We start from the raw sequence: 143731 nt of genomic DNA, 5'->3' as shown, positions 1-143731 counted from the left end.
ATATAAATAGATTCATCAATCTTTTTTTGAAAACTTGATAAGATAGGGATTGAAAAATTTTCAAGAAAAATGCTTTTCTCTTTTTTAGTTGTTTAGATTCATGTAATTGATTTCATATAAGCATGCCCAAGTCTTTTATCTCAAAACTATGTATCATGTTTTAAAAAAAAAAGATTCGGCATGACAATCACAAAAATCATCCAAATCAATAAAACATCACAATAAAACATGGTTTCATCACAAAAATCATCACAAATACAAGCATGCCCTTGTATAACACATTAAATTATAAAACATCTTCAATCAAAGGAGTTGTTACGAATAATTCTAATTCTAATGATCTTTCCTTTCGTTTGTATTGGATCTCCAATCATAAGCCTTGAGCATCCACTATAAAATATCATCTTTTGCTCCTAGTTTTTGATTTTAGAGAAATCTATAAGAATGGTGGGTTTATTCTAGGTACCCATTTAGCTTTGGGTCCCTCATGGTTGGATTTACCTATCTTAATTTTTAGCATTAAGTCATTCATGATTCGTTTAGGAACCCAAACTAATTTATGTAAGTCATATCTTTTAAATGAACATTTATATTCATAATGACTATGTTTACCATAAAAATTATATTTAACCTTAGGGGTAACATGCAATGTGGGTCATTTAACAAAAGTAGTTGGCCTTTGTTAAGTGTTATTACTCACAAAGCTATTCCTTCTTTTCTTTAAACATGACCTTTGTTAGCAGGATTATGTTTAAAGATTTGTTACTAATTTTAAAATTTTCTAATATTTATTATAGTAAAATATTTTCCTTCTTAAGTGAATTTAACTCTTCACACTTAGTGCAAGGAGTTATCATGCAATTATCATGCTTATGTTTTAATTTTTCAAATTCACTAGCAAGAGAAGCATGATTATTTTTTAACAATTTATATTTTTTTACTAACTAATTTAAATTCATCAAACAAATCATGGAAAACATCAAATAATTCATTATAAGGTAAAGGAGTTTCGGTTGAGTCATTTACCTCATCATCGAGAGCCAACAAAGCGTAGTTTGCCACCTTGCTTTTATTGGTTTGCTCTTTATTTTTCAATGTACTTAATTCGTCCCATGTCGCCTTGAATACTTTCTTTTTCTTTGGTAGCCTCTTCTTTTTAAGTTCATTTTATTCTTAGATTCTTGTTTTATAAATTTTTTAAATTTTCTTTTGAGGAATTCAAAGTCATTTTGTTTTAAGTATCAAATCATTCCTGTTCTTTGGAAGGTTATTCTCGTATTCATCATATACAATACAAATCATTTCATAGGTCATTAATGACCTAATAAGTTCTTCAAGCGAAAAATTGTTCAGGTCCTTTGTTTTTTGTATTGTCGTTACTTTTGGATCCCAACTCTTTGGAAGGAATCTTATAATCTTGTTTACAAGTTCAAGATTAGAAAAATATTTACTAAGTACTTTTAAATTATTGACGAGATCCGTAAAACGGGTATACATGTCTCCAATGGTTTCGCTTAACTTTATCTAAAATAATTTAAAACTATGCATTAAAAGATTAATTTTAGATTCTTTAACTTTATTTGTGCCTTCATGAGTTACTTCTAGTATGTGCCAAATCTTATGTATAGTTTCGCATAAAAAAATACGATTAAACTCATTTTTGTCTAAAGTGCAAAATAGAGCGTTCATAGCTCTAGCATTTAAAGAAAATATTTTTTTCTCTAGATCAATCCATTTGTCTATTAGTCTAAAGGGTTTTTTAAAGTTATTTTCAATAATATTTTATAAATTAAAATCCATAGAAAGCAAGAAAACTCTCATATATGTTTTCCAATACGTGTAGTTCATCCCCATTGAACATAGGAGGATGAGTGATAAAATATCCCTCTAGATTGCTGATAAAAACCATTTAAACTCTCTTGGGTGTTAAACCAACCGACAGGTGAGAAGGTTTTGTCATAGTCAACATCTTGCATTTGACAATACCCCTTAGCCACTAGCCTCGCTTTATAAGTCTCTACTTTTCCATCTACTCCGATCTTCTTTTTGAAGATCCATTTGCAACCAATGGGTATGATACCCTTGGATGCATCAACTAGGTTCTAAACCTTATTGGAGTACATAGAATCCATCTTAGAATTCATAGTTTTTTGCTACTTCTCGAAGTCTATACTCGTAATAGCCTTCTTGTAGGCCTAAGGATCAATATCCTCGATATCCTTTTATCTGATATATCCCACATATCTCTTAGGAGGATAGAATACTCTACCAAACTTTTGTAAAGTCAGAACTTGTGTGTTATGTACTTGAATAGACTTAGATTATGAAATGGTGCTTGAGCTAAGTTCTCTAACCTCACTTAACTCTATTATGCTCCCACTATCTCCACCAAGAATGTATTTCTTCCTAAGGAACACTGACCTCTTAGCTACAAAGACCTTTAGGTCTTTAGGGTGATAGAAATAATACCCACAAGTTTTCTTAGGGTATCCCATAAACTTGCACCACTCCGTCCTTGATTCCAACTTGTCGAGGTTGTATCTCTTAACGTGAGCAAGGTAGCCCCAAATCTTAACAACCCTAAGATCAGACTTTTTTTCTTTCTATATCTAACATAGTGTAGATACTACCAACTTAGTTGGAACTCTATTCAGAAGCTAAGCTATGGACTCCAAGGCGTATCCCCAAAATGAGATGAGTAGGTCGGTAAAATTCATTATGAATCGCACCATGTCTAACAACGTGCGATTCTTCCTTTCGGATACACCATTGAGTTGAGGTGTATAAGGTGTCCACTAGGATAGAATCTCATAATCCTTGAGGAACTGGGTGAACTCTATACTCAAGTACTCACCTCCTCAATTTGATCAAAGAGTTTTGATGCTCTTTCCAGTCTAGTTCTCTACTTTATTCTTATACTCTCTGAATTTCTCAAAGGCTTCGAACTTATACTTCATCAAGTACATATGTCAGTACTCGGAGAAATCGTTAGTAAAAGTAATGAAGTAGGCTTCAGTAACTTTTGAATCCTTCCCTCATGGGTATAACCTAGCTTACAATACTATAGGTATGTATTGTTCACCTCATCTTGATAATGCTAAGTTGGTAAATGGGAGAAATCGATTTCCAACATAGGTTGAGTTAGTTAAATCCCTCGAGGCTCACCTATATCGCGATTTGGTATCTTACCTATGACATAGAGATGCCACCGGTGACTTGAGGACATTGTATGTTTGGTTGAGTCCCTCAAGGGCATATCATCGAATCAAACTCATCTTGTAATGATGGTAATAACTTAACCGAACATCATGGTTGGTTGAGTCCCTCAAGGCCGTGATGATTCAGATGCCAAACAGGACAGGAATCATAAAGAGTTGTGATCGACAAGAGTTGCCTACCTTTTCGGGCTTAGCGTGATTGATCAAATTCCTCGATATTACATTGATTCTCGATGTTACATTAAGATGCTGATTGGATCCTGATCCCCACTAGAGATCCATTGGGGGTCTCTGATTCACATATCAGATGGAGTTGTATGATTCACGAGAAAATAGTAGGAGTAAGTTAAGATAAAAGTCCCTTGATTGTTTACTCTTTGCAAACTATACATGTTATTTCTTTCTACTACATATTTATTTTTAGAAAATACCATTTTTAAATTCCTTATAAGGCATACTTGATATCAACCATCTCATTGGCCTAAATTACATGGATTGGCTTCGCAACCTGAGAATAGTTCTCATGATAGAGAAAATTACATACGTCCTTGATACAATGATGCCTACGCCCGAGGAAGAGGTAAGCGTGGATGAAATCGCTCGTTACATGAAGTACATAGATGACTCCACTCTTACTCAGTGTTATATGTTGGGCTCCATGACTCTCGAGTTACAAAGATAGCATAAAAAGATGGATGTGAGATCCATTCTCCTACAGGTCCCTAAATTGTTTGAGGAATAAGGAATGACTCAATGATATGAGATATTCAAGAGTTTCTTCCATACTATGACGACTAAGGGGAGACTGGTTCGAAATCATTTCCTTAAGATAATTAAGTAGATAAAGAAACTTATAGATCTAGGAATAGTCCTAGAGGATAACTTGTATATGAATCTTGTACTTTAGTCCCTACCAGATTCCTTTTCTCAGTTCATCATAAATTTAAGGGCGATGGTGGTACTGTCCAGTGTCAGATTGGTAGGTGATAGTACTACCCAATGTAGATAGTGGTACCGCCCGTACCTAGAAGACCCAGAAATTTAAATTTTTGGCTTTATTTTTTAAACCATTTGGGACTTATAAATATCCCACTTGGGCAATAAGAAAGGAGTAAGAATTCTTAAGGAAAAAATTATGGAAACTTTGTCAAAACATTGAGTTCCCTCCTCTTTGAGATTAGAAGTTGATTTAAGAGAGGTGTGTAAGGGTTACCTTATAAAAATGGGATGTAAATGTTCTCTCCTAAGCCTATTAAAATGAGAAAAGAGTTGTGAGAAGATATTTGATCTTTGTCCATTAAAAGAACTCATATTATATGTTTCCCATGAAAATCGACTTTATTTGTTAAAGAACCCACATTATATGTTCTCTATTAAAATAAATATAATTTTTGTGGTAGATGTGGATATTTTGCTTATAAATATTCATTTAAAAAATATAGCTATACAAATTAGTTTGGGTTCGTAGAGGAACCATAAATAACTTATTATCATTAGTCAAAATAGATAGATCTTTTTATGAGGGGCCCAAAGTTAAATTGGTACCTAAAGGGAACCCCCATTTTTTGTAGATATGTCTACAATCAAAAGCTAGGGGCAAGAGATGGTACCTTGATAATGAATGCTCAAGGCATATGACTAGAGATCCAATACATTTCTTTAAGCTCACTAGTCAAGATGGAGGATTTGTCACCTTCGAAGATAACAATAAAGAAAAAATTATTAGCAAAGGAAATATAGGTAACAAATCAAACCTTTTGATTAAAAATGTTTCATTAGTAGATTGTTTAAAACATAACTTACTAAGCATTAGTCAATTGTGTGATAAAATTTATAACATCAAATTTGAATCTAATGCTTGCATTATAGAAATACCACACATAAATAGATCTTTGATTGCTTTAAGGACTAACAATGTCAATACTATTAATCTTAATGAGTTTTATGATGAAACTTGCTTTCGATTTTAAATGATGATGCATGGCTTTGGCATAGAAGATTAGGTCATGCAAGTATGAAACTAATTTCATAAATTATAACTAAAGAACTTATAAGATGTATGCCTAAAATTAAATTTGTCAAAGATAAAGTTTATAATGCATGCCGACTAGGTAAACAAATAAAAAGTAGCTTTAAATCTAAAAATCAAGTAAGTACCTCTAGACCACTACAATTAATCCATATGAATTTATTTAGACCAATTGATACAACAAGTCTAAGAGGTAGTAAATATGTCTTTGTAATTATTGATGATTATAGTAGATATACTTAAATATACTTTTTGGCACATAAAAATGATTACTTTAAATATTTTTTAAAATTTTATAAAATAGTTCAAAATGAAAAGAGTTTTATGATTGTCTCTATTCGAAGTGATCATGGTGGTGAAGTTCAAAACTATAATTTTTAAAAAAAATTATGATTTAAATGGGTATAACCATAACTTCTCTACTCTAAGAAACCCTCAACAAAATATAGTTGTTGAGAGAAAAAAAAAGAGTTTACAAGAAATGGCAAGAACCATATTTAATAAACATAGCTTACCTAATTATTTTTGGGTTGAAGCTGTTAACATGACATGCTATATCATGAATAGTATTCTAGTAAGATAAATACTTTCCAAAACTTATTATCAATTGTAGAACAACAAAAACACCCAACATTTTATATTTTAAAGTTTTTTATTATAAATGACTTATTTTAAATGAAAAAGATGCCTTAAAAAATTTTGATACAAAATCCAATGAAGGCATATTTCTTGGATATTCCTCTATTTCTGAAGTATATCATGTCTTTAATAAAAGACCTCTAGTTATTGAAGAATCTATTCTTGTTGTTTTTAATAAGATTTTTAGATTTAAAAAAAATGATATTAATGATGAATTTTGATTTTGATACTTTAAATTTGAATGAAAACTCTCCTCTTCCTAGTAACTTGGATGCATCTACTTTCAAAAAATTCTTACCCAAGGAATAAAAGTATATAGGTGCTTATCCTAAGAAGCTAATCATTGTAAATACATCAAAAAGTGTTCAAACTCATTCTTCTTTTAATTTTTTTTATGCGAATGCGACTTTTTTTATCTCAAATTGAACCAAAATGCATTGTCGATGCTCTATAAGATGAATCATGGGTTTTTGCAATGCATGAGAAGTTAAATCAATTTGAGAGAAATGAGGTGTGGAAGCTTGTTCATAGACCTAGTGACCATCTTATAATTGGCACTAAATGGGTCTTTAGAAACAAGCAAGATGAACTTGGTATCATGGTTTGAAACAAGGCTAGATTAGTGGCCAAAGGTTTTAACCAAGAAGAAGGTATCGATTATTAAGAAACCTTCACACTTATTGCAAGATTAGAATTCATAAGGATACTCCTTGCCTATGTTAGTTGTAATAATTTTAAATTATTTCAAATGGATGTTAAAAGTACTTTTTTTAGTGACTTTATTTCTGAAGAAGTTTATGCTGAACAACCACCCAAATTTGATAATACTATTTTTCTAAATCATATTTTTAAGTTATCTAAGGATCTTTATAGATTGAAACAAGCCCTAAGGGCTTGGTATGAGAGGCTTAGTTCTTTTCTAATTAAGAATATTTTCTTTAAAGGCAAGGTCGATACCATATTGTTTATTAAATATTTTAAAAATAATTTTTTTATTATTCAAATTTACGTTGGTGATATTATTTTTGGTTCTACAAGTGAGTTTTCATATGAATATTTTGCTAATAGTATGAGCCAAGAATTCGAAATGAGTTTAATAGAGGAATTAATCTTTTTTTTAGGTTTACAAATCAAACAACTTAATGATGATGCTTTTGTTAGTCAAACTAAGTATGCGTTAGATCTATTAAAATAATTTAATATGAATAGTGTTAAGGCTATTAATACACCAATAAGCACTTCTACAAAATTAAATATAGATATTGATAGATAATATTTTGATCAAAAGACTTATAAGGGTATGATAGGTAGTTTACTATACCTCACAGTAACTAGATCTAATATTATGTTTAGTATTAGACTATATGCTAGATTTCAATCTAATTCTAGGTAATCTCACCTAAAAGCTATTAAAAGGATTTTCAGATATTTAAAAGGAACTCCTAATTTAGGATTATGGTATCCAAAATTAAAAAAAATTAAATTAATTGCTTATGTCAATACTGATTTTGCTGGATATAGAATAGATAGAAAAAACACATCTGAAACATGTCAACTCTTAGATCATGCACTTGTTTCTTGGTCTTCCAAGAAATAAAATTACGTTGCATTATCTACAACTGAAGCTGAATATATAGTAGTAAGTGCTTATTGTGCACAAGTTATTTGGATGACAAATACTTTAGAATACTATAAAATTTATTTGAATAACATCCCTATAAAATGCGATAACACTAGTGAAATATATTTAACAAAAATCTCATTCAACACTCTAGAATTAAACATATTGACATTAAATATCATTTTATTAGAGATTATGTTAATAATCATGATATATCTTTAGAATTTATTGATACAAAGCATCAATTAGCCTATATTTTTATAAAACCATTGAATGAGGAATAATTTGATTTTATTAGAATAGAATTAGGTATGTTAAATCTTATATCTTTTTCGGATCATTATCTTGATTTCTTAGTTTTTATGACTTGAGTTTTATTTTTGAATAAAAAACATGACTCATGGATTTTCGGTATTCTTGATTTGAATCAAGATCATTTCTTATGATTCTATATTTACAAAAGAATACTTATCAAATTGATTCATGATCTTTCGGATTTATGACTTGATCTTCTATGTGTTCATGTGATGATTGAAATTTTTGCACCATTGAATTCTTCCCCTCTTCTTTTTTTTTTATATAATGACAAATGGGAGAAAGAGAAGTGCTATTTTGCATATCTCAAGAGAAGTAAAGTTTTAGCTTGCCCATCTCAAGAAGCAAAAGTTACAAACTTGCACAATCTCAAAAGAGAAGCAAGAATTACTAGCTTGCACATTTCAAGCAGAAGCAAATATTGCTTTCACATCTCTAATACTTGCTAGCTTGCATATTCTAAAGTGATATAAAAATTTCTAAATTGATATCTTACATGTTTTAAAAATTGTTAGTTGTATTTTTCTCCTTTTTGTTGATGACAAAGTGGGAGAAGTAAAAAACAACAATGAATGAGTTGAAAATAATGATGAAGAAATGATGAATGTTTTGAAAATGTAAATATTTTGAAATCATGCTTGATGACTTTTATTTTGAAATTATGCATGATGATGATTTGAAATCTTACGTTTTGGTATCATGCATGTTATGCCCAAAGTGATGATTTGAAATTATGCATGTAATGATGCATGTAAGTAATGATATTATTATGATGGATATAATGTATGCAATGTTATGCATATAAAGTGTGAAATGATGAACTTTGTAAAGAAAATTATTAAAATTATTTGGATTTGAATTATAAAGTTGTGATTTTCTGAATTCAAAGTTTCTTTCAATATGACATATAGATAGGAGAGTTTAATTTAAATTTCATCATCAATTGCTTGTCATTATCAAAAAGGAGAAAATTACTGAATCTCATTTTTTTATGATGAAATCAATTGATGAGTTTATGATCTAATATATTGTTTGAGAAAAATAATACAAGACTAACTTCAATCAGAAAAGGCAAAACAATTAAAGCAAGAAGAAACAAACATTGGGCCGGAGTCAGAAAATGGGTATCAAGCCAAAAGAATCAGATGTTGTGCTAAGATCAAAAGTTGTAAGAGTCAATTTGCCAATGGATCGGGTGATATACCGAAGGTTTGGGCGATACATTAGAAGTTCGCTGGAAGTTCGTCAGAAGTTCGTTGGGAGTTTGGATGAACAAATAATAAGCCGGACAACTTAGATTTATTGTTTTGTAATTGTTTATGTATTTATTGTCAAAGTTAGGCCTTAATATTAGTTCAGCTTAGGTGTAACCCTACTAACTCAATTAGGGGGCCAACTGGGCTTAAGTTAGGGTTGTTTTGGGTCAACTGGAAGGCTCATTCGGTGACCCTTAGCTAGCCTAAGTTGTGGCACCGCTTGAGGCTCAGCTCCCAAGCTATCTGGGCCATGGTACTACTAGAGCTTAGTCTCCGTGGCCCTATCAGGTGGTGGTACCACCTAGTATTAGACTGACAAGTGATGGTACCACCAGTTGTCAGTCTTACAAACGATGATACCGATAGTACCTTGGAAACATAGGATGAGACACTTTTTTGCTCCATTTTGAAGTCATTTGAGGTATATAAATACCCCAATCTTTCTTACTTATAAGGCACAAAATTGAGAACAAAATTCTTTAGATTCTAAGTTGTAAAAGTCTTGAAAAAAGTGCAAAGTGTCCTCCTCCTCTTCCTTAAGTTTTGTGAGACTTGTAAAGGTTATCTCCTAAACCTGTGAAAAGGAGAAAGAGTTGTAAGAGGATAGTTGGTTTCACCCATTGAATGGAGATGATTAGTAGATGTCAATGGCCTCGATGGAAGAGGAATCGGGAATGGACATGGGTCACGAAGACCGATCCACTATAAACTCGATTTGCATTTATATTCTGCTTTTCATTACTATTACTCTAAGTTAATTGCTTATTTCACTTACTCTAAGTCAAGTGCATTCCTGATACAAATTTTTTTATCGAACTAAAGTTTTTCAAAATTGATTATTTTATCGAAAGTACTAATTCACCCCCCTCTTAGTGCCAAAACGGTCCTAACACATTTGAGTGACGTGGGGCTAACTTCGAGCATTGAAAGAAAAATTGATTAAAGTAAGAAGAATCATATGTTGGGCCGGAGTGAATCATATTAGAAGATTGGATGTCAGGCCGAAGGATTGGTCGACATGCCGGAAGGACTTTGTGCCATGACTTCGAGCATCAGGCCGAAGAGTCAAACATTGTGCCAAGGAAATCGAATTTTGTGGGGGGTCAATATGTCAATTGGGCAATACGCCGAAGGAGAGGACGATGTATTGAAAGATCAGATAAAGTGTCTGATGAACCAATGACATACCGGACAACATAGTATTCTCACTTTGTAATCATTTGTCTAGATCAAAGTAATTTAGGAAACTAATTGAGTTAGTTTTTGGTGTAATCATGCTAACTTAATTAGAGGTCAATTGGGCCTAAATTTGAACTGATTTGGGCTCATTGGGAGGCCCATTTAATGACCCAAAAGTTGAGTCAAGCGGTGGCATCGTCAAATTGGCGATGGAACTTCCTATGAGCTGGAAAAGTCAAAAGCTCAGTCTCTAAAGCTGTCAGGCAATGGTATCCCCATACTAGGTGGTGGTACCACCTAATGTCAGACTAGCAAGCGATGGTATCGCCCGTAACCAAAAGACCCAAAATTTTAAATTTTTTGCTTCATTTATGAAACCATTTGGGCCTATAAATACCCCACTTGGGCAACAAGAATTCTTAAGGAAAAAACTGAGAAAACTCTGCCAAAACGTTGAGTTCCCTCCTCCTTGAGCGTAGAAGTTGATCTAAGGGAGGTGTGTGAGAGTTACCTTATAAAAAGGGGGTGTAAAGGTTCTCTCCTAAGCCTATTAAAAGGAGAAAAGAGTTGTAAGAGGGTAGTTGATCTTCGTCCATTGAAAGAATATCATTAATGAAAGTCGATGGCCTCGACGGAAGAGGAATCAAGAGTGGACGTAGGTCACAACGACCGAATCGCTATAAATTTGATGTGCTCTTTTCCTTACTATTTATTTTTGTTACTAATTGATTTAACTATCTATTGCTTTTGCTTACACTCTATATTTAAACATCTTTTTGATACGGGTTTTATCAAATAATTTTTTTTCAAATCGATGTTTTTACGAAAGCACTAATTCACACCCACCCACAATCCCCCTCCACCACACCTACCCACCCCCCCCCCCCCCCCCCTCCCGCCTCCTCTTAGTGCCGATTTCGATCCTAACAAAGTAAATATTACTAAGAATGACCCGACAAAGGACAAAGGCTAGTGCTTCTATTACGACAAAGATGAGAACTATAAAAAGTACCTTATAGAGAAGGTGAAATAGAAGCTTGGAGAAGCTTCAAGTACATTAATGATCAGTCACCATTTATCATATTCTTATAATAACATATAGGTATTGGACATCGATAGTACTTATCACATCTATAATTTGTTATAAATTCTAGCAAGACTTAGGAGATTGGCGAGAGGTGAGATGGACTTCAAAATGGGCAATAGAGCAAAAGTTACTATAGTGATTGTTGGCAAAGTCACCCTTCTAGGGAAATCTAGTGGTGACATCACATGCGCAGTGGAAGAACAAAAAAGAATCCTAGATTTTCACAAAAAGATTTCATCATCATGCGAAGATTGTTGAGCAAAAATTGTAAAATCAAAAACTGTGCATATATAAGAGATGTATTTTACCAATGGAGATCGTATATCCCTAAAAGCCTATAGATTTGTGGGAGAGGATGAAGGAGGTCAACTGTCCTCCTCTCTAGCAATGATCTACATAGTAGGGGCTACGAAGGCACTCCTCGATTTACTACTTAAATCTCCACACACCCCAAATAAGGGGTTGGTAGTTGAGGAGGAGAAATGGAGAGGAGAATAGGAGGTGACATCCAAAAAGGCCTAGCCTATGACCCTTTGGTTCCCTCATATTCGTAGAGGCCTCTATCAACTTAACCCTAATAGATCCTACCCTATTAGGTACTAGATCTTCATCCAACTACCCAAGCCTCTTATATTAGTAGATCTTTACCCAATAATCTTTTATTGGCTCTTATTAGATCTCATCCATAGGATCAAATAATTCAGGGGTTTATTCGATATTCAATAAGATATGGGCTCCAGCAGATATCTCATATATGAACCTATACTCGTCACAACACCTACCATATGTATGTGACCCTCTAGGCCCAATATTTAACTGACCATAAGTCATACTTATCAGAACTCCTTCTAGTTCAATGAATTATTATCTTCATAATAATTCACTCGACTCATCGACTACGGATATACTATGTCATTACGCCGTAATCCCTAGACGATACAAGGGAATCCAATCCTTTAGACATATATGTCCTTAGTTACCATATATCTATAGTCCTTCATCTATCTAATACCCTAGAGACCATATATCAAGCATGGTGTTGTTAGGCCCATATGGTTTCTACTCGAGTCTCACTCTAATCATATTCTCTTGGAGAACTCTTTCTCTCTCAATTAGAATGACCGTTTGTGCTAGATTTGGAACTCTTAAACCTATAAGTTTAGTTTTAAAGAGTGAATTACTCATACATGGCATCCTTAATATTTCAAATCTAAGGACCAAACACAGAACTGATACTATAGAATCGCTCTTTGACAATGAAGTATTATTTACCAACCAACATTTCGTAAGTGGATTATTCAGTGAACTCATTCTCTAATAAGAACATGCACTATATCCTTAGTATCCCCACATAAGTAACTATGAGACCAGCTGCCTCCATCATATGGAACGGTGTATAGCACACCGATTTATCCAATTATTTTAATGTCCCTCTCGAGTAACCTATGATCGGGAATATTTTGGATATATGCTTAAAGGTAACTTGGTCTCATTATTATTATCTCATCATTATCAAATTCTCATTGTATAGATCCAAAAACATTACAATATATATTTATTAAATAATATAAAGTAAAAAAATATCATCATATTAATAACAAAACAAATTATGTAATATGTCACATGTATCATCATTCACGTGATTGGTTTACAACACACATATAACTAGCATAAGTAAGAAAGTAACTCAAAGATTAAGAAGAAAATGCTTTGTTTATAATTTACCAAGGGTTTGATAATATAATGTTTGATATCATCGCTCTTGTAAATACTTCAAAAGAGGCTAAGGAAATGCTTCAAAAAGTATTCGATGGTATGGATAGGAAAAAAAAAACTTCATCTATAAGTTTTACAAGCTAAGTTTAAAAAATTACAATAAGACACTTTTAAATCTATTTCTAATTAATTCTTAAAAATTATTTCTATTATTCATTAAATGAGATGAAATGATGAATAAATATTTGATCAAAGAGTAATTAAAAAAAATACTAAGATCTCTAGATCCAATGTTTGATTTTATTGATGTAATGATTGAAGAGTCTAAAGATTAGGAACAAATGCCTTTTATAATAATTGATGGGTTATCTTTAAGTTGATGAACAAAAGCTTACAAAAAAAAAATGGAGAAGAAAATTTTATAAAACAAACACTATAAATCAAGTTTACTTTTAAAAATAAAAGTGAATCAAAATATCACAGAGGAAGAAGTTATAGATAAAGAGGAAGAGGTGGCAAAAATTAAACCAATAAAAAATCTTAAAATAATAAAGGTGATGGAGAAAATTTTAGGTGAAGACGTGGCCGAGGCTGTCAATATGCTACAAATTCTAAAATATATAAAATATAATGTTATGTTTGTAAAAAGTATGGACATTACTCCTTTGAATATTATTATAATCCTAACAATCAAATTGATAAGATAAATTTTGTTAAAAAGAAGAGAAGAATGAAAATCATATTGTGTTACCAACTTATGATAATTTTAAAAAATATCAGTTTATGACATAGTATCTAAATATAGGGGCTTCAAATCATATGTGTGACATCAAAGAACTATTTTTCGAAATAGAGATAAGTTATTCTAACAACATTATATTTGGTGATCTATCTCAAAGACCAGGAAGAGACAAAGATAAGAATAAAAAATAAAACTTAATAATAGTAAAGAATTATACATTTCAGTTATTTATGATGTTCTTAATATGAAAAATAATATTGTGAGCTTGAGACAATTACTTGAAAATGGTTATGATATTAAGATGAAAGATATGGCTCTCACAATTTATGACAAAAATAAAATATTAACCTCACATGAAACTAGCAAAGACTATAATGTTTCCTTTATATTTATGTAGTTTTGATTAGTCAAATTATTTTAAATCTAATATTGAAGATAATTCTATATTATGATATTTTTTATATGCTCACTTAAAATTTGAGGTCTTGAAACTTATAATATAATGATATGATTGCCAAGAATTGATCGTTCACTCTTTATGTGAAATACATGTCATGAGCAAGAAAGAAAGCCTTTCAAATTAAGAAAAATAAAAAGAGTATGTCATCAACTTGATCTAGTGCACTTAAATATTTATGACCTTATTAGTCCAGTATAACTCGAAGGAATTAGGTATTTTCTTACCTTCATTGATAATCATAATAGCAAAACTTAGATTTACATGTTAAAAAAAATTTAAGAATTTAATTGAAAGACAAATTAGTTGTAAGATTAAATGTTTAAGAATAAATATGAGTGATGAATACATATCAGATGAATTTAAAAGATTTTATAGAAATAATAAAATTTTACATCAATTCACCATGTCGTACATACCTCAACAAAATAGTATCTCAGAAAAAAAAAAAAAGAACTATATTTAATATAATTCAATGCATGTTAAAGGAAAGAAGAATTCCTAAGAAATTTTGGAGAGATGTTATTGCTTACGTAGTTTATTTGTCTAATAGGTTTCTAACAAAGTGAATCAGTAATGTTACACTATAATAAATTTGGAGCTTACAAAAACTAAAAGTCAATCATTTGAGAATTTTCAAAAGTGTTGTATTTTCTAAGATACTAGAAGAAAAGAGAATAAAATTTGAGGATAAAAGTTAGAAATATATTTTGTTATGTTATATTGAGAATTTTAGTAGTTATAAACTCTACGTATGATCTTATCACAAACAAAGTTATGATGTCAAGAGATATTGAGTTTGATAAACAATAGATTTGGAACCGAACAAATAATGAACAACATAGAAAGCTATAGCTTCAAAAGAGGATGATATAATACAAACAAGTATCGAAGAATCTTTATATCATCACATAGATCGACTTAGTCCATGATTTAAGAATTTCGATTGTAAAAAGGATAAGAACGATTTAAGAGCTATATGTTGTGACTTGAAGGATTGATACTAATAATGATGAGCTTTCTTTATTTTATTTTTTTTCAGAATATGATCCATTAACTTTTGAAGAAGCATGTTGAGAAGAAAAATTATAACAATCTATGAATGAGAAAATTCATGCTATTAATAAAAATAATATATACGAGCTTACTACACTTTCAAAAGACCACCAAGTAATCAATGTTAAGTAGATTTTAAAATAAAAAGAAATGAACAAGGGAAGATGAAAAAATACAAGGTCTAATTGGTTGCAAAGGGACACAAACAACAATATGGGATTGACTATAAAGAAGTATTCGCACTAGCTGCTCGATTGGAGATAGTAAGATTACTTATCTCCCTAGCAATTCAAATTGAATAAAAAATTTTACAAATGTATATCAAATCAGTATTTCTTAATGGATTTCTTGAAGAAGAGGCATATGTTCAATAACCCTTTGGTTTTATTATTCATGACCATGGATTTCTTGGATAAATAATTATTTTATTCAAAATAAATTTTCTAAATATCCACATGAATATGCTCTTTATATGCAGTTTAACTCTGATGGAGATATCCTATTTATATGTTTGTATGTAGATAATTTAATTTTTACATGTAATAATATCTCTATGACTAAATATTTTAAACACTCTATAAAGAAGGAGTTTCAAATGACCAACTTATGTCTAATGATTTATTTTCTCAGTATCAAAGTTATACAAGACAATGAAAAAATTTTCATTGAAGAATTATGCAAAGAAGATTCTAGAAAAAATTTTCATGAAAGATTGTCACCCAATTAATACACATACGGAATATGGCATCAAGTTAACTAAGGAAGATGAAGGTAAACTAATTAATCTAACTTATTATAAAAGTCTAGTTTGATATTTAACACTCGATATATTATTTGGAATTAGTTTAATAAGTAGGTATATGAAAACTCGACATCTCATTTAAAGGTTGCTAAAGGAATTTTATAATATATTAAAGGAATAATAAAGTATGAAATGTTATATTCATCATCTAGAAGATTGAAACTCATTGGATATAGTAATAGCGATTGAGTTAGAAGCTATGATGATCGAAAGAGTATAACCATATTTGTATTTTATTTTAATGAAGCTATATTAATATAGTTTTAAAAAAATATAACATATCATTACTCTATCAAATTGTGAAATAGAATATATAGCAATATTTTCTTTTATTTGTCATGTAATATGGCTAAGAAGAGTACTCTAAGAAATTCATATGTCATAGGAGAAGTCAACCAAGTGTTATATTGATAACAAATCATTTATTCCCTTAGTTAAGGATCTAGTCTATCACGAAAGATCGAAACATATTGACACATGATTTTATTTTATAAGAGATCATGTTAAAAATAAAAAAAGTGAACAAGTGGCCAATATACTTCAAAGATCTTTCAAATTTAAATTATTTTAATAACTTTGAAAGAAACTTAACGTGATGAAATAAGTTTAAAGAAAGAGAATGTTAGAATTAAATTTGTCAATATCTCGTAAAGATGTTTATTGTATCAAGGTCTATAGAAAGAGTTTCTCCTAACACAGAATATTTCATTTTGTCCTACTTGTTGTAGTTCAATAGAATTCACATCCATGTGGTCGTGACTTGTTTAGCTTGGATACCTTTGACGCCGATCACATGGATAAAGACGAGTAGATAGGCCTCTCTAAAATAAGCATCTACTTAATAGTGTTGTTGAATCAATGTCATTCCAAAAGATGATTAAGACAATCACAATTACTTCTTTTGTGTGGCTCATTATGGATTAGAAAAGAAACAGAAATGGTGGCATTAGAGACACTACTCATATAGATTCTTAATCTCTTCTCAGTCTTTGTATAAGGATTAATTTAGCTGCATGATTGATCTTGAATTTTCCTGATCATTCTTCTACCATCAACGAGAAATGCAACTGTTGGAAAGTGAAGTTGACAATGGTATGCAACTTAGAACAAAGCATATATACCTTGAAGATGACAAGAACTCTTCTTTCGAAGCAAATGACAAGCACATAAATTTCTTTTCTTTTATTTCTTTTTATGGAAAGAATCATTGTCTCATGCACTGAAAACTGGATCTTTGAGGTTGGATTCTTCTTTTTTTTTGTGTCTCAAGTGTCTGATTTCGAGTTTTCTCTTTTTTCTGGCATGATAAGGTTGAGATTTTTCTTGCAAGTGGATTCCTATTGTTCTGTTCTTTTCCTCTAACTTGCACGACCTGAACTTTATGAGGTCACAGTTGTAAATAAATTAATGCTTTTGGGTCTGAATTTTATCTTCCTTCTCTTTATCTATTTCTTATGAGATGGCAGCATTTTGAGGTACAGCACCAAAGCGAAAGATGAGAGGAGAGTTTCCCAATCTTTGCTCTCGTCAACAACATCACTAATGAATCTGATCTTAAGGTGCTAAGATAAATATTGAATATGATTTAGAATTGAAGTTTGAACAAAATATTGAGTTGTAAAGTATTGAAATATGTGTTAGAATAATATCAGCAGCAATAACTCATGTTCTTTAATCAATAGTTCTTTTACATTGTTGGCATCTGGTTTTCTTGAATTTTATTGGAGCTGCATCTTGTTGATCTGATGATCTTTCATAATACTCCTCACCCAGGACCCTGTGATCTTCTGATTTCTACAAAATACCATTGACTGTTAGCTATTATTGTTGATTGTGGAATTTAGTGATACACAAGATGCACAGATTGCTTCTCATCATGGTGTGCCTTTGTGCAGTTCTTACACCTTTGCTACCCCCAGAAGTTTGCGGAACATGTGGGAGATCCTGACACAAATCAGACTGATTTCACTCTACTGTTACTGCTTTCTGAAATCAGGCATTCTTCTTATTGTATTTTGAGTGGGTATCTCCATCTTTCTTGTTCATTTTCTCAAATCATTTTGCAGGTTTGGTTGATATGATGATACACACTGCTGTTCCCTTTGGCTTCAAGAATCTACAGACAAGATGGAATTGTCATAAGAGATTAACCTAAACGTGAGATCAAATTGTAAGTTGGCATCAGAACTTTTTGTTGTGTTGACATGAAATAGCAGATGGCAAGTGGTACAATGTCTTGTGCTTTGGGAATTTAAATACCATAATGGTTATCCTATTTTGATTGAAATGATTGTAAATTAAATGCTGCAATTTTCTGATGGCATGGATTTCCATTTCCAAGATCTGTAACTCCAGCCACTAAATGATTTATATACCCCACTGCAAGAACAAATTGGATGTCTCCACCTTAGTATCAAAGAAACAAGAGGTGAAGGTAGCTAGAATTAAAATGTTCAGCATCTGTTCCCCTGTGTAATTAGTATTATTATCATCAAAAATAAATATTACAGGAAAGAGCCAAAGTTATTTGGAATTTGTATCAATTTTTATGTGACTAGAAGAAAAGTTTTACAGCTGATAGGAAATATAAAGGAGGGTTAATTTTATTGCTTAAATGCATGAAACTATGAGTTGATAAGCATTAGTAACATTATCACGATCCAATCAGATCGATAATTGATCTATTATTTGAATGAGCCTCAGCCCATGATTCAACTCTTTAACACAATTCAATTATCTTCTCATATCCAATCTAAAGTATCTTAATCTTTTCTACTTAAATATATAATAAATTAAATAATAATAATAATAATAATAATAATAATAATTTTAATTATTTAGAGTTGATCATATGAATCTTTTATCATCATTCAAAAAATATATATTTAGTTAAGTTAAAAAAATTAAAATTAAAATTAAATAAAGCCTGATGAGTTAAAAAAAATAAAAACTAAATAAGTGATATATACATTAATTTTATTATATTTTGTAAGCATACGTGTGATATAAAATTATTTCATTTTAGGAATAAATATATTTGACAAAGATGATAAGGATAATCTGATACAAAAGATGCGACAGATTCAAATTGGAGGTGATGTATACATGTCATGCGAGAAAAAGCCATGGCATCAAATGATCGATGCTGACATGACCAAATCTTGCTTAATTCCTTGCTGACAGGACAGCATTATTCCGTGGACTCCACATTTGGAGCCTCCATAATTTACTGCGCCTGCAACGCTGCATCGATCACATCTCCTCCGCACATCCCCAATCATCCTACTCGATAGCTCCAGTTTTGTGCCAGTCTACGATGCCATGTCACAAGAAAGATCCGACGAATCTGGGTAAAATATGTGGCCAAATTTATCGTATCCTCCATTCTTCGTCTCTCGAATTCCTCGTGGGACCAATCAGTACAAGTACGTGGTGGGGGAGGCTATGATGCCATGTACGGTGATCACACATGTGCACGGATCTCGAAACTCCATCGAGGGTCTAACTCGATGGTCAACAATGATCGAGACGGCTCGAGACGGAGATGAGCACGAGGGGTCGCCGTCGTCGAACAGGCCCGGAATTGACCGGACGATGAATGATGGTGGTGGCTGCGGGTGTCCGAGGGAGCATGTGGGACCCGTCGGCCGGACGCCAACTCCGCCAACTCGCCTGTCACAGCTGCGTGTACACTTCGAGGGCATTAGATTCCCTTGGGATCCAATTGACTCGATCGTTTGGCCCAGTCCAGCTAATAACTTGAGCCTTTTGCACAAGCGATTTAGACAAAATAAAATTCACTCAATATCTGTGTCGACGCACCGAATTGAACTTCATTTTTTATCCCTCTTATGCATTTCATTTCGATGATGTTGATGACAGGTCTTGGAATCCAATTCACTAATTCGAGATGGCGAGGCCAATTTCGGAGCCGGCCGATCATCCTCCTCAAAACGCGTGTCCGAATGATGCAATGACACGTCAGCACGAGAAGATTTTTCGCACTGCAACTTGCTCCTCTTCTCCGTTTTTCTAGCTGCCGATTGCTAAATGGACCCACACGGTCTGGGGAATCGAAGGCATCCTTGAAGAGACTACTAACTAGACCTTTTAGCATCGGGTGTGAAACTTGAAAACTTTGCCGGCTTCGGTGAAGCCTCCGCTTGCTGTAGATGACATGAACCGCTTGATGAGATGTTTTAGCACTCATCATGGTTGGACTTCTTAACTTTGAAGCCTGAATTGAGTTCATCAAGTCAAACAGATGCAGTTGTGGAAAAGAGCGGCATTAATCTGTGTAGTTTTTATTGGTATCTGAACATTAGATTGGAGACACCAAAAAGTTGTACTACCAAAGATGAAGAAGGCCTCGGTAATCTTTGCTTTTATCTTCACCGAAGAAGGAAAGAAATGTTGCTGGATCCATTCAACCGCATGTGGCCATGAGTCTTTCTACCTTATCTTCTCCCTCTTTTAACTGGGAGTAATTCTGAATCAGTTGTTGACTCCACACAGCGTAGGAACAATCTTCCCAGAAGCAGTCTTGTCAACTAGTGCCAGATTCCTAGAAACTACACGGGAAGATAAAGGCGATGAAAAGATTGTGGGAATGGGAGGGAGGAAGAGAAGGACAAACTCACTGTATTGTTTATTTTGTGGAGAAGAATATTGTGGGCAATGAAACCAATCACAGCATCATTGAGGACATGGATGGACCCCCTCTCCTGAGGCTTCTCTTGGAAGCGCCTTCAACATTACGGATCTTAGGGCTTGTGCAATCCTTCTATTTAAGTCCTCCTCTCACCTCTACTCCCTTCTTTCTTAGATCCACCTCGAAATCATAGCAGCCTCGCTCTTCCACCTTCCAGTCCTTCCTGCCCTTTTGTTTGTTCTTGGGATCTGCGAGCCCTCGTCTTTGGAGGTGCAATCATGGGTGATGTTTCGGTGCTCAACAATGGAGAGGTCTGCATGGAGTTGCCCCCGGGCTTCAGGTTCCACCCCACAGATGAGGAGATCATAACTCATTACGTCACACCAAAGATCATCGACCATAGCTTCACTGCAAGAGCTATGGGGGAGGTCGACTTGAACAAGTGCGAGCCATGGGATCTTCCAAGTAAGCTTCTGTTCCCCAGCTTTGATCTTTGATGTGTGAATTCTGAGATCCATGGTCCTGTCGTGTTGATGTTGTGTTAGGCAAGGCAAAGATGGGAGGGAAGGAGCTGTACTTCTTCTGCCAGAGGGACAGGAAGTACCCAACCGGTTTGAGGACCAACAGGGCCACCGAAGCTGGATACTGGAAAGCCACAGGGAAAGATAAGGAGATCTACTGGGGAAAAGGAGTCCTCGTTGGCATGAAGAAGACTCTTGTCTTCTACAAAGGAAGAGCTCCCAGAGGAGAGAAGACTAATTGGGTGATGCATGAGTTCAGGCTTGAAGGCACTTACCCTCTCCCCAATCTCCCCAAGTCTGCTAAGGTACTTCTTACCATCCTCTCTCTCTCTCTCTCTCTCTCTCTCTCTCTCTTCTTTTCCCCTATTCCTTCTATTACTTGGGCTGCACTGAAGAATAATTCAGACTCTTATCATTACAGGATGAATGGGTTGTGTGTAGGGTCTTCCACAAGAATAATGCACTGAAGAGAAGCCCAATCAACTCCTTTGAAGATGATCCCTCCCCTCTTCCTCTAATGGATCCCCCTTACCCTCCGAGTACCAGCTTCATCAACCATGATCGCATCTTTGACCTCAAAGCTATCCCTCCTGGCTTCTCCGCCATGATGAACCACCAGCTGGGTTCGAACCCACCTCATGATTCAGTTCTGTACTACTCACAAGTCCCTCCACAGGCCTACTTGCACCACGTCGACGAAGCCATGCTGAGAGAGTTAGCCGCCACAAACGAAGGATCACCATCAGCCATGACCAAGCACTGCAAGGTGGAGCAGAACTCGAACCAGTCGATGGGCTGCCCATCGCAGGACACCGGGCTGAGCACCGACCACAACACCGCGATCTCATCGTTCGCGTCGAAGCACTGGGACCGCGACGGCTTCGACGACCCGTGGGCAAGCTACGGATTCTGATCAGGGATCATCTGAAAGGATCTGAGGGACCAATTTCTTCTCCGGAACGATTTTTAGGGTCTCGTTGATCTGCACGAGGTCGCTCATGTCCAAGGTATCAGAGAGAAGGCCTTGTGTTCGAATGATACTCTCAGTAGCGTGCAGAGTTCTATATACAGGTTAAACTCTTCTACAGAGGACAGAGATGAGAGTATTCTTTGGTTTCTCCAATCTGTATTCATTGTTATTATGATCACCTGTATCAAACATGAAGCTCCTGAGGACTTCCCTCACTGTGTCTGATCACAGAAACCCTATCAACTTGCCTTGTATTGATTGAAGTAGTTGGTGCAAGTGGAGGTGAATTCTAACAGCCTGCACTGCACTCCATTCGAAGCTAAGCTTTTCTGTTCATCCCCAAGACTTGGTGGGAGGGGAAGAACAACCATTTGATCTCCAATATCCCACCTTCCATGGATCAGAAAACGGAGAAGAGGCTCACACGCTACTGTCCACACTGCACGTGCTCTCTCATGACCTCAGGGAGGTGTTAGCTGTGTCTATCTGCACTCCTTTTCATCATGGGATAAGGATAAGGGACACCAACTTAAGACATAAGTATCACTCACAAACTGCTAATTGCAGATACTAGATTTAAAGGATAACACAAAGTAGAGTTTGCAATCATGAAATTTAGGAAGCTAATCAAAACTATGGAAGAGTTTGTAATTATGAAATAATTATGTTATGGATGATTACTTAGGACTCGGATATTATAAAGAGACCAAGGAAATAGTCTCACATACTGACTGCTATTTGCAAGCACTTGATTCCGAGGAAGCAAACCAATTTTTTTCTTGGAAAATGTTGCAGATATTGTAGTCATGAAATAGAGATCTTTGCCTTGATAATGATACCATGCATGCTTCCTTAGGACTTAAGTATCAGGAAGAATATCCAGCCACAAGTTTATAGAAACTATAGTGAAGTTTGTAATCATGATATAGATGTGTGTTTGTTTTTGTGATGATGCTTTGCTTATTTCCTTAAGACATGAGAATTAGGAAGAAGCTAATTACAAACTGGTCTCACAAACTACTACTTGTAGCCACTTGATTCCAAGGAGTCAGCCGACAAAAAAATTTCTAGAGAAACGAAGGCTTTGCCTTAATGATGATACTTTTGCATACTTCCTTTCACTTGAGAATTAGAAAGAAATCAGGAAAATAGCCTCACAGAATCTTATTTGCAGCCACCTGATTCCAAGGAACCCAAACCATGTCCTCTTAGAGAAGGTAGTAGAATTTGTAATCATGAAGCATGTCTTTCTTTGCTTTTGATGCCATGATAACCCTCGTTGTCATATAAAGCTTAATAATTGGACCTATTTCAGGGATAATTTTTCGCGTATGCTCGCACCCGACTAACAAATAGAGAGACTATTTCCGTAGAAGTGTCATAGCTCAATACTAGGCTTAAATATACACAATTAGTTATTAGTAACTATCATCTAAAATCTAAAGATAATAGCTAGTTTTTCTCATTTATTAGCTTATTCCCTTGTTCTCAAAGTTTTAACCTTATTCATCTCCCCGGTGGATATGATGCTTTCTGCATTCTTTCTCCTCTTGGCGATGAATTGATAGCACAGAACACAATTTTCTAGTTCATGCCATCTTTATTCGATTGTTATATCTGATAGGTAAGTAGTATCTCCACTAACCAATGTACTCTTTGTTTCTTTCTTTGAATTAGAAGTGATACAAATATTCTTCTAACCAAGCTTCTCATCATGGGTCCCACCTTTCCTTCCACCAATGGAAGGGATCAGATTCTCATGAGATGGATAACTCATATGTTAAATAATGCCTAATATACACCTGATGCAGGATTAATAAGATCAAAATGTTACATACACAAGGAAGAATTCAATAAAGAAAGACCACTAAATATGAGGTGCATTGAGTGACTTATATCATAAATAATAGTTCAAAATGGAATACTACTGAAAAGGGATCTAAATTGCAACTTATATGTTAGAATGTATAGAGAGGACATATTTAATGAAGAAAGACCATTAGATACGAGGAAGAGAGAAAGGTGGAAAGACTTTTCTCCATAGCAAAGGTGATGTTGTGATGATGTAGATTGAATGGGGCCAAAAGATAGATTCTATCTTTTTATATTAGATGAGGATAGACCCCATCATGAGACGCTTCACTGACAAGATATAATCATCTCCTCACTAATTTTTAACCTTTGATTATTTTAATCCAATGGCAAGCCTTGGATGATGTGTTATCACCTTGTCCTGATGCAGATGGACCCTCCACCTTCAGATTAAAGTAGCATTAATTGGGGTATATTGTTTCATTGACACATCACCATCACATGATATTATCACTCTCTTACCTCTCCGAGTTGGGAAGGTTTGGTGCTTGGAGGGTTTCATTCCAAACCTACCTATCCCCTCTCTCTCTCTCTCTCTCTCTCACACACACACACACACACTATTTTCAATGGATGTGTGTTATTGTGGATACTCTGGGAAAAGTTAGTGACCTGTTGATATTTTAATTTATTGTGCTTGAGTTGAACTAACAAAGGCCAAATATATGAGATTTGACATTGATGGAGGCCAAAATATATAAATTATTAACTTGTGGGTGGGTCAAGTTCAATGTAGATATCATCTGACTTATATTCTGATTTCTTTCTTAATCTTTATTTCACACATGAATGTTTTTCTAACATCACCTCTGGTTCATGGATGGGTTAGTTGTCTCTTTTATGTGTAAGAATAAGTCAAATTGCCTCATTAGCTATTAACTGTGGCCAAACTGAGTAAGTGAAGCTGCAATCTTACCTATTGTATGACTTAACTCGAGTCATATAGCTCAGATGGTTTAAGTTTGTTCATCAGATGGCTTCTATTTCTTTATCTTGTTGGATTGAAGATGAGGCTAAGCCTCAGATTCCCTCAAATCTGTACGACTTAAAGTTAATTGGCTTCTTCTGCATATTTAAATGATGCAGTTTTCGAAGTGGCGAGTAGAGAAGGAACTCAAAGTTCAGATGACTTCCTCCAAGAATTATTATGAAGACTCCATAAAGTATAATAACAATTCACACATGTATTCAATGATGTGTAGCAGCAGGATGGTGGTGCAATGGGAATCAAAGAATTGCCCTGTGTGGATGGATCACAATGAATGGACAAAATGAAGCCAAGTGAAGAATAATTTGGGTTTGATACTGAGCAAGAAGAACATGAACTGGCATCTTCTCTTCATTATTTTTGAGAAGAATTTACAGGCATCCAATACTCAATTGGAGATTCAAAAAAGACTTAATGAAAAAAGGAGTTTGAAAGCACACTTAGGTCATGATCAATATCATTACATCTAAAAGTTGAGCTGAAACTCGAATTGGTCAGGGCTGCCTTATTTATACTTTTATACCATCTTAAATTTTAATGAAGTCATTATATGAGACATGAACTATGATTTTATAATCTTTGCTTTTTCCATGCAACTGCATGGATAATACTTTTAGAGGTTCAAAGCAATTTCTTTCTTTTTTCTTGCAGTAAATTCTGGGGATGAATGAGATTATTAGACTTAATTGTGTAAATATTTCAAATTAGTGAATTAATGCAATAATTCATCCTAATGTTGGCTTAAGATTCTATCCATTTTTATTAAGCTTTTTTTTTTGTTTGCAACCCAAGTGACAAAGTTTCAAGTTCCGAAAATAATCTCACATTTCTTAATCAAAATGACCTCTTTTCTCCCATTAAAATATTATCATATGTGATCATGAAACAGTCTTAGCATGCTTCCTACTGATGCGTTGATGTGTACTAATAATAGGGTAGGGGACCAAGTAAAACTTAGGGTTCTTCCACATCTCCTAGCCTACTCCCATTAAAATGGCTGATGGAAGTAACTCTCCATCGTCCACATGATGGAGACTGATCACCTTAGAAAGTTGAAAGCGTCGTAGGCCTTTACTCTCCTCTTCCTTCTTCACCTTGATTTCATACAAGAAAGGAATGGGAGATGCCATGAAATTGCCTGCTTGAACCAAAGTCTTTTCATGATGGGCTTGTCACATTGGATTCTTGACAAGTTTCATTCTTTTCACACACCCATAACACTCCTTCCATAGGGTTTGAAAGGAAACAATTGATTGATTTGGAACCTTGAGAAGTTGACATCACATTTGGAGGTTATGTCTCCGAAAGACTCCAAAATAAATGTGTTAATGAGTCTAATCAGGTGGAGTCCAGAAGAGATAAAGTATAATTGATAGCTTTAGAGAGAGAGAGAGAGAGAGAGAGAGAGAGAGAGAGAGAGTATCATAGAGATTAGTTTAATAATTTTAATTATTCTTTGAAATAACAGTTCAAGAGCATGACGGATGCATTGTATTGATTGATATCACATAAAAGCCTATTATTGTTCATCATATGTTCTGCTATTGGTTGTTCATCAATATAAAAGATTCTGAATTTTGTATTATTGTAATAATTATTTGGGCTAATAATGAGTCATTGCCTCAGCATACTATTCTGTGTCTTTTACAATAGTCAAGTCTATCATATAACATAATTGACCAAGAATAACTCAATTATTCATGAATTTTATGATTTATTTTTTCAAATCATCTTGTATTATTTTGGATAATTATCAGAAAATTGAGCACGGTAAGGAACACTAAATCCATGAGATTGACGTCCATATCCCAGAGACAGTGACATATGGGTGTCAACTTGTTCTTTAGTACAATTGTATCTCAGGAATCTTGAAGTCAATTTGCATATGAATTGCTTCATATTGGGAATACTCGATTGTGATATCGAAAATAATATCACTTATTGTCAGAAGGAAATCAAGGATAAGGAAGGGTATGGTTGACATTCTTGTCATTGTTTGGTCCACAGAAAGCTACGATTCTCCTAATGAGGGAACAAATGCCATCACAATAATGTGATTGATGGAAGCTATTACGACCTCTCTCTCTCTCTCTCTCTCTCTCTCTCTCTCCAAGCTGTTGTCTGATGAGCTCAGTGAAGTCCCTGATAGGCTGTCCCCTTGGAGAGTGCAGCGAGCATGACAACGCATCAGTCTTGGGCATCCCAAGAGCATCCAAGGAAGCTTTCAGCCATGGAGTTTGGCTTCCCCAGATGCACGATTTGCTAAAGATGAATTGACTCAGGTAGTAGCCATTTGCAGATGAGACATATAACAATCGGTCCTTGATGTTATTGATGCTGATAATAGTGTTGAATTCTGCTAGGAAAACACTACTTTGACATCGTATGAAAATTTATCGAACAATACTTAAAATAATTGATGATTTATAAGTAGATCTGATACAATCAAACGATAAAAAACCTTTGTGTTGGTCTTTCTGCTCAGTCTCCGATGGTGTGGAAGCAAGCAAAAAATTGCTTTTCCCTGTGCTTGCATGTTTGCCCAACAACTCCATTCTATGGGAGAATGCATAGAACGGTGACAGAGTGGCTGTGAGAGGGACACCTTTGTGTTGGCCAACCATTCATTAGTTCTTGGTAAGGTGGGACTAGTTTTCAGCGGTGGACTATCATATCATGGTCATGTCAAGTGGAAGTTGATTTGTTCGGGGTAGCAATTTTGTAGGGTTGACATGGAGATGACTTGATGATTAGAAATTAAGTTAGGCATGCAGTTGTAGCCAATTAATGCACATCTACTTTGGATTTTGGTTAGATCGCAAGAACAGTATAAGAAAGAACAAAGATTTGAGCAGTATCTCACTCACCTATCGTTACTGGAAACAATGAAACAGTTAAAAAAGGTCGACTTGCATTGACTATGCTTGAAACATTAATTTTTTTTTGTTTAACTTGAAATATTATTTTATATAGCTTTATCCATATAATCGACTTCAAATAGTTGGTACATTATGATTTATCATTCAACAAATTAGGAAGAAAAACTCACCTAATTTGCCCCCATCCAATTCATTCTCATCCCACTGGATTATATACAAAATATCATTTATGTTGTCTGATGCGACCTGAATTAGTCATATAATTTTTCTAACTAGCATATATATATATATATATATATATATATATATATATATGTATATTTATTTATATGTGTGCTTGAGAATCATATTGATTATTTTCAGGATGTTAATGAATTATCTTAATCAGATCCCATGGATTCAACATCAAGTATCTTACAATGGTCAAACCAGATACAGGGCCGGTCAATGTGGGCCTTAGCGGACCGAGATGGAGCAATTTGGACTTCGGCCCATTAATTGATGGACATTGGCTGATTCTCTACTTTTACTACCCACGATAAATCACGTGCAATGCATCCCTCTCACCCGGAGTCCAGACACCGCCCTGTTGACTTCACCTCCGCCTCTCTTGTCCCGGCTGTGGTTGAAGTTGAAGCCCTAGAAGACGAAGAATTAGAAGCGGAGCCATTCGTCGGGCGAATGTCGAGAACCTTCCATCCTACCCCTCCGCCACCGCCGCCTCATGAACCACGGATGGCGCCGCCTCCGCCGCCGAACTCGGTGCCCGCAGCCGAGGGCTCCTCGGGTGGTGCTGGGGTCGCGGCGGCTGCGACCCTTCTGGTCCGGCATCTACCGGAAGCGATGCCTTATGACGTGCTTTCTCGCCTCTTTTCTCACTACGGCGCTTCCTCCGTCCGCCCTTGCGCTGGTGGGAGGTAATTTCTGCCCCGGTTCCCCTCGTTTCCTCCGTATCTTTGGTCCTTTACGTGTGATGTTGATCTGGGAAAATCCGAAGCTCATAATGTCTGATTTCTCGGCTGAGCTTGTCATTTTGAGGACTTTTGGGTTCGTTTGTTGTGTTCTTGATAATAGACATCTGTGGGCTGTTCTTGACGCTCGTCGATTTGGTCTTAGATGATCTGAAAGAGGAACTTCTCAAAAGAGAACGGAATTAGTTTATATCCCGCAGCCGAGGGCCACTGGGGTGGCGGCGGCGACCCTTCTGGTCCGGCATCTGCCGGACCAGATACCTCACGACGTGCTCTCTCCCCTCTTTTCTCACTACGGCGCTTCCTCCGTCGGCCCCATGCGCTTGTGGGAGGTCATATCTGCCGAGGTTCCCCTCGTTTACTCCGTGTCTTTGATCCCTTACGTGTGATGTTGATCTGGGAAAATCAAAAGCCCATAATGTCTGATTTCTCGTCTGAGATTATGACTTGATGGACTTTTGGGTTCGTATGTTGTGTTCTTGATAATAGACATCTGTGGGTTGTTCCTGACTCTTGTCTATTTGGTCGTTGATGATCTGAAATAGGAAACTCTCAAAAGATAACGGAATTAGTTTGTTTGTTTGCTTCTAGGAAGCAATAGGTTTGTGTTTCTATAAAGAAGCAGTATTTCTATATGTGGACTTCTGCTCATCTCCTGCCAGTTTCGTGGTAAATTTTCTTAATAAAATTAGTCAAAAATTTGTGTTTAGGTTTACTAGTCATTTCAAAGATATTAAGGATGACAGGTTGTGCACGGATCAAGGAGAGCAATAAGCTTATATGATTTCATATTGGGAATGGAATCAGTATTGTCTTCCAAAAAGGAATGATCCTTACACATTATTTTTCATTTAGAATCTGCATAAGAGAGCATATATTATGGAACTTAGTGTGCCGGGAGGTGAATGGTGGAACAATGAGGAACATAGTAATCACTTTTGAGAAGCTGGGATTCTAAACGGTAATAGGCTTATACAAGAGTATACTAGTTAATGCCTCTCTCTCTCTCTCTCTCTCTCTTCATCTAGTGATTGATGCACCAATTGCATCTATTTGTAATGGGCATTTTTAACTCAAGCTATTCGTAGGTAGGGAAGATAATTTCGACTTGTGTGAAGGGTGTTTATGAATTTAAATGTCAGGAAAATAATTAAATACAATTTTTGTTTAGCTACTTTTGCAGTAGACTGAGACCAACTTTAAATACCAAACTGTTGTGACCTATATAATAGTATTAATAAGAAAAAAATTAACTAATATTGCAATTTCTAAAGTTTGAAACCTTGAGTTCCAACCTGTCCTCGGACTCAGAATGTCTAGTTACATGTCTGTCCTGTTTGCATATTCTTTTGTTACTACTGATAGGGAATGATCATTCTCACCTGTGAATTTGTACAAGCCTGTGCCAGTAGAAGGACACAGGATAAGACCTATACATAGGAGATTCAGTGATTATCTATCCTACATGTTTGTTGGATAATATTTTGGTGACTTGAGAAGTGACAGGACAACAAACAGAAATACAGCTGGAGCAAGAATAGTATGACTTTGGTGCTGTTTGGAACATGAGAGAGGATTGCTAGTTTGGAATGATTTGGTGCTGGACTTGCATATGTCCATGACTGTGGTTGTTGAATTGCTAGTTTAGGAACGATTCAAATCATTTGATGCTGGATATGTCTATACCCGTGGTAATCAAATCTTCAATGATCAATGTTTTAAACTTAATGGTTATCAGTGCTACAGATAATGTAAGAATTTTAATGGTACATATGCGTGAAGCTACAATCCAGGTTATCAGTGCTACAGATAATGTAAGAATTTTAATGGTACATATGCGTGAAGTTACAATCCATAATTTGTTTTACATGAGAGGGGCACAATATTCTTACATGAGGCAACTGTTATGAACTGAGACATAATATGATTGCAATTATTTTGTTTTAGGGAGTTACCAAGTGAACCAGGTATTAGAAAATCGTCCATGGATTCCCCTTTTTCAGTCTCCTAATTAAACACAACTGGGTTCTGTTTCATTATTGTCTCCAAATTTTTTCGTCAAAGAGGTCATCTAATTCTTTTTTTCTTTTTGAATGTCATTTACTGTGTTTCTGCCACTCAGCAGCAGTATATTAGATTACCGGATAAGATCTTTAAAAATATTGTTCTTGTTTGTGATATTTAAAATTATCAAGTAAATTGTCGGCCTTCTACCAATTTATGTTCATGGAAGTGGCTGATGAAGACAGGTTGTCTTGAAAAACGTAGTTGGCTGCAGTTTTCTTGCAAGGTGATGTACCAACTTTAGAATATCTCTATCTGCTCAACCACTTGGTGGTGCTTCTAAAACATTATTTATCTTTATCTGATTTTACCAGAAAATATCTTGACTCCTATCTAATTAATATTTTCAAACAGTGATTGAAAGAGGCGCTCGGGCGAGGCGAGGCGAGGCCCGAGCGCCTCGCTAATGTCCCAGGCGGCGCGCTTCAAACAGGCGCCACCTGGGCGCTCGCCCGAGCCCAGGCGCTGGGCGCTTCGGGCGAGCGCCTGGGTAAACCAAGTGACCGAACCAGGATTTTAGGTCTGGTTCGGTCCTGGTTCGGTTGTTAGTTGGTTCAATCGAACCAACTAAACCGATATAACCCTTATCCAAGTACCCAACCCTAACCCGCTACCGCTGCCGCTCCCGATCTCGCTGCTCGTCGCTCCTGCTCCCGCAGCCGCTGCTCGTCGCTCCTGCTCCCGCAGCCGCTGCTCGTCGCTGTCGCTGTCGTTGCTTGCGCCTCCCGCGAGCCTTCCCGCTGCTCGCGACTCCCGCGAGCCCTCCCGCTGCTCGCGCCTCCCGCGAGCCCTCCCGCGTCCCGCGAGCCCTCCCGCGAGCCTTCTCACTGCTCGCGACTCCCGCGAGCCCTCTCGCTGCTCGCGCCTCCCGCGAGCCCTCCCGCGAGCCTTCCCGCTGCTCGCGACTCCCGCGAGCCTTCCCGCTGCTCACGCCTCCCACTCCCTTTCCCTTAGATTTTCTTAATTTAATAGCATATTTTTATTTAAAATTTTAAATAATTATATTTATTAATTATATTATATATTTTTATATTTTAGCGCCTCGTTTCGCTCGGGTGAGCGCCTAGCGCCTCGGGCGTTTTTGGACCTTGGTGCCTTTTGGCGCCTAGCGCTTTTTAAATCACTGTTTTCAAACAAATTGATGTTTCCAAATAATGGGAATCTGCTTCATAACTTTTTCTATAAGAAAGGGATATTGGATTTATATATTTCCAAAGTTTATGCTTGTATATTGTATATGGAACCAATGATAAAGCAAGAGACTGTTAATCAGAAAGGATACAAGAGGCTGGAATTAGAGGGATCTTTTCATTTATGATGGAAGTAAAACTGGTTGAGCACAATTACTTGCGGACTCCTGAGACAATGCAAGGACTTCTTGAATTGAGAGCTCTTTCATTCACCAAATGAGCCAACTTTTGTGGTCGACCAAAGAAAAAAAAATTTTGCTCCTTTGTCTCGTTAAAATAGTTGATAAATGATTCTTTATTATTTTTTCTCAAAAGCTGCAGACTATTTTGACTTGAATGCAGTTAATATGCCTTCTTACTGAAACTGACCTATTTTTATTCTTTACATTAGTTAGCATAACTGCTCATTCGAAAATATAAGTCCTATTAAGTGTATCCGCTTTACCACACGTTCCTTTTCCTTTGGTGAAGTTCCTTTTAAACTTTTTCTGTTTGTAGGCTAAGGAATTGCGCTTTTGTGGATTTCAAGGACGAAGCACTGGCTGCTCAAGCACAATCACAATTGAACAGGTAGATCCTCTTAACTAATTTGTTGTTGGTGATCCTTGTTAATCTTATTTCTTTTTGACATTTTGGGCCTTGAAGAAGTAGCGCTTCTGCTTTCTGCTTCATTTTTCTAAAATCAAACTCATGTTTTTCTTCTACCTATCTAACTTTTCCTTTTTGATTGCTCTGTCTCTCCTATTGTTGTTTGGTGGACTTTTTCAGGTTGAGATTCCTTGGAAAAGTCTTAACAGTCGAGAGAGCAGGCAGGGCTAATTTGAAGAATGCCGATCAACAAAATGAATGTCAGTCAGCAAAGGATTCAGCATCTACAAAAACATCCCATCTAAATGAATCTTTGGTAACACAAAAGAACTCATCTACTGGTGAACCGATTGCTCCTAGGCTGGGTGTGGATTATCCTTTTCCACCAAATCTCGAGTATGATGTTCACGATTAAAAGTCTGTTGTCCTATGCAACTCATTAGTTGCTTAATGTGTTTTTTTGTTTAATTTCATAATCTAAAAGTTAGTGTTGAATATCATTGAGTTTTAGATTGGGAGGGTTAAATTGAAAAGGTAAGAAAGTGGGAGGTAATGTGGAAGTAGGTTACCTAAGATAAATATCTTATGTTGAGATTGACATTTCCTTATCCATCCACGATTTGGCTCGCTGACATTGGTGGCCTCGCTTGAGTTTTCCTTGAATGCTCTTTTGTCCTGCACATGATTGCTCTTGCTAGATTTATATCTCAAGTTCCAGCCATTGCTTTGATCATGACTTTTCCTATATGATTCATGATTGAATGACATACTATGATGTCCCTTGCTGTGGTTGAGTTTTTGTTAGGGCATATTGTTTATGAAATATAATGACTTTCTCATGTTTCTTCCTGTATCATCATTTCTACAAGAATTTAAAACCATTAGGTCTTTTGTTGTATTCTTTTAGCAGTCATTACAAATGCAACTATGTATGTTAGATAGTAGCATCTAGCTCATCATATGGTTTAGTAATTTAAAATAAACCCACAATATTCTTGACACTGCAACAATATAAAATTTTCCAGTTTTCTCTGGATATAACATGTTTTCCTCTTTAAAACCTGTTTATCAATTGTGTGTCTGTTTTGTAGGTATGCATATCCACCACCTGACGGGAATATATTGACCAATATGGTCAACGCCCTTATTGCTGTTCCTCGTTTTTATATTCAGGTTGGAATGGTCTCTGACATTTTCAATTTTTCCACCACATATTGATTAGAATTTACAGAAATTGACAGATTTATCAAATTATAGATTCTATCACCATAATTCTTTTTCCAGGTTTTGCATTTGATGAACAAAATGAATATTCCAGCTCCATTTCGCATGGCATTGCCTACTCCACCCTTACCACCCCCAGTTCCTGCTGCTGCTCCTCCACCACCTCCACCGCCTCCTACTACAACATCGACAAAACCAAATCTGAATGATCTCTCCAGTGATGAGTCTGAGATGGAATCATCAGAAGTAGTCATTTACTTTTAGTTTCTTCTACCATAATGGTGCAAGAATTCTACTTAACCACTGGCTATCCTATTGTCATTATGTTTCCTTTTCCTAGGAAGATGCTGAGAGTGGTCGCAATCGAAAGCGTATGAGACGAGAAGTAATTGTCGGTCCTGCAGTTGATAAAGGTGTAGCACATGAAGACGTTGGATTAAAACCCGTTTCCTTGGTTCCAGTTATTAGAAAGAAAAATCCTGTTTTTCAGGTTCTTGTTCTTGTGACAATACATATGCTTCTCAATACTATACTTAGGTGGGCATGATGAAACATTAGACTGATTGCAGATTAAGGTTACCCCTAAGCCAACAACTAAGGAGACTACAGATTATAGTGGCAGCACAAAGGAACCAGACTCAGCTAATCAGGTTTTGGAGCAAAAAGTTTTTGCATTACCACAAGAGATAGAGAGTGGGAAATTGCCTCCAGAGGAGATATTATCTCTTCCCATGTTCAAGGTACCACAACCTTCTCTATTTTTGACACTCTTCTGCATGTAGGTATTTGAATTAACGACCCAGCCACTTGAAAAGGAAAATCTAAGCAAATTGAGTTCAGTGTGAGACAATCATCCCCACAATGTTGCTTCATCTACTCGTGTTTGGTCTATTGGATGTCCAAAATTATTGCATTTTGCGATTTTGGTATTGATTAAGAAACCAGCATATTAGTTCTGGTCTTCTGTTGAATTTTAAGACAGCTGTTCCGACTGGCCAGTTGCATGCTCATCCTATATATGGCATGAGTAGCACTTCTGATGATTACCCATTTACTCATCTGAGCATTATCCCTCTATGTTGTAAAACAAATCTACAATGATTAGCAAATTGTTATTATGTCAGAGAGGACAAAGAGGGTTTGCTTTGTTTTCATATGCAGTTAGGTTATTTTGTCTTTTCATCCCAATTAGGCTGTAAGATCTCTAAGTTGAATTTGGTAAAACCAGCTTTTGTTTCTAACCATATTACTATCCTGATAAATTATCCCTATTCTTTTAACAACCTGTGTTAGTGTAGTCCCTTTTTTCAATTCATTTTGGAACCATGCATGATGATCACATGCATCTTATTCTAATTTGTATTTTTGATCTTCAATAGTCCTTAATTTTCATTGTTTTGGTTAAATTCCTTGTTTCATAAGTGTTTATTGTTATTTTAAGTATTTTTTATAAGTGCTACTATCTATTGCAGATATGCTTTTTAATACTGTGTTTGGGTATTTGTATGAGTACTCCTATGGCATTCACAATGAAGCAGAGAAACATGTAGGCTATTGATTGTATTACTTTTGTCATTTCAACTAGAAGCATGCTATGGCCTGAAATAATTGACTGGATTTTAAGCACAAACTTAATAAAGATGTGAAGGCACTCTCACTTAATGAATCCTATTGTGCATTTGTGCTTAAAGGGGCCAATTCTTGCTTTTTCTTTTATTGGTTTAATGTCTTTGTAATGGATTCTTACATTGTTATTCCTTTGGATTCTCCACTTTTGTAAACTTGATGAAAATTCAATTTGTATTTGGTTGCTAGGATGAGTGTATCTTGAATGAATGAAGGCAGCATCCTATTTAGACCACAATTCTTTTGTATGTTTTGATTCATATAATAATTTGCTTCAATCACGCAGAACTATTCTCCTGGAAATCCTGCAAATGTCTTGTACATCAAAAACTTGTCAAAAGATGTGGTTGTTGATGACTTCTACTATATATTTGGTAAGCTGTCAGTAAAATTGAAGCAACTTGGATATTAAGGAGGATTCCTTACCATTTCCTTTTCCATTTCACATCAGAGAACCTTTTTAGGTATTTGTGAATCTAGCTTCATCATATTTCATAGTCACATGACTAATATGTATTTGTCACTTACCAAATCTTTGCAGGGTCACTTTTTGAAAGTATTGAAGCTGCTAGAGCTGGTCTCAATATTAAGTTAATGCAGGTCAGAGTCATATGTATATGTGCATATTTCTTTTGATAACGTGAACTTTTCAGTCTTTTGGTTCTATGGTTTCATCCCAAATATTTATCAAGATCAAGATCTGGACATTTATCTTCCTTCTTTTTCTTTATAGCCTTTTTGGTCAACCTTACTGAAATTTGGAAAGATGATGGTGCATTTGTGCTTTTGTTATTCTTTATGGGATAGGGACATGCTGGTCCTGTTTGCTATTGCAATTTGTTGTGTAACAACATCAGGAAACACAAAAATGGCATACTAGAAATGGAACTAAAACACAAACCCGAAGATTCAATTCTTATATTTTTGTTGTGGTTGGAACTTGAAATCAAGGATGATAATCAGGTTTTGATAGGTTCCTAAATCCTGAGTGTTTGATGAGTACACATGATGCTGAACTTCAAATGCTGTTCTGCATAAGTGCAGATTCTGATTCGTGATTGTAGAATGATTTTATAAATTAGCGAATTGGCAGTGGTAAGAGAAGTACTGGTTTGGAAATTATTATCCTAGTAACCTACTTGGTTTCCATACTGTAGAAATCAAGTGATGGAAAGTGTTGCACATTAAAATTCTAATATGATTGGAATAAATATGTTTAAAGACCAAAAGAAATAATTATGCCCTTGTACCAGACAGATTTGCATCTTGATTATTTTCTTGCAGTGAAAAGGCATGCGTTATAGTTTTTCTAAAGTGAGCATAGGGTTCTGATGAGGTTTTTGCATTATATTACATCAGCACTTCCCTAGTTACCATTATGGTTTGAACTTTGAAGTCTTCATACCACATAATAGGGTGGAATATGGTGATAACATAGATATCATGCATTTCTTAACGTAGGAGCATCATGAACTTCTTTGCGAACATTGGTCTGTTATACTTGTAGCTAGTCATATCAATTGTTACTATACTGCATCAAGCAGAATTTCTTTTATGTTCATTCATGTTGTTTGATTTATTGTTAACCATTAATGCTGAGATTCGAGTTTGACAATGTTGAGGTGTTATAAATTTAGGTTATTTGTTCCTTATGTTTAAAATGATGTTTGTATAACAGGAAGGGCGAATGAGGGGTCAAGCATTCGTGACATTTCCATCTGTAGATCTTGCTCAGAATGCATTGGTGCGTACCTATGACACTATATGTCCGTTCTGCAGCCAAATTAATTGTTATGTATTTGTTCTATTGGTCATCTATCTCATGTTGCCTCTTTTGTCAGTGTTACTCTTATGGTTACAAGTGTTGCTAGTAGTCTACTGATAGTTTCGATTTTTTGGTGCTGAATTCTAGATATTGTGGGGAATAAAACTGCAACATAGACATGCATTATGGTCTTTAGACCAATTATATAAAATGATACAGAGAATTTGCCAGGAAATGTTCCAGTTCCTATAAACTTCAATTTCTTGTTTTTATCCATGAGATATACGATATCTTGATCTAAAATTATTCTACTATGGTGCAGAATCTAGTTAATGGATACATGTTCAAAGGAAAACCAATAATCATTCAGTTTGGTCGTAATCCTGCTGCTGGAAAAGGAAATTAAGTCAAAGCACTGTAAGCCCAAGTGTCCTTATTGTTTTATTTAACTAGTTGAGTTATTCGTGTCCTTGCAATATCAATTCTAAATTCTAATTCAAGTATGTAGACACTTGCACATGAAGGTTATGAACTTTAATTTCCTACTATTTTCTCTCAGACATGCGGGTTCCACTTCGCATTCTAGCACAATCTCAATACTGTTATAGGAGAGCTGCTGAAGGATGAAATGTTATTGAACTTAATATTCATTAAACATGCTCAATGGTCAGGTGGTTGTTGAAGGTTGGTTATCTTATTTTTTCTTAGAACTGGCTAAGAGAAATACTGCAGTATTGCTGTGTCATTATTTTTGCTACATGTGTTTTTGAGCTCCATCTATTTCTAGTCCTACCAGCAGATGTTTAAAAATGAATCACTAGCGTAACCACTAGACTCCATTTGAAACTTGTGACAACCACTCCGATCTTTCATACATGCTGGTTCTTTGATGGTAATTTCTGCAGACCGGTTCTGTGGCAGCTGACATGAGACCTAGAGCAGAATGTCACATAGATATGTTCTTGACATGGAATTTTGTCAGGTCGAGCAATTTGATGGCTCAGGTTTGTACTGCTAGTGCATACAGTCTTTGCCAACTTGAAGTTATAAACTGATGGCATATACGTTTCCTAGCGTGGAGCTTTGCACTTGTTTCAATTCTTCCACATGCTCTGACTAATTGTATCTGGCAATCAACTATTACACCACTCTGATCTTTCATATGTGCTGGTTCTTTGGTGCTAGTGTGCAGACCAGTTCTGCAGTAGTTGATAGAAGATCTAGAGGCGAATGTCCTTGGCATGGCATTGTCCCAAGTGCGAGCACTTTGATGACTCAAGAGTAGCACCATTAGCACATTTGAATCTTAACATGAAGTCTAGAGCAATGGGCATAATCATTTTCTGTCATGGAGCTTTTGTACTCACTTGGACCTGTCCTTGTAGAGTCCTTCCGCATGCTTTGACTAACCAGAATTATCCATGGTTGCATATTGTAGTTACTCAACTCACGACAGTCTGCTTAATATAAGATTAGACTTCCTACCTTAGAGTGCAATATGCTAGAGGCTATTAATTTTGTCTAGTAGCCTTGCTTCAGATCTGTGCTTCTTTTCCTGGTATCTCTGAACAGTATATTTCATCACTTCCCAACTTTAGTAATTGGAAGTCGGAACTGACTAGATCTCCTTTTGACTTGTCTTTGAAAAAGAGAATTTGGAATTTGGAGACGATCTGAGCAATTCGAGCATTTAGGAAAATTCTTGTGGGTAAGTACAAAAGCTTGCATATCGAAGGTGTCATTGACCTTATTAAGAACCTTTGACATATGTGCATTATTTATTCAAATCAATTTCTACAAATTCAGCAACTTTATTATTCACTTTTCTAGTCCTAGTTTCTTTTGATGGAGACTTTTCTCCTCCCTCTATTTGTCTTTGAAATATTAATGCATGAACTTGTTCCACATGATTTTGCACTTGTTTATGCTAACCTGTGTTTGTGTGTCAAACCAAGGATTCAAATACCAAAACACATATTCACTATCCTGTTTTATCTATCCATTCCCAATGTTAAAACATGGTATCCGTGTTCTAATCCCACAATGGAGCAGTATGCAGTATAGACTAATATTTAAATCCTTGATTTAGGATACTAATCAGTGTGTGCACTAAGTTCTGTATCCCTTTGTTTTTCTGAGTCCTGCAAACCTTTGGCACACTATCATGGGATTCTCATGCATGACGTTGGGCAATCGACTGCAAACTGATGCCTTTGGATGTCACTTTTTTTCCCCAATGTTATATATTGTATGGTTTTTTAATAATGAAGATTAACTCAATTTCTAACTTGTTTGTCATTTGGAAGAGCTGTGTTTCCACTTGAACGTGTAACATGGGTGGAATCTACAAGGTCTCTTCCACTTGAAAATCGTTTGAATTATTTTGCTCAATGTATTTTGATTTTCTAGTTAGGTATCATCAGTGTCTGTTGCCTCTCTGAAATCAATTTTTCTTTGTTCTTTTGTTGAAGATTTACATTTTGGAATCCACTGCTCTTTTGTATTTTCATTTTCGTACGAGTCCTAGAAATGCAGTTTTTTAGGAATATCAGTTTCTTGGATACTTTATTTTTGCCTTAGATCAGTTATTGCTGCCAATTGTTCTGTGCTTGCTTATATTAGTTAGTCAAAATGAGCTCGTTGACTGATCCTCAAGGTGCTGAGTTCTAGTTATTTTATTACATGGGAAGCAAGAAGTGTACCACAAAGAAGTGTATATATAAGTGATAAGGCATTGTAAAATGGAATACTGACAAAGAAGTGTATATATAAGTGATAAGGCATTGTAAAATGGAATACTCTCAGGTTCATCTCATTGTGTATTTATATGTAAAGAATAATAAGTTCTATTAATACTATCATATTTGTTTTATGGATAAGAAAATTTATTGTCATTATTGTTGCTCATCTGTTGTATAATCTAACACACTAATTGTTTATTTTGGTCTGTATGAATCTATTGTTGTTAACCACATCCTTTGTTTTCATGAAAATACAGGCTGATCCCAAAGAAGGCATGCACGAACTGCACCTGTTTTCACAAATCAAATTTTGTAAAAGAAAATAGTCATACGAGTGTTGCTGTGCCAACTACATTGCAGCCCTCTGGGGCTCATCATGTTCTTTTCTTAGGTTGACAGAATAATTGGAATACAGAAGGAAAAGATGCACATTGGAATTATCCTCTCTATCAGGAAGATGGTCTTCGTGTAGATAAATCATATCAAGTTCGTTACTAATCTCGCAAGCGAGTGGATTATCTGTGTGGCTTCCTAATGTGTTACCAACTGACAGCAAACTGTAACTTATTTTGTAGGCAGTACCAGTCGAGTTTCTTGATGGGAAAGTCATATCCTTGCTAGTGTACATTATGTTGCTAGTGAACCTACGAGGAGTAATTTTCTCTGGGCTGTATTTTTTTTAGGTTCACTAGGATTCTTAGAGGTTGGAACTAACAGGTATCTTTCTATGGGATCACCGGTCAATCTATTTGTGGTGCAAGATTTCATAGAAAAGGAATAGTGTGTACGCTCCTTCATATAGTAATCAAAGGCCAAGGAGTGGTTCTCTCGACTGGTACTGATGAGAATTTTACTCTATGAGAAATTGTCTCACGAAACAAATTGGCCTATATCTTGCGCGTACCAATTGAAGTAGTACCTCATTTGAGTGTGTGGCACGCGAGGCTTATTCGACGATGGAAGAAGCGGAAGCGCGTATGTCATTAGAATTCAATTGTGTGCTAATTTGTCTTCTTTGTTTTTAACTAAACAATCTCATTTTCACTACTTGCTTGACTTCTCTTGTTTGTTTTTCACTAAACAAGAGAGAATATGTGTATATATTGCATTCTATATAAGAGGAAAGCAAAATTATATATTTTTATCAGTTGGCTTTTTTGCTTTTGCTTTTTTTTTTTTTGTGTGGTTAAACTACCTCTTTTAACTTTTATGAATTTAGAAATGGCAGCAGATTAGGTATTACCAAATTTCATTCAAACCCCAATCATCTCAATCCTGACTAACTATCTACTCCCGGTTCTTGAATCCGAACTTTGATATCTATTTTTCTGTCTAAATCCATATCCAAATTGAATTTAGGTAGAATCTTTTTTCTTAAGAATCCTGTGTTTAATTAAAGGTCATGAAGGCAATAAAAAAATAAAATTATTAGGAAAAAGAAGAGCAACATTACTTCCCCGGACATGAGGGGAGTTGCTTGCTTCAGCAAAATTGGCAAGAGCATGTGTCATAATGGTTACATTTCTACTGATAAAGGAGAACTTTGATACTTTTTAAGCTGTTGTGCCAGAAACAGAATGATATATATATATATATATATATATATATATATATATATATATATATATATATATATATATATATACTTCCAACTGACATCGCTTGTTCTATTTTGCCAATTGAGAACCTTCGAAACATCAAATTTAATCCACAAGGCTTTCAAGCCATCTTCTTTCTCTCTTTTCAAAGCTTCCGAGATTGTAATGCACTCTACTTCTTTCTTGTTTCTATTTTGGGAAGGTATATTTTCAACAGCTATAGAGTGTTTATTTGTATCTTTGATGATGTGTCATATCCCTGCACTCAAAGAAACCTAGTGAACAGAACCATCACATTTTAAGGATATATTCAAAAGAACACAAGTTAGTAGTGTCAAAAGTCATATTCTCATGTTAGATTTGATCTGTATCTAATAGAATTGGATAAAAATCATTTATCATGGCAGCAACTTTGCACCATAAAGTGAAAATTCTGACATATGTGATTATTGTGATTGACCCATACAAATTTTAGAAAAATACCAATTAGACTATTTAATTTTTTTACATCTACCTTGGGAGGATATTGTCCTTCGAATAACTATTAGTAATACAACTAATAGGAGAAGGGTTTAAAATTGTAGTACACCTAGTGCTAACTAGTTGATAATTATAAGCAAAGAAGCATTTGAAGAAGATATGCGAAGGAGAGTTTAAGAAAAGTTTACAAAAAAAAATAAATGTTCAATTGAGAGTATAAAATTCTATTAAAAATATAGTTGGTTGGTAATCTATTCCAAAATAATTTTCATATAAATAATTTAATTTTAAGAAGAACCCAAGTACTCGTATCCTCTTCCTACCGATCAATCTTCCTCGATGTAAGCATGATAGTAAGTCTTCAAAATTATAAGTCTATATCCAACTATTGTGAAATATGTCATATAAAATATGAATAAGTTTAATCTTATTAACCAACAAGGGATGAAAAATCCTATTAAGTAAGTTGCAATTTAAAAAATAAGGGAAACATCAGCCATTTCATCCTTATTGATATAACTTGGATATCAAATTAGAGATAGATAGACGATCAATTCAAGAGTCATCAAATTAGCTTACGATATTTAGGTGGATTAGATAGACTGATATTTCGCATATGACTAATCCACTGTCATGCTTACCTCAAATTTAGGAATAATGCTAACGGACATTAAATCCAACTTCCGAGATCCGAATCGGGTCCACTGAACCGGAGGATCCGATAAACCATGCCCCGCTGTCTATCCATCTCTATTTATATCTTCGCCCAGCCTTTTTCTGCGACCCAAATGCGTGCGCGACTCGAGTCCCTTCGTCGCTTCTCATCCCTCCCTCTTCCCGCTTCGGCTCCTCTCCCGCATCTCCTCTCCCTGCTGAGCCGATGCTCCACCTTCGGCCACATCGCTCAAACCCACGCCTTCATGATCGCCCGAGGCCTCCCTGGCGACAACCTCCTCCTCGCCAAGTTCCTCCACGCCTGCTCCTCCCTTGGCTTCCGGGGCCACGCCCTCCTCGCCTTCGACCGCGCTGAACGCCCCGACGTCTACCTTTTAAACACCATGATCCGATGCCTCTGCCAAACGGACTCCGCCGAGCACGCCGTGTCTCTTTTTAACAGGATTCAAGGCTCCGGCTTGAGGCCGGACACGTACTCCTTCCCCTTCGTGCTGAAGGCCGTCGCCCATCTGGGAATGCTTGAATTGGGCCGAGAAGTCCATGGCCAGATCACTCGTTTCGGACTTGATGCCGACATCCACGTCTCGACCGCTCTTGTCGTCATGTACTCCAATTGTGGCGAAGTGAACGACGCACGCAAGCTGTTCGACGGATTTCAGCTTAGAGACGTGGTGATGTGGAATGCAATGACGGCGGGTTACGTCAAGGTCGGGGATGTTGATAGCGCACGTGACATTTTTGAACAAATGCCTAAGAGAAATGTGGTCTCGTGGACGACAATGATAGCCGGCTTTGCTGATGCAACCAGTTCGGATGAGGCGATCACCATGTTCCGGAGGATGCAGCTGGAAGGTGGTATCGAGCCAGACGAGGTGGCCTTGTTAGCCGTGCTCTCAGCTTGTGCCAATTTAGGCGCTCTGGATTTGGGGGAATGGATACATAGCTTTATAGGCAAGCGTGGGTTGTACAAAACCATCCCTTTGATGAATTCACTGATCGACATGTATGCTAAGTCTGGATACATTCACAAATCCTTAGAGGTGTTTGAGGATATGAAGCAGAGGAGTGTGGTCACTTGGACCACAATGATAGCAGGGTTTGCTTCCCATGGGCTTGGTTTTGAAGCTCTCGAGCTGTTCCATAGGATGGAAAGAGAGCATGTTCAGCCAAATGACGTTACCTTCCTGGCTGTCCTATCTGCTTGTAGCCATATCGGACTAACAGATTTAGGGAGGTGGTATTTCGACCGCATGTATTCGAAGTACATGATTAAACCAAGAATTCAACACTACGGTTGTATGGTTGACCTTCTTGGCCGTGCAGGTTGTTTGAGAGAGGCTAGAGATCTGGTTAGACGTATGCCTTTTGAACCAAATGGAGCAATATGGGGAGCTCTTCTAGCTGCTGCTAGAAGCCATGGTGATGCTGAGCTTGGAGAACTTGCTTTAAGGCATCTTGTTGAAATTGAGCCACACAACAGCGGGAACTATATCCTTTTGTCTAATATTTATGCAGCACATGAGATGTGGGATGATGTTGCTAAGCTGAGGAAGATGATGAAGGAGAGGGGAGTGATGAATGTGCCAGGTGCCAGTTCTATCGAAGTGGATGGAGCAGTCCACGAGTTTACATCAAGAGATGGATCACATCCCTACTTCAACAGGATTTATGAACTTCTGCATGAGATGTCTGGGCACTTAAAAATGATTGGTTATGTCCCAAAACATCATTCAGGTATTCTTGACTTTGAAGAAGGGTAGATTCTTTCTGCTTCGTGAGTGAACTCTCTCAATGATAATGACTTGAGTAAACCTTATGATCAAGATCTTCTAAAATTTCTGTTTATGTAAGTGGAGCATCAGAGGAAGCTGTTCTTGTTGGAACCAGTGGTGATGCTGTGCTTCCTCATGACAGTGATGTTCAATGTTTTCATCAGAGGAAGCCAACATGCAGAAAAGATATCATGTCCACATGAAAAATTGGTTGATGTTGGGAACTACAGGAAGTGGATGTGAAAGTCTTTTGCAAGAATGAAAGATAGTCAGAGAGCTAATTTCTGATGAGAAAATCTTGAAGCTCAAGGTATAATTTCATCTATAAAAAAATCTATTTCATCCACCTTTGACTTTTTCGACCTGACGTCCCCAAGGGCTGGCCAAGATTTCAAAGTGTGGGCGTCAACTTAGCATGTTCCTTCTTCATTATACTCACCTGAATTACAGTCCTCTTGCCAACTAGGGTGTTGGAGAGATGTTTTGATTCTATACTATGCCATCCATTAACGTAGAAGAAAAGTTCAACTTCATTAGATGTTGCAATTATGACTCTGGTGATTGAAGTTTCCTAATTGGTTTATCGTAAATGTAGGTTGACGGCAGAAGAGAATGTTATCTTGCTGCAGAGCATGTGAAAGAATTCATGTCTTGTATCTGTCAAAGAAAAATATATCGATGAATCAACACCAGTTTTTTAATATATGAATGAGGTATAACTTTGGAACCGTTGGCTTCTCTGTGACAGTTCTTACGACAGCCCCAGATGTGTTTGGTCTTTGAATGGTGGCATGGAATTATTTGTTAGTTGGCAGGGAGGATCAGAAGCAATGGGATATCATATTGTATGCACGGCCATGGTAGGCATCGAAGGTGAGGTAGGATCTGCATCCTCTGAATGCATCTTTTGGTATGTTCAATGACTTAGGGATTCACAGGAAGCTTTTTTTTCATTTAATTTTGATTGGATTACCTTTTTTATGTTTTTGACTATTCTTTGGCCTCCTAGTGTTTGTTGGGTAGTTTTTACTTGACTGAATTTTATTTTCTATATATTTAAATTTGTTACCTTTTTTCCTTTTTAATGAATACTCTGTTATCTTTTTGCGTGTAAGTGCCAAGTGACCCATTTATCTCTATAATTTCTGGTTATATTACTTTCTAAGGTGTGATATTTCATTACCATGGTATCATAATTCTTGCAGATTCTTGCAGTATTGTACTTCTCCGATATTTTGATTGACAATGTAGCCGTAATTAATCAAAGCATGGTTTATAACAGGAAAATTACTTGAGAGGTTTCTGTTCTATTAGAAGATAAATCATCAGTGAAGTTAATCATCAAATGGAATTCATGGTTTATCATGCTTAATGGACATCATAGCCTTAACTGCCAAAATGAGGACTATCAGTCTACTAAAAACAAATTAATTTCAGCCTTTTGCTACCTTTGCCATGAAGTGATTGTTCCTTGTTGATGAATTAAGTCTGGCATTTACCGATATGTGGTGCATTGATACATTGAGTCAGAGAGACTGAAAATTAGAACTCCCTAGGGCTAGTTGTGCAATCAACATGTCTTTACAAAGCATCCACTCAACCTTGTAGTGGAACATGCATTTTGATCACCAAGGATAAACACATTTTATAGGATATATGTTTGGATTCTTGAAGCCAATTAGAAGTGAAATACTCGAGTGAATCATTATTCCTTAGCTTATGAAAAAGCATGAAATCATATCCCAAATAATTCTCAATTGACGCAGAACAACCACAACCACTAAGCACCAAAATTTAGGATACAATGAAATCGCACCAGTTATAGCATAACTAGTACAAAAACCTCAAATGTAACAAACAGTATGAGAGCAAAGCAACCAAAGCAAACTGGTATTAGACTACCAAAATTTCCCTTCAAGAACAGTTAGTTCCCAGATGCCGCTACCATCATGAAAATTGTTTAGAAGTAGGGAAGGTTACACAATTTAGACAGTTAAAGACTCCACAAAGGTATGAAGCAGAATCGGATACACGAACAGAACGTTATGATTCATCGCTTCCAACCACCGCCACCGAACTAAAGGCCTTTTGGAGCCTTCGCCATGCTGCCTTTTGTCTGAGTACTCTTCTGAGATCTAGCTATTAGCTCAGCCTTCTTAGCTTTCTTTTCATTCTTGGTTTTCTTAACCCGTTGATTCCTCTGTACAAAACGGAAAACAAATCCACTTTCAGTTCCTCGCTAGGGAAACAGATTGATCTTTTCAACATTCCCACTTATACCGAAAAGTAAGTTCGTTATAGATGCTGATCATCAATAATACTAAGTTACTTACAATTACTAATTTGGACCGAGATGACCAGATAAACTTTCCTAAAAGCCCTAGTGAAATGCTATTAAGGCATTAAAATGATATTTATAGATGAGATGCAAGTGCTAGATTGTTTGTGAGGTTGCTTGTACTTATAGCACAATTATCAGAGCCTGCATAAAGAAAGGATATTGTTGAAATATTAAAATACTCCAACAAGTTACAATCTGAAAACAAATAGGAAGATTGTTACAGCGTTGGGAAACACTAGTTATCTAAGAGAATGGAGATTAGATATGCTACTTAATATGAATGCCTTTTGATTGAAAGCTTTACCTCAGAGCCGCTTCTCTAGCAGCATCACGAACTTCAGGCTTCTCTGATCGCTTTTTCCGAATGACTTCCAAAGTAGCACCAATAATTGACCTTGAATAAGGCTTCTTTGTAGTACGACGTCTCTTCTTTACAGCTTCAGCATGAATGTCCTAGACAAGGATTTCAAAAACATCAAACAGTATATTTCAATAAGCAACTGTAAGCAATCAATTAGAAAGACAAAACAAATTAGATGATGAAAAAGCAAGACAACAACTAGCAAATTTCCAGGAACTTGAAAGAAGTTTTGCCCCAAAATAAAATTAAGTATAATTTCAAATTGGTCTTCCATTTCTCCAAGGAATTGAATTCTTAACCCTGTAATTCTCATCCAAGAGATAAGCAGAATATGAACAATGTACCTTCTTATGCTGCTTCCTGTACATTGTTGTCCAGATGAGCTTGGCAGGCTTCAGCCGGTTGTGAAAGTACGACTTGCATTTTGAATTGGCAAAGAGGAAAACCTACAAAAAGGAAAGCAGCATTATGATATAATGAATACAACCATCATTAATGAAAACCCTTGGGAACTTCCAAATATTACCTGGGAGTCTGATCGAACAAATCTGATGCCTTTGCCTGGGTATATCTTTGCACCACTAAAACGGCAAAGCTAAGTCCTATATCACAAAAGACACAATTAGCTAAGCAGCACCCACCAGCTGACTAAAATAGCAAAGCACAGTCCTTGGATTACAATAGACACTCTTTACAAATCAGCACCCGTGCCAGATTATCGTGGACATTTTAGCCCGGAAGATAGATCCTCCCTGGATTCTCCTCAACCTTACATGTCAGATTTTTTGGTTATCAAAGTCTTCTGTGGACTTTCGAACTTCTCATGTTTTTCGTGAAGGCAACCGGTGTGCAGACTGGTTGGCTAAACTTGCGCTCTCTACCAAATCTTCTTTTTTATGGATGGATCAATGGCCTGATCCTTTTTTTCCCTATTTTGCATGCTGATGCTACAAGCACGGGTTGTAATCGTCTTAATTCTGAATAAAAAAATAAATTCCTTTTTTTAAAAAAAATCACCACCTCTAGAAAAAAATCACCACCAACAATCATAAAATTATTAGAAGAAAAAAATGATTAGAAAGTTTATGCTAGAGCCATCAGGAAAAGAAAATGATCCACTATAGTAAGCACAAAACAATTCACTTTATACTTCACATAAAAAGCCAAGTAAAAAGCCCAAAGAAGCCCCTCTACAGCTGAACGGCCTTGCTCACTATCACCTCTAGAAACAAGATGATCAATCTCGCCATGTTATTCAGAAGCCCGTAGAGTTACTTAGAGCTCAGAACAGATAGAAATTATGAAATCGAAATGTTCATGGAAACTAAGCTTAACAGAGAAACATATTGCGCAGTCTATTCCCTCCTAATTCTTCTGCTATAAGATGCAAGATTACCATCTAACAAACCGAGAACCGAAACAAACATTAACCACAGACCACGCCGAATCCGCCTAATACAGAATGTGATCCAGATCAAATTTGCAGGGCAAGATCAGGCATTTGCCCAAAATCTAGGATGTCCGTGTCAAAGAGCAAAATACACAACAAAACCAACTCGTTTCCTGAATCAAGTTAGGTTACATGTGAAAAGGATTAGACACCCTGAAACTCGAAATCCTTGCACATTTCCGCGTGGAAATGAACGACATCCAACGCATATTGCCATGAGAAACAAAGAATCAAGAACAGACCCAGACCTATAAACAGATCGAACGAGGTAAGGAAGAGCAGAAGAAGGATCGGCTTCGACAAGATTTACGTACCCAGAGAAACCCTAGTCGCCGATCGAGACGTCCGGAGCTCGGCGTTGCCGCCTCGGCCCGAGATGGGTCTTTTGAGGCTGCGAATCCTCGGCGAATATCTCATTAAGATCGGACCGTTCATGTCCCCATGGGGATGAGGTATTAGAAGTAAATTTGGAGAGTATCGCTAACTGGAATCTGTGAATTGAGATCTGACCGTTCATGCCCTGAGTAAGGATTTATTTTTAAAAGCATGATTGGAGACGATCCTCCACCAGGAATTTGTACTTCTAATCGATCGGACTGTGAGATTGGTGAACGTCTGGATGAACGGATGTGATTTAAAGTAGGCACTGTTCGAGCACGATTTTTTTTTTCTTTTTATTAGGTCCTTAATAATGTCTTGTTTTCTGATTTAGACCCCACATAACTATCATTTTTAATATAGGGACTCCACTGTGATACAACTAATTGAGTCGATGTTTTCGAGAATTGCACGTTTCCTCTTCGGCTCTTCCCCGCCATCGTAAGGAAGAACGCTTGTCATTGAACCGCGGCCCAGTGCGGCGGAGAGATGATGCCGCAGCCCCAGCAGCCGGTCTCCGTGGATGGCTCCTCCGAAGCAGATGGCGCTGACCATGGAGCGGCTGGTCCGCGCCGCCCGCATCAATTGGCCGACGGACCCGACCAGTCGAAACTTCCAGCTCGTCTTCAAGGCTTCAGCACTTCCAGGATATCTGGGCACTCAGTGACCGCTCGCTCTTCCCCTTCCCACCCTCTATCTTGTGTCTTTCTTTTTTCGTTCTATTCGCATCTAGGATATGTCACTTCACTCCGACGACGACTGATCTCTCATTGGTTTGTTGAGATCGAACCAGGAACACACCGTGAATTTAGTTGAAAGAAGTTAAAATATGTTAGATTTTGCTTCTGCACCCTTTGGACTATGTTGATTGAATTTTATCTGTGTTAGGTTTTATTGATATCACAAGTAAATTCTTTTCTTTTTGGGGTATAATCCTTGTCTAGTGTTTCAGTGGGTAAAGACATCTTTTTGGTACTTTTGTAGATAAAATATCTCTCAGGTCGTTACTAGTTTTCCACTCATAAAATGTTAAATGATGATAGCGAAAATTGTTTATTACAACATTCAGTATTCTTGTTGGTCTTAGATTATCGAAACCCTCTCAATCAAATTTCCAGAGAGAATTCATCATCTGATAATTTTTACACCCAAGAATATTTGTCCGGTGGAGGGTATCGATTCTACTTACTAAACATTCAAAACCTCGTCCGATAAATTCACAGTTAAAGCATTAGTCCAATGATAGTGTATCAAGCCTACTTATTACTTATTAATGGTTGAGGGATCAAAAACCTCATGATGAATTATCTGTCGGTGGGATCTCTGAATTGCCAAAAAATGCTTTAACTCCAAATTATTAATCCTGAGTCAAAGAGAAGATTTTAGTCAGAAAAACTTTAGCGATGTAATTTACGAATTGGAATACGAGTTTCTGAAGGTAAGAATCTTTCCTTATCAGCAACTAGATTGATCAACTAAGTGAGAATTCAATGGAGCAACACAAGGTATGGTTCTATAAATGTTGCTTCCACAGATCAGGCATCTATTATTGAACTGTTACCTTCCATCTTTAGAGCTGTAGTATCATTACATCCAGCAGAATCCATAAACTGCAATGCTGTGGTGTTTTTCGGCCTTTTTCGCTACTGATGAGGTATGAAATTTCCAGGTTATTTGTTGTTACCAACGGGAATTAAGTTTTACTTCTCTCCTAGAATTGTCTCTCTTATTGCTTTTCATTTGTTTTTTTTTTTTGTGTGATATTCATTTCAATTCACTGATTAATTTGCTGTTTTGATTGTATAATAGTTATGAATACAATAGGACTCTTAGATAAACATACCTTTGGTATTTGCAGTTATATTACACCAGACTTCTAAAACCTGCTGTTGTTTGTATAGCATTTTACACATGTATCAATCACAAGAATAACAAAAAGTGCTTATTTTCTTGATTCTTTTATTGCTAGCTACTGTTCTTATTCAACAGGTATAGTGTAGCTTTAGCTGTTTGATAATTCATATTTTTAAAGGAATCTATTTTATAACCCTGATGTTTTACACTTTAATTGTGGTCCAGAAAACTAACTTTGCCATTTTGTTTGGACATAAATAATTCACGACATGCTCAACATTCATCATTTTCTCTCTCTCTCTCTCTCTCTCTCTCTCTCTCTCTCTCTCTATGTGTGTGTGTGTGTGTGTGTGTGTATGTGTATCTTTTGTCTTGATAACTGAACTTTTCATGTCAATACTATTGATTGGTATACTTTTCTATGGAGGAAACCACATTTATGCAAGAGGTTTATCAGTTCATCATATATTTATGTACATCACAGTAAGTGCTCTTTAGATTACTCTTCTCCTTATTTATGTTCGGTAGTCTTATCTGAAGTACATAAAAAGGAAGGAGTGGAGTGGAATCTACTTGCCACCTTTACCTTTCTTAACAAGTAAATTATGTTCTCAATTTATTTTTTTCTCTTCAGGAGCTTGTTGATAAGTCATTGCAATAATATCTGAGTCTAGATAACAATCTTTCACTTTCTCTACTTTGCGTACATCATACCCCTATTACCACATATAGGAATAACTTCCTTTATACAAGCACAACCTTGTATAGAATAATAAGATCAAGATAAGTTTTTTCTCCATAATGTTCTTTACTATAGTGGTCCAAATGTTTGGATTATCTATGGATTCTTTCACAGGAAGGGCTCTATCAAGGACCTTTCTTTCTCCACTAACTAATTTCTGTCAAAACATGGCATGCATTGGAATAATTCCTTATGAACTAATGGGAAAGAAATTTACTTTGCTGGTCTTTTGGTTATGTCACGTTACATCATTGTGGAATCCATCTTTTTATACAAGTTTACATTTCTTGCAGTATTGGATCTGCAACCAACAGACTTTTTTTCAAAAGGTTGCAGGTAATATGATGGTTATTTGAGCCTAATAGTTTTAGATTTAAATTGGGATTTCCTTTGTGCAGTAAGTGCATTCATCTTCTGATGATTGATATTTTTAGATTTGGCTCTGCCTCCTGCTCTATGTGCCTAATGGGAAACCTTTAGTTCTATCCAGATTCCAGACTGAATCAACTCCATCAGCTAAGGTCGTCCATGCAGATCATATTGCTGCTTGTCATATTGGATGCTCTGCTGATGATTACTGATAAAATTGGCACCATTAAATCACTATTTTTTTCTTCTATTACAAGCTGAACATCTTTTCATTTTATCCCAGCATAACAGTGAAAGATGTTCTAACCTATCAATAGCTGGTAAGAAATGCGAGTATTTTCTTTTTTGATCTTGTGATTGATTTTTTTATTCCCTATTTATTCTGCTTGCTTCATTTTCTGTAATAGTATTATCAATTTACTGCAGCTCCAAATTTTGGTTTTCTGATCTTTTCTTACAGCTAATGAGGCAAACTTTTAGAAAATTGGATGCACCAGTTATTCTTTTAGCTCTCTTACCCTTTATGTATGATCTATTGGTTTTCATCTGCCATGTCTCTCTTAGCCCCCACTATATCGATCTACTAGCTTCGATTGGCTATGTCAATGAATAGCATGTTGTGCCAAAGTTAGTAACTTTGTCACTAGAGAAAACCTGTGACTTGCTCTTATGCTGTTGTGATCAAAGCTTTGACTGTACTTCACAGTGGCTATAGAAGTTTTTGCATCCAAGGTTCTGCTAGAGATTTTGCAGCTGTGCAACTGTTATTATTTACTGTTCAGGCTTGTGGTTCATTATTGAACTCGAATCATCTAACTGTTGTGTAGGCATGTCATTGAAGCAACAAAATAGTGGATGCTTGATCTTATTACAAGGTTTTCATGCTTCCTTATGATGGTTGCTATTATTTTGTTATCATCTAACTGTTGTGTAGGCATATCATTGAAGGAACAAAATAGTGGATGCTTGGTCTTATTACAAGGTTTTCATTCCTTATGATGGTTGCTATTATTTTGTTATGGAAATAATCATTTTTTTCATTTTTGTTGGCATTTTTTCTCTGTACATAGTTTAGACATCATCATATCTTGGTACTTATTTCTTGTCGATCATCTCTATGACAGTTAAGTGAGTTATACAATATCTACGATACCATTGTTTTTTGCTCTCTTGAATTATACTAATTTCCTTTATGGTCGATGGAAGATGCTTACCAAAAATTCAGTTCGAGATTGCTTGGTTATTTGGTCAACTGTGTTATATCTTACTCCTAATTCCACTCATACCCAACATGCATGACTAAAGTAAAATGTCACATTTCAATTTTCATTACTGCTATCAATAGGAGTACAGTGGAAGTAGGTAATTTAAAATTAAAACATGCCAACTTACTAAACAAAAAAGATATGGTTTTCCCTGTACATAATTATTACATCTAATCAAAGGAAAACACAAATATAACATATCCAAAATTTATACACATAAAATTCCTACAGATCATCGTCCATATCTGCACTGGCACAGGCTTGCAGTACATGGTTGGATGGGCCTTTGGGGTGGTATCCAGGGTTGGTTCGCTTTCTTGTTTTACAGTAATGTCATGTGATCATTTGTGGGGACATTTGATTGCAACGGACCTCCTTTGACCCTTTGTCGCACGATCATTCATAGCTTACGAAATCTATGTTTGTAATTTGCATTGCTCATCAAGTGTTTGCTAAAACGTCTGCTTGTGGGATCTTAAGTTAAACGCTTTATTTAGCCCGTCTTCTCTTTTATAGGTCCTTAGAGGACCAAAGGGGGTTTCGGAGAGACCAATCCTTTGCGGACAGACTCACAAGGGTGCCACATGACTTAGCAAAACCAACTAAGTCCACGACAAAATAAATATGCCGTTGACAAATGTTGCTTCCCAGATTGGGTAAAAATGTAAACCTATTGCTGCATCATGATCTTGAGCAAAAAAGATCGAGTCATTTATCAAGGGGAAGATCTAGGGTTAGTGTCTTAGTAATAATACTAGCACAGACGTAACTCCTAAGCAGCCAGGAAGGTGATTATTAGGTTTGGACTTGAACAAAAAGATGGTTTTATTTGCTTGGGCTTATGCATTTTGGACCATATAATTAAGGGTCATTCCAAGTGAACTGGCATACAAGACATTGGACTGTGTAATGCAGCCTAAAAAACTCTTCTAAGTTAAGCCAGAAAACATCACAATTTAGTTCATCTACTTGATGTTTATTAGTTGATAATGGTTCACAGGTTATATTAGTTAATTTTGTCTCTATTTTTTGCGACATCTGTGGTTTAGAATTTACAATTGATGTCACTGGCGTAGTGATCAGTCTGTGACTAGTGTTAGTAACCCCGGGTCTATCAGGGTCATTTTTGTTTCAGGAAAGCCTTTATCAACTAAAATTTAGAGTTTCCTTTACAGAAGGTTGACAAAAGATTCCAACAGCTATACATATATCGGAAGCAAACATCTTATGTGTGTATATGTGGTTATTTTTCAAGTTTCATTTTTCTAGGAAGAAGTTATAAGCTACCTACCAATTCATCAATTATTTATCTTCAGAAGAGACCCTTCAAATTATCTGTACTCTTTGATGATTCCCTTTACTATTTATGTACGTTGATAACATAACATAAGCAACCAAAATCAGCCATGTTCTTTCCTATTGGAAGTCAATGTCTTTTAGGGTTTTTGAGGGTGCTTGAGATGGGACAAACCATTTAGGTGAAGGGGATAATGCCAAGAGATGACTCAAGTAAGGATACTTAATCTCTACAAACTCCTATTTGATTAATAGTTTCATTGCGGTGAGACGAAACAGGCCATGTTCTTTTCTGTATGGCAACAGTCTTCCGTTGCTGCACTTTAAATTTTGTGGCTGCCACAAGAGAAAAGTACTCTTTATTGAATAGTTTTGTTCCATGATGACAGAATCAAACACATGGCTTGTACGGATCCTCAACTCTTTAATCAATGGCTATGATGTTTATACCTTTTGCATGGCAAGATCACTGCTCCCTTTTTCTATATCAAAAAGAAAGTTCTTTTTACTTATGTTTGCTTTTCTTTTTTAGTCTGCTACGTTGGAATTGCTGAGATGATGTTCCCCGTGCCAGGACGGAGGTGTAACACCATCAAGGCTTGAGGTTTGCTGGTACATGTATAAATTTATGTTTCAATTTGTCTTAATTTTGGTCAAGAGTAGGTAGCATTTATGAATCTGTGTATTTTACCTGCAATGCCTCACCTATAAGTAGTGAATCCATTTGCTAACATCAAGTCTCTCTCATAAGCCCTACAATCCCCTAGTTATTCCTTGCTCCTTTAGATGTACAATTTGCTTGATGATGAAGCCAAGATAGCACCAAGTTGGCGCAGATCCACACCTACCTCATGAAAGTTACTATGGAAGATTCAGTATCAATTCTTGACACCATTTCTGAATCATTGCGTTTCATACTTATCAAATATATATCATGGTGTTCTAAGTCTAAAATTATATCATTTGAACCTTTTGTGAGTCCTCGGAATGGATTTAAATGAGTAATCATTATTTGTATTCATTAGGTAGAGAAAAGGTGCAAGGCATTTTCCATTTTGAATTTGCATATAATTTACAGGCAAAGTCAGTGATTTCATAGTTATTAGTGTTAGTTATAACAATTTTCTCTCTGTAAAACTTTAAGTATTTCATAAAGCCCTTGTAGTTAATCTAATTTAGATTATTTTTGTTTCATTACTAGAATAAAAGTTTTAAATTCTAATTCACACTGATACCTTGTAAAAGATAGGTTATGATAGTGAAAATCTTAAAGGGTGTGTAGATATTTTTTTTGTTTTAAATAATTTTAAATTAAAATTATTTTAATTTAAAATTTGGAGGGGCACATATGCTATATTAAAACATATAGGGGCAAATGCACTATATCCTAACTTTGCAAGGGTACATATGTTAGAACCTCTATTTTATATATGAATTCTTTGTCATTACATAGTGTAAATTATTAATAAGATATACTAATTTTTATATTTTGCAAGAGTAATTGAAACAAACAAAATTTGGTAGGGTTAAACATGCAAGTCTGCTCGGAATTATCTTTGTTTCAGTTGAGGATGATTTCAGCAAGAAAAATAGTTTCACCAGTCACACACTCAAAACATCCACCTTGAAAACAACCATATGCACAACTGTGATTATAGCGCGGGGATTTTAGTTCAGTATCAGTTTTCAGCACCTCTGAGCACCCTCAAAGTTGGAAAACAAAAGCAAACAAGATGACTTTAGTTGCCAGCTTTAAATCTTTTCCCAGTTTGAGGCAGTGGAATCATGACCTGCCTAATTTTTTGTGTCTCCACAAGTGTAGACCTTCTTCGGGACATGTTGCAAACACTGTCGGCTTGGCTAGTTTCCATGAGTTGCTCAAGTTTCTAGTGGGACATATTTTATCACTTGGATCTTTCAGAGGTTAAATGGGGATGGCAGCAGTTGGGGTTTTTTCAGGTGTTTCATCTCTCCAATCCACTTAAACATAGGTAGGATATTTGTTAATTGGGTTTATCATGGATATGGTAGGAAAATAGATTTCTGAATCAGGTTTGAGATGAGTAGTTGAGTTGTTTCTTCTTTTTCTTTTCTCTAAAGGGAAGAGTTGCAACTTTCTTTGATTTGGTTCAAAATTTTAGTTCCTAATCTACTGCAATTTCAGTCTAATTAAGGAGCAAAACTATGATCCAGTGCTCTCAAGTCTATCTTGGGTTCCATCTGTCTCAATCAAGAGAGCCATGCAAGCTAGGCTGCTCTAGTGTTTGAACTTTAGAAGCTGGTGTGAGATAAAAACATGGCAAAAGAAGATGTCCTGAAGTAATCAGACTACAGTGGGTGGTTCATTAGCTTATTATAGACATCTGAGTTTGGTTAACTTAAACTTTTAGAAATTTGTAGAGTTGACATTGATTAACCAATTTCTAGTTAGGATAATAAACAAAGAATACTTGGACTATTGCATTACTACACAAAAGGGAACCCTTTTCAAGTATATAGAAACTAGAAGAACAAGTACAAAAACCCAATGCAGAAGTAAATACGGTGAAAAAAAAAATCCAATTCTTGTTACTACATTATGAGCTTAGAGAGACAACAACAAGAATATTCCATGGGGCTTGGTAAATGGTGTTTGACATTGAAATCAAATGAGATTTTCTTTGGTATGCACCCACATTTTATCATGCATTCAACATCTGATATCCACCACAGAGTCGCTTCATATGAGTGAGGTTGGGTAGTGTTAGAAACTAGATTCTGTTTGTCTGTCTGTCTCTTTCTCTCTCTCTCTCTCTCTCTGACTCTGTCGACCATAGGTTGGAACAAAGGATACAGCATTTCTCATTTAGCTCTGACCAATGAACTAAAGTTTACAGAATTTTGAAAAGGCTCGAGCAGTATAGAAATAAAGGTCCTAGAAAAAAAAAAAAGTTGCTGCTTTTGATGTTCAAAAGCTTCCCGTTTCTTCATTTTCCCTGTTACCTTTTAATATCTCTCTCTTACCCCCCTCGCTCTCTCTCTCTCTCTCTCTCTCTTCATGGATGCCCTGTATTTTAATCAGGCTGGAACCCATTTTCCTATGTTGTTGTTCCTACACCTAGGAAATCAATGAAGGGCAAGCCAATCTTCTCCCTTACATCAACATCTAACCAAGCACTGGTCATGTGATAATCCACTGGTCCATTTGCTGAATTCTCAGGATTTGCTGAGCAAGCAGACTGATTAAATCCAGGAATCCACCTAGTGGGAGCACCACAAGACGGGAAACCACTGGCAGGGTCATCAGACTTCCGATGCCGTTGATTCCACACCTTTTTACCAGATCCTACATAGAAAAATAATTGAGACTGTACAGTGTTAGATTAGATGAATACAAAGAGAGATAGTGGCAAGATAACTATCATTAAAGGGCCCATGAAAAAACCGATCATATAATTAATACCATGAGAATATAAACCAAGAGAGTAGATTGATAGTGAAAGTACCATGAGAACATAAACCAAGGAAACAAGTTTGATGGTGGAAGAGACATTTTTTTCCAAGCAACGTGAGAGGGAATATACCAATTACTGGATCATGGAGGTGTGCCCGATGAGGAGGGTTGTGTCTGTGTAGGGAGTTAGCAGCAACCATGGTGGTGAAGGAGTTGAGGGATAGTTCTGTTGTGCAGGTGGAAGCAGACTCATCTTTGGTGCTGGTGATGGTGGACTCACCACTGCATGATAAGTAGCTGCTGCTGTTCGCCTCCACTCTCTTAGGGAGGGCCTCAGTGGGTGGGGAGCTGAGAGAGGAGGGGATGGGGGGCTTCCTCCTCCTGTGACCATTGGACTGCTCCCTCTTCGTCCTGGCCATGATCACATGCCAATGGTTCTTGACTCCATTGTCTGTCCTTCCAGGGAAGAGCCTGGCAATCAGTGCCCATTTGTTGCCATAAAGCCTGCGAGCAGCCAGAAGTCTCTCCTCTTCTTCCTCACTGAAGGCCCTCCTGTTGATCCTTGGGTCCAGCTGGTTGAACCATCTAAGCCTGCAGCTCTTCCCTGCACAAATACCAGATTCAACAATAAGGATATCACAAGTCAAGAGGAAATCTGGTTAGTGTTTTTGACACAAACAAAATAGAAAGAAGATATTCCCCTTCTTTTTCTTTTGTTGTCAACTAGAAAACACTTGTTTCCTATTATTTATAGGTGTGAGTTGTTGGTGGATACCTGATCTCCCTTGTAAGTTCTCAGCAATAAGGTTCCAGTTTTGGGGGCCATACTGGGATACTAGCTCCTTTAGCTTGGCATCCTCAGCTGGCCTCCAATGTCCCCTAGCACAGAGCTTGTGCTGCTCCACGCTCTCATCTGTAGCACCACTACCACCTTCATCTTCCTCACCATGGTCGTTGGTCTCCTCCCCTTTGTGATGCTCTTGCCAGCTTTTCAAACCCTGAAGCCTCCAACCTTGCTCCACACTCATGCATTCCCTCTCTCCGGATGGAGAACTCGAAGCCTTTAGGAATGGAGGTGGCGGTGGAGGCGGAGGAAAGAAACCTTTGTCAGCTGTGGGTTTCCGTTGATTTTTAGCCATTTCTTCCTCTTTCAAGCCAAGGTCACACATGAAACTAACAGAGATATGAAAAAGAGAGAAACCAAAGAAACACTACAGAAGGAAACACAATCAAAACCAGCTTCTGTGTGGTTTGCAAGAGGCTTGAGAAGGGATCACAGTTTTTAAAACCGTAGGAAGGTGGATGATGGGGAACCCAAAGAGCTTGAACACAAACACAAAACAGCCTTGGTGGAAGAAACCCACTCCTCTCTCTCTCTCTCTCTCTCTCTCTTCTCAGTTTATGTTTGAGTCTCCGCTTCACTTAGTTTGAGATTGATAGCTCCAAGGGTTGTGTGCATTGGGGTGTGCAAGCGCAGGCTCAAAAAGGGTACCACTCGTGTGGGTATGGGAGTTTGAGTCTCCCACAGCAGTCTTTATATAACAGGAGCTGCTGCTTGTCCCTCACAGCCTTGACAAATCCACCAGCGCTCTCTTGTCTCCTTACAACCCCCATACTCATTTGGCCTTAGCTTTCAAGAGCAGATAACAACTGTTAAAAGAAAAATGCACACAAAAGAAAAAGGAGTGTTTGCCGAGGATATAGCACGGCCACCGCTTATCCTTTTGGCTATGCTAGCAAATAGAAATTGATGAAATAAATGCATAAAGAGATAAGAGTTAGAAGAGCAATATTCTTTTTTATCTTTCATCAGCATTTGTTTCTATCTGTTATCTTTATTGACAGATGTGATGTGCTGCTCTCTTCAACTCTTGGTCCCTTATTACATATACTTCCCGTAAGACTTCTTCCTCATCTTGTGAACCCATTTCCCATATTGAACCTGATGGAGCTGTTTATTGTTCTCTATAGAAAGAGGTCTTAATTATATTGGTGAAAGTTTACTAGAGCAACAGTTAGTGACACTAACTGTTATCCAAAGATTTTTATGTTTTTTGGGTCATTCAAGTTAAATTCTTGACAAGATAGTTATTAACAGAAGTAGATGAAATAAGGAATAATATCATGAAGATATTAATATCATTCTCTTCAAGATTAGATCATTTAAGATAGGTCTAAACCTTATAAGAGCTGACTTCGGTAAACCTAATCTTCTTTCTCATTTTGCGACAAGTAGACAATTTCTGTTTCCCTCTTACGATGTGGTGAAATATTTTTTTTTTACAGTAATGTAGCCAATAATTGAGCATCCTTTCTACTGTTGTAATGGGTCATATTCATGTTAGGTTGCACTCACTCTCTTTGATACTGTATCAAAACTCTAAGTTTCAAGTTTGACTGCGTTATTCTCGGATCATTAATCTGTTGATATAATTAAATTATAAGATTCAATCAAATGTGACTGACACAGATAAAAAAAAAGATGAAACATCGGGACAAGTTTAATCTGGTTATTAGTCAAATCAATCGTCTAAACTCATCGATCCGATTAAACTATGTTGATTTTTTAATCAATTAAATGAATACGGATTCAACCCAATGGCATTAGTCTTATTCCCTTTGTTTGTTAACTTATTAGGCTTAAAGTAGCATGTACCAGTTGATAATATTGACCCAATTCATCAGGTCAACTTCCGTAGTCTAAATTCCACTTTCATTCATATCACTTGATCCGATGCAAAGTGGCAACGTATCATGATCCTAATTTGACTTGACTTATTGGATGTCCTCGGCAAAAACAAAACAAAACAAAAAGATTATTCTAAGTTCAATAAAAAATATCATATCTCATGATCATATATTTTGAATTTATTGAATATCGGATTTTGATGATGAAATAAATTGATGAAGTTATTATCTAATCAGCGTACGTTTGAATGATGTAGAACTAATTTCGGTTATTGAAAGATAATTCGATTGAAGCAAGAAGAATCAGACATTGGGTCAAAGTGGATCATGTCAGAAGATTGGACGTTTGTCATGCACTTAGCTGGTTTTGCCTAAGTCGTGTGGCACCCTTACGTGTCGGTCCGCAAAGGTTAGTCTTCCCAAAATCTCCTATGATCCCTTATGACTTACAAAAGAGAAAACGGGTCAGAGAAAGCGTCTCATTTTGGGATCCACAAGTAATTATCTTAGTAAACACTTAATAGTCAATACAAATTACAAATAGACTTCACAAGCTCTGAACGATCGCACAACAAAAGGTTCAAAATGGTTAACTACAGACCGAAATCCCCACAAGTGCTTACATGATAACCTTTATTTGCAAGCCTAGGACGGCTACCAAAACCAAAGAAAATAGGGCTACTAAGCCTACTGACAGCTCTTTATATGTTGTGCAAAGTATAAACAAAACTGAAAGACACAAACATACATAAGCATTACATCAAACGTCCTGTTTACAGTTTTGTCCATGACACGTCGGGCCGGAGGACTAGTCGACGTGCCGAAAAGACTTCGTGCCATGAGTTTGGACATCGGGCTAGAAAGATTAGACATTGTGCCAAGAAGATCAGATGTTACGAGAGGTCAACATACCGATGGATCGGGTAATACGTCGAAGGAGAGGATGATGCGTCGAAGGATCGGACGAAGGTCGAAGGTTCGGACGAAGTGTCGGATGAACCAATGATATGTCGGACAACATACTATTCGTGTTTGTAATCGATTGTGTCTAGATCAAAGTAGTTTAGGTCTTAATTATCATAGTTATATCGTAAATTGAGTTAGTTTTTGGTGTAATCCTACTAACTCAATTAAAAGCTCATTAGGCTTGATTGAGGGTTGAGTTGGGCCTATTGGAGGCTCATTCAGTGACCCAAAAGTTGGGTCAGGTGGTGGAACCACCTATGTGCCGGAAAAGTACGAAATGTACTTCTTCCGAAAGACTCGATGATGGTATCGCCCATACATAGTCTCCCAGATTGTGTCAAGCAGTGGTACTATCAGACTGGGTGATGGTACCGCCTAGTATCAGTTTGGCAAGCGATGGTACCACCCAGTACTGACGATGGTACCGCCAATACCTATAAATACCTTACTCTTTACTGCTTGAGAAAGCAAGAAAAGAGAATGAAAACTTATGGTTTAGAGTGTGAAAACTTTGTTAGAAAGTTGAGTCCATCCTCCTTGAGCTTAGAGGTTGTTCTAAGGGAGGTTGTGAGGATTTTTTTATAAAAAGGGGTTGTCAAGGTTCTCTCCTGAGCCTGTTAAAAGGAGAAAGAGTTGTAAGATGGTAGTTGGTCTTCGCCCATTGAAAAAAGATCGTTAGTGAACATCGGTGATCTCGACGAAAGATGAATCGGGAGTAGACGTAGGTCACAACGATTGAACCGTTATAAACTCGATTTATATTTCCTTTCTGCTTTTCATTATTCTCACTTGCAATTTAAATGCATTTTCAATATGATCCAAAAGGAGATGTGGAATTGACTGATAATGAGTTACGATACTTGTAGTAGTTTTTTAAATTAATAGCAAATTACTTAAGATCGCATTAATAATACATATCATCAGAAGAGCATACCTCATTTTGTTGACTTAAGCTTTTAAATAAATCGGCGGTAGCGAACGCTTGTTTAGCATTATTGATTTAAAATAAGACTCCAAAAGGACGTGTGGAATGAATCACAATGAGTTATATTGGTTGTAGTTTTTAATTACCCTTATGGAACTCATGTTTATGTACTTGATAGAGATTGCTATAGGTCATCATTTTAAACAACGCATTCATTATATATATATATATATATATATATATAGAGAGAGAGAGAGAGAGAGAGAGAGAGAGAGAGAGAGAGAGATAATAATCCTAGTGGTGGGAGGAGCATGCTGAAGGTGTCAGGGAGACAACAGAGGCATCTGTTTCCCTCGTCCCCCTTCATTCCCCCCCCCCACATCTTCTGTACCTTTACCTTCTCACCTTTCACTGTTCATGTCACTTCTTTCATAGATTTGTCGTCTCTCATGAGCTGATGGAATCAAATACCAATTGCAAGAAAGAAATTACTTCTTTTTATTGCTGCGAATCTTAGAAAACAGATAGGAAGATAGGAATAAAAACAAAAAAAATAAAATAAAATAAAGAGGAAAATGACAAGAAGAGGGAGGGAGGGATACGAGTCAACTTTTGCTCGTGGGGTGTGACGAAGCTCGTAACGGCACTGTTGTCATTGCGCTTCCTCCGTTGTGGAGATTTCTTGCTATCTGCTGTTTCATTCTCTCGAGTCATAAGGAAGAAATTGATGGGAGACCAAACGGTTCACGGCATGGGATTGACTGCCAAAGAAACAGTGGCATTGCTTGTCTTCAACCATACATAATGCATTGGGATTTAAGATCAATTAGCTAATTTTTTTACCTTGTTTGTAGATTACGATTAGACTTAAATATATGCTTAAATATGTAAATAAAAATTGAACATGCAAAGCATAAAAATTCTAAGCTTATGTAAAAAGGATGTAAAGACATTGGTCAATAATTTAAATTCTTGATAAATTCAAAACTGTATCCATTGTTGGGTTTTTATTATTATTTTGAACACTCACATAAAATGTAAGTTAACAAAAGAGGATATGTTTGCATGACTCAAATTGCATGGTTTTCCATAGTTTTATTTTCATAATTGAATAGAAAGAGCACAACAAGTGTGGCCTAATACCATATTGGATTCATATATTTTCATTTTAAGCTGAGAATTAATTATTTAGGCCTAATCATACGCGTATCTGACCTAATGAATGTTTTGATTAGCTTTGGAAGGCTAATCAACTTAAAAGCATCAATCTTTATGGTGACAAATAAACATCAAAACCAAGATGCATACACATTATAAAATAAGTGGATATGTATGTAGCAAGAGATGGAATGCTGATGAAGTTTGAAATGTGTTAATCTATAGGATTCAAGTTTGACTTACCCCAACACCATAACCAAGACAAAAACCCTCTTGTCTTCCTCATCACATCTCTCTTACTTAATCTTTGCTTGGATTAATATAGGTTTAGTGGTTAGCTAACAAACATCTGTTCACTAGTTAATTCTCCAAGTTCCAAAATCCTCACCACAATGGACAAAACCATGAACACAAGTTTCAAACCAAGGCAATGAATGCCGTCGGAATAGACTAATGAAATGTTGATCACAACCCCATATGACAAGTCGCCACTCTCCACTCTCCTAGAAGATAGATGGTTGAAGAAGAAGATACCAACTTCTTTTACAAGACATCTTTAGATTTTTCCCACTCGAGCTGCACATGGAATTTTAATAACTTGTGAATGAAGAACTAATTGTGCTAATCAACTCTTTATGACGAGTCAAGGAAGAATACGTGTGTGGGATTTTATTAAAGCTCGAACGATGTTGTTGATCTATGGATCATTCGAGCTGAATTGACTGGAAACTTTTCTTCTTGCTGCTTGTTGTTAGAATATCTTTGTTTCTTATTTGATTATGAGGTAATTTGAGCCTATTAGTTGCTAATCAAACTCACAATTGCTGGCCAGCTTTCCAATGGGCACAAGGTTGATGATGTCCCTCGTTCGCTTGTGTGGTTGAGACACAGGGATGCATGGCCTCTACCGTGAGTGACCGTGTCGAAAGCCAACAATGATGTCCATTGTTCGCTTATGTAGCTGAGACACAACCATGCATGGCCTCTACCGTGACACAGTCAAAAGCCAACGATGGATCATGTATTGAGGTGTGTGATGATATCCCACTTTCCACTTCCCACGACGAGAGAATTGATATCCCAACTTATTGCTAAGCATGGCTCACACCCTCGTAGCAAATGCATAGTCAAACAAGTTATGATTTTGATCATCCCAACCCTTATTACAAACATAACGCATGTGAGGCAGACAAATACCCAACTGAGATAACCTAACTGAAGTAGACAATTTGCGATGTAAAAGTTAGGAAAAGCATAATATTTTCACGATTCACTCCAACACCCTTCGACCTCCCCACTAGGATGATCCAAGTCTTTGATGTACCTTATAAGCTAGCTTGGCTGGTGGTTGCCCTTTTAGGTCAATTCTCCAAATCCATTTGTCATCCTCGAGAGGAGGTGGCACATCAATGCGGGAGAGAAGCCTGCAAATATTGCCATCAAAGCATTGATCAAGTAACAAATCGTTTCATTTGTTATCAAGCAGAAGGTTAGAAACATGCCAATGTTCATCGATAACAAATATATTAAAAGTATAGCTTTAAGGCAAATGTCAAAGATCCAATTGTCATGCAAAATATTTGGTTGATTAACATTACTAATAGTTAGATGAAAATCAGCTTTCAGCATAGACATAGTCTTATTAAAAAGCTTCCAGATTGATTGTTCCAAGGAGATATCTAACCATGCTTTACAATGACCACATTAGTCCGTCCAGCCCATAGGCTTGGACTAGATGAGCCCCAATCTGATTTATTAAAAAAAAAAAACGTAGAGACGTGCACTGTGAGAGCAGCGAACAAGTGCGTGCGTGCAGCCAACAATGATGGTGTGAGAAAAAGTAAGGTTTTCCTAGCTTTTAGTAGATGATCAGTGGCTATCTTTGTTGATTCTTACTCAAATTTTATGTAAAGAATTCTTACGATAAGTTTTACGATCTTAATGTTACCTATATATAGCTTATCCTCTGTACGGTATTTTTCCGTTATACTCATTTTATGAAACCTAAAATTTTTGTTTTCATGAAATTCATCTTTAATGATGATGATATGTTAATGTTTAAAATAGACTATGATATGTTAATCTAGAGAAGATTTACTATAAATATATTATCATTATTGATGATATTGAAAGTTTAAAATAGACTATGGTCCCATAGTTTTTCCCGTATTGGGTTTTTCACGTAAAAATTTCAGTGTCTCACTTTGTGATTGATATATTGTTCTACTATTTATGTTGCTCTAGTTAATATTTACTTTTGATAACAAGTTGGTATTTTGATGAGGAACCCCTTTTGATACACAGAGAGAAAAAATTATTTCGTTATAATAGTTTTTCCCAACAAATGGTATCAGAGCAATAGGTTGTTTGGTGCTAGTTTTTTTTCTTATGTGATTAAAATAGAAGCGTCAAATAGTATGATTAAATTGAACTCATCAAATTAATTCACTTGGAGGCATATGATGGAAGATTTACTCTATTACAAAGATTTGTATAAGTCCATCAAAATTAAAGATAAACCTTCTACTATGGAAGATGAGGAATGTGAGGTTCAACATAAAAAAGCTATTGTCTATATTAGAAGATGGATGAATATAAATTTGCATGAGCATATTTTTTATGAAACCAGAGCTGATATTATTTATCAAAGGTTAGAAAACATCTTTGCTAAAAGACAATGGAAAATAGATTTTTTTCCCCTCTGAAGGCTTGTAAAATTGAAGTATAAAAATGATGGTAACATTATTGAGCACATAAGTCTATTTCATAGTCTTGCAAACAAGTTGATTGCTATGAAAATGAATATAAATGATGAGATGCAAGGATTATTACTTCTCAGCTCTTTACTAGAAAGTTAGGAAACGTATGTGGTGACAATTTGTAACTCCACACCATAGGGGACTCTAACTATAGATATGATTAAAGACAGTTTACTAAATGAAGATGCTAGAAGGAAAGAATAGGAAGAGTGTATTTATTACTAAAAAATAAGAAAACGTGGAAGAAGTGATAGCAGAAATCCACATGGTTATAGAGGAAGATCTAAGTCTAAAAGAAATATCAAATATTTTTATTGTAATAGGCCAAGTCAAATGAAGAAAGAGTGTAGGTTTTGGAAGCAAAAACAAAATGAAAGGAAAAAAATGATAAAGAGACTAATACAATTGCTGTTGAAGGTGATATCATTATTGTTTATGATGACGTTTGTTTCAGTCTTGCAGCTCAGGACAATAATTGGGTAATTGAGTTCTTTATTTCATGTTATTTCTCATGGTGATTTCTTCATATCTTACATTGCTAGTGATTTTGGTAATGTTAGAAATGGAAAACAGTGATACATTTAAGATTATGGGTATTGGAGATATTTACTTGAAGACCAGTATTATGAGCAAATTGATACTCAAAGATGTCAAATATGTTTTAGATATTTATCTTAACTTGATATCTACAAGCAAACTTGATGATGAGGGATTTACATACTATTTTGGTAAAAATAAATGGAAACTCACTAAAAGTTCACTAATTGTGGAGAGAGGAAAGAAGCTAAACTCTTTTTATGTCATGGTATAGATCTTTGGCACAAGAGGCTTGGTCATATCAATGAGAAGTGACTTTAAACTCTTGTTAGAAAGCAGTTCTTATCAAAGTTGTAAGGTACATCTCTTAAATCTTATGATCATTGCTTAGCTGAAAAAACACATAGAATTGCCTTTCATACGTGTCCATCATCTAGAAGATCAGATGTTATTGATTTGATTCATACTGATGTCTGTACTATGCAAACTAAAACTCTTGGGGGTGCTCTTTATTTTGTTATTTTCATTGATGATCATTCTAGAAAAGTGTGGACTTTTGCTTTGAAATATAAAGATCAGGTACTCAATGTTTTCAAAGAGTTTCATGTCAGTATTGAAAGAGAAACTGGCAGGCAGAAAGCTAAAGTATGTTCGAGCAGATAATGGTGGCGAGCATATGGGTCATTTTAAGAATTATTGCAAGTTCCATAATATCAAGCTTGAGAAAATAATTCATAAAACTCCTCAGCACAGCGATGTAATAGAAAGAATGAATAAAACTATTGAAGAAAGGATTAGGTGTATGCTTTCCCATGCCAAGTTATCTAAGTCATTTTAGGGGGAGGCTATGAGAACTACAATTGATCTAATAAATCTTTCTCTATCAGTTTCTATAAAAGATGATGTTCTAGAGAGAGTATGAAAAAGAAAAGATATATCTTATAATCACTTGAGAGTGTTTGGATGTAAAGAATTTATTCATATTCCCAAAGATGAGAGGTCTAAGCTTAATAATAAGACAAAAGCATGTATTTTCTTGGGGTATGGTCATGAAGAGTTTGGGTACAGATTATGAGATCTAATGAACAAGAAGACTATTAAAAGAAGAGATATTATATTTCTTGAAGACCAATTGTTTGATGATGGTGATAACATTGAGAAGCTAAAAATTTATGTTTATATTTCTTAGAGTTTGAGTCCAGTTCCTTCACTTGTAGTTCATGATGATTATGAGGGAGATGAATAAGAAGATTATAATGAGAATGTCAGTGATGATGCTCCTACAATTGATGATGTTGAACCAACTGAATAAACACCTCTACTGTTAGTTGAGATTCAATTGAGAAGATCCACAAAGGAGCCACAACCATCTACCAGATACCCTCCACATGAGTATATTATGCTTACTGACGATGGAGAGTTAGAAACTTACTAAGAAGCTATTCTATATGAGCATAAGAATGAGTGGGTTAAAGCCATGTAAGAAGAAATAAGATCCTTGCTTGAGAACCATACCTATGACTTAGTAAAGTTGCTTGAAGAGAATAAAGCTCTCAAGAATAAATGAGTTTACAAATTGAAGACTGAAAATAATAGCTCATAATAAAATGCATGACATGACTAGTTGTGAAAGGATTCAGTCAGAAAAAATGTATTGACTTTGAAAAAATATTTTCTCCTATGGTGAAAATATCCTCTATTCTAACTGTTCTTGGTTTGACTACCCACTTGAATTTAGAAGTTGAACAACTTGATGTAAAAACAATATTTTTTCATGGTGACTTAGAAGAAGAAATTTACATGGAGTAACAAGAAGGTTTCAAAGTTAAGAGAAAAGAAAATCTAGTGTAGAAGCTTAGAAAAAGCTTATATGGACTCAAACAAGCACCTAGATAGTGGTACAAGAAGTTTGATTCCTTTATGATGAGCCAAGGGTATAATAGAATAACATCTTATCATTGTGTGTTTATAAAAAACAAAAATTCAGATGATGATTTCATTATTCTCCTTCTTTATGTTGATGATATGCTGATTGTTGGTCATGATGCTAGTAAAATTGAAAAGCTTAAAAGAGAGCTAAGTAAATCTTTTCCCATGAAAGTCTTGGGATCGATAAAACAAATACTTAGCATGAAGATTCTTCGTGATAGGAAGAAAGTGAAGATTTGGCTATCTCAAGAGACCTACATTGAAAAGGTTCATGAAAGATTCAACATGAGTAAAGACAAAACAGTTTGTTCTCCACTTATAGGTCATTTCAAGCTTAGTTCGTAACAATGTCCTACAAGTGATAAAATATATATATATATATATATATATATATATATATATATATATATATATATATATATATATATATATCCAAAGTGCCTTACTCATCTGCAGTAGGCAATTTGATATATACTATGGTTTATATTAGGCTAGATATAGCTCATGCAATTGGAGTTGTTAGTTGATTTCTCTCTAATCTTGGTAAGAAATATTGGATAGTAGTGAAACGGATATTAAGATATCTAAGAGATACTTCCAGATTGTGTTTATGTTTTGGTAGTGATGAACTTGTACTAGAGGGGTATACAGATGCGGACATGGCATGTGATACTAATTCTAAGAAGTCCACTTTGGGATTCTTGATGACATTTGTAGGGGAACTAGTCTCTTGGCAGTTTAAGTTACAGAATTGCGTTGCTCTATCAACCATAGAAGCAAAATATATAATACTTACTGAAGCTTGCGAGGAAGCTTTACGGACGAAAAAGTTTTTATATGAATTGGACTTGAAACAGAAGGATATACTATTTACTGTGATAGTTAGAGTGTCATTTATCTCTCTAAGAATTTAACATATCATTATAGATCCAAGCATATTGATGTTAGATATCATTGGATTCATGATATGTTTAAGATGAAAAAATTGTACTTGGAAAGAGTGCATACCAATGAGAATGAATCAAATATGTTGACAAAGTATTTGCCTAAAGTGAAGCCTGAAACATATAGACGAAAAGCGGGCTTAGTACATCCCACCATATGAGCTGGAGAGGGAGAATTGTTGGGTTCAGCTCATATATGGGCTTGGACTAGATGATTTGGGCATTCAGCCCAAATCTAATTTATTAGAAAAAAAAAGAAAAAGAAAAACTATAGAGACGTGCACATTGAGGACAGCGAATAGTGGCAGCATACGAAAGAAATAGAGAGAGAAAAGAAGAGAAAAAGTTAAGACTTTTGAGGCTTTTACTAGATGATCAAGCAGCTAAACTTTGTTGGTCTTAGCTTAAATTTTATGTAAAGAATCTTTACAATAAGCTCTACAATCTTAACGGTATCGATATATAGTTTATTCTCTCTAAGGTATTTTTTCGCTATACCCACTTTATGAGACATAAATTTTTTTTTTCATAAAATTCATCTTCGGTAATGATGATATGTTAATGTTAAGCCAGTGTTTTTGATGTTATTGTGATCCTTTAGTTATTTTAAAAAAGATTTATTGTAAACTTATTATCATTATTGGTGATAGTGGAAGTTTGAAGTGGACTCCGATCCCGTGGTTTTTTTTTGCATTAGGTTTTTCACGTAAAAATTTCAGTGTCTCACTTTGTGACTGATTTATTATTCTACTATTTATGCTGCTCTAGTTAATATTTACTTTTGATAATAAGTTGATATTTTGATGAGAAACTCATTTTTATATATAGAAAGGGAAGAATTATTGGGCTATAATAGTTTTTCCTAACATAAACAAGGGTATCTATTCAAATACTTATGGATTCTTTTGCTTCGAAAGCCAACTACGAAGTTCCAAGGTCATAAATACCAAGACCTTCAATCTCTGAGAGATTGTCAGGTGGTAGTACCACTCAGACTAGGTGGGGTACCGCCTAGCACGGGTAGTGGTACTGCCAGTACCCTAAAAATCGGGATTAGACACTTTTAGGCTCCAAGTTTGAATCCACTTAAGGTCTATAAATACCCCGCTCATCCCTGGTTAACATACATAAGAATTTAGAGCAAAAAAAAAGAAAATGCTATTGTAATCTTATGTGAACTCCTCTCAAACTCTAAGTGTTAGTGAAGTCTAAAAGAGGAGGTTGTGGGAGTGTAAAAGTTCTCTCCTGAGCCTGTCAAAAGGATAATAGAGTTATAAGAAGGTGGTTGGTCTTCGTCTATTGAAGGAAGATTGTTAGTGGATATCGGTGGCCTCGACGAAAAAGGAATCGGGAGTGGATATAGGTTAGGATGACCGAACCACTATAAAACTCGGTTTGCATTTACTTTAAGCTATTTACTGTCATTATAAACCGCCTTACTTGCTTTACCTTCTCATTACACTCTTCTATATGCTTTCAAGTTAAACTTATATTTTCGATATCGGTTTTCATCGAACATACGAAAGATTTTTGAACCGACGTGATTTATCCACTGCACTAATTCACCCCCCCTCTTAGTGCCAACTCGATCCTAACAGAAATATCGATGAACCAATGATATGTTGGATAACATATGATTAATACTTTATAATAATTATCTAAATATAAATAGTTTTAGTTGTAATTAGGTTGGTTTAAAATGTAGTTAGACCAACTCAATTAGGGTCCAACTGAACCTAAAGTGGAATTATTTTGGGCTAAGAGAAAAGTCCATTCAGTGACTCAAAAGTTGGGTCAGATGGTGGCACCACTAGTGGCTCAATCTCTAAGACATAATCTCCAAGATTATGTCAAGTGGTAGGACCACTAGATTGGGCGGTGATACCGCCCAGTGTCAGGCCGTAGTACTGTCTAGACATAGTCTCCTAGACTATGTCAGATGGTGGTACTGTCCAATGTCAGTGCTGCAGGTAGTGGTATCGCCCAGCACAAGCAAACCACTATAAAAATCTATTTTGTATTTACTTTAAACTTTTCATTTTAATTAGAAACTGATTTCTTACTTTAAAATCTATTTCAAGTTAACATCTTTCCGATATCGATTTTAATCGAACGTATGAAGTTTCAAAACCAATGTTTTTTTCATAAGCACTAATTCACCCACCCTCCCGTTAGTGTCGTATTGATCCTAATAAATTTATTGTTCATATAAAAGTCCTTACATGAGTACCGAATTCTTCGAGTTAACAATTCCCCTCACGTTTGTGAGATTTGCACAACTCTTTTAGTCGCTGAGCAACCCATCCCACCTTGCATTGTCTTATCATTTGCCAAGCACCCCACAGTATTATTAAGTTAGTTGCCAATGTTGAGTTATAGCTTGAACTCAACCATCCTAATTTTTGTGTGTCACATATTTTTTGCAGCTTGCTTGCTCTCGTGGTATCTCTCATGTAAAGAGTTAATCATTTTTTTGAATGCTAATTTTAGATGCTCGCTCCTCTGAGTGACTCTATTCCTTACATCTCAACATATGTTTCTCCCAAACGATCGCATGTGTTGATTCCCTCAACGTAGCCTCGCTAGGTCCCCTACATTTGTATGTCAAATATTTCTAAGTGTGCTTGTCTCGCTTTGATACCATCTATCACGGATTTACCTGGTTTTGCCTAAATTATATGCCACTCTTATGTAACGGTCCGCAAAGGGTCAATCTCTTTCTAAAATATCTTATGGTCATTTAAAAACCTATAAAAGAGAAGATATGTTAGAGAAAGTGTTTAACTCTGGATCTATAAACAACCATTTCAGCAAACATTTGATAGATCATGCATATTATGAACATAAACTTCATAAATTCTGAACGGTTGCACGATAAAGGGTCTAAGGTGGTCCATCATAGACCAACCAAAATAAGACTGTTAGACCTATTATCAATCTTTTACATGTAAAGTATGAACAAAATTAAATATATATATATATATATATAAATATATATGAAGATTATATCAAATATTCCATTCGCTTTGTTATGCCAAAATCGTAATCTCCTAATACAGTATAAAATTTATCCCACTACTCATCCAACCTAACCTAATAGAATTGAGCAAATGCATACAGCATAGAATTACTAATAAGCTCCTAATACTTTTTTTTTGTAAAACTCATCTAGCCCTAATAGAATTGAGCAAATGCATACAGCATAGAATTACTAATAAACTCCAAATACTTTATTGTAAAACTCATTGGAAAAAGGAAATGGTATCCCATATCTCCTTTTTCGTAAAGGGTGCGGTAAGAGTAAGCCGTCCAAAGTCACCAAGGTAAATTTAAATGCCGCCAAACAAAATTAGAGTCAAAAGCAGACATAATTCTATGGTGGTCACAACAAAATTGATTATTGACCTTAGCCCACTCCTTAAAATCGATTTATCTGATGAGTACTTGGTAGGAATCATCCAAATCCCTCGTACAATCAATTTCTTCCAAATCAATAATTCTATCTAATTTACTATAGCAATGTATTTCTAGATTACCCACAGCAGTAAGATTCCACTTAGAAATAATACCCCACACATTTTAAATTAAAAAGTAGGATTCTAGCAATACTTTATAATATCAAACAGCTCATAATAATCAGTCCAAAAAATTTTAAGTAAGTGTTTACGATTACTACGAGTATCACAAACATTAGGATACGATCGGATAGTGATAACAAAACAATCGTGGAAGATGAGTGACCTGGAAATTGATGAACAGACCCGTCCACGTAACATTAGCAAAAACACAATCTGAGCGTACCCAAAGCCATGCAGGAACACTAAGTGAATTTACAACCACGGAAACCCAAATCAAAGAAACCAACATAATTAACTAAATTATGAAAAATCGATATAGAAGAGTTACAACAAGCGAAAGCTATACTTCCCCGTTTGTCAATCTGATCATTCCAAAGGGAATTGTGAACTAAAACATGATTACTTGCATAAATAACAGACATTAACCGAGGTTTATATTGAGCAAATTGAACGACTGTATGGATAGCTCGAGAATGAAATGATAGCACCTTAACGTTTGTGACACGATAGTCCCAGGCCAACCAAATTCCTTCAGAAGAACCCTTAGTTGGCTGAGCAAAACCTTTTCCTGCCTCGCTCGTCCAAAGCAGGATGCTGCTTGCTCCGCCAAGGATCGAGACAAATGTGTTTCCTTCAACACAATGACATGAGGCTTATATTGACACCTTAACTTAGTAAGATAATCCCTAACAGGCCTTCTTCTCAGGCCTCTACAGTTTCAATTGTGAATTATCATAAGTTACAAGGAGAGGGGGAACAATGAATGAATGGAGGAAACATCCTAATGGTCCTTTACAACATCATATATATATATATATATATATATATATATATATATATATAGAGAGAGAGAGAGAGAGAGAGAGAGAGAGAGAGAGAGAGAGAGAGAGGTTAGCAGCCCATAAAGATTCTTCGTACAGGAAAAATATTTTGACCTAGTTCTTTCGTTTGACATGTATTAATCCTTATCTTGGAGAAGATATCTAAGTGAGTGACTCTGATTCATATATTTCACAGTTCAGTCAACAGTGATATCTTTCTTTCTCTCGCAACTCGAGCTGGATCTTCCTCCTCAAACTACAAAGCACACTCCAACATGTTCTTGAACTCGCTCAAGCTAACATGGCCGTCCCCGTCCTCATCGTAAGCCTCGATCATCCTCCTGCAGTCCTCCAATCTCATGCCCTCTTCCAACCCCAGCCTGCGCATCACGGCCCGTAGCTCCTCGGCGCCGATGAGCCCGTCGCCGTCCTCGTCGAACACCCCGAACGCCGCATCCACCTCCTCCAATCTCGCTTCTTTCTCCTCCAACAGCTTATATGCTGCATCCATGAGTCTACTGCTCTCCGTCTCTTCATCGTCGTCGGAGCTCCACAAGCCAAGTCTCTTCATCACAATCGCAGCATCATCACTGCTCTCGTCTCCGGAGACGATAAGTTCATTTGACGGGATCGAGTCAACCTGAGTTATCGCCAAGTAGCCGAGCCTTTCAAGGTGGCAATGGAGCATCTCGAAGAGACGGGTCAAGTGGTGGAGCAAGTATTCCATGCCAGTGCAGAAGAGAAGCAATTGAGATGTGAGGTAGAGTGCTTCTGTTGCAGTTTTGCTTCAGCTGCATGGAGTCGACATTTATATGGGCCATGCAGTTGCTTCTCCTAAACAAGTACTGGTCGTTTGATGGAAGATGAGAAGAACTTTCTTTGACGTATACTTTCACTTGACCGAGACTACCAGTAATGAGAAGAAGAAGAAGAAGAAGAAGAAGAAGAAGTCAAGCATCCCCAGTTGACTCATTAATCTCGTTCTTGACTCGATATATCCCATTGACTTGCTACCTTTCAGATTCTAAGACACGTAGTTCCATGTGGGAAAGATGAAGCAAAGTAAACCCTAAATGACACAACAAGTTTCAAGGAAGTTACAGGTACTGCTTTATGGAAAACGCGCAAAGACTGATGCGGACGAGAGTTAGTGGAAAGTAGAAGCCGAGGTAGACTTTTGGGCATGGCTTTCACACGCCGTCCTCGGCTTAAGCCAGAAGACAACCAAGAAAAGAAGCAGACTGAATTGGTTGGCGAGTCACATGTTTCTGTCTCTACCTGTTGACTTGGTCAACCGTATCTGTAAGGTGGCAACAGCTTAATTAAGTGAACCTGATTTATAACTCACTCGAACAAATAGAAATGTTATGAATTTTGTATCAGATGAATCTCATATATATATATATATATATATATATATATATATATATATATATATATATATATATATATATATATATATATATATATATATATATATATATATATATATATATATATATATATATATATATATATATATATATATATATATATATATATAGTTCTAATTTTTATTTTATACATAAATAATTTCTTAATACATTCGATATTCATTATTAGGTTGACCATCTTTTCTTTATTTGTAAGGATAAGGATAAATGAAGCTACGGTTTAATCATTAGTTTGGTGAGAAGAGCGTTAAACATTTACAGTTAAAAAAAATCATATTTTACCAAACGGCTTAATTTTTTGTAGAGGATAATAATGATTAATAATGTAAGAAAATGGTAGGACAGTGCAAAAGAAAGAACGAGAAGATAATTAATAAAAAATAATATGAGAAAAAGTAAGTTTCTTGATAGAAACCCGTCAGCATTTACTCGATGGAAACTTACGGTACGACTTCAAGATTTAAGTTGATCATTAATTCAAATATAATTGGAGAGCTGCTATTCATTTAATTTACGGCATGACTTTTATCTCTCTTCTCAAACAAACAAAAAAGAAAGAATAATATTTTATTCTTTCATCTAAAAGATAATGGAAGAAGTTTCTTATTGAGATTTCCTCGTCCACAAAAATCTCCAAAAATGCCTATTTTCGTCTTATATTTCCTTTTTGTTTTAAAGGAAATTTAAGAGAATTATCCCGCTAAATTGCATACTCTTTTCTATGTTCATTTAGAATCTAAAATATAAAATCACCAATTGAGAACTTTTTCGTTTTACTCTCCCTTATATATTGACCAAACGACATATGGATTGAAGAGAATTTATTATAATTTTTATTCTCCAAACGATATTCGATTAAATCTTGAGATGAATTTCTCGATTTCAACCAGCATGAGGGTGGAGAAATAATCTTAGAAAACTGTATAACATTCTTTCAGGTTTTATTTATGAATTTGCTCTTAGTGTTTTTATTTTAATTATGTTATATCTTTAATTATTGTTCCAACACCTTCTTGCTTGTTATATGCATGCTTTAAAATGTTGTTCTCTGGTCAAAATCAAAACAGGTTATTATCTTCCTGTCTCCAAGCGGAATCATGCTGCAGTTTCTGCTATGCTGCAAATACCTTGTTGGGAACTTTGGTCACAAAAGTCAAACAAGGATCTATGTGCACAAGAAAACAACAATGTTGACTATGTTGCAGAGGGTGTGAATTGGAGTGAACACATAGGTGGCTTTGGTGGCTTCTTCTACTTGTTGATGATAGCAATGGCCAAAGAAGATTATCCCATGCTTAATTTTGTGCAAGTGGACAAACACACATGTGAACTAGAGGAATATTACACTGCAACTTGCTGGCAATTCACCCACTGCCTTGGCAATCCTGAAATCATTGTAATTGGGACCGGAAGAATACGAATACGAGAACTTCTCATTTGACCATTTGGGTCACTCACCGTTATGATTCCAACAAGCTTTACAATCATAACGGTGTTGATATGTAGTTTATCTTTTTTGAGGTATTTTCCTGTGATATTCATTTTGTGAGATTTAAAATTCTCTTATGACAAGATTCATCTATGTGATGAAGATATGATATTCTTGAGCCATGATATATAATCTTGATGATATTATGATTCTCTTGTTATTTTAGAGAAGACTTATTGTAAACCTATTTTCATTATTATTGATAGTGAAAGTTTGAGGTGGACTACGGTCCGTAATTTTTCTCACATTGGGTTTTTCACGTTAAATATTTGGTCTCATGTTTGATTTATTATTCTACTGTTTATGTTATTCTGGTTGATATTAGCATTTTGATATCAAGTTGGTATTAAGATGAGAAATTCATTTTGATACATAAAGATGAAAAAGAATTATTTTATTTTAATAGATTTTTTCCAATAATTATTATATTTCAATTTGTTAAACTAAATTTGAATATTCAAACTTTTTATGATTTATTTTTGTCCACAATAGACTGACATTTCTTAACCGTTAGAAGGATGAGATATAAATATTCTCTATATTATTCATGACTCGCCAATTGCATCCCACAAAGGAACGTTTTTGTTTTCCCTATGAGAACACTAAAAACTAAATTTCATCGTGTCAAATTGATTGTATCACATTGAATTCTAATGAATTTATAGAAAACAAACTAGTGACATATTTTGTCAAGAGAATCTAATGCTTTTTTTTGCCCTTTTTAACTACAATGATCAACTATGATGCTTGAAATATTATTGAATTATGTTCCTTGTAGATTTTATGATAGTTTCTGCTTGTTAGGATATGAATTCATCCTTTCCAATATGGTAATAAATACTCATTTCAATTTACCTTCTGCAACTTAATGCATCTGCCGGACTGCAATCAACTCCATATCTTCTCTTATCATGTCAACATGCACCTGTTTAGAAGAACAAAAGCGGAAATATTCTTGAGTGGATATCTTTCCTGACTGGACTTTCATATAACATTTCACCTCAAAATGGACCGCTTGTCAACTCCGAACGCGATAAGGTTTGAAAAAACGAACCATATCAGGTCAACCGTCCCACCATCATCTCATGACTATAATTGCCACTAACAGATCCAAATACCTGTTTGGGTTTTCTTACCATCTAAAAAGCTAAGAAAGCATGATACAAAGTTGTATAACACATGAAGCTACAAAGATCATCTGCCTTTCTAAGGAATTCATGTAGGAGATGGGCTCAGCACACTACAAAAATCATTCAGATAAAGAAGAAATTTATCAGATTCATACAAATTATGCTTATGATCTCTGTCTGTCAGTCTGCATGCTGTGTGCCCTGCCAAAACATGGTTTATGGAGTATGCACATGGTTTCTCCAACAATGCCACTTTTGAGATGTTCTCACCATATGCATCCATGTGAAAAAACTGATGGAATATCTGCAGAATCTACAGAATTATAAGCATCTCAATAAAGTTTTATCATCACTAGTCATTATCACTGCAGACATTTGTCATCATCATCAAACTAATCTTACGAACTCAATCACTTGCCCACCAAGAGTGCTAATAATAAACACTGACATCATGAGATTTTCTTGGGAGAAGTTTCTACAGAAAACAACCACTTGTTTGATAGGTTTCCATCAACCTTCTACTGGAGCACACCATCCTTTGTGGTGGACCTCATTTCCATCAAGATTGCGGCCACTGCTTTTGCTTTATGTGGGTGGACTGTTTGCTGCAACAGTCATACCAAACATTTGGCACCGAGAGAGTCTACTAATGATGTCCAACAAAGATCCTGGAACAGTAAATGTGTGTGCATGTATAGTAGTACTCCTGGATCCAGGGCAATTTGGAAATGCAGCATGGATTCATAATGGTTGATCACATTGACTGACGATCACATATTTTTCTCTCGATCGTTTCTGATAAAGTCTAATCAATGTCTACTGGATATATCTTATCAGCATAGCACTCAAGAAGAATATTCCTTCATTAAATTTACGGTGAAACTGACACTACATATGGTGACTTCTCTAGCTATGTCTTAAGGTTAAGCTTAAGGTATTTTCTGACCATATCAGTCTATTGGAATACATTTCCTCATCAATCTTGGTTGTAGAAATGTTTACAGGAAGAATCAGGACAAAAGCCATTCACATGTGGGGGGAGGAAAAGCATGTACAAAAGTTAGGAAGATAGGAACACAATCTCTTTATAGTTGAATAATAGAGGAGAAGTTGACTATGTGATGTCGACTATGGCTTTTTGCACTATATAATCTGCAGCAAAGAAAGCCAAGATTGTATTGAGAGTACTGACCTGAAACAGGAGGAAGCCTCTTGCCAACATGGATCAGAGGAAACCTGCGATTTGTCTCTGCACACTCTTGTGCTTCTCATGGATTCTCTCTTTGGTTGCAGTTCCTCTTCCTGGTATTGTTTGCCATAACTTTTGATGCTTCTTTTCTTCCCCTGAATGAGAAGATTTGCTGTAGAGTTTTTTGGCATGTCTGCGTAGTGATATGAACAACAATTTCCTCTTTATTTCCAGCAGGAAAACTTGATTTAAGGAACCAAAAAATATCAGTAATGAAAGTGGCAGATCAGGTAAGTTGCAAGCATGCACAGACCTTCCAAATCCCGAGTTTTTCACTAGTTCTAAATCTAACTTCCCATCATGTTATCTAGATAGTACTAAAATCTGATGAAGTTTTTTGATGCAGGTGATCACTAGAAAGATACTGATCAATGAGAAAGCTATTGCGGATCGGAGAATGGACATTGAACTCAATGACTACCCAGTATCAGGTGCAAACAGCCGCCATGATCCCAAGAGTCCTGGAAAACCCTAGCTTTTAATCCATGGAAGCTTTTGTAGCAATACCAGCCATTATACTCTAGCAAGCAGAATCCTGCAAGATCTTTGTAGATGTATTTATTGTCCTGAATCTACCTGTACCAGATCAGTATCTAGCTTTTGTAGAACTATTAAAGAGAAAACAAGAACAGTAGCTTCTAGTCGATTGCAGACATCTCAATTCAGATTAGTAAAGCATCAACTTGATTGAACTGATGATTCTGATCACCAACTCTGAAACTTGCAGTCAAAATCATAATCAAAATATATTGTCATCTTTTGATAACCACTGAAGTGGAGTACATTTGAGAGTTGTCGGCAGCAGTGTCCATAATACCTAAAGGTGATAATGATTGAACTGCAGATATCGATACTACTTAGTAAACAACTTCTAAGTGGATGAAAATAGTGATGGATATGATCGTGATAACCATATTTGGCATCACCAGTCAAAAGCGTGGATTGAAGATAAAGAAGACACAATTCAGTGTCGGCATATCCATGTTACGGTTGAATGATGAACAAGCTAACTTAGTGACATAAACAGATTTCATCAAATAGAGTCTTGAAAGAGAAGTGAGAAGAAAGGAAGGAATAAGAGAGAGCACTTGAGTAGGCCAGTGTAGCATATGGCAGTTAACATAGGGTAGCTTACAAGGTACAAGTTTCTTATGTTACTCCATAAATTTTTACAGTGGTTCACCAGTAATTACCCCTTGGATTAAGCAACAATCCAGATGCGTATCTGTATAATTTGGAGAACAATAGAAAGTTCACTAGTAATTACCCCTTAAGTATGGACCTTTTACCACGAATTACAATATAAAGCAAAACAGATCCTAAACACAATCTTACCTAAAATTTATAACAGTTTGAACCAAGTTTGATGCACGCAAAGAGCTAGAACAAAAAATTGCTTCAGATTCACATGTCATCATGTTAAAAATAATAATGATTCATGCATGTATAGTTAATTCAAAATTACACATGTAAAAGTGATCGATAACTTTTTCTTTTAACTGAATTCACTAGAACTTGAACAGGTTTTTGTGAACTTTTAGCACCAAGCGGCATGTTAATGAGACTCTGGTTGAAGTTCTTTGGAAGATGTTATTTTGTCCAATGTCTTGAGTGACATCTGAAGTTACAGCATGCAGGGAACCGCGAGGATACTCTAGCTCCTTTAGTTTAATAACTTCCGAAATGTTCACAACCTGGACAAATAATGGATACAAGGAAGAAAAACCTGAGCAATATTATAGGTCAGATTTTGAGTTTAGCAGTAGCTATTGTGCCAGTATTGTCCTTTATTAAAGACAGTGATTGAAGATTGTGACCACAGATATTAGAAAACTACTAATCATGGTAAGAACTAAGAAGCCATCCAGCTTTATAAAATAACTCTTACCTTATCTAAACTAAGTGACTCAGAATCTTCTATCCCGTGAAGATAATCTGAATTGTACAATGGAAACAAAGAAAAAAAATGAAGATATAGCAGAGAAACTTTCAACAAACAAAACTAAGACCATAAAGAGGTGTTGATGTTTCACCTGTATAGGCTTGATCTTTGAATATCAATAAACTGCAGGGCATCAAGAGAACAGAAAATTGATGGTGTTCATCTTTTGGGCTGCCTATTGATTCAGTGGACGGACTATCGATCTGACCACTAACTGCTTCATAGAGAGTTGAATCCTTGTTTTCCACTGGCATTTCAAATTCTTTTGATCTCGGGTGGGGAGTGAAATCAATTGTTATAGGTGATTCAAGAGATAAAATTGCAACAACAGGAAAGTATGCAGGACCATCTTGGTGTGGCTGAATGAAAAATAGATGCAAATGTTCCCAATAAGAGCTTTATGGAAATAATTGGCATCATAAGAAAGAATGCAATAAAAACCAACCATGATCCCTTGATCTGGAAGATATTCGTTAATGAGCACATGGTTGATGGGCGATGGAAACAACCCTGTCTGTTGACCTATTCTCTGGGTTATCTTGGTGAGCCAAGATGGCACTGCAAAAGTAAAGGTTAAAGAATGTTTAGAATTACATTGAGAACTTCTCTGAAACAACCAACGTTCCGAGAATGGTACACTGGCACTAACACAGTTACACTGTGGCTAAATCTGTATTGCAACATTTAACAAGATGAAAGTTTTGCTGAATTTGGTTTCATTGAAAACTAAGCAACCAGGGGTTACAACCAGCAGATATTTTATCGAGAAAGAATATTGATAAAATTGAAACAAGAAACTGGCTGACCTAAAATCATTTAGAAGATTAATGTATTGTCCATATGAACTAACCAGCCAATGCAAAGTATGAGATAATCCATTTTCTCCTGATCTTGTACCAAACTTTTTTCGTTTTGTTCATTAAAAATCTTATCTGGCCATGGATGTCATCACTTCAATTGACTAGCTCATGACTGAACATAAACCGAATAAAAAAGTCAGAGCTACCTCTATGGTTAGATCATCGATTTAGAAGTTATTCTTTCCGGTTACTTCAAATGCTAGATATCATCCTAGAATATAATAAAGCAAATTGGTAAGCTAAGCAACCCCCAATCCTTACGACGAAGCATAATATCCAATTGGCTCACAACTGTTGATAGATACTATTGCCAGGGTCGAATTAACAATGGCTACAGAGATTCCATAAGTTGTTTGGTGCACTAGCTACCATGTTGAGGAACATCCGGATTTATTTCTCATGTAACTATGAATTAAAGATTCAAACCGTCATATGGTATGATGCTTCATTTCTGGGACAATTCCACAAGCAGCTTGTGCACGAATATCCACGCTACTAGAAACCAGATTCCCCTGTTCTGAGTCCAAGTTCTCAAGAAAAATAAACAAACAGACAACAAATAACAAGCTAAAACAACTAGAAATTACGGACTTGATGACATTATATCTGAACGCACAGATGCGAAAGAACCATAAAAGTGTAAAGGCAAATGTTCTCCACTCACAAGCTTGCGGTAGCAGACCTTTCTCATGCACCACCCCGCCTGCCAACATCAGGGAAAAAACAACACAAAGCAATAAGCAAAAGTATCATACACATCACGCGATTCTGGTTCTACACACAGCTAAAGCAAGAGCAACGGATCACCCCAGTTCTGCAATCTCCTGTTCTTCAAAGATTTCCATCGGGATGCGGGCACCTCGTAGATCTACAGATGGAATCCCCCCGTCAAAATCAGTAACCCTAGAAAAAAAATGCCATCTTGTTCGTAGAAAATACTGATTTTGATGTGTAGTAGTAGTACGTGGCGGAGGAGCTGCGATTGCTCGGATTCGGAAATGAAGTTGGGGATGTAGATGACGGTACGCAAGGAGCCAACGACGTAATCGTTCACTTGCAATCCCTTCTCGCCTTTGCTTTCTTCCTCGTCCATCTTCCTTGCTTCGATTTGACCAACCCAAGAAGAGAGAGGAGACTCCTCTTAAATACTCGGTTGGCGCAGGTGGTGGTTCATGGACGGGTGCATCAAGATTCACGAGAGTATGACCACGTTACAAAGATGGGATGCGTAGTCTTGTCATTTAGATATTTCATTTCATCCCTCATTTAAATAGAAAATATTTAATACTATTAATAGACTATATAAATATGTATATGCATAATATTATCGAGATGTAAATTCAAATTTTCTTATAAATATTCTTGACTATGATTAATTTTTGAATAGGATCCCAAAAATAATATAATTCCACTCAAAAATAGTGTAGCTCAGGTTTTTTTAAAAAAATTATAACTTAAAAACTTCAGAATATAATATCATTTAAATGGTCTTTATCCCACAGGACAGTAAATTCATCTTAAATTGGGTGAAAGAAAAAAAATATATAATTTTCTATTTTTTTATAGGACTAAGATAAATGAAAAATACTTATTTTAAAGCCTTAAGAATGTAAAAATTATTATTTAAGCATTGGTAAGTTATTTAAAAGGTATGAGATGTGAGTTCATATCTCATATCTCATAAGCAATTAAGCATTTAGTCGTTTAAATATAATTTCATATGTTTTTGTTTTTTGAAAACTTCTAAGTTTATACCATTCTTGGATCCTCAAAAATAGTATAATCTCATTCAAAAATAGTATAATTCAGATCCCAAAAAAAAAATTTATGCCCATAAGACTTTAGAAAATCTTATGTGAGTTCAAGACCTCATTCAAAAACAATATAACTTAAAATCCTTTTTTTTATCCTCAAAACTTCTAAGAATCTATTACAATAATATTCAAGTGGTTTTGGCCCAAAGGGGTTGTAAATTCACCTATCCTATGTAAAATTTATATAAAAAAGGGTATAATTTTAAGGTTTCAATGGCTGAAATAAATAGAAAAAAATCCTTATTTGAAAGGTTTAAAAATAGAAAAAAATTATTTCTAAGGTTTTATATAAATTCGAGAATTTATAAAATTAATATTGAACATTTATTAATTTATTTAATAACTTTATTGTTATTTATTTAAAATGTATAAATAATATTATCACATTATTTTTTTCATAATATTCTACAATATGAATAAAATTTTATTTTTCATAATTTTATATATTTTATATTTTTTTATTTTAAGATTAATGCTATAATTATTTTATATTTTGCTAATATGAATGAAAATATACCAATATTATTGACTATTATTTATTTTGGACCGATCTGATGTTGACTTAAATTGGTCAATATCATGGTAAATTTGTATTTGAGTATGACCATTATGGCATTTTTGGCCAACTCAAAAAGTAATGTTCACTTAAATGGGTCAATACAATGGTAAATTTGTATTCGCGTATGACTTTTAGGGCATTTTGTCCAACTAAAAAAGTACAGACTTTCTATTAGGATCGGAGCGGCATTAAGAGGAGGGGGGGTGAATTAGCGTAGTGGATTAAAACGTCGGTTTTGACAAATTTTTCGTACGATAAAAATCGAACTCGGAAGTACTTAACTTGAAAGCGTATTCGCAAAGTTACGTAGCAAAGGTAATGAGAAAATAAAGCAAAGTAAGAAGGTTTGTAGTAATATAAATAGCAGTAATGAAATGCAAATCAGAGATTATGCCGATTTTAAAGTGGTTCGGTCAAATGACCTACATCCACTTGCGAGGCCCCTCTTCGATGAGGCTCCCACCATCCACTAGCAAATCTCTTGAAGGGGAAGGGTAAATACCCCTCTTACAACTTTTTACAAGCGGTTCACTCTCTTACAGATTTTCAGCAAGAAAGAAGGAGGTGAACACTAGCAAATTGAAAACAAGACTAGCTAAGGCTTTTCTAAGACCTTTCTCTCAATCAATTGCTTCTCAAAAAGTTATTATCTCAGCTGAGATTTGAGGGGTATTTATAGGCCTCAAGAGGATTCAAATTTGGGCTCCAAAATTTGAATTCTCTTTGGGTTCCCGATGCTAGCGGTGCCACCGCCCAGCCCAGGCGGTGCAACCGCCCAGTCTGGCGGTGCCACCGCCAGACCCTCCGGTTCACTGGTTGGGCTTTAAATTTAGCTCAAACCAAGTCTAATTTTGGGCCCAGTTGGCCCCTAACCAGGATATAGGATTATCTTTTAATCCTAATCCTAATTAATGTGCTAACTATAAATTTTAAAGACATTTCCTAAGCTATTACAAAGTCCGCAAGTCAATACTTCTTCCAGCGAGCTTCCGGTGATCTTCCGGCGGTCTTTCGACAAACTCTCGGAAACCATTTTGCAGACTTCCGGCAAGCTCCTAGACTTCACGATTTGATCTTGGCGAGTTCCAACGAGCTTCTTCGGCAAGCTCCGGCAGCATTCCCGACGAACCTTCGGACTTCCGTCGAACTCTCGAACTCGCAACAAATCCTTTGCGCTTGACTCCGACACTTTGTTTCGCTTTATGTCTTCGTCGTTATCGTAGTTAATCCTGCACACATAAGCCAAAACTCTACTCCGATATAGATAATTATTACAACGCGAATTGACATTCTGTTGCCCGGTACGTCATTGGTTAGCGCTTCGTCCGATTCTTCAGCGCATTGTCCTCTCTTACGGCTTGTTGCCCAATCGGCGGTTGACTTCCGCAACCCCGATATCCTTGGCGCAATTTCGCTCTTGGCCCGATACCCGACATCCGAAGTCTTCTACCATCCAATATCCTAACGTGATCTCCTCCGGCGCAATGTCAATTCCTCCTGCGTTAACTGTCTAATCCTGATCGAGTAGACCTGCATCACTCAAAATGCAATTAAACATCTAAACACAATCAATTAGTTGCATCATCAAAATCTGAGATTCAACAATCTCCCCCTTTTTTATGATGACAACTAATTGATGATTAACGGAGTTAACCTTAACTCCCCGGAGTTTAACCAAACTCCCCCTATCAATATGCCATTGATAGAACACTTGGATTATCCCAAATCCAAGTAACATTCATCACATGTTATAAAAAACATTTAAACCATCATGCAAATATATATAAAATATTCAATTCAATACATGAAGTCATGAATCTACTTCTCCCCCTTTGTCATCAACAAAAAGGAGAAGTTCCTACTCTTATGTGTTTAGAGATAAAAAGTTTCATACATTGCATGAAAAACATAGTATAAAATTTTATCATCATGCAATCTAGCAATTAAAGATGTGTAAGTTTAGCATGTTTGCTTTTCTTGAGATAACAACTAATTGCTTCTCTTTAGACTACAAGCTAGCAATTTTCATGATATGCAAGTTGCAGGCTAGCAAATTTTTGCTTCCTTTGTAATGTTTGAGCTAGCAAATTGCTTCCGTAACAAGTTAGCATGTTTTGTATTTTGAGATAGGCAAGATAGCACATTTGCTTCTTTTGAGATAGCAACTCTTTTGAGATAGTGATCTTAGCAAATTTTACATCATGCAAGGTAGCAATTTTTGTGATGTTCAAGATAGTAAGTTCTTTCTTCTCTTTTGAGAAGTGCTATTTTTCACTTCCTTTACAAAGTGCAAGCTAGCAAAGTGTTTGAAAAAGTGAGCAAGTTTTGCCACATACAAGCTAGCAAAAATCTCGAAAGCAAATATAAGATAGCTTTCTTGTTGAAGTGTGTAAGCTATCGATTCTTGCTTCCTATTGTAATGTGCAGGTTGCAAGTCTTGCTTCTTGAGATAGGCAAGATAGTGATGTTCAAGAAGACAACTTTTGCTTCTTGAAATAAGCAAGTTAGCAATTTTTGCTACTTAAGATAGGCAAGCTAGCAATCAAGTTTTTGCATCTTCTTGACTTGTGCAAGCTAGCTATCTCTCCCTTTGTCATTGTCAAAAAGAAGGGAAGACCCTTTACATCAATTATGACAAAGGTAAGTATCAATCTTATTTGTGCATCATCATATTTTCAAATTAGAATATGCACATTTTCAAAAATCTTATATTCATTCATGCACAATATTGAATAAATCGATCAACATTATGAGGATATCATACATGATACTAAAATTTTTAACTATTTATCAACATTTTGATCATGATACCAAATATTCATCATTTAGAGTATTCATGATACAAAATATTAAATCAATATTTATAATACATCATTTTAGCAACAACTCATAGTATTTTAAATCATGATTTACATCATATGTAATACATCACGTCATAATTAGAAAGCACAAGTATTGTATGCATCATTGCAAATCATAAACATTCTGTCAAATTGCATCCTATCATGCATGATCATAATTTTTTCTCATTTTATCATTATAAACAAGAAAGAATAAGGGAAGAACAAAATAGTGCATAATATTTCAATTATTTCAATGCATACAAGCCATAAATCCAATGGCATCATGTCATGAAAGATAAGACCTCTTGAATTACAAAAGACATGATTCATTTTATCAAATCACTTCTTTTTATAAATAACAAAAATTGTAGGTGTACAAAAAAGAGATTGTGATTAAAAAAAAATCTCAAGTAGTAAATCCAACAAATCAAGATCATAATTTGAATACAATCTCATTTAAATTCAAATCGTCAAATTCATCAAAATCTCAACATTACTTTCAAGAGATTCAAAATGGTATACATAGATTTATCATAATAAACATCAAGATCAATAGGATAGAGAAAAATAATTTTTCAAGGAAAAAATATTTTCCTCTTTTTAGTTGTTTCAATTCATATGATTTTATTTCACTTATACCAAATAAAAACATGTATCATGTTCAAAACCGAAAGTGTAAGATTTATTACAACAAAGATTAATAAGGCACTTTCATTATGGTAAACATCAATAATCCATAAATCACAAGATTCATCATGCATAATTTCGAAATTTATTAAGCATGATCAATATGCATGACACTCATTTATTTTCAAAATATTCATCATGTTTATTTTCATGAGATTCACAAGAATGGTAAAATAAATTCATTAATCTCAATAGGATATAAAATTTATGTCCATTTCATACAATTGATTTCATGTGAGGGTGTTCAAGTTTTTTTTGAAAACATGTATCATCATTTAAAATCAAAACATAAGTTTCGTCGTAAAGCCGTCAAGACCAAACACATCAAAAATAAAACATCATGATATCACATCTAACATCAAAAGACTATCAAGAAATTCATATATAGATGTACATGCACTATGTCATCTTAATATGTCATGAGAATGTCATCTTAATTCGTCATAAAAATGATTCAACCAAAAACATGTTAATCCAAAATGAGAGTTTCAAATCAACATTTACTTCAAAAACTCATGCATGACATAAAATCATCAAAATACACATGCATGGATTAATCCTAAGCATTATCATATATCATATAACTATTATCCATAATGTTGCATACATCATTCAACATTTCAAAAACATAACATGCATGAAACCTTAGCAATATACTTTTCATGATCAAAAAATTTTTAATTTTTCAAAGATGCTAAAAAGAAAAACATGATATAATTTTTGAAAAATAATTTTTTATTTCCTATTCTAAAGTAAGCACTCATGAAAAACTTCAAGTAATTTCAAAATAATTCAAGAGAGTTGAATTACTTACAGTCGAAGCTCGTCAAAGCCCAATTCGCCGTTTCACCTTTAGAAGTTTTTGATTCATCCTTGGTTGCCTTCCTCTTCTTTGGCCTCTTCCTCCGTTCAAGTTCATTGTTTATTTTAGATTTTTGTTTAATAAACTTATTAAGATTTAGTGTTCAAAGTTCAAGTTCATCATTGTCCTCATCACTTGAGTCATCGCTCAAGTGGTATTCATTTGTCCGGAGTTCCAAATCCTTCCTATTCTTTGGAAGGTGGTTCAAGTGTTCATTGTGTTCATCATGTGCATTGCGCACCATTTCATATGTCATCAATGAACCGATAAGTTCTTCAAGTGGAAAAATATTTAAATCTTTTGTTTCTTGTATTGCCGTTACTTTTGATTCCCAAGCTTTAGAAAGTGATCGTAAAACTTTACTAACAAGTTCAAAATTCGAGAAATATTTGCCAAGAGCTTATAAACCATTGACGACATCCGTGAAACGGGTGTACATGTCAACAATAGTTTCACTCGGCTTCATTTGAAAAAGCTCGAAATCATGCATTAAAATGTTGATTTTCGAATCTTTAACTCTAGAAGTGCCTTCGTGTGTGATTTCAAGAGTGTGCCATATGTCGAAAGCCATTTCGCACAAAAAACCCGATTGAACTCATTTTTGTCCAAAGCGCAAAATAAGGCATTCATAGCCTTTGCGTTTAAAGAAAACATCTTCTTCTCCAAATCATTCCAATGGTTCATTGGAAGAGAAGGTATTTCAAATCCATTTTCGACTATGTGTCATAAATTCAAATCCAAAGAAAGTAAGAAAACTCTCATTCGAGTTTTTCAATAAGTGTAGTCTGTCCCATTGAAAAAGGGAGGACAAATGAGAGAGTGACCCTCTTGAAAGCCGTAAAGAGTCATTTCTGTTTGGGTGTTAAACCAAAGTAGAAAAACGTGGCTCTGATACCAACTGTTAGGATCGGAGCGGCACTAAGAAGGGGGGGGTGAATTAGTGTAACGGATTAAAACGTCGATTTTGACAAATCTTTCGTACGATAAAAATCGAACTCGGAAGTACTTAACTTGAAAGCGTATTCACAAAGTTGTGTAGCAAAGGTAATGAGAAAATAAAGCAAGTAAGAAGGTTTGCAGTAATGTAAATAGCAGTAATGAAATGCAAACCATAGATTATGCCGATTTTAAAGTGGTTCGGTCAAATGACCTACATCCACTTGCGAGGCCCCTCTTTGATGAGGCTCCCACCTTCCACTAGCAAATCTCTTGAAGGGGAAGGGTAAATACCCCTCTTACAACTTTTTACAAGTGGTTCACTCTCTTACATATTTTCAGCAAGAAAGAAGGAGGTGAACACTAGCAAATTAAAAACAAGACTAGCTAAGGCTTTTCTAAGACCTTTCTCTCAATCAATTGCTTCTCAAAAAGTTGTTATCTCAGCTGAGATTTGATGGGTATTTATAGGCCTCAAGAGGATTCAAATTTGGGCTCCAAAATTTGAATTCTCTTTGGGTTCCCGATGCTGGCGGTGCCACCGCCAGACCCTCCGGTTCACTGGTTGGGCTTTAAATTTAGCCCAAACCAAGTCTAATTTTGGGCCCAGTTGGCCCCTAACCAGGATATAAGATTATCTTTTAATCTTAATCCTAATTAATGTGCTAACTACAAATTTTAAAGACATTTCCTAAGCTATTACAAAGTCCGCAAGTCAAGACTTCTTCCGGCGAGCTTCCGGTGATCTTCCGGCGGTCTTCCGACGAACTCTCGGAAACCATTTTGCGGACTTCCGGTAAGCTCCTAGACTTCACGATTTGATCTTGGCGAGTTCCAACAAGCTTCTTCGGCAAGCTCCGATCTTTCTCGGCGAGCTCCGCGAACTTCCAACGAATCTTCCGGCGAGCTTCCGAAAAACACTTCGGCAAGCTCCCTACTCATTCTCGGCTAGTTTCGGCAGCATTCCCGATGAACCTTCGGACTTCCGTCGAACTCTCGAACTCGCAACAAATCCTTTGCGCTTGACTCCGACACTTTGTTTCGCTTTATGTATTCGTCGTTATCGTAGTTAATCCTGCACACACAAGCCAAAACTCTACTCCGATCTAGACAATTATTACAACGCGAATTGACATTCTGTTGCCCGGTACGTCATTGGTTAGCGCTGCGTCTGATTCTTCAGCGCATCGTCCTCTCTTGCAGCTTATTGCCCAATCGGCAGTTGACTTCCGCAACCTCGATATCCTTGGCGCAATTCCGCTCTTGGCCCGATACCCGACGTCCGAAGTCTTCTGCCATCCAATATCCTAACGTGATCTCCTGCGGCGCAACGTCAATTCCTCCTGCGTTAACTGTCTAATCCTGATCGAGTAGACCTGCATCACTCAAAATGTAGTTAAACATCTAAACACAATCAATTAGTTTCATCATCAAAATCCGAGATTCAACACTTTCTAAGGAATTTGTCCTATTTTAATTATATATAATAATAATAAAATTATTTAAGTATGACTTTTTTTTTTTTGGATGTGTTTAGATGGGCAAACAAACATCGTTTGATATCGAATGTGATAGGATCTCATCACATCATTTTTAAGCCTTTATTTAGTTTTAGAGGCCTCAAAATGTGATCTTATAGTAATGGAGTAGGAAACTTACAGTACGTTGAAAAGGAAAATTAGACTTTTTTTTAAGGACTCCAAAATCCATAATGAGTAATCTTTTAAAAATATTTTTTTTAAAAAAATCATTATTTTCTTATAACTCTTAAGAATGTGAAACTCCATTTAAAGAGGCTTTGTAATTAAAAAAAAAAATCAAAACCTAAACATGAATTATATCACACAGCAACCACATTTCTAATTAGCAAAATCAACACCTTACCTTCATATCTTGTTTTTGTTTCTCACTTTTGATTCAATCATCCCAAGCGATCCTTTGATCATTTTGTTTTAATTTAAAATTATTTATTCAAATCGGAATCGGAATCAAATATCTCACTTTCCAAGAATATAGTTTCTGGCAAAATGAATTATGAATATTTCTTGTATTTTTATTTTTAAATAATCAAAATTGAAAATGATATGATTAGGAACATAAACAAGAGAATGACTGTGAACGTAGGAAGAAAGTGAAGTGACCTCATTGTGTTTTCATATTTTTCTATAAATTATAAGTCTTGAGGATGGAATTTGATTCTTGGGCTCACTGTAAAAAAATTATCTAATGAGGATATGAAATATTAACCTTTGATATGTAAAATATAGTGCATAAACTCTCGATCTTTCATAGTAGATATGATATATTATCATCAGATCATGGTTTTAGGTATAAGATTTATGGAGTAATATTTTGAATTTGACAAAATATAGACCATCCAATTTTTACTTCCTATGTGTGTTCTTTATGTCCTCATGGACAACAATTGCTGCAGAAGGTAGACATGACCAACTATCTATACATGATCATTCTAGAGAAGTAAAATTTGTATGTGAGTAGGCTTCCCTTCTCTAACGTGTTCATGGAATCTGGTGAGCTGTCTATACTGTTAACACAGCAGCAATGAATACCCCTCTATTCTCACGACACCAGAGATTAAATTTCCTTTAATGTTTGGATGTCACATCCGATGGAATTTGATGGATGTTGCTTTCTTTATTATGGCTCCAAGCTTGGCCTAAGATGACATCCACAAAGGCTGTTTTCCAAATAAATAGGATGATCTTGGCATTTGATTTGCTAATTAAATTGATGACCATTCATCTACTTTTCATTAATATAAATCATAATCAGCAGATCACAAGTCTCGGTACAATGCTCAGAGAAGAAACTCTGCAGATGAAAACATTATCCCTTGATTATTTTATTGCCTTTCCAGGATTTAAATAATATCTATGAGATCAAAGTAGAGATACACTGATCAAAGTAGAGATATAATTTCTTCCTTTTAATTTAGGGATAAAATAAATATATAGACAAATATAGCACTGATGTAGTTGAGAAAAATTCAAGACAACAAGCCTGAAATAAAAACCTATTGAACTTGAGGTTCTTGTGAGGCTGTACTGTTCTCAACCAGCATGGCATTATAATAAGAAACATAGACACCAATTTGCAATGTGAGGCAGGCCAGCATTGGACCACCATTGTTACAATTTGTTTGCGTTTGTCATTTGATGCAGAAAAGTGCAGCATACACAGCTGTGATCAGACAAATGCTACCACCGCCATGCCTGCAACAGGACACAAGAATCAGGAGCCACCCCACCACAAACACCCACACTGGTAAAAACTCTACCTTTGCATGAGACATGCATGAAAGATCACCTTGGGTAAGGATAGTTCATAGCTTATACAGTACTATATCTTTTCTGTGCAACAGGGTTTATATATATTTATTTTCTTAGGATATAAACAAAAGTAGGGATTTGTACATGGATAGAAAATTCGGAGAACAGTTTATGTTAGGATCCTTCAAATACATACACTGTCCTATGGAGAAACAATCTATTGGGTCTTCTTGATAAGAGTTTGAGCTACAGAAATAATATTTTGATCTCCTCAGATCCTATACTGTAGAGAAACAGTGCAGATGAGTTGCACCCATCAAATGTGAGATATTTATGTAGGTTGATGGTTTATGTTCTTTGATTGCTGCTGAGCCCTCATTTTTCTTCATTCTCTGCCTCGATAGTGAAGCACATGGACATTAAATTCTGGTCATATCACTTTTATTATACGAATCACCACAGACGAGATGGCTCACGGGGACTACAACTCACATCTTTGGTAGTTGGTTCTCCTTCCTCAGACCCACCAATGCACTGGAAATGCTGGAGACTTAATTAGTTCTTTCTTGTACTTAATGCCTTAGGCCCATGCATGCTAAATCCTGTCTTATCTTGCTTCCCCATCTGCCGCATGCAGAATAAAGAGTGAAAATATTTGGGTTAATCAGTGCAGTTCTGGTATTAGACAACGAACATGTTAAGAGATTAGAATATATATATATATATATATATATATATATATATATATATATATATATATATATATATATATATATATATATATGATAAGGGATCATTTGGTCGGTCAGTAGGTTCGTGAGGAATTATCTACTGTACGATGGGTGTACCGTACGGTTTTATCCTTTCGAAATATGTAAACTCTAAAAAATAATTTTAAGAATAAGAGAGACTCTACGAATTATCAACGAAAATGACATTATCATATATATAGTTGATTGTTACAATAATACTATTACATGAAGAATTAAACTTCTCCTTTTGTTTACATTTGCAATACATTTCTGCTTCATGCTTACAGTTTTCCTTTAGAATTGTGAGTAGAATGCAGTAATAATTCACTTGCTTTTGATTCTGGAAAGCTTGGTGGAATCATCAAGAAAGCATGGCAGAACAAAGTTAGAACATGGACAATGAGCAGCAATCAACAGGGAGATCCATCAGCTCATCCACCTGTCCCGAGGCCTCGTCGAAGAGCCATTTCTCCAAAAAGGACAATGGCGGTTGGTGGTTCTCCCCACCTTGCTTGGCTTCAGCATCGCCGAAGGACGCCTTCCCCGCGGCGGTCTTCTCCCAGGAACCGCCGCTCACCTTCTCGAACGACAGCAGTGTGCCGAGGTCTTCATGCGTCATGGCCGTGCTGCATCCCTGATCACCCGCAGCTCGACTCTTCTCTCTGACCGATGCTGCTGCAGTGGCGTCATTGTTGCTGCTGTGGCTGTCATCAGCAATGGCACGCTCTTGCAGCTTCCCTTGGGTGTTCTTCTTCGAGGAACGCGCCCATCCTTCGAGAAGCCTGGAGATGTTCCCGGTGCTGCAGGCATAGATAGGGGGTGTCAGGCGCATACTGGGGAGTGGGAACGTGAGGACGGTGATGTCTTGCTTCCTCGTTTCCATGTCATAATCCTCGGGCATGTAGTCCTGACAGCTGGGGCTCGTGCCAGAAGACATGTTGTAGCCATCAGTGGCTGTGTGGGACTTCTTGATCTTCTTCTTGAGGTGTGTGTTCCAGTAGTTCTTGATATCATTGTCTGTTCTCTGGGGAAGGTAAGAAGCTATGGCTGCCCATCTAACTTGGAGATAAAACCGCAACGGAAGAAAGTTAGAGAAACCTAATTCGAAGCTTAACACGCCAATTTGATCATGAAACAGATTGCAATGTAGCAAGATTGTGGGAGGAGTTGAGGAAGATTACTTGTTTCCAAGCAAGGACTGCAGATGGATGATGATTCCCTCTTCGTGTGGAGTGAAGTTGCCACGTTTGATTCCAGGCCTGAGGTAGTTTGTCCATCTTAATCTACAGCTCTTGCTACATCTCATCAGGCCTGCAAATCTCAAGATATCATTACCCGAAAAAGAAAAGAAAAACCTGCTTTAAAAACAGATAAAAATATAGAGAAGCAAGCATTACAACAAGACCACAAGATCATTGGAGCTTGGCATTTAATTAACATTAGTATCATGAGAATAAAGCAAGATAACAAAGAGAAAAGAAGTAAATTCCTTAAAAGAAAGGCAGAGGGAGAAGGGCAGGCATTTACTTAACATTAGTATCATGAGAACAAAACAAGATAACAAAGAGAAAAGAAGAAAATTTCTTGAGAGGGAGAGAGAGAGAGAGAGAGAGAGCGAGAGCAGTGAAAAGAGAGAGATGACTTGGGAGCAGAAAAGGTATGGCAACTTCACCGGTGTTTGAAGGAACTGATCTCCAGTTTCCAGGGCCGTGCTGTTGGATATAGGAGACCAAGATGATGTCCTCCTCAGGAGTCCATGGTCCTTTCTTGATGCCAACCTTGTCACAGCAGGGAGGCCTCCCCATTGATACAGCTTGATGGCTTACTACTGCCTCGATGCCTCCTCCGCCTCTCTTCTTCCCTTTTGTTCTGTCCCCTACAGGTGTCTCATGAGCATGTGAGGCTCTTATATACACACGGAGCTCCTTTTCACCTATCTGCTCCTTTCCCTTCTCCTGCTCACATGAATCATTTGCTTCCCAGAAAAGTAGAAACCACCAGATAGCAACTATTAAGCATCGCTCTCTGTGAAGAACCCTAGCTGGAATGCTACATACTGAACTGGAAATGGCAGCAGACGAAATAAAGAACTCATGCATATAATTCCACCAGTTGGGTAGATCGATCCTAGTGTATCTGTCACTGCAGAAAGCTATACATAGGTTCAACAACGATCACACATAGCATGATGAAACAAGGAGTACGATTGATCCTTGTCATGGGTTGGCCGATCGAGAGTTACAAGTACCATGAACACATGCAACCCTCACGTACATGCAGGATAAGTGAACAACGGAGTTGCGTCTACATAACGCAAGACATGAATAGAGTTACCCGAAGATGCATTCCATGTGCAGTCGCTTTTGCTTGTGCACAAGTGTGTACGTATGTGTTCATTTTGATGTTGCTGCATCCACCCAAGAAGAAAAATGCATGGGACCTCATGGATTTGATGCATTAGCATATGAACTCAACAAGCAAAAGAAAAAAAAAACTCAAAAAAATAATAAATACGGATGAAATTTGGAGGTAAACTATTTCCATGCAAGATATAAAGAGAAAGATACAATTCAGATTCTCGAAATGTGATCGTTATCACAGGTTTGATCATTGTCTGTAGATGAATCACAATGTTAATTGCAGATGAATCAATTCAAAATAGACAGGCTGCTAATCCATGGCCTCTCATATTTCACCATATGAGCTCGGAACACAGTGTAGAGATCATTGCTAGGAAACCTCATGTCACATGATGAATTCTCCCTCCGCCATCCATGGCATACATCGAAACACAAAGTCAATTGAATGTATATAAGAAAAATACGAATATACTGTAGCCATCTGAATGTACATTGATCTTGTAGTGGATCTTCCGTGCCTAATAGATGGAATCAATACAAAGCATTAAAACTTGATAATGGATTAAATAAATCAATAGCTTAAACTAGGTTTTCAGTGCCAAGGATCAAAAGATAGGTTCAAAGGGAACACTTATAAATTGATCAGGTAACAGTCTAAATCATTCTATCTAATCTTCTTTATTGTACATTTATGATCTCCACCTTGACCAGGTCAGTGTGGATAAACAGTCAGTTCTTTTGAAAAGGATGAATGCAATATTATCAGTTGGTGCATTCTTTTATATTCTTCAACTTAGATTTATAATCCTTCGTCAAGTAGCTATTCAGCCATTTGTGACAATTGCTAGAATTCCGGAACGTTGAACCAATCGGGAGCATATACAGGAGAAATGGAAAGACATTAATTGATGAAGGATACAACAGCATTTAAACACTTGGAGGTTCGTAGAAAACTGAATCAATCATGTGATTGAGGAAGGTCAACCATTAGGGAACACATCATGTTGAGAGGATGAGGAGAAAAATAAAAATAAAATCCAAAGCTTGATAATTAAAAAAATCTACGAGAAAAAAAATTAATGTGGTTTGACAATTCTCATCTACATCCATAAAAACAATTAAATTCTCTAATATCAGTTATAATATATTTAGATTATCATCACTTAAATATGATTCTACTTATATACCCTCTTATACAAACATAGAAGAATGCTTCTCTCAGTTCTCTCTAGATCCAATACAGAGAAATTCAAGAATACCCAAGGTATTTTGTCTCTCCTCTCAAGACTCAAGATATATTTATAGGAATAAGTCATAATCATCTAATGATTCTTTTTACTTGAATTCTTAGTTAAATCTAAATTCTAATGTATCAAGGAGTTTGAATTTATTAGAATTTCTCTTAAGTAATTAGAATCTTCTAAAATACTTATCAACCTTAACAATCTTTACCTTAGTAAGTATTTTTTCACTTTGTGTCTCCTTCAAAAATTAAACCATTGGTTTGAAGAATTTATCACAACTACACAAACTAAATCAGTTTATTGCCCAACACCCGATTTCAATAAACCAGTCGATGCATCCTATGTCGTTGAAATCGAATCAATATCACTACTTGATTTCAAAGAGAGACATCTCACCATCTTACTACTAGTATGATTTTTCTCATCATAATTGTTTGTATCCTAAAATCATAAATATTATCTTTCATTTTTTGTATCGTAAACATAACACATTACTAAAGATACCTACCATCCTTACATGTGTATTCTAGTTTTAATTGTTTGAGGTATTTATAGTAATTTTTTATATACGATATAACCCTATATCCTTGATGTAATCTTCCTTTCATTAGAATCATGCAACATAGAGTAACTTCTAAAACTCTACCTCCAACCTTGTAGTCATGAGTGTAAAAATCTAAAAGACTCAAAAATATTAAATTCTTTAGTATCTTTGAAATATAAACCACATCCTTCCAAGTTTGCACCATTTCATTAAATGTCTTAATCTTTACTTTACTGACACCCATGACCCCTATCGTCAAATTATCACACAAACTCAACTTATTAGTCATCTTATTATTTAGTCAATCAACACAATCCCTTTGAGTGTAAACATAGGTAATGATAGGGCATATTTTGGTCCTAGATGAATCACCAGCAACATCACACATCGTCAGACACCAACGCAACGCCACACGCCGTCAAAACTACGGGGTGCACGCCACGTCAAGTTTGGTACCAATACACTATGTGACTTGACCTCCCCGAGAGCTCGGGGAGGTGTCGTTTGCTCTTGGGGCAGTGCCGTCTGATGCCACTCGCGCACCCCCAAAGACGCCATCTCATCAGAGAAGTCATCCCGCCCCCACGAAAGTCAGCGACCACGCCGAATCGAAGCACAACCAACCATCACACACAGGTATAAATAGCCCTCGTCCAATGCCCAATCGAAGGGGAAAAAAAAGAGAAGAAACACAAAAGGGCGAACTGAACTAACTTGCTTGTTGGAGGGGCCAAAGTCGACAAGCACTTGACGAAGGCCGTTTTGTAGGGAGGTGGTCACCCCCGAGCGGCGGGCGTCTTCTCCCCGAAGTCATCATCTAGTGCGCAGAAGAGGGTGATCCGTCGGTTCGAATCTCAACCAACGCCAGCCTACGCCTCCCATCCTAAAGGCACGCCCACGTCGCGAAGAAAGGTTGCCAACCACCCCAGGGACAAGAGGACACATCCCGCCACAAACACACTCAAGTCGGCAAGCCTCGGATCGCCAACCCCTAGCCACTCACGTGGACTCAACCGACCCTGCCGGTCCAACCCTCGCTTGAGACGCTCAAGAGGCGCAGCCACCTTATCATCCTATTCATTCCACCAGAAGTTCCCGACGTCGGCCCGCGGACCAAACCGTGCTGACTCACCGACCACGGTACTTTTGTTCCCTAACATGTAACATAAGTGGAATATAAAAATAAACTCCTTTAGAAAAATGCATTGTTACCCTTAGATATTGTGATGGCATCTTAATCATCATTTATTAAAAGAGAGCATTTATCGGTCTCTTCTTTATGTTTTTTTTCCTAAATAATTTTGCCTAACATATCCATACTCTTTGCATGTATAAAATTGAATATCATCCAAAGACTCTTGATCTTGACCAACCATATTGAGATCCACCCCTATTAGAAAATTATCATCGACTTTCACCTTGAGTAATTAATGCATCATCATCTATATTCTCATATTTATCCATTTTCGTTGGTAGGATGACACACTAAAGTTTCTTTAACTTATTATAGAGTTATTATATCATTCTCATATAATATCATTTTTATAAAGTTATCATAGGAGTCAATGAATGATGTAAGAAGCAACAATACTTATCTTTGTTATCAATCTTCACATTAACTTTCTTCAGTTGATCTAAGATTTTTTTGAATATGTTTAGATACTCAACTAAGTGTTTATCTTCTTTCCTCCTCAACCAATATAACTTTTGCTTTAAATATAACTTATTAGTTAACTTTTTAGCTAGATAATTTTTTTCTAATTATCCTAAATATCTGTGATAGAGCCTTTATCAATAACATTATTGATAATATTATTGGCGATGCAAAGATGAATAGTACTTACATACTTTGCCTAAGCTCCTCTCAATCTTTGTCGCTCATCTTTTCTAATTTGTTGCTCGTTTTTTTAGTATTCTTACTAGACCTTATCAAATAAGAAGATCATTTACTTATTTTATCATAGTTTTATGGACTTAAATTTGCCTAAGTTGTGTGGCACCCCTATTTGTATGTTTGCTCAGTCTCTTAGTAACCTCTTAGGATCCCTTTAAGGACCTAAAAATAGAAGATAGGTAAAAAAAAACATTATACTCAGAACTCACAAGTAGACATTTTAGTTTATTCCTGATAAAAGTTATAAATATAGATTTTATAAGGTCTGAGTAATCCTATGATATTTTTAAAGAATTCTATGAGGTCCACTATGGTCAAAAGTTTTCACAAGTTCCCACATGACACTGGTGTAGAATAAGATAGCGAATCAGTCCTAGATACTATCACAAAGGCCCATCAAATTATGTGCCACCTAGGTAGCACTAAAGTGTTATATTAGCTAATACTTTGCACTACTATATGGAATAAAAAAAATCTAAAATGATTGTTTAAATGATTTATTTTTAAGTAATTATCTCCACGCGATGACTATATATAATCTATGTGTAAAGGATTGAAACGACCACAAAAGCCATCCACAATGAAGCTACCAAGCCTACTATAAGCCCACTAAATATTATGTAAAGCATAAACAAAATCGAAAGACATAAACATATAGAAATATTGCATCGAATATATTACGTACAGACTTATACGTGATATTCTCCTCTACTTATATGTGATATTCTTCTCGTCAAAACCTTTATTAAAACTACATCTCCTCGCCTTTGTTAATTCTCAAATCTTCTATTTTAGTTGTAATGCACCTTCCTTGGTTTTCAGTTGCTATCCACCATTATTGTTAAGTAGTCGAACTTTGATTCACCAATGCTGCTTCAACTTACAAGTAACTCTAACTCCAATATGGGGTTGGCCGAGTTTGGCTTATCTTCGTTGATTCCTATTGATCATTCAAATGAAAGAAAATACCTTCCTTGTTATGCATCATTCTCTCAGATGTCTTGTGTCGCTTAAGTTAGATGAATATTTGTTAGAGCTTTAACGAGTAGTATCTTACAAACTTTGAAGTTTTTAAGTTTATCTTTCGTAAAATTTATCTATCGATTATTCTTCTATTTAATTATCGCTTTCAAGTAGGTTTGTTTTTTATTAGCATTCTATTGAGAAATGAAGTAAATAATTTACTTATAGTGGAATCAATCACCATTGATGAAGATTTGACATCTATTGTCTTCCACTATAGCTCTTTGAATGGTCTTTAAACAAGTATAGAGCTTCTTTATTGGATAACTAAGAGAATTTGGATACTCAATTTTACTCATTCTCTTAAAAGTTGAGAAGGCTAAGGGTACTTGATTTTACTTGCCTCCTCGATAATTATACTTTATATTTCAAATTGGTTACTAGCCTTCGCTTACTTTTTGCTTAGACCTCTAAAGTGTTAGTGATAGGTGCCTTGCAAGCCAATCACGTGAGTGATAACACGTGTGACACGCTACGCAGTCTTTTTGTTTATTATTATTTATTGATATTTTCTCACTTTATGTTGTCTGTTGCATATTTTGTGATATTCATGGATCTGTACAATGAGAACTGGATCATGATGAGATCACGATAATGAGACCGGTTCGCTTTTAGACATAAATACTAAATAATCTTAGTCATAGGTTACTTGAGAGGGATATCGAGATAACCAAACAGACTAGTATGTTGTGTACCCGTCTATGTGATGAAGGCTACTGATATCATAACTGCTCGTGTGAGGACACTAGGGATATAGTGCAGGTATTTATTAGAGAATGAGTTTACTAATTGATCTACTCATGAATTGTTGGATGGTTGATGATACCTCATTGTCAGATAGTGATTTCTTCATCCTAGTTGTATATTTAGTCTTTAGACTTGAGATATCAAAAATATCTTATATGAGCACTCCATTTTTTTATACTAGACTTATAGATATGGAAGTCTCAAACCTAACACAACTAGTCATTGGGAGTGACAGTCAACCTTACAAGAATAATTGAGTATCGATAGAGGATCATCTGCTCTCGGTGTTATGAGAGGAATATCCTATGTATTCTTGCTCAAGCAAATCCCTAGCTATGGTCATTTGGATTGAGAGAGAAAGAGTTCTCCAGAAGAATTCGATTAGAGTGAGACTCGAGTAGATTTTATATGAACTTGATAATACCATGCCTAGTATATGATCTTTAGAATATTAGATGGATGATAGACTATAGATACACAATAACTGAGGATAGATAAGTCCAATGGATTAGATTCCCCTATATCATTTGGAGATTACGGCGTGGTGGCCTAGTATGTTCGTAGTCGATGAGTCAAGTGAATTATTACAAAAGATAATAATTCACTAAGTCAAAAGGTGTTCTGGAACGTATGACTCCCGGTCAGCTCGATATTAGGCCTAGAGGGTCACACACATATGGTAGGTATTGTGACGAGTATAGATTCGAATATGAGATACCCACCGGAGCTCCTATCTTATTGGATATCCAATAAGCCCTTGAATTATTAGATTTTATGGATAAGATCCAATAAGAGTTAATGAGAGATTATTTGATAGAGATCTACTAATCCAAAAGGCTTTGGTAGTTGGATAGAGATTCAATACCCAAAAGGATATGATCCATTATGGTTAAGTTGATAGGGACATCTATAAATAAGAGGGAACCAAAGGGGCATACACTAGATATTTTTTAGTTGTCACTTCCTATTCTCCTCCCTTCTTCTCCTCCTCAGTTGACAACCCCATCTCCTCCTCAGTTGACAACCCCAGTGTGGCTCACAAGGAAAGTCAGAAGGGCCAGCCCTTTCATAATCTTATGGTACACGTGGAGAAAAAGATCGTGCAGTGATTTGAGAAGCGTCTTTGTTACATTTACCGTATAGATCACTACTAAGGAGGATGACAGTTGACCTCATTTATCCACTCCTACAGATATGAGATTTTGCAAGGATATATGATCTCTCTAAATAATAAATCTGCCTTGATGCATTTGATTTTTATTTTTTGTGTTTTGTATCCCGCACCAATCTTCACATTATGATAAAACCTTTTTCTTTGGAAAATCTAGGATTTTATCTTTATGTTTTTCCGCTGCGTTTGTAATGTTCTGTCCAGATTTCCCAACATAAAGTACCCAAAGTGTTTACACTCCTTACACTGAATTAGCTACTATGATTATCTTCTTATCACTATCGAACTTTTGGAATGCGAGAATTTTACATTAAAAAAGTAAAATTTTACCCCAACTAAAGCAAGTGGTTTTAGTTATCTCTGGGATTATACTATCTTCTCTATCATTTTTACCACCTACTCCTTTGAATATAAATGAATACAACACTATGTACTTCCTACTTATTTCTTAGTGGAGCACTTGCACATCGACTTAAAATCCTTATTTTTGACCATCTTAATAAGAAGATACCAATCTTACAAAGTTTTTTAACAAGTACCCTTTCTTCACCTCATCAGCTCCTTTCATGACTATGCTCTCTCCCTTCATAAAAATAATGAATCGATGACGAAGTCTCGACCCTACTATAACTTAGTGCTTTCAAGCCTATGGTGTTATAATTCATTACTTCATATCTATATCTCTTTTCTTCATGATTAGTAGACTCACCCCTTTGGCATTATGGTACTCTTGCGAACCCACCTCCATTTTTACTAATGTTTGGTTTTTGGTAATTAAACCCTTTCATACTCATCGTTGCTTCCTCACTCCTCTTTACCACCTCTTTCAATGTCTCTATGTTCTCTTTGGTTAATAAAAGATAGACTACAACTCCCATGTTTGGTCTCTGCTATTATATCGCATGGCTCATATCGTTCTCCTTTGCATCCTTAGTGAAAATATTTATTTACTTGGACTTATCCTTTGATCGAGATCCCTCAAGCAAATTTAAGCTTTAGAGCATTCTAACTTTTCAACTATTCCAATCATACCTTTGTATGATCAAATCCCTTCTATAGGACTCATCGATACTTATATTTGAAATTCTCCCTCGGTGGTATATGGCCCCCATATGTTGATGGCCAAAGCTTTCATCCGATATAAAATTCAATACACTCATGAATGATCCACATTTGTGATATCATGACATTCACTTCTTGAATCTATAACCCTTATTATTATCATGTTATTCACTAAAGTAGAGCTCCTAGCAGCACTTGATTATATCTTTGTACGATCAAGTTCCTGAAGGGACTTCTCCTGTTGTATTGCATTGTCTCAAATTGTTCCATCATGATCTATTACATCATTTCGCTTCATAGTGACATCTTCATTATATTCTAATTTTTATGTGATAAACTCGATTTGTGATCTCTCCTTGTGTGACCTCCATCAATACATTGTAGAGCCTTTGTCATCTCTTATTGTGTTCTCTCATTTAGCAATCGACCTTTGTCCACTTGCTTTCGAGTCATACACAGACGAAGGGCAACTCTGGGATAGTTCGTTGCCTAATAGATCTCAAAATCTATCAACTTCATTAGTGGTTTAATGTGCCATCGACCGGATCTGAGACCTCTACCCCTAGCATAAGCTCCTATTATGACATCTCAAATGGTAATACTATGATATATCCTTCAAGAGTGCCCATTTTCATGTTCTATTGTCTCATGTCAATATCATCTAACTCCAATTTCATCTTCGTAAGTTGAGTCGTCTTAGCTCCTCCGTTAATTGTCTCGTTGAGATAAGATGCTTGTACCTTAAAGTCTTCTTTAACTTTAATACCATACAAAATAAGTTCGCTCCATCAAAATGAATAACCCAAGAAATGATACAGTAAGAGTTCATATTATTCACCTGTATCCAATAAAAACTTCACTCCATATCCCGTAATGTTATGTCTAAACACCTTACCAAACATATAGCAATCGACAAATTGACCGCTTTGGCCAACTCAGTTGCAACTGGAGTTGACATCAATTTAATAATAATTAATGTGTCACGTGACGTAGCAGACCACCATCAATTATATCTCTGATTGATTGTGCAAAGCTAACAAGTCGAAACAGTTGTTTTATTTGATGTAACTACTGTGGACTTCGAAATATGAATTTATCAACACTTATATTTTAGTTAATACAACTCAGACATAAAGATTAAGAGGTAACTTAGTTGGCATTAGTCATGAATTTGAACAAGTGTTTTTTTGTGTTTGCATCAATTTTGGTCGCCAATTCGAACTATGACAAAAAAAAAAAAAAAAAATTCACATACGTGAATCTTTTTGTATCATTAAACTTTGTATAAATGGATATCCTTAGTTAATCAAGACTGTTTAAATCTTAATTTATAGTTTTAAAAGAATAGTTTTAGTTCTCTCTATATCTCCATATTGTCTCATCTTCCCTATCCATAGTGTCCATAGAAATCTTTATGCATAATTTACATTGCTTTATATGATATTTTCTTGTTTTACCTGACATAATTTCTAATCTCATAATCATATTGAAAGGATAACAAATGTAAAAGCTATTAAAAAAATAGTTTATTGTCATATTTTGAAAAGGAAGAAATTATTAGAAGTTGATGCTTATGGTGAAGCTTTGAATTACTCAAAATGAAACAAGATTAATGCTTAATATGTTGCCTATGTGTAACACTCCATGAGATGTGATTTAAATGTCCATAAATTTCTCTGAAATTAAATAATATTTTCAAAATTAAATCGGAAAAGGGACAATATACTTCTCTGGTGGTTAGATAATTAATAGCATCAGAATGTCATCTCATAATAGCCCAAACAATGATGACCAAAAGAGTACATGTTGAGATAGCGATACAGTTATGTAAGTGATGGCTTCAATATAAGAAACGTGGCAAGTTACATACCATTCTTATTGTAATTGGGGAATGCAGAAGAAACTATACATATCACTGGCATGGAAGACACAATTTATGGTGCAAATGTCTTCTTCCTCACTTTATTGATGTCTTTCCCACTATAGTTCTATGCTTTTGTTTCAATATTATTCATGTATGGTAATTGGAGTCTACTACAACCCAAAACCCTAATTTGGTTTGTGGACTAATGACAACATACATAGTTTGTCTCTTTAATCAGTTGGATTAAAGTAGAGTAGGTAAGTATTCAATGCCTTATATATTGTCATACACATAGAATTTGATTCTTATAATTGTTGATGGACTTGGTCAATTATGTTTTTCTTACTAAATTTACAAATGTTAAGGATAAAAAATGAGGGGAAAAAGAAAAGTAGATTCAAGTATTGGCTTAAAGTGTTTTCATGAACACTTCTATCTACAAGACTTAATCAATTAGAAAATTTTACCTCTCATGTACCTAAGGAGTCAAGCTTGCATATGGATCTTACATATTAAATCTATGACTTGAGAATTTAATATATTTTTGATAAATCTTGTGGTATAAACAATCCTTGAAAATTTTCAAGGTGATTCAGATGAGCAAACTTATTCAGATGATAATATATCATATCCATTTACTAAAGATTATGAGTTTAAAATTTCATCTAATATTTTTTAAGATGTAAGAAATCTACTGATGGTGTTGTATCAGATCCAAACTCTCCTATTATTAATTTCAATTTGCATTTAAAGCTTTATTAAACCCATTAACATTTAAGGGTTGTTAGCGTCTAACTTTAAAAGTTTTTATCAAAAAAGAAACTCAAGTTTATGAAAAGTTTAAAAGTGTTGTCTCATTCTTTGTTGACATTGGTATTTAACATTATTTTATATAGGATTCAGTAATTGTTAGATTATATAATTCTATTTAATTAGATAAAATATATTATAGTTCTGATTAGAGTTATTAACTAATAGAAAAAAATTCGGATTCTTCATAAGATTATAGTCTCTGCTTTATCTCTCATTGGAGTTCTACGGAGGATAAAAAAAAGAAGAGAAAGAGAGTCTAGTTCATTATGTAGATGTATATTATTGCTACCTATGGATCATACTATAAAGAGCATTCTCGAATCAAATAAATGTATGAAATCTAAAGATACACACATCTAATCTTTAATCTATAATTATTTGATTTTAATTTTTGATATTAAATTTATTTTGCATAATAATATGATTATAGTTTATGTTTATAATTAGTATTAGAGTCATATTTTGAATTCAAATAACTTAGATCGTAAAAATATATAGATCTATTTTATATAGATCTATCTGTGAGTATCATTCGCTTACAAAAGTATTATTGATCTAGTTGTTTATCTTATTTGCTTAGTCACTTGCTTACGGGTGGTGAAGATTTCCTTACATAGGTGAAATCACGGAAGGAAACTTGCTGTTAAATCTTCGTTGATGAGCTACGTTGGTAACTTACTGTCGAGGATGACTATTGAAGGCCACAGCCTACATCGATCGTTAGCCTTATCGTAGGCAGCGATTGCGAAGGCATTGCAACGATAAGGCCAGTTGCTGTCAATGGCAGTGATGGCGTTGGGCGAATGGTTACTGGTCGCATCGCGATAAAGGATTTGTCCAGCACGCACAACAAGTGGCTGTGCGGTAGGAAAGAGGTTATCGCAGATGACCATGGACATTGGGACACAGTGATGACACTTATGTCAGAAGTGGGTGAAGGCGCAATCGAGGGTTGTGGCCATTGGAGGTGGCCTGTGGCATTAGTTTGGGTGCTCCTACTGGTGGCGACCAAGGGCAACGATGTCGTGTGTCACAGGAGTTGGCAATGAGGATCTCTCCAAAACAGCACGAGTGTTGTGTCCTTGGGCACTAGTCACGACCAACGTTGCCGAGGACTGGGACGTGGCATGGTGCATGCGAGTGGCGGACACCAACACACGGTCGATGTTGCAGACAGCATCGCCGATGATTGCTCGGGTATAGGTGGTGGTGGCGGAGCTGATCATAGCAGGGCATTAGCCTTGATCGGAGATAGCAGAGGCAATGTGCGACGATGGTACAGTGTCGCTCGCACACGGGCATGGTCATCGGACCGATGTGATACTAGGATGCTGACCGTTAAACCGAAGGGAAGCCATGCACGACAAAGCTTGCGGTGGAGAGGAGATCTCATGTGGTAGAAAAACCCGCAATAGGGATGCACAATTGACCTAATTTTGTTTTAGTCAAACCCTAATCTTGACCAAATACTGCCGTAATTCAATTCTGATTTTTTTTTTATATAGTCAAGGTTCTAGTTTGACAGATCAAACTTAATTTTAACTTGGTCAAATATGTTCAAATTGTTTTTCACCCAATTTTGACTTATCTCAATCAAATGTTTGATCGAAAGCTCAATTTTGACCTGATTTGAAATTTTGATCGGATTTTTATTTTGACTCTCATCAAAATATAATATTGATTTAGGACAACCTTAGTTTTGACTTAACTATATTTTGACTATTTGATTTAGTAGGTTAGTTATTGGGCCCAATTTTGGGCGGTCCAATTAAATAGGTTTCATAGGCCCATTTGGACCTTTTGTAGAATTATATATATATATATATATATATATATATATATATATATATATATATATATATATATATATATATATAATGAATTTCTTTTATAGTTTTTTCATATGACATATAAGTGAAATTTTTATTTTTTTGTAATAGTTAAATTTTAATTTTAATTTTGAATATTTATTTAGTTATTCACATTTGTATACTTAAATTTATGAAATAATATTTAATTTTTACATAAAGATATATATTTTTATTTTATTATGATTGTAGGGGATAATTATAGATTATCCCCTATAGTTAACTATAATTAGCATCTCAGTCTTTATATTATTTTATTGGGATTCTTATACTTATGAAAATGAAACATTTAATCTCACTTCTTCTCACATCGTTAATTTCGTCGATAGAAAAAATTGCATGTGTTGTCACATGCAAAAAAATGGCATGAATGAAAAAGATAAAAAAAATAATTTTATTATATTTTAAATTATTAATTTCATATAAACTTCTCATTCACAACGTGGAGGCTTTCACAAAAACTGCTTTCCTCTCCTCCGGTTCCCTCCACTTCGGTTGTGCTGCGAGTGATAGGCGTCGATGGCATGCGAGGTTGGTGGCGTTTCAGAGTAGATATGGATGCCACCTTCGACCATGATCGATTTTCTCCTACCATCCTCTTTCTAACCTACTCACCCGCCGCATTTGCTCACCCATCAACCCTCTATTGATCCTGTTCGCCCACTGCACCTGCTTACCCGTCACTTTGTTTGTAGAAGTAGAACCCTACTTATGTAGTGATCATCTTCTTATCGTTCCACCAATGGTCGATGTTGAGAACCACATCAATGTCGACCTAATGCTTGCACTGTCAATATAGGGGCATTGAGATGGATGGCAACACGAACGTGATCAAGGGAGGGTGATTGACAGTTGCAAGGAAGGGCATGGTCAAAGGAAGGTTTTGTCGCTTGCAAAGTGCGTTCACACAACAGGCACCCTATGCTCATTGGCAAGTGATGTCCTCCTTAACAAAGAAGGCAAAAAGGTGAACGGGAAATCAGAAGACTAACGGTGTTGACTCCCTTACTGTGGCATCATACTCCTTTGAGTCATCGAGCAACGATATCGCTACCGTCATCGCCAGAGACGAGGACACACGCTCCTCCAACGATGTTGCCTCCATCTTTTATTTTGATGTCTTTGATCATCTCATCTAGCCACTTATTGATGAGGACGAGGCTGAGGAGGAGGGATGCATCTCATTGGAGCTAAGCATCACCACACGACAGCTGTTCTCTCTAGCTGCAAAGGTTGCTAAGATGTAGCGTCATGTAACCGTTGACTCGTTCTCCTCCTCGTCTTTCAACTTTGACATTGTTGGCTTCTAAAAGGGAATGACATATGGTTTGGCGGAGTTGAAGAAGAGTAGAAGAGGACTAAGGTCTCATAGTTTATAATATCATGGAGCCACCTACCGAAGGACCAGCCTCACGTGCCATCGACGTTGTCGTTGGTCTATTGTCCACAACATGACCGAAGGGGAGGAAAGTAGTTTTCGTGAAAGCCTCACGCTACAAGTAAGAAATTAATAATTTAAAAGATAATAAAATTATTTTTTTATTCTTTATATTCGTGCCCTTTTTATGTGTAACAACACATGTGATTTTTTTTATCAATGAAGTTAATGACATGAGGAGAATTGTGGTTAAATATTTCACTTTCGTGTAAGGATCTCAATGCTACTTTCTAAAATATAAGGATTGGGATACTCATCATAGTTAACTATAAGAGGTAATATATAATTACCCCTGATTATAATTATCATATAAGTTTTTTTTTATGCTGATTAATATTTATTAATTATTATGATAATTATTTTATTATTATTAAATTATTTATACATAAATTATATTAATAAAAATTTTATAAATTTTATTTATAACTTATATCTTTAAAACTTATCTAACTAGAAGTTACCAATGTGACCTAGGATAATAGGATTCTGGAGTCTTATTTATAAGAAATATTTTATCATTTATATGTTATTTTAATTTATAATTTATATTCTTGTGTTAGTTTTATAATTGCCAAAATGATTTGGACTAATAATTTATAAAAAAATATATTAAAAATAAATCTTAAGTGATATTAAAGAATTTGAATTATATGATGGAACCGAATAATACTATTTTGGATATGTTTGATTGTATACCCAATAGTAGCAATAATATTTTATAAAGATAGTAATAATCTTTCATAATTATAATATTTTTGAGTGAATACTAGATATATCAATATTTTACCAAAAGATGAAATACGAATAATATTAATAGTTCATCATATTATTAGAAACTCAAAACATTATCATTATTTTATTTTTGTTTGTTATAGTAGTTTTTTCTTGCATCCATTCATATGTTTCTAGTATTCCTATAGTCTCTTGTTTAAATTATTTAAAATAGTTAGAATATATATATTAAATGTTGATCTAGCCTTGCTTATTGAAAGACTTGCATGACTGATGAAAGAATTGTGAAATAAATTAATGAAATATATATTTAAAAATGATCTAATAGATACCGTATATATAATATTCATAAGAATAATAATTATAAATAATATTAAAACTTCTTTACCGCTTGTCACCGGAACACATGAATATTTGAGGATTATTAAAAATAAGTTTAAATATACTAATAAATCATTGGTTGACGTGGCTCATTGATAGTACCGAAAGGATTCAAGATCATATTCACATGGTTAATAAGACTATAAAACTTAAAGCATTAGATTTGAATATAAATAAATTTTTTCTCATGTAGTTAATTCTTAATTATCTTTCTTCTAACTTATTCAATATTCATTATAATATATATAATGATAAACAATAAATATAAAGAATAAACTGACTAATATATGTATTTTAAAAAAATTAAGATAATAAGATAACTTACTTCCTACGCCTCCGTTGCCTCACAAAGCAAAGAAAGGGAAGGGGCAACCTATGATCATGTTGTCATTAGCTCTCCCACCTCCTTCCTATCCTCTATTTCGTGAGTTAATAGAGGCATAGGTAATGAGCTACCTTATTGTCACTAATGATATAAAAGAACAATGATTGTTTGTCGCTTAGGATGAAGACGAAGAGCAAGATAAAAAAAAGGACAAACACAGAGATGAAGGATACGATAAAAAAAGGATGAACCATGCAACAATGAGAAAGCGAGAAAACGCACGATCGACATTGGTCGGGTGGAGACAATGGCAAGGAAGTGGAAGATATTTTTTAGACTTAAAAAATAGGATGCTATTTGAGGGGAAAAAAAAAAAGAAAAAGAAGGGCGTTATCTTAGAAAAACAAAAGGAGAAATATTTTCAGAAAAACCGGTCAAAGAAAGAGGGAAATGAAAAACAAATGAAACGGTATCGTGTTCCGTTGACTTGACTTTCCGAGATGGTATCGTCTTCCCTCTGTCTCTCTCACTCCCTTCCATTGCTAACATTGCTTCAGGAGCTCCATTGAAATGGCGCGGTGGGCCACCGTCATTCAGCTCTTCTCTCTCGCCACCTACGTTGGCCCTGTCGTTGAGAAGATCACCGAGAAGGCCGTGGAGGGCGGCGTCAACGGCCTGCAGTGGGTCTGGGCCAACCTCGAGGCCCTCTTCGACGTGGAGGCTGAACTCGACAAGCTCCGCCGCACCGCCAAGCGCATCCGCGCCATCCTCAAGGACGCCGAAGAGACCCGCTTCATCGAGGACCAAACCGTCCGCGAATGGCTCTCCGACCTCAAAGACTTCGCCTTTGACGTCGAGGACCTCGTCGACGAGTTCCAGATCGGCCTCGATATCGCCAAGCTGGAGAAGGCTCGTCTCTCCCCTGGCTCCCGGAAAAGGAGGCGGCCGTGGGACATTCTTCCTCCTTGTCTCACTTGGGTCTACCGTAAATGGACGATCTCGGTAAAGATCAAGGAGATCAAGGAAAAGTATGAGGAGATCAAGCAGCGCAGGAATGATTTCCAGTTAAGAGAGGGAGAATCGAGGAGGAGACAACAAGACAGGACACAACAAACTCCTCAACATACTGGCTCGCTTCGTGGCGACTCTCTAGTTTTGGGCTTGGAGGAGAAGAAAAATGATATTTTGATGCATTTGAGGCAGGGCGGCGGTGTGAGTGGCGCCCCTAATTCTTCCCAAAGAGAGGGGAGAAGTGTGCTTGTCGTTGCAATCATCGGACCAGGAGGAATCGGGAAGACAACTCTGGCCAGGCTTGTCTTCAACGACGAGGAAATCGAAAGATCTTCTTTTTTGAAGATCTGGGTTGGTGTTTCGCGCGATTTCGACGTGTGTAGGATCACAAAAGAGATCATTAAATCGATCACCGAAAAGAGTTGCTGTGGTTTGAGCTTGGATTTGCTGCAGCGTAAGCTTCGGGAGCTGGTCCTCGGAAAGAAGTTCTTGCTCGTGCTTGATGGTTTGTGCAACAACGACCTTTCGTTCTGGGACACGTTGCAGGCTCCTCTGATGGTCGGAGGCGAAGGTAGCAGAGTCCTGGTCACCGCCCGGAGTGAGCAGGTTCTGACATACATGCGCCCACGCCCTTCGTCCATAATATGGTTGAATGAGCTGGGTGAAAACGATAGCTGGCTCCTGTTCTGCAGCTACGCATTCCGACAAGCACCTGCCGATCATGACGTTGGTAGAGAAATTGTGAGAAGGTGCCATGGTTTGCCCTTGGCAATTATCTCGATCGGTGGCCTCTTGTACTCCAGAACTGAAGAAGAGTGGAGGAGTATCCTCAGCGACATACCAGATCCAGAAGACGAAGCGCATGGCATCTTGTCGACATTAAAGGTAAGCTATGACTATTTGCCCTTGCATCTGAAGCAGTGCTTTGCATTCTGTTCCATATTTCCTAATGGTTATGAGTTCGACAAAGAGGAATTGGTAGAGTTCTGGGTCGCAGTGGGCTTAGCCAAACCTAGGGACTGCAGATCAGCAGAATATATTGGGTATAAGTACTTTGATTCTCTCCTCCGATGGTCATTTTTCCAGGGTTGTAATGGTCGTCACCACCAGAAACAGAAGTACAAAATGCCTGGCCTAATTCATGAACTAGCACAATCTGTTTCTGCACATGAATGTCTAAGAATCGAGAATGATGCATCATTCTGTGAATCTGAGAATGCACGCTATGCATTGTCATGTAACTTCCCCATGGAGCTTCCAATATTTCAGAAGTTATATCAGAATAAGAAACTTAGAACATTTATATTGCTCGGTGAAAACGGCACTCCCACAAAGGAGGTGCCGCGTGATCTTTACATGAACCTAAGATGTCTAAGGGTGTTAGATTTGAGGAGAAATGAGTTGACAGAATTGCCAGATTCGATTGGAAATCTTATTCACCTGAGGTACCTTAACCTTTTAGGTACTCAAATTGAGAGGTTGCCTGAATCATTGAGCAGCCTCTACAATCTGCAACTGCTAGAACTTGGTGACTGTAAGAAGCTTGTGGAGCTACCCAGAGGCATGAGCAACTTAATTAATCTACGATATCTGGGTCTGCGTCTAGATTGGGAAAACTGTAGACATAGATGGAGTGATATTGTTATGCCACCAGGACTTGGCAGATTGACTTCTCTGCATACTCTTTCAAGGTTCTCAGTTTCCTCGGAGAGCGGAGGCGGGATAAGTGAACTGAAGGGCTTGAAACTTCGAGGAGAAATTTGCATCTCAAAGCTTGAAATTGTTGATGTGAGGGATGCCATGGAGGCCAGTTTAGGTACCAAACAACATCTCGAAACTATGATGCTGCGATGGACTAACTGCAGAAGCCCTGCTTCACAAAGTGGAGGTGGAAGGGATGTGATCGAACAGCTCTGCCCAAATAGCAACCTCAAACACCTATGGATAGAAAATTACAAAGGTGCTGAATTCCCGAGCTGGCTTGGAGACCAGTCCATGAATTTGGAAACATTAAGACTTTATGGTTGTGAAAGATCGGAGAGGCTCCCACCTGTAGGAAGGTTGAGGAATCTCAAATGTCTGTTCTTGGAAGGACTGCACACAGTCACAGACCTCGGTTCACTTTCTGGTGATGGTAATTTTGCAGGATTTCCATCATTGGAGATGATCACCATATCAAATTTGAAGAATCTTGAGAGGGGGTTTGAATTAGTACAAGATGAAATGCCTTGCCTCAGAAAGCTGGTCATATCAGACTGCTCCAACTTACTACAACTTCCACAACTTCCAAACTCGCTTGAAGACATTGAGATTAGAGAATGTCCAGCATTATCTACTCTACCTATGCTTTCGTCTCTTCAACAATTGGTGCTCACAAAATGTGGACTTGAAATAATTGAATCGATTCATCAGTTCACCTCTCTTTCTTCTCTGACCATTTCCCAATTTCCACGACTTGGATCTATAACAAGAGAGCACCTTCAAGACCTGAGGTCCCTTAGGAAACTGAAGATTGACCACTGTGACAATTTTGTTTCACTTTCTTCTCAGCATCTTGTTTCTCTTGAAACTTTGGAAATATCTCAATGTCATGCATTTTCTTCCTTGGCTGGAGAGGGACTGCCAGCCTCGCTCAAAGATCTTCGACTACAGTCTTGCGGCAACCTCACATCTTTGCCAGAGGAAGGAATGTCTGCCTCACTGCAGTACTTGGCCATTGGTGGATGCCCAACTCTAGAACAAAGATGTCTAGTAGGTGGAGGTGATTGGCACAAGATACAGCATATCCCCCGTATAGAAATTGGTGAGAACTCTTCAGTCTAAGCTAGGATTTGCGAAGGCCCCAGCACAAAAATTAGGAAACTGATATGAAGGTATGTATTGTTGCTTTATATGATCTACCAATCTTTTGTTTCTTTATTTTTCTTTTAGTACCCAAGTCTCACATTTATTGAATTACAACTAGCATGTCAATAGAAGCATAAATGATATGTATATGTTACTCTCACTTCATGTCTATACTTCATAAATATGATAAATGACATGCTCATGTTTTCTACTTTAAAGATTGAAGTACATGTTTTCCAAAAATATCATTCTTAGTATTCTACGAAATATTGGCTAAGCATACATTAATATTAGTGTTTACGTTAAATATAGTGCAACAACCCAATGTGTACTAGCAAACTTGAATATAAGGTTAAGTTATGATAATAAGTATGCATATAGTGACTAGAAGTTGTAGATGAATTTTAATCAGCCTTAAGTGAATCTTAAGACTTGAATGAGTTTGAACATGATTAAGGTAAGGAAGTTTAAGTTTTAGACTTTATGTATGTAGAAAATAATAAGCTATTCAAGCATGGATAAAATAATAAAAAATTCAATGGAGATATAAATTAAAGAAAAGTGTGATACTAAAAATACTGAGATACATAAGTGAGATTGAAAGATGAATTTAGATTAAAACATGGTATTGTTGTCAAACTAAATTAGGCTCAAATTGGCGCAAATTGACTTATATGGATATATAGAGACATGAATAAAAATTTCAGATTAGATATTATTATTTTAAAATTTTTCTTAAGCAAAGCTATCATGAGATTTGAACTTGGTTATAATTTGTTGTATCAAGCAATGCTTCAAGGTCCAATGGAAAGTATTAGTTTCAAAGATATTTTTGATGGCTTTTGATAATTTAAGTTATCTTAATTATTTAGTATAGAGCAGAAATATTTATATTTGAGAATCAGTCTTATGGATAATGTCTTGAGTTTTTATATAAGTTTTAAGATATTAAGTCATAAGCGATATTATGATAAGATTGATGACATGAATATATATTAATCTTGATTAATTTCAGGATTAGATATGTGAAGTTTGTAGAACTAAACTTTTTATTTAGAGGGAAGAATGTAATATTTTTATCGTTCTGAGGACCTATTTATAAATATAGATATTATAAGGATTAAATTACAAAAGGTACAAAAAGAAAAAAAAAAAAAAAAAAAGGGAGGGGAGAGGGGTTTCTTCCCATCTCCTCCCATGCATCTCTTAAGAGCCTTTGCCTTCCTCACGAGGAAAACAGAGACTGCATCTATGGGAGAGAAGGGAAGCATCTCTTAATAACCTTTGCCTTCCTCACGAGGAAAACAGAGACTGCATCTATGGGAGAGAAGGGAAGCATCTCTTAATAACCTTTGCCTTCCTCACGAGGAAAACAGAGACTGCACCTATGGGAGAGAAGGGAAGAACAGAGACTGCGTCTATGGGAGAGAAGGGAAGAATAGATAAGAAGGAAAGAGAAAAAGAGAAGGGAGTAAGAGAGAGGAAAAGGAAGAGAAGGGAAGAGTAGAGTAGAAGAAAAGAGAAGGAGAAGGGAGAAAAGAGAGAGAGGAAAGGAAGAGAAGATAGAAGCATTCGATTGTGAGATTAGAGAAAAAAAGAGAATAAAGAAGGAAAAGGAAAAGAAAAGAGGAAGAAGGAGAAGGGAGGAAGAAGAAGAGAGGAGGAAAGAGATAGATCTATGAGAAGAAAGAAAGAAAAAAAGGAATGAAAGAAAGGAAAAGAAAGGAAGAAAAATATAAGAAAAGATAAAAGAAAAGAAAACTTAAGAGGAGGTTTAATGGGATTGAACCATAGACCTCAAGCTATTCTCTTAGTTTTTCTCATGGAGACCAAGAAACCTTAGCCCTAAGGAAGAAGAAGGTTTACCATTCCCTAGCACACTCGATCATTAAGGAATGTAACCTTTCACTAGCATATTCATTTTTTGAGTTAAATCAGGTAAGTATAAGGTTAATTCATGATAAAATAGTGATCGTATATATTATCATATGCATAATACATTTTGAAAAGTATATTTGGAATGATATGATCATCTTGATCTAAATATAAATGTATGTATCTTGTAAGTATAAAAATATGTGAATTATGATAAAAATGTCTTATATGCAAGCATATATGATCACGTGCGGTGTGGGAGTACAAAGATATGTTTCGACGTGCAATGTACGTATACTATGATGTGCGGTATAGGAGTTCACGTATGCATTATGACGTGTAGTGTGGGAGTATACATATGTATTATGACATGCAATGTAGAAGTGCACGTATATATTATAACATGTAGTATAGGAGTGCAAGTATATATTATGACGTGTAGTGTGGGAGTAATTATGACGTGTGGTGTGGAAGTGTACGTATATATTACAATGACGTGTGGTGTGGAGGTGTATGCTTATGTTATGATATGAGATATAGAAGTCCATGAATTTGCTATGTTTCCTACATGTGCATATAAGCATTTTGAATTATTCCAATGTAGAATTTTATATCCTGATTGTACATATACTATGCTGTAGGGTTATGCTTGCTAAAGAAGTCACAGGATGAGGTGTTTATTTTTAATTGTCTTATGATGATGATTTTAAAATATAATATACATGGAATGATGTATGCTCATATGAATAAAACTATAAAGATTTATACTTACTGAGTGATTACTCACTGTAGATCCTATTTTGCATATAAGGATATTAGTACCCCACCCAAGTGATTAGATAGGGAAGTGAGTACATGCAAGCCCATGCTACTGTAGATATGAACGATGGCCTATGGACATTTTATGTGTATAAATTTTGGACATGTTATATTTGAGTTTTCTTTTGGTTAGATATTATAATTATGTACCAGTGTCAAAAATACTATGTACACGAGAAACCTTATCCTTTTGTTTAATAAGGTAGCATGTTTTAATTTTAAGATTGTCTACTTTGGGTTGCATTCATATCAATAGTAGTAATGAAAATTTGAAATAATGTATCCTACTTTAATCATGCATATAGGATATGGGTGAAACTAGGGTTATAATATTACACTTTCTTTCTTAGGGCTTTGACAGATCTACCCTTTCAAAGTTTAAAAATAATATATTTGTTCCATCAAAATTTAAACTTGCATATATATCCATCTAAATATTTAGACCTTATATATAAATATCTTTAAATATATAGATTCTTTATGTGTGCCACTCCTGTTAGCATGCTTCCAATCAAGTCATGGTGAGTGAGTAATCTTTGTGGATTGAAAGCACATGCTATTCAATGGCACACTATTAACCATGGCTACGGGTCAATTTTAAAAATATTAAAATTTTAAAAATACATAACACATGCTTTAATATACGACAAGGATAAAATAATGGACAAACATTCTCTGTAATTGAGAACTTAAATTTAAAGGGACAAATAGAAATACTACTAATTTTTTGGAATATATGTAATATTTTTAGAGGATGTTAATGGCATTTGGAGTTTCAACATTGGTACACTAATGGTGAATAGTTGTAAATTTCTTTGTGCAACTATCCCGTCTAGGACTTCTCCAACATTGGTACAATATATAATATTTACGAAGGATCATATTCATTGATCGGCTCTCTCTTTTCCTTTTCAAATTTTGATAATCAGAATTCTTTACATTGTCATCCATTCATGGTGTAAGAAGTTTTGAATTGATTATGATTTTTCAATATATCAAGAAATTTGACTGAGCAAAATTGTTATATTGCATGTCGTTGCAATGAGAAAAAAATTTGTTTAGAGCCACTCCAGAAGATGCATTCTGGTGGTGTTATCAATTTTTTGAACTTAGATGAGATTTAGCTCTGATTCTTGGCAAATAGAGGCACATAAGTTTTGAAACGATCAATTACCTCGTATTATCAAGAAGGAAACTCATTTGTACTGTGTATTTCTTGAGCTTTGTTTCGTTGTATCATGAATTGGAAAGTCTTAGAATGTAGTGCGACATCATTTCATCATCTTTTGAGCAAATTAGTCAATGTACTGTGAGAGCTTCATACAACTGACAGAAAATATGCATTTGTGAGGTGCATTTCATAACAGGCATATGTGCAATAAAGCTCTCGAAAGCATCGTTTTTGTTTACTTGTCAAGCTAAAGTTGTGGTGATATATCATCCGGCGTGTTCTTGGTTTGTCGTGCCAAATACACACCCATACCTTCATTAGCCACTATGCATATTTTGCAGAGATTATTGGCATTGAGTATGTCTTCAGTGGCCTATAATCATTCTTACTATCATTGATTAAACTTCTGACCCAGATTGAATTAGGTTGTTACAAGTTCAGGTTAGGCTTTTGGTTGAACTAAGTCTATTGCTGGTCTTAATGGAAATTTTCTTGGACTTAATATTCGATGGGTTTAGAGGCTGAATTTCTAGTAAAAACTAGTTTGGAACTATGTTTCTGGATATAATTCGTTTGATTGACTGACTTGATTCATTGGGATGATTACATTGGATGCGTTTGAAAGGAACAGAAAAATGGTTAGGAGTTGAATTGAGTCAACTTGGACTTTTCTGAACTGTCCAAACTATGCAAAAATGCTTCACAGAAATCAGGGACTGTCAAGTCAACTTGTTCTTGTTTGGAGTGTCTAAATTTGGTCTCACAGAGGCCAAGTCTCACAGTGAGGTGGTTTCAGATGAACATAGATTAGCAAATGCAGAATATGTGCATAAGACAATAATACCATGTTCAAATCTCTGTTCTACAAAACATGGAACTTCATAAGAAAAAACTGTCCAGTCACATGAGTAAATTGAGATCCATGCATATTCATCAATCTCAATTGCAATGTTGTTTACTGGTGATATGGTTTTTATCTGCCAACTTTTCAAAAATTCACAATACAAAGGGAAAATAGGGTCTAATGCCAACCTATAATTTTACCTTTTACTTGCCAGCACACCAACCAAAAGCTGCCGTTCGTATTGCTTGGCCTAATCTCTTATATTGGGAAATTTTGTGAAAATAGAATTCTGTTGCCAGAGGATATACTTTATTCTGATTTTATGCACACAGCTGCACTAAACAAAGAAGAGACATTATATCATTTATGCAAAGTCATTCATATGGATCAGCGGATGTGAAACCCCTGATTCAGCAATTGTGGTGTCCTTGCAGTTCAGTTGTTCTTTCATCTCGTTCGCTGAAGAAATCTTGGTATCTACTCTTCTGGGAGATTCGGCGTCACTTGAGGGAGATGAATCAGATGAGGATTCTAACTGTTGTTCGGTTACTGAGAACTCTGGTTGGAGAACAGAAACATGGGATTGTTCTTGGAAGAAGACAGAAGAAGCTGATTCCATGAAAGCAGACATCTTCTGATCATCGTCTTTCATCTTTTCAGCATACTTGTTGAGATCAAACCCGGCTGGATTATGGCCCCCGAATGCAGATTCCAGTTTGTCCATTTCGAAGAGGTCAGTCATTATTTTCTGGCTCTCGGTGTTATCAGAGTAAACAAATTTCACCTTTTTGTATGTCTTATGCTCAAGAAAGGGCTTCACCACCTGCAAAATAGGAGAAGAGGTAGAAATAAACTTTTACACATAAGGAAATCTAAAAGATGTAAAGCTGTTAAATTTCATCCAAATGCTTTAAATAGACATATATGTATTGTATACACACATATATTTATATGTTATTTAGAGACAAAAAATCAGAGGTATATGATTTTTTTTGTTCTAGCATCACTTTTGGATAATCTATGATTTTGTTTTTGTTAGTTTACTCCAAGAAAAGTAGGTTTTGTGGATGATATAGCATGTGAAATTAAGGCCATACCTTCCAAAATGATTCAAAAATCCTTGGAGGATTATACAGGATTCCCAGTCCCAGCCTTTCAGGATAGTAGTCCTGCAAAATATGCGCTGTTTCACGAGTCACTTTTACTGATACACTTGCCATAGTCCAGCCTTGAAAATCTATGAGCCACACCATTTGCTCCTGATTTGCTGCTAAATTGAAAATGGCATTCTCCATACAGTAGACCAGGTATCTGATTTGTCCTTTACTTGAGCTAGTATTCTGCTCAAGTTTTCATATCGCATCAAGATCTAAACAATGAAATCTAAAATTGAATACTCAAAAATATGTTACTTTGGCTACTCGAACCTGAAATCCAGGCCTCATAACAAGAACAGCTCTTCCATTCTTGTCAAGGTAGTCAGCCCTGTAGATTTTTCCAGTCTCAGCTTCATGAGCAACATCCTCCTAGAAGATGGAAAGGGAGTTTCATTGGTATCATGTGAAAAAGTATGAACATGGGTTAGTAATCTTAAATTTGTTTAGTTTATTTATCATTTCAAGTCACATGTCAAAGTTCCTTAACACAATTTGCATTTCACTCAAGCTTCCATTATAAGATTCAATGAACATTGAGGTATATTTTGTTACAGTATTCTCATTAAATTACTTAGTTTCTTTCCAGAAATATATCTGATAATTATAGTACTTTAGTCAATATATTCCTCATGGTAATCTTAAGTAGGTTATTTCTGCTCTGTGGAGGATTGAAGTTAGTTTTCATGATTTATCAGGTTCTTGAAGTAACTTTGTAGACCAGATGAGCACTTTAACTAGACTGGCACATCTTTACAAAAAGAAATATACGCATACCCAGCGAATGGTTTCTGGCTTATATTCCAATCTCCACTTCAGAGATTCCTTCAGCATCTTACTTGCCCTTTCCACATTCCAGTTTCTTGCACGTAGATACCTCGATACCGAAGCATCTGAACAGAAGTTTGGAAGCATATTGACCATTGGCCCCAAGATTTCACGAACTTCATTTATCTAAATGGCAGGACACATGACCAATTTTCTCATCAGAAGGAATACTGGATGTTGAAAAAGATCACGGTAGTCATAGGTGCTATAGACTACATAGTATACGCATTTGAGATATTTTTAGTCACAATAAAGTAAACAACAGATTGAAAAACAAAAGCATTCGAAAGCACACTTACCTTAGCTTTCTGCTCTTCGATGGACAAGGATTTCTCAATGCCATTCCCTTTTGATTTTACTATATTCATCCTCACACAATTGACCAACTGTAGGAGGCTTCAAGAACAAATTTCCAAGTAAATGAATTAGCATAAAGTATTAAGAATTTGCACTCATTTGCAAAAGAAATTGCATAAAATAAGTAGCGACAGCTCTCAAACATAATTTAGTTGCATAATGACCAATTTCTAGGCATTTATTTATGTTGAGGAAAGATTGAGAAGTAAAAGATAGAAAGACTTATCCGACACTTATTCCTCATACAAAGTAGAAGTCAGAACATATATTCCCGGATGTATGTTCAGATCTGGGAATATTGTGCAGCATAATACTATTTAAGCATAAGTGGCACGTTCTGACCAAAGCGACCATGATGAACCATAGTGATCGACATGTACGGTACTAGAAACATTATTCATGCCATTCCAATGGTATGTATGTGGTACGCTAGGCACAGGATTCGTACCTAATGGGATGGACCTGTGAATACCAACGGCATGCACTGGTGGCACATTGTACCCCCCATGCTAGTGAAACTAAAATCACTAAATCAATTCACATACAAAAATGATTTTGATAGCTTTTTTTATTTCCATCATAGATACGTATAGATGTTTCATATGATACAAGCATCCATCTGAATTAAGTTAGATTTCTTGAGTTCTGTGGTTCATGAGTGTCTTTAGCTGTGTGTGTGCCTTTTGCCGTCTGCTATATCACAATCTTTTTATTCTAAAATTAGATATCTGACAATCATGTTCCAACTCACTTTTCTGATAGATCAAGTTGAATAGCTAATCCATTATTTCATTAACAGGTGGTGTATGATTAAAAGAGAGTTCAAAATTCGCTTGCACCCAACTATTATGCAACTGCAGTTGCTGGATGAAATCAAACATCTAAATACCATTTGGAATGTGAAAATTTCAGAAGACTGAAACAGATTGTGTAAATAGAACAATGGAATCATGACAAAGGGCATCAAAACTATACAGTTGAATGATCTGGTATCCTGATCGCTTCTGAAGATTTGTATCAAGGAAGTCAATAAGCAATTGTACAGACAGGACTAAGGTGAGTTAGCAAGATCAACTAGCTGAAGCTACATTAACACTTGTGAGTTGAACCTTTTCTCTTGTCTTTGTTTCAGGATCTATGGATCACCAATCATGGAAAAAGATAGGATCGATTTTTTTCTAGAGAGAGAGTGAGAGATTGATTGATGGTGAGCAGCTGGAGAAGAAAACACTGCAGATTAGCTCGTGAGGTGATGGGACATTGGAGAACTACATCTTAAACTAGTTGCCTTTCGAGGACTTGAAACAAAATAAGGGAGTCACCAAGCAACAGCTGTGGAAAGCTTGATGTGCAATTAAGTTGAGGTCACCACTGACATGGAAAGTTACAGCTACACATAATAGCAGCAGATGGTGCAATGATGCATCACGGCAAAATCTCAAAACTAGGTCATGTGAAGAAGATTCATGCTTTCTGGCTTCCTCTGCTCTTCCTTCTCAACGAAAAGAAAGGAGGTTCTCTTGATACAAGAGATCGATCAGCCTATGAACGCATGGCAAAGACCTCACTTAAGATCCTTACATCACATGGATCAATCAAGAACATGGAGCAAGAAACCAAGTTGCAGACCTCACCAATCAACGCTTTCCTGTTGTGGAGCTCAAAGAATCATGTGATGATGGATCCTCCTGGCCTTTCACTTGTTACAGGTGCAGGATTACAGAGGAGGGAAGACTACAGCGGGGAACTTGGTGAGACAAAGACGCAATGGATAGAGAAGAAGAAGAAGAATGGTGGAGATGGTGGCAGAAGTCCTGTCCGTGATTTGACCCGTGCCGCGGACGCTTTCCTCTTCCTCCAGGCGTTTGACTCGAAACACGATTACTTTTCACTGCCCTACCTTCGTCTTAGTTGGAGCGACGGCATTGGTTCGATGTGAGCCCACCATGAAATCCTACAATCACAAGGAAGGTAAAAGAAGCAGGTGAGAAATAGAAACTGATATGCGTATGACTTTGGCCTTTGTTGACCTTTCTTCGTTGTCTTTTGAAGTTTCAAAGCTTCTAGAAAGCAACATGTGATAGAAATTCTTATCACGTTGTCATCTCTATCTATCGAGAAACCACTCAAATCATGAATCCAAAATGATTTGAATTAATTTGTCTTTTCAGAATAATTTCTTGATATAAATATGCCAAATGAAGATTGAATATTACCATCATTACTGCCCCATCTTTTTCATGAATAAAATTGTTCACCACCTGTCTGTAATACTGATTATATCGGAAACAAAGGAAAATTTAATAATAAATAATAAATATTAATTTAAAATCAAGTCAAGTGAGCTTTATTGTGTTTTGTGTGTCGAGTCTCAACTCATCGCGATGACTACCATAGAAAAAAATATAGTCAAATGAGTTCTTTGATCTCCAAACTAATTGATGCATTTTTCTCATTGTTGTGGAGATTAAAATATACGAAGGGAAGAAGAACTCTTCACTTTCTACCTGAAATAGCTATGCACAAAGAATAATTTTACGGTGGATGTTATTTGATGGAATCAGATCAAGTCGAGTCGAGCCCGGTTCAATTTTACGCTTCAAACAAATTTCGTGTCATCCAATTTCAAACAAATTTTGTGTCATCCAATTAACCCACATTGATCCAAAAAACTGATCCAAACCCGATCAACACGACATGACCTAAGGGAATAGATTCGGTAAGTATAAATAAATCAAAATCGCCCTAAACTCTACACGACAAAGATAGCAAGAAAATGAGCATTTTCAAGAAAGCATAACTTAACCGGGCACTGATTTACCTAAAAAATAGATTCGAAACATTACATGTTCATAAACATTCCAAAGTAGGATGGCATAGAGCTTTCAGTTGCCAATCCCCTCAAAATCAATGCAAACAACCTGTTCTTCCATGAGAGTTCATGGCAAGCACATCCCATGGCACCAGATAGAGATGATTAAGATTTGTCCAGTGATCTAAGGAAGCAAATAAGAAAGAGAAAGAAGAAAAAGTGCTACTAAATGCAACCAAATAGCAAGGTTTCTACACACCCTCTGCTCACGAGAGAACCACATGACTCCAACTCTGTTTCTGTTCATGTGGATTGCTTTGCTTCGTCTTGCCTTCCTTCTCAGTAAAACCAGTTGGCTGCTTCGGCCTTCTGCAATCTGTGCAAGGTATCAGAGTAGTCCATGGAAGGCATACTAAAAGCAGATCCATAGCACAGGTCACCACTCATTTCATCAGATGGGTTACCAAATTGCTGCTGAAATGGCATTACGTTCTCGCGAACAGGGAATTGCTGCTGTTGCTGCACCAAGTTGCTGACTTCCTCAAGCATACCACCGATTGCTTTAGTCCCTTGCGGAAAGAAGTTGTCCTCCACTCGAGTTCTAGGTTGCAGAGGAGTTCGGCCTTCCGACATCCCTATGCCTCTCGAGTTGAAGCTCTTGTTAGCATTGAGATTCTTGTCGTACAAACTCATCAACTCGTCGATCGATCTCTGCCCATCGGAAGGAATACCCAAATCAGATGTGTTAGCAGGGATGGGGCCTGATTCAAGGGATGTCGGATTTGGTTGGGTATCGTATGACATAGAGAAACTCAGAAGCTTGTTCTCCTTCACCGGGAAGCTGTTGAAAGCCACCCCTGTTCCTTGAGGATGAGTGTTTTGATACTTACAAACGTATCGGTGACTGTTTCTTGCATTCCTATCCAGAAACCCATGCCGGGGATCATGATGTGGGCACTGCACATTATCACAGGTATAGATGCATTGGTTCAGCACTGATTCTGGCTCAGCAACATTTCTTTTCCGAGTAAATTCCATCTTCATCTCTTCCTTCACAGTCTTCTCTTTCCTTGCAGTGCCACTCAGATCGAAAGGATTCCCTTCAGCGTGAAGCTTGTGGTTCACTACATCCTCACACTTGCCTTCATCAACACCTTCCACGTCGTACTCACTGCAGCTGCTAACGAAGGAGATGGATCCCGAAATGCAGCTACCAGAGGATGGTGGAAAGTAAGCTTCAGGGTGCAGCTTCATGTACATGTCCTCCTCCTGTTTGATGACAGCGAGCCATGTCGCGCTCTCTTTGGCGGTCATCTTGTCTTGCAGGCACTTGGACTGCCGGACGAGCCTACGGATCTTGTTGATGTCAGGCGACATATGCTTGATTACACAAGTCAAGACGCTAACCTTCCAAGCCTTCTTCAGATCATGAGGCTTCTTGTAGGGTGGCGGTCGTTGGTCGTTCGGAATTCCCAGCTGCGGCCACCACTCCTCTTTCCCGGTAGGCCACCATGGGGGTGCAACTCCCTTTTCCAGAGGGAACCTTCGCTGAGGTGGGTCACAGTGCTGCATCAGAGCTGACAGGAGAGAACCCAGTGTTGTATCCTGAAGCTCCTGCAATGAATGAAGGCTTGCAGTTCCAGAGCTCATTTCACTGTTGGATCCAACAATGGCATTGTCAACCTGATACTTTGCGATAGCCACAGGTCCATTCCGATCAAACCTGACCTTTTCTTTCCACCACCCTCTGAGGTTGTCGGAGGCACCACTTACAGGCTTGCCCTTCTCTGGAATTATACCGTAAACGAAGCCCTGAGCATTGCATACTTCCATCATTTTAAGCATGTACTTGAGGATTCCATCCTGCGCGCGAGACATCTTCTTTCGGAGGGCTTGATCATGGCACTGACGCTGCTTTGCCGAGTCACCTTGCTCCTTGTTCTTGCTCTTGCTCTGCTGCTGCTGCTGTTCCTTCAAGTGCTTCAGCCGCATCCTGTCTCGCCATAGACGACGTTCAAGCTCTTCGATGTCAACATCTTCGTCGTCGCTCTCTTCATCACAAACCTCAGCAAAGTTGTCCTGTGGTGGATCGATAAGATGTCCTTGTCCATTGCATTCACCGACCAAAGGCTGATGAAGGGATCCATAGCTGATATTTTGCACATAATTAGGCTCTCCAGGATAAACCATGCCTTCCATTAATAGCCCACCCATCATTGTTAGCAGCACAGACTATCAGATCTGTGAACTCACAGCTCAAACAGAAGCACTATTCTCCTGTAACCCAAAACAAACTGTTGGTATTAAATATCAGAAATGTTGCATCCAAAGCTGACAATCATGTTGTTTAAGAACACAAATATGTATATATATTATTATGATACAGAGATTACTAATTCTCTTAGAATTGAGTCCATAATCAACTTGTTTTCTCTCATATTATACATCCAACATCACTGTAAGCTGAATGACAAGAGAACAAAGAACATATAACAAAAGAGAGACATGCGGCATTAAATCCAACACAAGAAATACGAAAACGATCAATAACACTGGCAAATGTTATCATAAAGAGCAAAACATTTCTTCTTCATATACATCTGTGATAAACAAGGAAGAAAGTATTACAAGCAAACTGATTAAGGAATCAAATTGTAAGATCCAAAAAACATGACAGAGAAATAATTGTTCAAAGTAGCTTGCCATAACAGTGTATAACACACACCAGTTATGCTGGCCACTCTCATATATATATATATATATATATATATATATATATATATATATATATATAGACATAGATTGAGAAAGGCTACTGTGTGTTTTGAGATAGAAGAATTAATTCTGGGAACCATGCTTTGCAGGAATACATGAAGCATCAAGAAAATTCATGGATCCTATATAATATTTACTTTCTCACTCATGAACACAACAAATTTCAATGAATTTATAGGCAACTAAAAATGTCCATAAGATCTTAGGCATGTCAATTCTAATGTTTTACAGAAGGCTCAATCAGAAAAGAAAATCCAACAACGACATGAACATCATTCCGTGAAATTAAAGAGCAACTGAAAACATACACACATAAGCAACAGTTGCAATCAAATAATCAACAAATGACCAAAGATCCAACGCAGATTGTACATAGTATCAAAACTGGCACCGAGTCAAGGAAATCAAATGTAAATCAAAGCCCTTTATATATTCTTGCTTTGTGACAAAAGGTTTCAAGATTATAATACAAAAAAGAAACCTTTTTCTTGATATTTAAATAATCACTCATCCACATTAATCAGGTTACTAAAAGATCAGATGTCATCAAGCTGGAGAATGAAAAGGCTCATCAAAGATGCAGGAAAGTAAAAGTCAAAGAGTAGCAGAGAGAATATTTATGGTTCATCTTCATAACTACAATCACAATCAACCATGTCCTCCGTTCCATATTTTCATCCTCAGGCCAACTCAACAAACCAAAATGCATTTAATGAGAAATTGATTCCACTTTTATACAGACAGAGATAAATAAAAGGGCGAAGCAAATGCAACACAAACATTTTCAGAGTATAAAAGAAAATTTAAGTTGATAAATCATCCCCTTATCAGTAGTGAAGCGAATTAATTCGGCACTCAAAGCATCCAAATTTAATTTTAGGGCAATTTCCACTTGAATTTGATTACGAAACATTAGGATACCAAATTTGACTGCAGATCTGATCGTTGACTTTGCAATCAATGACTGATCTCAGCGGAAGCCTCAAAATAGAACGGTGAGGAGATCGTCAGACAAGAACTCGGAATATTAAAACAAGAACAGGGGAGCAGACAGATTCCGACCATAAATTAAGTCCTCAACTACTTCACTTCATCTCCAAAACTGAAACTTTTGCTCCCAAAAATCAAATAGTTCCCCAAATCGAATTAAAACCATAGTCAATAGAAGAAACGCTTGACAATGGAATCACAAAGATAAATTTTTTTCCTCGAAGAACATCAAGATTAAGATACACAAAGAAAAAAACCTAAAAACAAAAAAATTCAGATGAAAAGTATCATCTATTTGAGTAGAAAATGCAAGGAAATATTGATCCTGTTACAGGAACCCAAAGAGGATGACGGAAGCAAGAAGAAAATATCGCGTAGAATTGAGTTGGTAATGACCAGTTCACGAGTTTTTCCTCAGCATGACAAGAAATTTTCTTTGACGCCGACATTAGAGCTACAAGACCGACGTTCAAAGATCCCCCCAGCCAAACCGCGAATCCAATAACAACCACGGAAAAGAACAAACAACTCTAGCAGAAACCGGAACGAAACACCAAAACCGAGGAAAGCAAAGGGGATCCGCAGGGATCCAACAGAAAACAGAGGCCCAAAAGGGGTCGGAGAAAGAGGCAGAAAACCATAAAGGAGGCACCTTTACATGAGAGAAGGAAGAAAAATCGCAGTTTTGATAGTTTGCTGTCCTCCGTCACGCGATCAAACCTGCCTTTCTCAGGAACTGACGTGCCATGGAGGTGACAAACATCGAGCGGAGTAACCGGTACAAAGCGGAGAGGAGGAGGTGTTACGGAGTAGTCAGAGGGAGAGAGAGAGGAGAGCGAGGGAGGCGGAATGGTGAGAAGGGGAGTCTGGTTTAATAGTGAAGAGGGGAGAGAGAGCATCGCAGGCAGCGGAGAAATCGCGTCTCAACGTCGGCGCTCCCGGGAAAGCAACGCATCTGCCAATTGACCGTTCTGCCCCTATCCTCATAGATAATTCCAAGCGGATGCCCCAATTTATTCATCTTAATTTTATATGATTAATATTATAAGATTGAAAATATATAGCTCTAAGATGGTCATAATATTATCAACTATGATTACCATCCTGATAATAGTTGTCATTTTTATGTACTTTGGACTTTTAGATTGCAACACTATGTAATACTATTTTTGTTCATTATCAGGGATCTAATATTATGTGAGTCAAAGAGTCAAAGGGCACGAAAATATAGATAATATGTGGAAATAAATAAAATATTTAGACTTCATGTATATCCACCACCCACCCATGCCTCGATTGTATCATCTTCCCAACACGAGAGCGAAAAGAAAAAAGATCAACCATTGGAACATAGACTAATTGGTGAGTAGTCATTCTCGATATGAAGTTAAGATGGAGGAGGGAAATCGACATCAATTTGTCCTCACAAAAAGAAAAGATCTTACTTATATCTTTGATGTCTTTGACCATATTGCCACGTATGGTTTAGGGGGAGGGTCCCACTCTTTCCTCCAAGTACTGCTTCACACGTCCATCATATTAACTGTTGCATCAACTTTGTTAATGCAAATTTCGATTGAGAGTTTGATGCGTTGAAATAGACTTGGCCTAACCCACTCACTCTCCATGGAGGGAACACATGTCCAAATTATTTATCTTGTTATGATTTGAATGGTTTGATTAATGGGTTGAATCCAAATGTGATTTATTATTATTATTATTATTAAATATATAAAAATTAAGATATAATATTGATATGATAGTCACAAGGACTAATGTACCCACATGTTGATTAGTGAAAAATATTCATCATATCAAAACGACATCACATAAAATGCTCATAAATTCCATCGTTCTCTCATCCCAATAAGATAATTATTGTGGATTTAAATGAATCGAATAAACCAAGTGGGTCCCCGATCTTCCGATTTAGTTAGGTCGGGATGAGGCGTGGAGAAGGGTCAGGTCAACGTGGGTCCAATTTAGGCAGGTGGGCATTTGGTGCTAAAAGGCGAAAAGGACTTGCACCTCATCTCATCTCATCCCCCGCTTTACAGTGAGCACAGTGATGAGGATGATGGGATCGATTTCAAAGATATATGTATATATATATTTTTTTTTTCCGAGTGTTAAAACATCAATCGCTTTGTTTTGATTGACACATTTAAATCGTATATAAATTAAAGAAGAAAGAACCTTAATTTCTTAGACCTTTTCTTCCATCTCTTCTTGTTGATGATGCATTCATATCATGATTAAACCCTTCATAAACGATCTTTCTGATTTTATTGGTTTTAGATCCTCTTCTATCCACTAGTAAACGCCACCCAACCAATAGAACCAAAGAATCACATAAAACGACTGCATACGATTAAGAGCGACAACTTTAGAACATGACAGATAGATAGATAGATAGATAGATAGATAGATGCACACGAAAGCTGCGGTATCCAAAACCCCGAGTAAAGAAAGAAAGGCTTATTACTGCCTTTCGCCATATGAATCGGTACTCATCTCTTTGACCAACAAAGCATGAAATCCAAGTCCCATGGGCCAATTCTGAGCTGCACAACATGTGTCGAATTCCAACAGGTTGATTGCTGAATGAATACTTTTGTTGTTGCTGATTATTGTATGTGTGTAACATGAATTATTAAGTTTCCAGCTTCGACATGGGGAGATGTGTTCTTCTTGCTCGTTTCTCAAGGACCATGTCTGTAATTTGTGTGGCAGACTTTGCTCGCTAACCACTTGTTCTTTCCCTGAAACTAACAGCGGAAGACTCAAGTAGGAAGAGATGGTGGTTTTGGACATACTAACTTGATATTTTATGTGTTCTTCGATGTTAGGAACATCTGCATCTAACTTTAGGGATCTTAACACCCAATCCTAGTCCCGTAAAACCATTAAGATATAATCTGAAGAATCTAAGGAGAGATCCTAATCGATGTTGGAGACACAGCCCACATAGTTTTTTGTCTCAATATGTTGTTCTGACTTGTGCATTATATAATGCCCATGGCAAATGGTAGTTCATTGGATGCTACTGCAAAATCTTGTTTGTTTCGATGGTGACTTTTAATTTCGTATGGACTCATTTTGTCAGTCATCAAATATGTCGTAAAATATGAAAAAAGGAAAATGAGGAATCTTTTGTTGAGGATGCCCAACAAATCAAGTGCTTGAGATATGCCTGCCTTAAACCAACACAGGATTCAAAAAGAAAGATTAGTTTGATTGCTTTATGCCAATAAAATAATATCTTAACCTTCACAAGTCAACTCCTACCCGATCTGGTCTTCTAACATAATCCATAACCATTAGCTTGAGATGTGAATCAATAACATCATCTACTAGTGCAGATGGAAAAAGGTTTTGATGTATGTGCAGACATTATCCATACTACAGACTAATCTTTTGAACATTACTTTCAGAAAGTGTTTAGTACCCAACAACTGAAGTTTTTTTTCTTTTTCTCCTTTTTCATTTCTGACTAGAAAGATAATATGATGCTAAAAATTGGAAGGTACCAATTAATCATGTCAAACATTGTTCTACCTTAAGAGACAGACATATGATAATAGATGAAAGACTGATAAGGTTTTTTTTGCATCAGGCAGATTAAAGAAAACATTGTCCACCAAAAGACACAAGGCTAAAAATGCACATCAAAATGTGATGCATGAATGCTTCCATGTTCTATTTCCTTGGCTCAGTGCCCCAAAAAACCTCATTCTAAACAATAATGACTTGAACTAATTAGCATGTGTTGATGCTTGGAAGAGCAAAACTAGAGATGTTCAAGGAAAAAGAAACCACATGTGTTAGAGGTCATACAGAATAATATAAGATGGATGAGAGACTCCTTGGATTCTTGAAGATTTGGTGGTGTCCCTGCTCCCTTGGTTCATTGCATTGTCTTAAGCTTTGTGATGATTGTAAACACAGATCCAGGGCTCATGAGCATTGGAAACACAGCCAAATCTGATAGAGGATCTAGTCTTCCCGCCCACTGAAACTGCTCCCTTCCTCTCATGATGACTCTCTGAGAAATGTGTCTGCTGAACTTGTTTAAGATGGACCGAGTTGCAAAACATGTTTCCAGCAACTCCTTAATCCGCAAGTGCAATGGACTTGTCCACTTGTCAAGGAATGAATTATGATGTAGAAGCAACATTTCTCATCCCAATGCTGCATCAGTGGAAACAACATAGCCTTTCTGATCCATGTTATCACTCCAAAAGGCTACATTTTCTAAGTGTTAAAGAGGGAGAACATTATCATACCTTCTTCTTAGCAAGTGAAGAGAAACATCACATATGTATACCACAATGAAATTGATTATAACATGGCTATAACAAGATCAGAGAGAAAGATTGTTTCTGACATGAACCATCAACATCAATTTCCAGAGAGTAATGTTGCCATTGATTTAAGATTTGTCCTCTATCAAGGTTAACTTGACATTATTCACTAAGCTGGTCGTTAAAAGGATCATATTGGTGTCAAACAAGTATTTTGGAAACAGATTATATTCACGTTATATTTGCTTTAATCATAGTACATGTTGAAGAAAAAGTTAATTTTCAGGTTTTATTGATATCAACATTCCTTTAGCTGAAAGCAATATGACGCAAAATATTAAACAACATGTTGCATTGAAAGCAGTCTTCTAATATTTGAGCTGCTTTTTTCATGCTTTGAGCTTAACATTAACACATTCAATTCAACTTTAATGGGTGTAATGTCATCACCCAACTGAGGTGTTCTTTGACCTTTGAACACATGATGCATAGATCAACCAAATAACTTAGCCTGGAATCCTACTTCCAGAAGAACAATTTTTCTCTGACAACTTGACCTTTCTATAGTTGTATATTTTTTTCAAATTCAATGATTGATTTCTTTGGTTAAAATCACTGTTTATAAGTTCTGATATAGTTTCATAGGATTTCATACACCAGTGAAGCTCACATTTATAAGACATTACAAGATTGGTAATGGGCTGATCACAAACATTGGGCTGTTTCTAAGCCTAATTATTGCCCAAATTGAAGCCTTAATTTGGATCTTTTTACTTGATGTAAATGTTTTAACATTCAGATGAACATGAAGATCCAAAACCTTACTCTTCACCTCTAAATGCAAGTAGTTGGTATGTGTCTCCTATGGATTAATGAAAAATCATAAGCTGGAATCGATGGATATATTTTTATATTTAATTAAACCCTTTGTCATCCTAGAATGACAATGAGTAACACATATAAAACTTTCATCTAAATTAAATTCAAATCTAATTAGCTATCTAGTGTAGAGCCCAAGTTCTCACACACATAATACACCTAGTATATGAATGCAAGCACTCACAAAACACATATGCTATCATTTAAAGATATATTTTATAATATCTATGCTTACTAAATATAATATATGGCATATGACATGCTTATATTATCGATTTTTAAAATTGAACTACATACTTTAAAAAATGTTATGCTCAAAGTTCTTCCAAATGTTATTTGAAGTATTTATAAGCATTGAGACCTATTTTAAATATGTTTTAAAGTGAAGAAATATTATTCTCTAATGCAATAAGCCTAAACGTGTTAGTAAACTTGAATATAAGGTTAAGTCATGACAATAAATATACATATAATAATTCGAAGAGACATTAACATTGTAATTGACCAAAAGCAATTCTCAAAGCTTAAACGAGTTGATAATTAAATTGTAATTAAAGTAAATAAGTTTAAGTTTTAAATATCATATATGTGAAAGATAATAAAGTAATTGATAATTAAATTGAGATAAAAATAATAAAGAAGTACTATACTAAAAATATTAAGATATACAAAGAAGATTGAAGGATGAATTTAAGTTGAAACATGTCATATTTGACAAACCAAATTAGGCTCAAATTAAGTTATTATAATACTAAAATTATTATAAAAAAATTGAGATAAGTCCTAATAAGATTCTCTAAATCTCATGATAACCTCTTAATCACATCTATCCTATTTTGGACTCATTCTCTATACTTATATAATAACCCATGATCCTTTCTCTTCTTATTCAGCCATTCTCCCGATACTTCTCTTTGTCTTCGAGGAGATAGAGAAACCTTAGCTATAAGAAAGAAGAAAGTAAGAAAACCTAACTCTTCCCCTAGCTTATACCTCAGTTTTAATTTAGCATATTGTGAACTAAAATTTTTAGCTACTTTTGAATAACCTAGGCTTCAAATTAATTTTTTATTTTTGAATATATTATGTATGAATTATTTATTATTCTAAGACTTCTAGTATTGCTTTATTCTAATATTGGTGCATAGAGTTATAGGTTTTTCAATCTAAAATACTTAGATTCTCCTATTTTTAGTGAAGGAGTTCTATTCTAGCTAAAATAACCTCCTTAGAGATATGATTAGATTATATTCTTTTAATATATCTTAAAAGAATCTTTTAGAGTTATGTAGACTATGAAATTGAGTGAATATCATCTTTGTATATAAAGATACGAACCTTAGAAATTCAGACAATCTTAACCCAATTTTAGCAAAATAGAATACGTGATAACAGTTGAATTGAGAGGGTACTTTAGTCTTCTAATAATTCTATTTTAAATCAAATTTTGATGTGTATCTAAGTTTATATATCTCCTAAGTTTTTATAATATAAGATGATTTGGTCAACCACAATGATAAAGCAAGATTACCTCAAAGTTATGTAGTTGGTTGATTAGCAACTAGTATGTCATGTAGGTTGAAGTATTGGTTAATTAATGATGAAATCTAGGTAAAGTTGAAAGTTAGACACAATCTAATTCAGAGAGGATTCTACTAAAATTTTGTAATAAATGATTGGTTATATTGGGAGTTATGAGTGATTTAAAATGAAATGATTTTAATTTGGACATATCATGACCTTGTGTTCCAATTTGATATGTTTTCAGCTCCCTAATACACCCAATGGCATAAGATCATGACCCTTTGCTGGCACCTTCATTTTAACTTGAATCAAGTAAAAAGTAAGCTTAATTTACTATAAATTAATGGTCATATATAATGTGAACTCAAAATATATTATCAAATCAAGTTTTTAATGATAAGATCATCGTGAGTTTAATATATATTTTAAAATATAATTTAAATAAAATGATTGCCATAAGATAGTCATAACATGATCGTAACATATGCATTACATAAAAAGAAAGATATATGAATCATAATGAAGATATATGATATGCATGTTCAGGTTATCACATGCGGTGTGAGAGTGCACAGACATATTTACGGGTAGTATGAGTGTATGTATATATTATGACATATGATGTGAGAGTACATGAATATAATATGACATACGATACGCATATATGTTATAACGTATGATATGAGAGTGCACGTATATGTTATGACGTGTAGTGTGAAAACATATGTATATGTTATGACATACAATGCGAGAGTTCACGTATACATTATGAGATATAGTATGAGAGTATATATATTATTATATACGAAATACACATATATATTATGACGTATAGTGTAAAAGTATTTGTATATGTCATATTATATGATGTTGAAGTTTGTGTATAATTTCTTCTTGCATTTACTAGGGCCTACTTATACACACATGCATTATGATTTACCTTGAATAAGAGTTATATTTCGTTATGCATCCGTCAGGTTACGGGGTGGTATATTATCAAAATGACCATAGGAAGATGCAATTATTATGAAATATTTTTATGCATTTGTATACACAACGTGAGAGTGCACATATCTATAATCAAATGTAGTGGCATTATGATTTCTTATTACATATATTATGAACTATTATTGTGCATGTGTGTTCTAATTAAATCAAATTTTTATTTTTTTATTATGCACGTTTCAATATAATTGCTATGAAATATTTATGTATTTGTATATATAATATGCGGTAGAAATGCACATATGTAAATGTGATTATACATGATGTGAAAAATGATTGACATATTATGATTTTATATTACAAATGTTATGATCTTTGTTTTCACAGATATATTACGACTTATCTTGAATCAGAATCTTACCTCTTGATTATGCATCCTACATGCTACAAAGTTATATGTTGCTAAAGTGGCAATAAGAAAGTGAGTTCATAATGAAACGTTTAATGTTGCATATATAACATGGTTTATGCTCACCTAGATAAGACTATCAAAATTTATATTTACTAAGTTAACACACATTATCACTCATTATGGATCATATTTTGTAGATAAGAGCATTATAAATCCATCTATGTGATGGGCAAGGAGATGAGTGAATGTGTGTCCATGCTAATGTAGATACGAAGGATGACCTATCTATCTTTTTTTTGTCTATAAATTCTAGACACGATATGTATTTATATCTTCTTTCGATTAAGTGTTTTCACGTATGTACATGTGTCAAACACCACTAATATAAGAAAAATCATGCTGCTTTGTTCGACAAGTGAAATGATTTAAATTGAGTCATATTTTCACTAATATCATTATCAATAACATAAGTAAATATATATGTAATATTATATTAAAGTCATACATATAGAATATAAATGAAAGTAGACTGTTATATCTAGATATCTAATCTTTTTCAAATATATTTTTGATGTATATTATTATATTCGAGGATGTCATAATTCAATTGAAGTCAAATAAGCCTATATGTAAAAAAAAATCCATGAGATATATACCTATAATATGTTGCAGCTCAATTAATTCTTTCAAGGATAATTTTTTTATTTCTTAAAAATATGATTATAATTTTTGAATGCACGTGTAACATGTATGGCATATATGGATAAGGTTAAAGGAGTCTCACATCCAATAGTGTAACGGTTGAAATGGAGATTGAAAGTGCATATAGTTTCCAGATGAGTACAATCTATTTCAAATAAAGTAGGCGCCGCCATTCGCGTCGATAAAGATGGATCGTTGACAAATTGGATGAAGACGGAGACTGAAGAGAGAGGTGAGAGGAAATTTAGCCGTATGTGAACAGCAGCAATACGTGGGGGTTTATTTTTACTTTCTTTTGCAAAATTTACGTGTTGACTTTGAACATGTTAACATGATTTGATTCCCAATGTGAAGGAAGCATTACGTTAAGTATGTCTTCCTTGTTGTCCAAACAAAGTGATTTGTGATGGTATCAGTGAGTTCAAATTCTATATCTATCACTTAAATTTTGGTTACCCAATCCAAAATACTTATCATTTCACTTAAATTATATTATTTGCTTACAATTATGTTTTGATACACAAAATTGCGATTATGTGGAGTGGTTTCTCTTTTCCTTATTATAATTATCTTCAGCAGGCCCTATATGAGGCTCAGTAGGTCCTCTCTCTCTCTCTCGCTCATACACAAACACACACACACAACGAGAGATGCTTCTTTTATCTTCTCCGGTAGCTAAGCCTGCGTTGGTTGCCATGCCGGTCAGGGGGCGACCTAGAGCGCCGGCGGCGACAGTGAGAGCGGCACCGGGGGCGGCCACCATGTACGAGCTGCTGTCGGTGGCAGAGACGGCGGGGCCGGAGGAGATCAAGGCGGCGTACAAGCGGCAGGCGCGGCGGTGGCACCCGGACGCGTGCCGCACAGCGGGGGACGAGGGCTACTTCGCGGAGCGCTTCATGCGGGCGCGGGAGGCGTACGAGGTGCTCACCGACCAGGGCCTCCGCCGCGAATACGACCGGGCGCTGCTTCGGAGCGACGGGGGCGAGTGGGAGAGGCAACTGGAGGGGCTGCAGTGGCGGCGGAGCACCACGGTGGGGCGGCGGGGGACGAGTTGGGGCAGTCGGATGAGGAGGGCCCACGGGTTAGAGATATTCGATTGACACGTCTCTTTAGTCATATTTGGAAAGCTAAAATATCTCTCGTGGGTAGCTAAAATATCTTTAGTCATGTTTGGAAAAAAAGTAATAAATGGATGGTGACGTGAGAAAGGATTTATCTAAATAAGATTAATTATTTAGATAAATCAGTGAGTCCAATATCTCTCTTTCAAAAGTTATTATAAAATATAAATAATAATAATAAAATTATTACTGATATATTTAGTGTGTGATCAATAAGATATCTTTTCAACTTATTATATAGTCAATAAGATATCTTTTCAACTCATTATATAAACAACTACGTTCTTTTAACTTAAACTTCAACTTATCATATTTTTTAATGTATTTATGGGTTTACATAAATATTTTATTTATTTATAAGAGATTTTAAGAATTACCTAAATGATGGGATAGTCAAAATATCTTTAGCCATATTCGGAGAGACAAGCGATATAAGATAATGGATGGATGGTGATGTGAGTAAGGATCTATCTAAATAAGATTAATTGTTTAGATAAATCAGTGAGTCTTGTACCTCTCTTTCAAAAGTTACTATAAAATATAAATAATAATAATAATAATTATTACCGATGTATTTAGTACATGGTCAATAAGATATCTTTTCAACTCATTATATTTTTAGTTAATAAGATATCTTTTAAACTCATTATATAAACAACTACGTTGTTTTAATTTAAACTTCAACTTATTATATTTTTTTATGTACTTATTGGTTTGTATGAATATTTTATTTATTTATAAGAGATTTTAAGGATTATCTAAATGGAGGGATAGTCAAAATATCTTTAGTCATATTCGGAGAGACAAGCGATATAAGATAATGGATGGATGGTGATGTGAGTAAGGATCTATCTAAATAAGATTAATTGTTTAGATAAATCAGTGAGTCTGTACCTCTCTTTCAAAAGTTACTATAAAATATAAATAATAATAATAATAATTATTACCGATGTATTTAGTACGTGGTCATTAAGATATCTTTTCAACTCATTATATTTTTAGTTAATAAGATATCTTTTAAACTCATTATATAAATAACTACGTTGTTTTAATTTAAACTTCAACTTATTATATTTTTTTATGTACTTATGGGTTTGTATGAATATTTTATTTATTTATAAGAGATTTTAAGGATTATCTAAATGAAGGGATAGTCAAAATATCTTTAGTCATATTCGGAGAGACAAGCGATATAAGATAATGGATGGATGGTGATGTGAGTAAGGATCTATCTAAATAAGATTAATTGTTTAGATAAATCAGTGAGTCCTGTACCTCTCTTTCAAAAGTTACTATAAAATATAAATAATAATAATAAAAATTATAAGGATCTATCTAAATAAGATTAATTGTTTAGATAAATCAGTGAGTCCTGTACCTTTCTTTCAAAAGTTACTATAAAATATAAATAATAATAATAAAAATTATTACCGATGTATTTAGTACGTGATCAATAAGATATCTTTTCAACTCATTATATTTTTAGTTAATAAGATATCTTTTAAACTCATTATATAAACAACTACGTTGTTTTAATTTAAACTTCAACTTATTATATTTTTTTATGTATTTATGGGTTTGCATGAATATTTTATTTATTTATAAGAAATTTTAAGGATTACCTAAATTTTCATTTGGTGCGATAGTCAAAATATCTTTAGTCATATTCGAAAAGATAAGTGATATAAGATAATGGATGGATGATGATGTAAGGATCTATCTAAATAAGATTAATTATTTAGATAAATCAGTGAGTCCTATACCTCTCTTTCAAAAGTTACTATAAAATATAAATAATAAAAAAAAAATTATTACTGATGTATTTAGTACGTGGTCAATAAGATATCTTTTCAAATTATTATATTTTTAGTCAATAAAATATCTTTTCAACTCATTATATAAACAACTAAGTTGTTTTAACTTAAACTTATTATATTTTTTTTATATATTTATGGGTTTACATAAATATTTTATTTATTTATAAGAGATTTTAAGGATTATCTAAATCTCCATTTAGTGGGATAGCCAAAAATATCTTTAGTCCTATACCTCTCTTTCAAAAATTACTACAAAATATAAATAATAATAATAAAAAAAATTATTATTGATGTATTTAGTACGTGGTCAATAAAATATCTTTTCAATTCATTATATTTTTAGTTAATAAGATATCTTTTCAACTCATTATATAAACAACTATATTGTTTTAACTTAAACTTCAACTCATTATATTTTTTATGTATTTATGGGTTTACATGAATATTTTATTTATTTATAAGAGATTTTAAGGATTACCTAAATCCTTAACATAGTCATTTACAAAGTCTCTCCTAAAGGAGAGGTCTTAACATCGATGTGTATAGAGTTACATATGTCAGGAAAAATATCATGATTTCTTTATAAGGGCATTAATCATCATAAGGATAGAATTTGAAGATAAACTTACTATCTATATGTACTAAAGTGTCAAACAATGCTTCTTAGCCAACCTAACAGCTTATTATTACTATAATGAATCTCGTTCAAAGAAATCCATATCACGCAGGTTAGGTTCTCAATGTTAGAATCCTCATTTTAGGTTAAAACTCATCCCCTCGATAACAATAGGATCTTAGTTTTATTTAAGCATTTGGTAAGACAATTAGCAAGATTATTCTCAGTTTTAACATGGGATATATAAATAACAGAATGATATTTAGACATCCAATAGCCTATTGTCTAATTTTTTTAATCAATTTATTTTAGTTTTTATAAAAAAAAATATAAAATTCTATTGCAGCCTATAGGTGGAGTAGGGTTAGAAATCATGAGAAAGAAAAAGGTACTATTTAGTCATTTGATGTCTAAAGTTATTCGATACTATTCAAATAGTACTTCTAACAATGATAATTTGTTTAGATATTTATCGATGTTGAATCTTGAATTTTGATAATGAAATTAATTGATGAAGTTATGATCTAATGTACGTTTTGAGTGACGCATGACTAATTTCGATCATAAAAAGGTAATTCGATTAAAGCGGGAAGAATCGAACATTGGGTCGAAGTGAACATGTCAGAAGATTGGACGTCAGGCCGGAGGATCGATCGACATGTCGGCAAAATGTCTTTGTGCATGAGTTCGGGCATCATGCCAAAAGATCAGATATTGTGCCAAGGAGATCGAATGTTGTGGAATGTCAACATGCCGATTGGACAATACACCGAATGAGAGGATGATGCGCCGAAGGATCGGACGAAGCACCGGATAAACCAATGACATGTCAGATAACAAAGGATCCATGCTTTGTAATAATTAGCCTAGATCAAAGTAATTTAAAGGGCTAATTGAATTAGTTTCGGGTGTAACAATGCTAACTCAATTAGGGGCCCACTAGGCCTGAGTTGAGGCTGTTTTGGGCTAAGTGGAAGGCTCATTCAGTGACCCTTAGTTGGCCTAGGCGATGGCACCGCTTGAGGCTCGGCCTCCTACGCTGTTTGGGTGTAGTATCACTCAAACATAATCTGTTGAGAAATCTTTGAGGCGACATCACATGCACAGCGAAAGAACAGAAAAACAAAATCCCCAAATTCTCAAATATGTGTTCGTCATCCTGTGAAGATTGATACGCAAAATCTGTGAAACTTAAAACTGCATTAATGAAAGATTATGTTACCTAGAGAGATTGTATATCTCTAAATCCCTACATATCTCTAGGAGAGAGTGAAGGAGGTTAAGCGCCCTCTTCTCTAGTGGTGATCCACACAGAAGGGCTGTGATGACGTTCCTCAAAACTCCAGGCCTACTCTGAGTTGGAGAGGAGGAGGAGAATAGGAGAGGTAAGCAAAAGGCTCTAGTCCATAAACCACTAATTCCCTCCTATTTATAGAGATCTCTCGTCAACTTAACCCTAATAGATGCTACTATATTGGGTATTGGATCTCCATCCAACTACCCAAGCCTCTTAGATTAATGGATCTCTATCCAATAATCTCTCATGGGTGCTTATTAGATCTCATCCATAGGATCCAATAATTTAAGGACTTATTGAATATCCAAAAAGATAGGGGCTCCGACGAATATCTTATATCCGAACCTCTACTCATCGCAATACCGATCATATTGTGTGACTCTCTAGGCTCAATATCGAGCTAGCCATTAGTTATGCCTGTTAGAACTCCTTCTGGCTCAGTGAAGTATTATCTCCATAATAATTCACTCGATTCATCGACTGCGGACGTACTAGACCACTACGTCGCAGTCTCCAAACGATATAGGAGAATCCAATTTATTAGACATGTATGTCCTTAATTACTGTGTACTTATAGTTTCTCATCCATCTAATATCCCAGAGACCGTATATCGGACATGGTGCTGTCAGACTCATATGGTTTCTACTCGAGTCTCGCTCTAATTGGATTCTCTTGGAGAACTCTTTCTCTCTCAATCCGAATGACCCTAGCTAGAGATTTATCTGAGCAAGAACACATGGGACATTCCTCTCATGACACCAAGAGTGGATGATCCTCTATTGACACTCAATAGTCCTCGTAAGGTTGACTACCATACCCGATGACCGACTAT

General features: G+C 35.8%; 12 protein-coding genes across 35 annotated transcripts; 5 read left to right on the top strand and 7 right to left on the bottom strand.

Moving 5' to 3' along the window:
* The first annotated feature begins 20824 nt into the window (after positions 1–20824).
* On the top strand, positions 20825–22474 carry LOC135593298 (NAC domain-containing protein 92-like). Its single transcript, XM_065083220.1, has 3 exons — positions 20825–21233; positions 21314–21594; positions 21711–22474. Exons 1-3 carry the CDS (start codon positions 21047–21049, stop codon positions 22200–22202), a joined length of 960 nt encoding a protein of 319 aa, XP_064939292.1. The 5' UTR covers positions 20825–21046; the 3' UTR covers positions 22203–22474.
* Positions 22475–28572: 6098 nt separating this feature from the next.
* Positions 28573–41314, top strand: LOC103998185 (U11/U12 small nuclear ribonucleoprotein 65 kDa protein). 9 transcript variants are annotated; one of them, XR_010479509.1, is made up of 15 exons: positions 28574–28915; positions 32722–32793; positions 32992–33207; positions 33903–33984; positions 34096–34281; positions 34376–34525; positions 34605–34775; positions 35948–36035; positions 36203–36261; positions 37340–37405; positions 37749–37843; positions 37986–38110; positions 38332–38430; positions 39077–39134; positions 40425–41314. XR_010479509.1 is itself a non-coding variant. In XM_065083219.1 (12 exons), exons 1-11 carry the CDS (start codon positions 28680–28682, stop codon positions 37830–37832), a joined length of 1410 nt encoding a protein of 469 aa, XP_064939291.1. In that variant the 5' UTR covers positions 28573–28679; the 3' UTR covers positions 37833–37843; positions 40425–41314. The 9 variants fall into 9 exon arrangements, 1 of the variants encoding a protein (XP_064939291.1); XR_010479511.1 differs by lacking the exons at positions 38332–38430; positions 39077–39134 and having other exon boundaries at positions 40425–40653; positions 40743–41314; XR_010479508.1 differs by lacking the exon at positions 38332–38430.
* Positions 41315–42994: 1680 nt separating this feature from the next.
* LOC108953774 (pentatricopeptide repeat-containing protein At5g56310-like) lies at positions 42995–53227 on the top strand. Of its 5 annotated transcripts, XM_065083213.1 has the most exons (5): positions 42995–45002; positions 45288–45570; positions 49586–49885; positions 52112–52154; positions 52253–53227. In XM_065083213.1, exon 1 carries the CDS (start codon positions 43034–43036, stop codon positions 44678–44680), a length of 1647 nt encoding a protein of 548 aa, XP_064939285.1. In that variant the 5' UTR covers positions 42995–43033; the 3' UTR covers positions 44681–45002; positions 45288–45570; positions 49586–49885; positions 52112–52154; positions 52253–53227. The 5 variants fall into 5 exon arrangements, with proteins under 5 accessions (XP_064939285.1, XP_064939284.1, XP_064939286.1 ...); XM_065083212.1 differs by having other exon boundaries at positions 52112–53227; XM_065083214.1 differs by lacking the exons at positions 52112–52154; positions 52253–53227 and having other exon boundaries at positions 45288–45405; positions 45501–45570; positions 49586–50074.
* On the bottom strand, positions 46486–49496 carry LOC135593295 (large ribosomal subunit protein eL24-like). 4 transcript variants are annotated; one of them, XM_065083217.1, is made up of 6 exons: positions 49159–49282; positions 48074–48371; positions 47921–47996; positions 47739–47840; positions 47338–47486; positions 46486–46892 (listed from the first exon to the last, which is right to left on the bottom strand). In XM_065083217.1, the coding sequence occupies exons 4-6, from the start codon at positions 47760–47762 to the stop codon at positions 46835–46837; spliced, it is 231 nt and encodes a 76-aa protein (XP_064939289.1). In that variant the 5' UTR covers positions 47763–47840; positions 47921–47996; positions 48074–48371; positions 49159–49282; the 3' UTR covers positions 46486–46834. The 4 variants fall into 4 exon arrangements, with proteins under 4 accessions (XP_064939289.1, XP_064939290.1, XP_064939288.1 ...); XM_065083218.1 differs by having other exon boundaries at positions 48100–48371; XM_065083216.1 differs by lacking the exon at positions 48074–48371 and having other exon boundaries at positions 49159–49284.
* Positions 53228–57565: 4338 nt separating the features above from the next.
* Positions 57566–59902, bottom strand: LOC135593293 (transcription factor CSA-like). Its single transcript, XM_065083209.1, has 3 exons — positions 58957–59902; positions 58312–58785; positions 57566–58073 (listed from the first exon to the last, which is right to left on the bottom strand). The coding sequence occupies exons 1-3, from the start codon at positions 59348–59350 to the stop codon at positions 57826–57828; spliced, it is 1116 nt and encodes a 371-aa protein (XP_064939281.1). The 5' UTR covers positions 59351–59902; the 3' UTR covers positions 57566–57825.
* A 14840-nt stretch (positions 59903–74742) lies between these two features.
* On the bottom strand, positions 74743–75213 carry LOC103998255 (probable calcium-binding protein CML46). Its single transcript, XM_009419677.3, has one exon. The coding sequence runs from the start codon at positions 75211–75213 to the stop codon at positions 74743–74745; it is 471 nt and encodes a 156-aa protein (XP_009417952.2).
* A 3304-nt stretch (positions 75214–78517) lies between these two features.
* LOC135593292 (alkylated DNA repair protein ALKBH6 homolog) lies at positions 78518–83728 on the bottom strand. 3 transcript variants are annotated; one of them, XR_010479502.1, is made up of 8 exons: positions 83554–83727; positions 83397–83457; positions 83254–83292; positions 82175–82287; positions 81821–82088; positions 81676–81722; positions 79731–79920; positions 78518–78851 (listed from the first exon to the last, which is right to left on the bottom strand). XR_010479502.1 is itself a non-coding variant. In XM_065083208.1 (7 exons), the coding sequence occupies exons 1-7, from the start codon at positions 83680–83682 to the stop codon at positions 81296–81298; spliced, it is 843 nt and encodes a 280-aa protein (XP_064939280.1). In that variant the 5' UTR covers positions 83683–83728; the 3' UTR covers positions 81169–81295. The 3 variants fall into 3 exon arrangements, 1 of the variants encoding a protein (XP_064939280.1); XR_010479501.1 differs by having other exon boundaries at positions 78518–78842; XM_065083208.1 differs by lacking the exons at positions 78518–78851; positions 79731–79920 and adding an exon at positions 81169–81481 and having other exon boundaries at positions 83554–83728.
* A 10771-nt stretch (positions 83729–94499) lies between these two features.
* LOC135594284 (transcription factor MYB60-like) lies at positions 94500–96446 on the bottom strand. Its single transcript, XM_065084684.1, has 3 exons — positions 96005–96446; positions 95514–95643; positions 94500–95387 (listed from the first exon to the last, which is right to left on the bottom strand). Exons 1-3 carry the CDS (start codon positions 96429–96431, stop codon positions 94718–94720), a joined length of 1227 nt encoding a protein of 408 aa, XP_064940756.1. The 5' UTR covers positions 96432–96446; the 3' UTR covers positions 94500–94717.
* A 15680-nt stretch (positions 96447–112126) lies between these two features.
* LOC103998192 (putative disease resistance protein RGA3) lies at positions 112127–124925 on the top strand. Of its 2 annotated transcripts, XM_065083203.1 has the most exons (5): positions 112127–113694; positions 113896–115682; positions 120800–121098; positions 123504–123760; positions 123837–124925. In XM_065083203.1, the coding sequence occupies exons 1-2, from the start codon at positions 112369–112371 to the stop codon at positions 115630–115632; spliced, it is 3063 nt and encodes a 1020-aa protein (XP_064939275.1). In that variant the 5' UTR covers positions 112127–112368; the 3' UTR covers positions 115633–115682; positions 120800–121098; positions 123504–123760; positions 123837–124925. The 2 variants fall into 2 exon arrangements, with proteins under 2 accessions (XP_064939275.1, XP_064939274.1); XM_065083202.1 differs by having other exon boundaries at positions 112129–115682.
* LOC135583958 (uncharacterized) lies at positions 120427–124477 on the bottom strand. Of its 4 annotated transcripts, none has more exons than XM_065083204.1 (6): positions 124339–124477; positions 122647–122743; positions 122297–122473; positions 121793–121891; positions 121463–121705; positions 120427–121188 (listed from the first exon to the last, which is right to left on the bottom strand). In XM_065083204.1, the coding sequence occupies exons 2-6, from the start codon at positions 122713–122715 to the stop codon at positions 120730–120732; spliced, it is 1047 nt and encodes a 348-aa protein (XP_064939276.1). In that variant the 5' UTR covers positions 122716–122743; positions 124339–124477; the 3' UTR covers positions 120427–120729. The 4 variants fall into 4 exon arrangements, with proteins under 4 accessions (XP_064939276.1, XP_064939277.1, XP_064939278.1 ...); XM_065083205.1 differs by having other exon boundaries at positions 124334–124471; XM_065083206.1 differs by having other exon boundaries at positions 122647–122733; positions 124334–124469.
* Positions 124926–125501: 576 nt separating the features above from the next.
* Positions 125502–130167, bottom strand: LOC135593290 (protein ETHYLENE-INSENSITIVE 3-like 1a). Of its 3 annotated transcripts, none has more exons than XM_065083200.1 (2): positions 129934–130167; positions 125502–127793 (listed from the first exon to the last, which is right to left on the bottom strand). In XM_065083200.1, exon 2 carries the CDS (start codon positions 127731–127733, stop codon positions 125856–125858), a length of 1878 nt encoding a protein of 625 aa, XP_064939272.1. In that variant the 5' UTR covers positions 127734–127793; positions 129934–130167; the 3' UTR covers positions 125502–125855. The 3 variants fall into 3 exon arrangements, with proteins under 3 accessions (XP_064939272.1, XP_064939273.1, XP_064939271.1); XM_065083201.1 differs by having other exon boundaries at positions 129940–130167; XM_065083199.1 differs by lacking the exon at positions 129934–130167 and adding an exon at positions 129213–129922.
* An 8575-nt stretch (positions 130168–138742) lies between these two features.
* Positions 138743–139147, top strand: LOC103998196 (chaperone protein dnaJ 20, chloroplastic). The gene has a single exon (XM_009419599.3). It carries the CDS (start codon positions 138743–138745, stop codon positions 139145–139147), a length of 405 nt encoding a protein of 134 aa, XP_009417874.3.
* Positions 139148–143731: the final 4584 nt, after the last annotated feature.

The sequence above is a fragment of the Musa acuminata genome, chromosome BXJ1-9 (genome assembly GCF_036884655.1).
Source record: "Musa acuminata AAA Group cultivar baxijiao chromosome BXJ1-9, Cavendish_Baxijiao_AAA, whole genome shotgun sequence".
Taxonomy (NCBI): Eukaryota; Viridiplantae; Streptophyta; class Magnoliopsida; order Zingiberales; family Musaceae; genus Musa; species Musa acuminata.
This window is presented reverse-complemented; position numbering and strand designations above follow the sequence as displayed.

Coding starts and splice junctions, on each gene's coding strand:
- LOC135593298 (XM_065083220.1), top strand. CDS start 21,047: ATGGGTGATGTTTCGGTGCTCAACAATGGAGAGGTCTGCATGGAGTTG. Junction 21,234..21,313: donor CGAGCCATGGGATCTTCCAA/GTAAGCTTCTGT, acceptor ATGTTGTGTTAG/GCAAGGCAAAGATGGGAGGG. Junction 21,595..21,710: donor ATCTCCCCAAGTCTGCTAAG/GTACTTCTTACC, acceptor TTATCATTACAG/GATGAATGGGTTGTGTGTAG.
- LOC103998185 (XM_065083219.1), top strand. CDS start 28,680: ATGTCGAGAACCTTCCATCCTACCCCTCCGCCACCGCCGCCTCATGAA. Junction 33,208..33,902: donor CCTTTTCCACCAAATCTCGA/GTATGATGTTCA, acceptor TCTGTTTTGTAG/GTATGCATATCCACCACCTG. Junction 36,262..37,339: donor TCAATATTAAGTTAATGCAG/GTCAGAGTCATA, acceptor TTTGTATAACAG/GAAGGGCGAATGAGGGGTCA.
- LOC108953774 (XM_065083213.1), top strand. CDS start 43,034: ATGCGTGCGCGACTCGAGTCCCTTCGTCGCTTCTCATCCCTCCCTCTT.
- LOC135593295 (XM_065083215.1), bottom strand. CDS start 49,279: ATGAACGGTCCGATCTTAATGAGATATTCGCCGAGGATTCGCAGCCTC. Junction 47,997..49,158: donor GGCGACTAGGGTTTCTCTGG/GTACGTAAATCT, acceptor TTTGTGATATAG/GACTTAGCTTTGCCGTTTTA. Junction 47,841..47,920: donor TTGTTCGATCAGACTCCCAG/GTAATATTTGGA, acceptor TCCTTTTTGTAG/GTTTTCCTCTTTGCCAATTC.
- LOC135593293 (XM_065083209.1), bottom strand. CDS start 59,350: ATGTGTGACCTTGGCTTGAAAGAGGAAGAAATGGCTAAAAATCAACGG. Junction 58,786..58,956: donor GAACTTACAAGGGAGATCAG/GTATCCACCAAC, acceptor GTATTTGTGCAG/GGAAGAGCTGCAGGCTTAGA. Junction 58,074..58,311: donor CCTCCATGATCCAGTAATTG/GTATATTCCCTC, acceptor TTTTCTATGTAG/GATCTGGTAAAAAGGTGTGG.
- LOC103998255 (XM_009419677.3), bottom strand. CDS start 75,213: ATGGAATACTTGCTCCACCACTTGACCCGTCTCTTCGAGATGCTCCAT.
- LOC135593292 (XM_065083208.1), bottom strand. CDS start 83,682: ATGGACGAGGAAGAAAGCAAAGGCGAGAAGGGATTGCAAGTGAACGAT. Junction 83,458..83,553: donor AATCGCAGCTCCTCCGCCAC/GTACTACTACTA, acceptor TTCCATCTGTAG/ATCTACGAGGTGCCCGCATC. Junction 82,089..82,174: donor TTCCAGATCAAGGGATCATG/GTTGGTTTTTAT, acceptor TTTTTCATTCAG/CCACACCAAGATGGTCCTGC.
- LOC135594284 (XM_065084684.1), bottom strand. CDS start 96,431: ATGCATGAGTTCTTTATTTCGTCTGCTGCCATTTCCAGTTCAGTATGT. Junction 95,644..96,004: donor ATCAGTTCCTTCAAACACCG/GTGAAGTTGCCA, acceptor TGAGATTTGCAG/GCCTGATGAGATGTAGCAAG. Junction 95,388..95,513: donor CAGTCCTTGCTTGGAAACAA/GTAATCTTCCTC, acceptor TCTCCAAGTTAG/ATGGGCAGCCATAGCTTCTT.
- LOC103998192 (XM_065083202.1), top strand. CDS start 112,369: ATGGCGCGGTGGGCCACCGTCATTCAGCTCTTCTCTCTCGCCACCTAC.
- LOC135583958 (XM_065083204.1), bottom strand. CDS start 122,715: ATGAATATAGTAAAATCAAAAGGGAATGGCATTGAGAAATCCTTGTCC. Junction 122,474..122,646: donor TCGAAGAGCAGAAAGCTAAG/GTAAGTGTGCTT, acceptor CCTGCCATTTAG/ATAAATGAAGTTCGTGAAAT. Junction 121,189..121,462: donor TTTTTGAATCATTTTGGAAG/GTATGGCCTTAA, acceptor CCTATTTTGCAG/GTGGTGAAGCCCTTTCTTGA.
- LOC135593290 (XM_065083200.1), bottom strand. CDS start 127,733: ATGATGGGTGGGCTATTAATGGAAGGCATGGTTTATCCTGGAGAGCCT.
- LOC103998196 (XM_009419599.3), top strand. CDS start 138,743: ATGCCGGTCAGGGGGCGACCTAGAGCGCCGGCGGCGACAGTGAGAGCG.